The 144,179-nt window shown below is 37.6% G+C and overlaps 1 protein-coding gene across 1 annotated transcript; it reads left to right on the top strand.

Moving 5' to 3' along the window:
• Positions 1 to 2,684: 2,684 nt before the first annotated feature.
• LOC150094062 (brain-specific homeobox protein-like) lies at positions 2,685 to 86,208 on the top strand. The gene is made up of 3 exons (XM_090412943.1): positions 2,685 to 2,967; positions 29,855 to 30,045; positions 85,969 to 86,208. The coding sequence occupies exons 1-3, from the start codon at positions 2,685 to 2,687 to the stop codon at positions 86,206 to 86,208; spliced, it is 714 nt and encodes a 237-aa protein (XP_090269069.1).
• The last annotated feature ends 57,971 nt before the right edge of the window (positions 86,209 to 144,179 follow it).

Genomic DNA, 144,179 nt, shown 5'->3' on the forward strand with positions numbered 1-144,179 from the left:
CATGCTCCAATTTCGCACAATATTCGTTATTTTCCTGGCCAGCGCTTTATATATTTAATAACTCCTATTTTTCTCATGATACTTTCAGCATCATCTTCTTCTTGTGAATCTCTTGCTTAAACAGGTTGCACATCCGTTTCACTCCCACCCTATTTATTTTTCGAACTCTAGGGATGCATTTGGGGTACAGAGAGTTATCGCTACAACAGTTTCTGACTTCTTCAATGCAGAATTAAGCAGCTCTAATATCAGAGTTAGCTCCTCCATAGCTCATGCGGTGACGGCGTACTGTTTGGTGAAAAATCTCGGTTCAATTCTCGTCTGGTCGCAAAGAGTGCCTTCGGTTGAAGGGAAATTAACGGGTCCCATACGATTTTCCCTCTTGGAAACTCGGATTTCTGATCCCTCAAACAGGCAAGGGAACGCCCGAGATTTTCGAAGATATTTATAGGCTTAATTAACAATAATTTTTTAAAAAAGATAGTTCATCTTTCTTTATTAAAACCAAGGTTACTCGGACAGTCAATGGACTTTACAGGTGTATAAATACCAGAGAGATCATGCAATGATGTTATTACCATTCGATAATTTCATAGTTTTCTTTTACTTTTTTTTTTTAATTTCTTATGTCTTCATTTATGCCCATCGGATATTTCTGTATTAATAATATTGATTAACTGTTAAATGTGTCTGAGATTACTGAATCATAAATCGATTAGAGAGTAACAACAGGCTGTATAAATATCATATAGAATTTAAGAAATCTCTCTTTCTATTCCGGTTACTTGTAATCCAATTACAAATATCTGGATTGCATTACGCGTAACTGGTGTTGCTTGTGATGGTTTGGTTAACTGTATAAGAATATCGACAGCATTTTGCTCTTGATGAATGCTTCTGTTTATGTTCTAACGTCCCTGCTATTTATTTACGCTTCTCTGCTTACGTCGATTTTATATCAGCACGCACACACACACACACACACACACACACACACACACACACACACACACACACACACACACACACACACACACACACACACACACACACACACACACACACACACACACACACACACACACACACACACACACACACAGTAATATCGACGATATATTTATTTGAAACATATTGATAATGTATTGTACAATAGGATAGCTAATGATCAAAATGCTCTGACTTTTCCTGTATCAAAGTAACGAGACATTTTACAGTTCTTAAGAATTCTAATAGTAATGAAATTTCAAATAATAATTTAAAATGAAATTTTTAAATTTAAATAATTTAAATTCTGATGTATTAACTGAATATTAGTTCTAAATAAATGCACAATGAACTGTAAATGGAACTTGGACTTTAAATGAAATTACAATTGGCAAGTTTCAATTAATTTAAATCAAGGAAAATATCTTTTTCTTCTTTTCGGCCCCCCTTCCTCAAAGTGCCCAGTTACAAAAAGCAAAAGGCATTCGTGAAAAACTGTGGCCGAGCGGACACTCTCAGAAAATGTGAGACAAATAAATAATAATCAAACAGTGAACACAAAACTGATGTTGATTGCTAAAAACCATCGACCTGATTCCTCCTCTAGATGATGATCACTTCTTCATTCACTGTTAATTTAACGCCGTTTTTTATGAAGAATTCCATCCTACCATAAAAATGTCTACCGTTGCAAACTTTTCTAGAGATGAAAATAGCTTTTTCGTGTCTGCAAACAGACAACGAGAAGAGACCAAGAGAAAGAAAATAAAAAAGACTGCGTGAAATGAGTCTCGAATGGAATTAACCCCATCTTATCGCTCCGACATTCTTGTGCGTGCGTGCGTGCGTGCTTGTTTTATCGACATGTGTGTGATGTTATCCACTTTAAACTCGCAATGTTTTAATTTGACCGATGGACGATTTAAAATATAATTTGAGCTCGTGCCAATTGGGGGAGGGGGGAAAGAAGTTTGTCGAAGCCCGTTGCTGATGTTAACGACAGCTTCTTCCAGTGAGCATCAACCGAATGAAATCCATCCGAGTCAATTGCTGTTTCCCCGTTCGCAGAAAGCGACCGTTCTTATCCCTTAAACGCCACAAAGAATTTCCCGAAATGTTCGCAGAATCCCAAGCAATCGTTTCGACGCCCTCCGTCGTTCGGTGTGCTCGTAGAAGAGAACATCACGCAGCGCGGATTGCCCGCCCGCCCCTTCTCATTGGCCAGCGTCGTGTGACGCGAGGAAGTGGGAGGGCACCGCAATGTATTACCGCTTTCGCTGAATCATTCATAGCGACGTAGAAGCTAGAGAAACAATTCTTATAGGACAATAAGAGGTTAGCGGACGGACGATGTGCAAATTATCGTTGTTTAGAAACTGTGACCTACAAGTGCGAAACGCTGCACGCGCTCTCAGTAAACACCACCGTGGGATGCAGGAGCAAAAAGACAATTCGCAGAAGCAGCGGAACGAATGAACGATAAACCTTGAACTGTGAAACTCCCGAAGAACTAAAGGAAGAGGATGGAGAGCAGGAAGCAACATCTTCTGTGATGCATCGATTGGCCCGTTCAGGCGACCACACGAAGGACCTTCGAACACTGTGAACTATCGTTAACTGATCTCTCTTTCGCCCACCCACCCACCGTGATCCTGGATACCTGTGGCAATTTCGACTCTTCCCGTGGTTTCCTGGTTATGGATCCTTACGGAGATAAACTAGTGACTCGACGATCTTCTTTCATGATTGACGATATTCTGACAAAATCTCGCACCCACGGGGATGCGATGAGTCCCTGCATCTCAGCGCCAGTCACGGCTTTACCTCGATCGACTCTTTCGTCCCCATATTCTCACTATCAGATGTATGGACTAGGCTCGTCGAACTCGCCAGCAGTCGCGGCTTATCTCTTCCAGCCTCCTCAGCAACACTTCTTGGGGAAACCTTTGGACCCGGGCCCTCTTCTTTTATCTGCAGCAGGTGAGTACTCGCCGTCCCTCCATTTCCTACGTTTGCGTCGCACTCCTGTGCTGTCCGAAGTTAAACTGAACGAGTCAACTATTCAATTAATCTGAATCGCGAGAGGATATTCACACACGTGTACGCATGCAAGCATTCATACGCATACTTACAGAAGCTATTTTATTACTTATTGATATTGATTCAGATCGAAAGAAAGGAGCGTAAGAAATGGATCTCAGTAATAATAACAAAAGCACGAATTTCCTTCGTGTCAAAAAAGAACCTGAAATGGAGCAATCTGTTGGATGATTCGAAAATGATTTTCGATGCGTACGCTTTCTAGGGTAACATTCAATTTTTTTTTCCTGAGCAAACAAAAATTCAGTCAATTTTTCCCCCATGACATTAATCATAAGGAAATTTAATCTTCCGAAGTGTTTTCTTGACCTTTATTTTAAACCGCTTTCACGACAGAATCTGAGACAGTTCGTGCAGTTATTTGGAGAGCAATTTTTGAAATTAAAAAAAGAAAATCTTTTAAGTTTAAAAGAAACGAGTTGAAGGAAATAAACATTTCGTAAATGCTTTGAGATAATGAATAGATGATGATGATGATGATAATAATTATTATTATCTATACCGTCTACACAGCGCCGTCTTTTTATATAGGTTTACGATGTCGTGGAGGCAGAGATCCCCACCGCAGAAATATTCATTTCAATTTATTGTTTCAGCAACCATTTTGGTATTTTCAGTACAACAAGAAGTGAATGAACGAGGGTGCTGAGACCCCAAAATCTTATAGATGGCGCTGTTTCTAGCCCTAAATACCATCAGTGTGGCGTGAAAGAAAATTTGCGAAGTGAAGGAAGATTCTCCTCTGCGGTAAACAAATAGAAAATGTTATAAATTGGATAAATCGGTTATAAATTATTGGGTAATCATGTTAAAGAAGGAAACCAGTCGCTGAAGTTCTTGAGGGTGGTTTGTAAATTTCTATAAAAACGACATCATCATAATCTCTCTCTCTCTCTCTCTCTCTCTCTCTGTCCCACTCTCTCTGGATCATCTAATCTCTTTCTCTCTGGATCTTAAGGATTTTCTTCTATCCGATTATTATGTTTATATTAAATCCATATTAAGGAGATCGACTTGTGTCATTTAACGATATCTACAAACAATTAAATCACAAATATAACTCTTTCCTGGTTGTATTTATAATCTTCATAATTTAATTTCATTTCATAATTTTAGAGCTGTTCATCGAGCGATAGAAACTACTGTGAAAGAAATAACTTTTCGTTACACTTTTTATTTCGGTAGCAACTTGGGGTTCATCAGAACTGGCGTTAGTAGTTTCTCACTGATTCTCTCAATCTGTTCGAAGTCACTTTCAGAATATGTGCAACACTCTTAACAATTTTCTTCCTCTTCGTTCACTTAAAAATAAGGTAAGCCGTTGCAAAGAACAATTTCCTTCTTCTGTATTTTCCAACCAGCATAATCGCAGATTTTTATTCAAATTTTAACGAGTTTCTCTCTCTCTCTCTCTCTCATGAACTTTTTTTCCTATCCACAATAATTATTGACGTTTTTATTCAGAATTATTACTTATCTTAAGGAGTGAATCTAATGGTGTGTGTGTGTGTGTTACACAAATCAATAGAAAATCAAAGTTTACTTTCAAGCACAAAACTCGAGAAAGTTCGCGTGAGCTCAGGGAATGACGATGGATGAACTCGGATGAGCTGTGATTCGTCAATGACGACTTACGGAGAAAGAATTCCAAGTAAATTTTATTCGGAGATCCTGTACTTATAATGCTGGAGCCACGAAGGTCCTCGCAATCCATCTTTAATAGGAACATATTTTCTGCTCTACACAAGCTGTTTATTAGGTTTCTCACACGCATTGCACCTCGGCGTGATCATTCATTACTTATATAAAACAGGAAAGTAAAAATGCGAAGAATTTCATTATTATTTTCTGTGATTTTCACGCACGCAAGGTTGTAAATCTACAGTATATTAATACTGTAGTAGGCTAAGGAGTTCTTTTCTATTTTTATTATTATTTTTGTTTATCAATGTCATATATATTTTTTACGTAATCCAGAAATCCTACTCTCTAGAAAACATGGAACTCTTTTTTCAAGTCACTTGAAGCCTGCAATAAACAGAGTTCCGGTTAGAATATTTCCAAGAACTAATTAAATACTACCATTCAAAAATCGACTCTGCTCACTAGTTTAAAATTTAAACTTCAACTTAGAAGTTTGAGTGTATGGCAGACTGTCACGTGAAGGCCAAATTATTTTTATCTAACATCAAAATAAACGCCCAGTGTTGGCTTAAAATGCCTCGAGTTGCTTTTAACCAAGTGCGTGCTCGGTTGACTTCCAAATAGCTTTCATCATGATTGGCTGTTCGGAGTATACTTTGAGTGATTTTCGTGAATAATGGATGGTAATTATAATATTTTTACAAGTATCATTCACAGAGATGGCAAAGGAAGAACAGACTTTGTATCTCGGCCAGTGGTGAGCTACAGAAATTTTAACAAAGGGCTCGCATCGTCGAGCAAAAAAGAGCCGTATTTCACATAAAAACGTTTATTAATATAGCGTACAAATGCCAATAAAAAAGTATGAAGGGACAATGAACATGTAAAGGCTATCATTTTTAAACAAATCTTTCATGATCTAAACATGAAATATTTGTACGCAATCATCTGTGTTACATAAGATCGTACATAAGAAAAACATTTTTTAACTATCAAAATATAATAAGAATAAAATCTTTTATAATCGCACATATGCAATAGTCCGCATTTTGTATAAACAAAATAAATTTCTTTTGTTTGCGATAGACGTTTTTATGACAAACAATCTATAAATAATAAATAATTTTATCTAAACACAATAATATTGAAGTACGTTATATTTCTCTTTTGTTTTTATACTTCGAGTGATAATCAACGGTACCAATCAAGGGGCATTATTTTATAGTCCTATTGATTTATATGCGATTACCAAAAGTGAATTCTTATTTGTAAAATGGTAGTAACAGCAACTATAATATTTTATTTATAAAATCACTTTGTTAGGTTACCGTATGAGTTTTTCGCATATTATATTCAAAAATATATGTTTTTTTCCCCTTTTTTTTTTGAAAAAAATAAAAAAAATAAACAAGAAAAACAAGGGGCTCGCAAATTTGATAAAAATTTAACAAAGGGCTCGGGCGAGCCCCTTATAGCTCACCACTGATCTCGGCTAATACACTTCATGCAAAAAGAAGCCTTTTCATTTGCTTATAGCCGAGACCAACTAAACCCGATTCCGATTCACATTTTTTTCCACAAATTCTATATCAAAGAATTGAATAATTGAATAGTTTAAATAAATATTGTAAATTGGAAGCATGCGCATGTGTGTGTGTGTGTGTGTGTGTGTGTGTGTGTGTGTGTGTGTGTGTGTGTGTGTGTGTGTCGGTCTCCAACCTTTCGATTTCCTGCTCAGCGGTTTAAATGAGAGACGTGGATATTGCAGTGGACATATTCGTTTCTCGTGTCAGATAACTTTTTAATTTCAATCTACTTCTGGATGCGAAGCGATTTGAAATCAGAAACTTCTTTACTTCGAAACCAATTTCTTGAAAAGATGTTCTATTAAATGTTAGTTTTACTTCATTGCTCCGCTTATAGGAATCGGAGTTTTTTTCTTCTTCTTTTTCTTTTGCTATTCTCGGCGGTGCCTTTGTGAGGGAGAGTGGCTGCTACACTTTATATTTGGGGTGTTCTTGAGGTCTTTACGAGAGTTCTTTCCTTGAAGGCTTTCTTTTGTGGCCTCCTTGAAGCAGTTGAACAACTTTTTTTATTTACTTTTATTGTTTGTGTGTGTGTTTTGTCTGAAGGGGAGAAGGGAGCTTCGATTCCCCCCCCCCCCTTACACGCAGCCTCAAACGCTTTTCTCTGCGTTTACAATCATCCGTTTTGAAGAAAGGAAGTTTGAAAAAAAATCGTCTTTCTACAGAAGCGTTGAGTGAGAAAAATGTTCTTTCGCCGTTTTAAAAATTATGTCACAATAAACTCAATGCTTCTCGAAACGAGCATCTTGTGTTCGATTAAGTTTTCTAGCCGCGTTCTCCATTTGCTTCCGATTACGGTGACATTTTCTTCCTAAAAACCGCGCAAACTTCTTAAGGTGGCATCAGTTTTTGGAAAGCTCCACGTTACCGGCATGCTTGCTATGCAAGGGTGTTTTTTTCTTTTTTTCCCCCCAAGAATGCAAAAATTTTTATCATCGCTGGATCGAAATCGACAAGAAGAATAATGTTATGAAACGAAAAAAAGTCGATTTGCTTCTCGCATTTTATTTCGGTACATTTCACTTTAGTCTTTTCGTTTATCCACATTTCGTATTTCTTGTCAGATTTAGCTTCTTTATTTAGAGTTTGTAACAAATGTGGCATCCAGTATCAATATGCCCCCCTCCACCCCTTTTTTTTTTCTTGAGTTGATAGGGAAACGTCGATAACGGGAAGTTTTTTTTTTTTGAGCGAACGAACAAGAGCGAAAAAACATCGAAGGTGTGTTGAAATTCGGTGCATGTCGAAACTGAATCCTGATATTGCAAAAGTACGAAAAATAAAAGATTAAAATAGAAGATGGAAAACCAATGTACTTCTAGTAGTGCTGCAACAGAAGTAGGATGGACGCCGCCGAATTTTGAAGAAATTCTCTGACGACGAATTCTGCCCAGCTTTTTTAATGATAAGTATTTTAATAAAAAAAAAAGAGAACTTTTAAATTACCTGAAACTTAAATGAAAACATTTCAGCATATCATGAATGGACCAGGGGTTTCAAGATAGCATATTCATCAAGATACCAAATGTGAAACTTTTTTCCACGTTATGCGATGTTCGGAAATCTCTGCCGGTTGCTTCTTTGACGGGAGAGACAAAGTACGAACTTCCAGAAAAAAAAATACTCTCGCTTTTTAGTAACTATTTAGTCCTGTTCCGAACAAAAAAGCGCCCACATAAAATCATCCGCTACTGAACGGGATTTAAACGTATTTTTTCCCATTTGGGAGGTATGTCCCATAATGCAGTCGACAACACGCTGTTTATAAAGATCCGGGTTCGTTTCGTGTTGTACGAGAGGAGCTAGTCGGTCGCACGTTGAGGTGATAGGCTTATTAGTCGCGAAACTCTTTCAGGATTTTTCATGGGATGACATGCAAATTAGTCGGAGAACACAATGCAGTCAGTAGATTGCAGTTCAGATTTATTTCAAAGCTAGTGAGAAAAGCTATGAATGAACATATCTATTTATACACTCTGTAGAAATCTCAGAAACATTCTGCTTTCAAAAACCGTTCTCACTGTTATTTTACTTCTCGTTAGGAATCCTTAATTTTGTTCAGAGATAAAGGCATTTAAGCTAATCAAGACCTCTTCCCCTTTGGCGATCGTTCATACTTTAAGAGCAGCCATCTCTCTCTCTGACGCTGCACTTTTTAATAGAACTTTCCATCTTGAAACCAGCCTGATGCTCGGCTTCAAGCTAGTAAGCTGTTGCAGTTCAAATCGAAACTAAATTCACCTTTAATTGATAATCAGATTTGAACATCTGAGTGTTATTTTAATTGATTATTTTGGAGTTTTAGTTATTTTAGGCAAATGATTTTTTGTCAAAGCTTTAAAACGACTAATATTTAATCAGCAAACAATACCATACGTTGTGTCATCGAAAATTCGAAAATCGCCTTTTCAACTTTCGTGTACTCTGACAAATAAGTTGATCTTTACTGAGATCAATGCAGAGCATCAAAAGCAATTCAAAATCCGACGTTTTCTAAAAGCTCCAAGTACTTGCGACATGTCTGAAGAAGAGAACACTACTCAGCGGCTGGCACGGTGTTCTGTTTGTTCTGCTTTTTCTTTCTTTAACATTTGAAGGAATTTGGTAAAGAATCATAAGAACTTCAGACAAAAAATGCAGTCGGAATGAAAACCTACAAGAACGCTTGTTGGTTCAAATCTTGTTCTGTGGACAGCAGATTTCACTCTGATCACAACCGTGATTTTCCACTGGAAATTCACGAGATTTTCCGAAGAGTATTTTACTTAGAGGCCAAGAAGCTGCTTTTGGCACGCTTCCCCTATCTTTCTGAAAAACTTCCTTGTTTTAGGCAAGTTAGTGGATATTCCGCATATACCTGCAGAGAGATTAGCGTCAACAGGAGGTCCGTCAAATTCCAATAAGAGTTAAACTCGAAAACGTCTGGTAGTGCTTGCAGAGAGTTTGAATCCATATGATGATATCAGTATGACCAGGAAGGGGGGGGGCGAATGGTAGATCTAGATAACTGCAGTGAATTGAAGAAGCGAGATATAAGCATGTTATGGTACTATATTTTCAGCGGGTTCTCTTATTTTCGCCTTCCTTAATTGGATTCGTTTACAACTTCATGTTATACCGAAGGACGAGTCGCATTTCCTTTACAACAGGCTCCACGATTAACTCCCTCCCTCCTTCGATCTTCATTATCGGCACTAACTGTTTAATTCTTTTGAGTAGAGATTTCATGAGATGTGTTTCTTGGTTTTTTTCTGGTCATCACGCTATTGGAGCTTTGATCTGCGGAAGCGTATGTAGGCATACTGAACCCATGCTTAATGCTGGTAAAGAAATAATGAGAGGAATGTAAAACTTACTTTATTATTGCTAGTCAACACTAGTTTAAAAAATCAGATAATTAGTTTCAATCTATTTTTCTTTTTCTTTTTTTTCTTTTTTTTTCTTTCTTTCTTTCTTTTTTTTTTTTTTTTTTCAAAATCATCATCAATATCAATAAAGCGAATTATACGTCATTACCATTAGGGCAAAAGGACAAAGCCTGCTGAAATAAGAAGTTCGTTGAGATCCGAATATCTTATATGAATATGTCTTTCACTAAAGTAAACACAAAAGCGTGCACAAATTAGGATATTCATTCGCTTTGATTCCAAGTGAAGTATTCTAATGACTGTAAACACGAGACAGTTTCTATGTGGAGGGGGGGGGTAGGATTGTGATTAAACTGAAAAAGTGTTGAACAGATTGTAACCAAAGTTTGGTGCTTATTTTAGGCAATTTTAATCTTATTGTGCTCCCTCTAGAAGAAGCAGCTTATTCATCATTTTAAAGATGTTTCTCGCTGATTTCAGAAATGTGTGACGCATATTTTGAGCTCATAGAAAGCAACTGCTCAGTCTCGAAATGTATCAAATACATCGAATATCTAATAAAGAAATTGAAAATCTCACTTCTGCTCTTAGGTGGGTTTATCTTTTAGGTGGGAGATGAATCTCCCACCTAAAAGAACTTTCTAAATCCCCTCCAGCCCCTCTTATTGGAGGCCTGGAGGGGCTTTAAAAAGTTCCATGTTCAGTCTCTAGACTGGGGTTTCTGGACTATGTAAAAATAAATGAAAAAATACAAAAAAAAAAAACTATATGAAATCAATAACAACAGAAAACAAATCATTAAAACATTATATATATATATATATATATATACACACTTCGGCCCTTTACTATGACTGCCCGGTTTTATATGAGTTTTACTGATATTAAGAGAGACTCGTTGGTTACGGAGGTTCAGATTTCTTTTACTTCCCTACCCCCATCTTCGATTTTTGTCAGTCGATGAAGAATATCGAGATGGGAAACCTCACTTGGAATAACGAAAAAAAAAATATTTTTTTGTCATTTAAAAAGGCTAATTCTAAAAAATTTACTTTGTTTAGAGTGTACCACTTGGGAATTGGTACTGGTTTAGATTAATTAATATTTATTTAAATTAAAATTTTAATTAAGTATGTAAATACTATAATTGTTTTTGTTTAGATAGTGTGAAAACAAAAAACTCATAACGAATTAATTAAAATTAATAAAAAAAAAACAGTCCAATTTTTGTCCATCTAACTTTGTTGCATATTGCCTCAGTGATTGAATGATTAACGCAAAATATCGATAAAAACAGGCTCAAAATTAGCATTTTTCGATATAAGGAGAGTAAGGTGGGAATTTTAGACTCTTCACTAGTAAAACTTTGCATTTCGATGTAACTTTTTTTAAGACAAGCTCGATTTCTCGCTCTTTGACAGAAAGCACAAGTAGAACACGGCTAATAATTTTATTGGCTGAATATTCGATATTCGAAGTGGCTATGAAGTAATCTGATGAATTTTTAAGCAATTTATGTCCGTCTGAGGAATATTCTCACGTATTTCGGGCTACGCTTCAATCGAACATTAACTAGATTTCTCTTGCTACTAGCAGCCGTACCGAAAAAGATATGCGTGTTCTGCATTTCTTAAAGATGTCCAGCAGCTTAGAACAAAGAACGAGCGCTGCAATCTGCGTGAAGTTTGGGAATTCATAAGCGAGGCGCACTCGAAAGGTTAAAACAGGTCAATGAGGATCAAGTAAATATCAGTGATAATCCATAAGGCGATTATCAAGGAACTCAGACTTATTACATATGAGTATATTGTGGGTGGGTGGACGGGTTAAGATTCACCTGTTCAATGACGCTGTGCGTAGCGATCAGAGATTTTGCTTCGAAAAACCTGAACCTGTATAAAGGCTGTAAGTTGGGTGGAACCTCTTATGCTGAAACAGCGAGATTAATTTTCACGTAAATCACATACAAGCTTGAAAATCGGTACATTGTTAGATGCGATAAAGAAATAGGATTAACCGCTGTATAATTACCAAAATTAGATTCAGAAGCAGCTCGACTGTTGGACCGTAAGAGGCATAATACGTAAGTTCTGTTGCGTAAGTTAAATGATGGAAGGGATACCACAATTTATCTTAAAGAAAGGAAAACTTGAACTTACCCTATATAAAATAGAAGTCCAATTTTTTACCTTCTTCAGAATGTACTTTCCGAGAAGATCCTCATGCAGATATCCTGACTTATTGGTTAATCATGCACCAAATACTCGGCATAAAGAGCCCGTTCTAGAAAAGATATGAGTTAGGAATTGCCACGAGACTGTTCCGGCTCGAAATGTTGGGTTGGTTTCAGTGACGAAGGAAACAACTAATTTGACGTTCCAAGGATTGGAAATGTTTTTGAATCCAGGTCCTTCTAAAAGACAAAAGAGAGTCAAACGTAATTTACTTAACAAAGAATCTTCCACGAATTAGTGTTACGGTAATTAAAAATAAGTAACTAAATAAATAAAGAAAGAAACAGAGAAAAACCCCAATGCCTTTTATTAAATCTTCCCAAATGTCCTGACTCTGATTCCTTATAATACGGCGTTGCGTAATAACAGTGAAAGCATAGAAATAAATGAATAAACATTGACTAGTTTTTTATGGGATATTTCGTTAACAACCTGCACACTCTCGTTGTTCAATTTGACCTTTAGCATTATCTGGGAATCTCTGATTGGCGGATTGGCTTTGCGTCGCAGCCCGAGGTTCCACCTTGACGCGAAACCCTTTGAAAAGAAAGAAGCTTCTCATGTTCGGCAAATCTCGGATCACAAAAATCAGGCAAAGTTGGAGGCTGATGAACTTCTTAGAATGCTTATTTTTGCCGTGGATGCGAGTGGCGAAGGGATGGTTTTCCCATCAAGACGGTGCACACGTCAAGTACGCCCCGCTCTCCAATCTTCTCGTTAAATCTTTGCCTCATTAAGAAGAAAGATTGTCTTTCACTGCGAACAGCTTATTATCTGTGGATTTAATTTTTGCAATAAAAATTCTTCGTTCGTTAATACGACCGACCATACGAGGGTAGAATCACCTACTTACGTGTAATTACGAAAAGTTTCTTTGCTCCCTTTCTACGGCGCAAACGAAAGTTCACGTAAGGCTTCCCTCCATCTTTACGTTTCACTTGGCAATGCTCTGGAGAAATCTAATACGTTTTAATAAAGACAATGTGTGTTCTTTTTAAATGACTGCATGCAAAAAACGAGGAATGCACGGAAATACAATTATTTGTATTTGTTGACAGGGTTTTTAAGCAATCGTTTCTGTTCAGGGAATACTCAAATTCGTGTTCTGAAAATAAACAAAATCGACCACGGAAATGTTTTTGATTTCTCACCTACCAAGCAAACCCTCTTACACGAGTCCAAAAAAATGGAGTTTTTGAAATTTGAGAGAAAAAAAGATTTATTAACAGGAAAAAGTGTGTTTTTTTATGAAAGAAAACAAGTCTTCTTCCGCGGTTGGTAAAGAAACGTTCTACAGTTCTGTGATCAGTAGACCTTCCTTTTTTGTCTTAAGGTCAGTCTGTGGGAATTGAGAGGCGTAAATGAAAAGCGGATAGCGCAAGCACTGCCTTACTTTTTTCTGTAGTGCTGTTCAAGGAATAAATTCCTTTCTTTCTTTTATTGACGATGATTCATATCGCAGGGAATTGGAGGCTCTCCGAACACCTCATTGGGTTTTGTTACGTTGCTTTAATAAGCACAAAACATTCCTCTTTCATCACGCTGACTTGTAAAGTAAAACTTCTGGATTTAAATGCAACTGTAGAAGGGTGAAAGACGCTTGTCACAGCAAAAGGGACTTAAGGTGGGAATTGAGAGGCGTGGAAGAAAGGGAATGGAAAAGTTCTTTACTTAGATTCAACAATTAACATTTCGTTCTCAAGTGCTGCAGAAGGTTGCGAAAACGAAAAAGACGTTCCAGCACAATTTGAACTGAATTCCACTGCAGAATGTCTTCGTAATTCACGGCTCAAGAAATCAAACTTGTTTTCTCTTTTCTAATGAGGTCTCACAAAGCTGCCTGTAATCGTGCCAACCTGATGGTTGCTTTCTTCGATAATTTATTGCATGCATCCCGCCTTTAAAAGTGTAATCACTTCGATAGACATTTAATCGCTTTTCGAGAGATTTGTTCTTGGGATTTCTCCGGGATTCTTCCACCATTGCAGCTAGTATTGCATATCACGGCGCACTAATAACCCCACCGTATTAATGATACACTCGCTAGGGAGGTTGATCATCAGACTTTATTGATCGATGAAGCTGTCTTGTGCGCAAGCTCGCTAAACACCCACGCTCTTCTCAAACCAACTACGACAACACTTTGTCGCCGATATCCTATCGAAATTCATTCTTCACCGACGACCCCACACTCAGTTCGTCTTACTTCTGATTGTGTCAACCAATTTTCCTTTTACTCCCTTAACTGCATGCAGTGTTCAATATGTGTTCTCTTGTTTCTGTCTTTAGGAATTTATAAAGACCGATTACTTGTTTTCACTAATCATCCTCGTGCTTCCTTTTTTGATTATTATAATAATCCATCTGTCCTTCACATCTCAGTTTAAAGACCCTTAATATTTCTTTCTCGGAAGACTTTGTAATCGTCTTCTATGTCTTTGCTACTCCACTCTTTCATTTGAATTGTTCAAAACCCGTCATGTGTTGCTTCCTCTACTTCCACGCAATCGTCTCTCAAGCATCCTATCGCTTCATTAGTGGGTTCATCTTCAGTTATTTGAATGGACATCTTATGAATAGAGCGAACCGTGTCTAAGTTAACTTTGTATAAAGAAACTCTTCAAACACTGTGAGGGTTTCTGTTATTTTAAGGTACTTCATAGTGCTTCGTGAAGTATCTTTTTTTAATTGAATAAAACACATACCATCCTCTCATTTGAGTTTGCGTTTTAGATGATCATTGTCACCTGGATTCAACTCCAAATTTCAGGTATTACATAAATGCAGATTACTTTTCCTTCTTTCCCAAGAGTATCATTGGAGTTTGTAGCAAATCCCACAGCGCAATACTATTATAGTTGGAATGCTTTGTTGCTCCACATTTCTGGAACAGACAATCGTTTAACTGGATTCTAAAGGTGAAAAATGCTGCGAATTTGTCGACAGAAACCAGGAAGAATCATCATATACTTACAAAGTGACTTAAGTTTAGTAAGTCACTTTGTTTTAAGTATCGACGTCATCAAGCAGATCAAATCGAGTGATTCGTTTGATACGTAAGAGAAAAATCCCATTCGTGTGTCAGCAGCTCAGCTGCGTTCAGAATATAGTAATAATAATAAGAAGAAGAAGAAATAAAGAACGGCGACTCGATAACGTTCACAGGGATGTAAGACTTTAACGAAGGAATGCAACATCACCGCCAAAAGACTTTTAAACATTTAAAAGTTGTAAGAATGTTATAACACATTTGGCAGTTTTACCGGATAAAAAATATAATAAACTTTTTAAATAATTTTTTTATTCACCTAGTTTTATTACGAAACATTTTAGGCCACATTTTGTCTATCGTATTTGTGTATGAATGTGGAGAACTTTAGGTAATCGAGCAGGATCCGTGACTCTTTCAGTCCTAGAGAAACGCAGTTAACTGGGAAAATAAAAAAATTATATCAGAAGGAAATGCTTTTACAAGTTAATATGTATTTTTATCTGAAGCGCGTGTGTATGTGTGTATGCGTGTGCTTGTGCGTGCGCGCGCGCGCGCTCACAAGCATAAATTTGGAATGACGAATTTCCGCGCCACACCTCTGACCCATCAGCATTTTTTTCTGTTCACACATTGCCGATTCTGGGTAAAAAAATCTATTTCAACTAGGAAATTCATTACAATAGGTGATAAGTTTCGCATTCCGCCAGTTAATTGAGTTGTTTTGTGTTCTTCGATAAATTTCTCCGAAGGCAATCACGTGGAATGGGAAAAGTTGGTTTTTGTTCAAGTTAATTTATGCAATTTTATTTTTATAAGTTTTTATATAACTTTTTAAACCATTGAAATTAAATAATCTTTTATCCGAAGCCAAAATAATAATAATAATAATAATAATAATAATAATAATAATAATAATAATAATAATAATAATAATAAATCGCCCTCTTGGATATTTTTATGATTATATAATATATATCCATAATATTAGAAACTGTTTGACACGGTCAGAGGCTGAATTCAAGGTTCAGAAATCTTAAAGAAAAAAAAAAGTGGGAAATTAAAAACCTCGTTTGTCCAGTGGACAGCGCAAAGTTAGCTGATTGCACGAGCATTACATTCATCTGTAGAAATGAATGCGTCCCTTTACAAGACTCTGCATTTAGTGGTGGTTAAATTAGCCTCTTCAGAGGGTCTCCATGCAGCGAAGGGGGAGGGGAGACGAAGAGGAGGGGCGAAGAAGCTGAGTGCTTCGATGTGACCAGAACGAAGAAAAACTTCTCATAGAGAATGGCTTCATTTGTTATGCAAATAGTAAATAAAGAATTTTCTTTCATCCCAAGCACTCCTTCATCGGCCAAAAAGTGGACGTTTTTTCTGCATCGGTTTTAATCCACGTTAATTATTTCGATGCTTAGCATGAAAGCGCTCATCAGGCTGTTGTTCCATCGTTACGACTCACTTGTTAAGAACGCCTTAATTAGGCACTTTTATCAGAAATGTCCTCCAACTTAATTCTTTTCCCGCGTGCTTTTGATTACTGGATCAACGTCACCTTCGATAAGTGAGCGCCAATGATGCAGATTAAAAGAAAAAACTCCCCCCCCCCCTCATGTTCGAATTAAAAGCGTTTTCGACGTGAAGTTACTCTGCAATGTTGTTTATCCGCAAAACAACTTTGCGGTGCGGAAGTGCACCGTTAACTACGAGCGCTTTTCAAAGTGCTGGCTACGAACGAATGGAGAACCGAAATGCTGCTCTCTTAAACGCACTCTGATCACCGTTAATGGCGGACATCGAAAAGCGGTTATTTGTGGAAGTGATCTGCAGAGACGGACGGACGAAAAGGGCCTTGAGAATTCAAAAACGCATATTAGTTTCCCGGAGTTTCTCTCTTTTATTTTCTTTTGTATCTTTAAGAGCTGCTCTCTTACTGCATCAAAGCATCAAAATGAATTTCTCTCATTCAATCGACAGAGATCTGTCCGGATCTGTCAACCTTGGAGATTTATCACACGCAAATGTTGAAAGTTTCAGTCACACATCAACCCGATCGGCTTTTGACTGTTCGTTAACTACACTGACGAAGACAGTTTGGAAATCAATTCGTGGAGGCTGGTACAGAAACTCATATTAACACCGCTTTCATGACGCTCATGTTTCGAAAAGTTTTCAGTTGTTGCCCTCTCCTCGCAGAAGTTTTTCCTCTGCTTGTTGATTTTTAAAAAGATGAAGGGCTTACAAAATTGAAATTCGTTCGCACATTGTTACTCCTGCCTGCTAACAAGAGGAGTTTGGTTATTGTCGGGTTAGATGATATCGTTTTAATATTTAGTTCGAAAGTCCCCAAGTTCATATTTCCACTTGAAGAGAACTTTTCCTTCTATATAATCCTTTGCAAACTGATAATTTGCAAAGCTATGAACACGTGCGATTTCTTAGCTCTCATTCCTTTCTTTGTTTTCTCACTGCTGTCTCCTCACCTTGACCAATTTAATCTCTTTCATTATCGTCTACTACCTCCTTCATTACGTCGATTTATCACTGCAGTAATTTTCATATTTTTTTCTTTCCCTCGTTTGAAACACGAAGTCCAAACGCTTTTCATATTTTTATGGATGCATTTCTATAAATTTATTCTATTTAGTAGTACTATATTTCTTTTAGTACTCAATTATGAAAGAAAGAAGAAATCTATAGACTATATATTTTTATCTACGAACTCAACTTTCTTTGAGTTCTTTTTAATGCATTCATTTTCTGTTTTCCGTCTCTTTTATCTGAATGCAAAAGTCAAAATGAAGGCATTTATTTTAATCTTATGGATCTCATCTGAAGCACGGTTGAAGACCGATATATGAATAGCTTTGAAATACGTTTTTCATTTTTTTAAATTAGTGTAATTGCTAGTACATTGTTGTATTGAATACCCAAGAAACGTTTAAGAAAACTGTGGAATAAAAAGTCGAAAAAAAAGCTGCTTTCAGGCCAAACAGGAATCGTGAAAATCAAATTTCTACTATAAGACAAAGCCATGAAATCCGGGAATATAACTAAGTATCTCTGTTTAAGTTTTGAAGTTCTGAACATTGAATGTAATATGTTGAAACCAAGTAGTAGAACTGAAGGAGGATACAGGAAGATAGAAGAACACACTATCTAATCTTATCTCTGTACTTTATATAGACGATGTTATACCCCGAATCAGATCCAATGTAAGTGTTCGGGACTAAGCCGACCAACTTCAACAACAAATTGTGATAGAAAAAAGCAATAAAAAGACCAAAACTATGAAAATAGACAGGAACATGAAAATCATGAACGGTATTTTAAATGAGTAGAGCATAGTACAAAATATTTCAACTATTTAAGCATATCACAATTATTAATGAAGGTTGAAAATTAAATACGGATCCAAATAGATAATAGAATAAGCGAAGCTGATATGGTGGGGAGCCAAATGAATAAATTTATATGGAATAAGAGAGAAGGTAGCCAAAACACTAAGCTGGCGGCATACAATGGTTGGAACTTGTATTTTAGCTTAGGAATCTCAGAGTTGATTTTGATTAAAGACTAGAGACCACAGACATGAGAGTTCAAAGAAGGACGAGGGAAGTGAACAGATAGCATGAATGGAAGAATAACATTAAAAACCAAGAGATCAGTAAAGAACTTGACATTATCAAGCTGCTTCCTAATTGCCAATTAAACAGAATAAGAAAGAAACGATTAGAAAAGATAAGTCTGATGACCTGGATGGTAGGGAAAATATCCAGAGGAAGGTCTCAATCTGGGTGTTTTGATGCAAGAAGTGAGTTAGAAGGCGGACGTTGAGTATACTGCAGTCCAGACAGAGAGCAGATTAATTTGGAAGAAAATTGTTTATAGAAAGTTAGTTATAACGTAAACTTAATCACGTGGCGTCCTCTACTACCCTCGAAGTGTCAGGAATTTCACGATGATAATTCGTTTATTTAAAATATTTAAAAGTAACCAGAACAAAACGTGTAATTTATCAATTTGTGAATCAAAGGTCATTCTTCATCCACTGGGAATATTAGTTCATATCGCAATCAGAAAGCAAGCAGAAAGATGAACATTTCCATCTTCACAAATTCTGTTGACAATTGTAACTGCAGTTGAACTACACGAAATCCGACATGATCCATTGAACCAGGGTTGTCGAACAACTCAATTTTATTATGAGTCATGCGATACAATCGAATATTGAATATTGAATCAAGCCGGCCTGGTTGGCCGAGTGGTCTGCATATCCACTCTCCAGCCAGGCTGCGGGTTCGAATCCCGCCGTAGACATTGATGTTTGTGACTGTACTAGTGGTGGTGGTCGGCAGTAGATGGCGTTGGTATAGATGATGACGGTAGTTGCGATTTGTTGTCGTTGGTGAATTGAGTGGTGGAGACAGAGCTGTAGAGCAGGTGCCCTCCCTCGATGAGTCTTTGGACTCCCTGTAGGTATCATGTAATAATAATAATTTCATGTGACTCCCACGCAAGTTCTAAACCTGTAGTACGTTATTACAGTAGATGGGCCAAGAATTGGTTTCTATTTTTGTTTTTATTAATTTCTGTATTTTTTTTATATATATTTTATTCATTTTGTTCCGAAAATCGTGCTCCAGATCTCAAACATGAAACATTTTTTCAAGCCTCTAATAAGTGAGGAGATGGACTCACATGAACTACGAAATTCTTGTTCAAACTAAAGCTAGAGATACTGTACCAACCGAATAACTGGAGATTGCAGTACTAGGAACGGTATTCAAAGAGTAGAAGTAGCTAAAATAAAAATCGGAGAAGATTTGGTTTGATAGGTTTGAAAGCGGACTGTGAATAGCAACTGTACGTACCTGCGGGAAAATGGATGCTACATGCAACACCTCTGATTTCACTGGGATCAACTGTGCGCAATCATAGCAGTCATAAAAGTCTTTCCGCTACTCGTGAAGAACTGCATTCCATAAATTTATTTATTTTCATTGATGAGTTGTAGCTCACAAGCGTTTGTTAACAATAAGTATCCCTCATCCATTGGCATGGGCCAGAATCTTACTGTGAACACAATGGAAATCGGTCTTGAGGAACGATGGGTCACATTTCACAGTTTTCCAGTTCGATGGACTTGTTAGAATATGGAGCATGTCTAGAGAATGCTCTTTATTTGCAAGTGAACTTCTTGCCCATTTAAAGTGTGAGAATAAGGAGCATGTATAGAGAATGCTCTTCACTTGAGCTTGTTGTTGTTATCCTATAGATGAAGGTCGGAAATGGCTGCGGTTGCTTCTTGTAGTGTGGTTAGGTCCATTGGGTATGGCGAATGATATCACGCGCATTAATATTTTGGACGAACGTGAATTTGATGTTTTGTGGTGGCTATCATCGTGTCTTCCAATATTATAACAGTTATCATAAAGCAATGATGGTTAATTGCATAGTTTGCAAAGAATAGCGAAATTGCAGAAACCATCTCATAGTTCCTTTCTAAATCTGATAGGACATCCTTGGGATGAGAACATCCTTCGTTGTTAGCGGAACCAACTTTTAACAAAATGGAAGCACAATACCACATGCCTAGAAAAAATGCTAAACCCGCTAAATGATAAATGCACGTAAACACAAGAAAGATATTTATTAACCAAATATTTCGGTCTGGAAATAGCAGACCATCTTCAGTGGTATTACAAGAACAGTTTTAAAAAATACAAGCTAGAATATTAACAATAGATCGTTAAAAATAGAACACGCCGCGTGAAGTTATATCACTAAGTATTAAGTATAAAACGGAACATTTTGAAGTAGAGACATGATTGAAAAAAAAATTAATGAGTAATCTTGATTGGACTTTCCCAGATTTTTGATATAGATATACAGTCATTACGATTCAGGTTGGGACGATGGAGCAAGGCCTCCTTCACACGCCTTCCTTGAACAAACGTTCGAACCTACAACGGGATCTATGTAAGAGGCGAGTCCTGGACCAAAAGATGCTGTGGTCAGTTTCAATCCCGTGTTGAGCCAATCCAGACTTTTCAGGTTTGTTGTGAAGATTGGAGATTGATGTTCTTGGATTCTTTTTTCAAGAGAACGTACAGTCTGTCCAAAATAGGAAAGATCACAGTTACAAGGAATTTGATAAACTCCAGGAAGAGATAAAGTTGAGCGTTTGTCTTCAGGAAAAGGAAAAAAGAATCCAAGAACATCAATCCTCCATTCTTCACAACAAACCTGAAAAGTCTGGATTGGCTCAACACGGGATTGAAACTGACCACAGCATCTTTGAAGATGAAAAGATGATGAAGATGAAAATTGAGAAAATATTGAGTACTTTTTTTAGAAAAGCCATTGAGTTTTTGGCTTTTCTAAAAAAAAGTACTCAATTTTCTAAACTCAATGGCTTTTCTAAAAAAAGTACTCAACATCTTCTCAATTCTTATAATCCTCCACAAAACAACAAAGTTTCAATACGTCGAGTGCCAATTCCTTATATCTCCGGTATTTCAGAACCTATCGGAAGAATTTTAAAGAAATATGATTTAACAACTACGTATTCACCTATTAACAAATTGTCTTCTCATTTTCCTTCTCCTAAAGACAAAAATTCAACTTTATCTCTTCCTGGAGTTTATCAAATTCCTTGCAACTGTGATTTTTCCTATTTTGGACAGACTGGACGTTTCTATTGAAAAAAGAATTCAAGAACATCAATCCTCCATTCTTCACAACAAACCTGAAAAGTCTGGATTGGCTCAACACGGGATTGAAACTGACCACAGTTTCAATTTTTGACCAGGACTCGCCTCTTACATAGATCCCGTTATAAGTTCGAACGTTTGTTCAAGGAAAGTGTGGAGGCCTTGCTCCATCGCCCCAACCTGAATCGTAATGACTGTATATCTATATCAAAAATCTGGGGAAGTCTAATCAAGATTACTCATTATTATTATTTTTTTTCAATCATGTCTCTACTTCAAAATGTTCCGTTTTATACTTAATACTTAGTGATATAACATCACGCGGCGTGTTCTATTTTTAACGATCTATTGTTAGTATTCTAGCTTGCATTTTTTAAAACTGAAGATGGTCTGCTATTTCCAGACCGAAATATTTGGTTAATTAAATATCTTTCTTGTGTTTACGTGCATTTATCATTGTCTTATGTCACAAGTATTGCTAAACCCGCTACAAATCACTTTACCACTCATTAATAATATTTTTGTTCGATAATTGCGGCTGGCCAATTTGCCTGTACAGTGGTTGATAAACCCGAGTTTCCAGGAAAAAAAACACCTGCTACCTCCAAATGAGACCGACTAACTCACTTTTGAGTCAAAAATATTCCTCTCATTATTACAAGAATAGGGCTCGTGTCTTCTCCAACCGCAGGGCACAATGTCTTGTCTTTTTTTTTGGGGGGGGGGGGTAATTGGTAATATATCCTCGCCGAGAAAGATAGGAGTATAGAATTATTTCAAGATGATAAAACTAATCTTGTCCAATGAGTTGCGTGCAATAAACAGAGAATGGAAAAGAAATTTTTTTTTTCTTGAGAGAAGGGCTGGGTTTAATAGCATTGAATTTAATAAGATTCTAAGAATCTCTAAGAATTTCAGGGCTGTAGAGGTAGATATTCTTGTAGGTTTGTACAGGTGAGGTTTTTCAAATGTAAACGAGAAGCGTGCAGTACGCTATCATTGGCAAAGTGTGGATTAGATTTGCAATCAGTTTGACGTGGTTGAAATTATGGCAGAAGCAACTACCTGAAAATTCAGTGAATTATTATTTATTTTAATCGAGTTTAGGAAGGTTTCTCAGGTCCATGAGATTTGAATGCAGGTTTTTGTAACCGAATAGCAAATGTCACGTAGTTCTGGTGACCACTATGGAAGCGCGTATATGCAAAATGATAATGGAATGGTGTTCTCTGTTACCTAGCAATTGTTTCAAAGTTTAAGATCCAGTTCCACCCGCTAACAACGTAATGTTCGAACAGAGAGAGAGAGAGAGAGAGAGAGAGAGAGAGAGAGAGAGAGAGAGAGAAAACTCGTTTACTTTTTATTTACGGAGATCAAAACACAGACCATAAAATGGGAAATCACATTATTAGTTAACAGGCTTCATGTTGCCAAGTTGTCAGTCTCATAGGGAGGTGGCTGGATTTCCCGCAGTGTAAGAAACTGGCCTGGAGAAGACATACAGTTTACACACAAGATAGACATAAGACTAACCACTTTATCCTTTCATAACCACTTTATGGTTATGAAAGCCAACCAAAGTAGATTTCAGGCCTTACAGACATGCGAAGTACCGTGTAGTATTTATTTATTTATTTATTATTATTATTTAATATATATTATTATTGTCAGTAATTGAACTTTCGAATCGCTTGATGCATGGAAACAACACACAGAACAAGCGAGAGGTCTCTCAATCTTGCATATTAACATCAGAAGCATCCAAAAACATCGGTTATTGTTACAGGCTTATCTGAGGAATTACACTGATATTATTGATGTATTGATTCTAACAAAAGTATCCATAACTAATGACGAAGCGACTGCTTTCCAAATTCCAGGCTTCCAACAACATAGATCATGCTGCCAAACAAAAGAGACTATTAATATTTATCAAAAGGTTGGACTATTAATATTTATCAAACAAAAATTAATAGCAAAAGAAACGGCCTATCAGTTTGAGCATGCTGAAACCCTTTGCCTCGAAATCACTAATACCATCAATAGACAGCATCCCATAATACTAAATGCTATTTACAGGCCACTAAACCTATACATGACAAAATTCGTGCACGAACCCAATTGCTGGCTTTCACGCCAAGAAATATGCTCAACCGAATACCTAATGATAATTGGCGACATAAACATAAATATTGCAAACGAAAACCAAAACAACACTTTACAATACCTAGACACGCTATCCATGTATAATCTAATACCAACAATAACATCACGTACTAGAGAAGAAATATTCAGAAATACTATCACTGCCTCTTGTCTAGATCATATAAACGTCCGAGCACCACCAAACAGTTACACTGCATCAGTCATAAAGTGCAAAGTATTATTATTATTATTATTATTATTATTATTATTATTATTATTATTATTATTATTATTATTATTATTATTATTATTATTATTATTTCGGGCGACTCCAGGAGTCCTTAGACTCATCGAGGGATGAGTCTAAGGACTCTTTAACATCATAAGAACCCCTAAACATCATGTCCACCCAACTATGCGATTACATTCTCACAGTATCTATCATACCTTGTCTTGAACTCGTTCACCGTCATAGCACCCACAACAGACTCTGGCAGCTTATTCCACTCATTTACCACTCTAAAAGTAAAGAACCCAGCTCTAACACCCCTGCTAACCACACTCTTGCCCAGCTTCCATAGGTGTCCCCTAGTTCTCCCACCACCAGTCCTGATCTCAAAAATACCCTCTGAATTAATCCTATAGAATCCCTTTAACAATTTGAATGTCTCAATCATATCTCCCCTCCTCCGCCTATCAACTAGTTTCTGCAACCCACAAATCTTCAACCTGTTCTCATATGGTTCATTCCATAGACCTGTTATCATCTCAAATCATATTCAAATCAAACCATTATCATATCAAAGTAGCAGACCATTACTTCACCACTCTAAACCTGCACACCAAGACAATATCCATGCGATGTCCCACAGAAGAAAAGCGACAGATAACAATAATAGACGAAGAAATAGTCAACCACGAAATAAGAAACACAGACTGGGAACACCTGGCATCGAATTCAGCAGATATCTTATACAACAACATTACACTCACATTGGAGGAAATATATAAGAAAGCTACAAAGAAAGTCAGAATTCGTTCAAAAAAACAAAATCCTTGGATAACACAAAACTTAATACACAGAAAGGACACTTTATGGAAAGAATTAAAGCGATATCTAAATAACACAGCTTTAAAAACTGAATATAAGATAACAAGGAATCGCCTAACAACACAAATCAGAAATGCAAAAAGAAGCTCCTACAGAGACAAACTAACCTCTGCACAAAACAACATGAAAAAAACCGGGCATCTGATCAATGAGATGCTAGATTGTGTTCCCAACACCACCGCCTCCGAAATCATAAAACACAGCTCCATGAAAGACGCAAAACATATCCCACAACTAGCAAATGACTCTAACCAATACTTTGCAGACTCCATCCAAGAACTGCACAGAAATATTCCCCCAATCACAAAAAGTGACCCTCCACTTGGACCACAATCAAAACAGACATTATGGTTCCCAACCATAAAAGAAGCAGAACTTCTCTTTGCAATACATCAAATCAAACGAAACAAAGGCCCAGGAATTGATGGTATAAGACCTAAAGATATAAAGCAACATGAAACTAGTTTAAGTCCAATCCTACTAAAATTAATATATAAAATATTTAAAACAGGACAGATACCAAGTATGCTAAAGACCGCCATAATCACACTCATATACAAACATAGAAAAAGAAATTTAATCAGCAATTACAGACCCATAGCAACATTATCAATTATCAATCAAATTATGGAGCGGATCATACTGAAGAAACTCACAGCATATACAGAGACATTTTCATATTATCCCCAAAACACAATATGGTTTTCAGAAAAATAAGGAAACAATATCTATCTTGGAAGAGTTTACAGACGTAATTATTACCGCCTTAGACAAAAACAAAATTGCCATGGTAGTCTTTATTGATCTAACTAAAGCGTTCGATACACTCACACATTAAACATTGTTAGAAAAGCTGAGGCATGTTGGAATAGAGGGGCCTCTTCACAGGTGGTTTACAAGCTACCTTCAAAATATAAAGCATATCACACGTATCGGGTCAAACCGAAGCATAAAGCTACCTGTAACCTGTGGAAAGCAACAGGGAGCTGTACTCTCTCCAACTCTATTCAACATTTACACGCACGATATTATTCAGATACCACTCAAAGGTAAGATATTCCAATACGCAGATGATACAGCAATAATATCCATCCATAATAACACAAGCATAGTCCAAACAAATATGCAAAATGGCATAAATCTGATCATAGACTGACTCACGAAAAACTCCACACACCTAAACTCAGAAAAGACAAAATTAATGATATTCAGAAATCCACTGACTCGACCAGTTGATAACAAATATATACCCATCCAACATCCACTTTCCAACGTAAAAACACACATAACAGCAAAACCACTACAATCACTCAGGTTGAAACAATACGATACATTGGAATTTACTTTGATGCAGATATGAACTGGAATAGCCACATAAACCATCTACACAACAAACTCCGAACAATAAGTGGCAAACCCTACAGGTTAAAAGACTTTGTTCCCATACGCCTAAAAACATTACACTATGCCAAAATATACTAAGATATGCTACAACAACGTATGCTTTCTGTGCACCTACAAATTAAATAGATTAATGTCGCTACAGTACAAAATGATGAAACTGATCTTTTGGGAACAAAGTGAAAATCACGACCTTATAAACATTACAATGGCAGAACACAAAATACTGACAGCAAAACATTTATGTCACAATGCAGTTTTGCTAAAACATTATTTCGATGCCAACTACAGGACAGTCAGAAATACATACCGCATAACAAGACCTCAGACTACTAATTATATCACATATAAGCACAATAATTACTACGGAACGCCCACGCGAAACTTCTACATCCCAGACATGATAAACAAATTACCTTTTGAATACAGAAACCTTACAAACTACAGTAGCCTGAAACGAGCACTAAGGACATACTATGAACAAGAAACACGCACCCAAAATACCATACAAACTTAATGAAACACAATATATTCGCTCAGGTTTCCAGTTCAGCGACGCATCAATACATTCCGCTATTGTGTGTGTGTGTGTGTGTGTGTGTGTGTGTGTGTGTGTGTGTGTGTGTGTGTGTGTGTGTGTGTGTGTGTGTGTGTGTGTGTGTGTGTGTGTGTGTGTGTGTGTGTGTGTGTGTGTGTGTGTGTGTGTGTGTGTGTGTGTGTGTGTGTGTGTGTGAATGCCACCAACCCTTTGGTACTACTGTTGAGATACGTGTTCGATAATCCTCCTACTCCAGATAATAAACATGGCATATTTTAAGCCATTATGAATGGTTTGTTTTTACATCCGTCGACTAAAGTTGTTTCCTTCTTAAAGATCTTTATAAAGGGACCTGCGGTCTCTTGATTGGAGAGTGGGTACTATCCACTCAGCCAACCAGGATGGCAGTTGCATGAAAGTTGTTATTGATGTAACTGTCCAGCAGTGGATTAAGAATCAAGAACGGGAATCATTCATTCTAACAGATGGATCGCAATCTATCAAATGGCAGCAGAGAGCAATAGTGGCCTGAAAGATGCATTTCAGAATATACGCTGCATCGGAGCCTACCGTAGGATGGATGTAGCAACAGACGGCCTCATGTGTTGTACTTCTGTTAGCTAAAAACAAGTATCGGGTTCCCGCAGACAGAAACACCGATGGACACACGGAATGGGAAAAATCTTATTTGATGAATTCGGGTTCGTTCACGAGACGAGCGATTGTTGCTTAACAAACGGAGATGAACTCATTATTACGGGCTATGACAGCAAGTGTCGGGAGTCAGGTAAGAGCTTTCTTCGCATACCTTTGTTGGTCCTCTGACAGCCTGTTTGAACGTTGTTGCCAACCGGATGCATCCTTTCATGCTCATGCAAATGTGAGTTAGTTATGCGTTTTTTTTTTGTTTTGTTTTGTTTTCCCTCCTGGATAATCCATGCCTTGTGACATCATTCAGTAATGGTTTCATGGTCCTACTTCATTTCTTAAGTCTCAGTCCAGTTGAGCATCTTTGGGATGAATTAACGTAATCGACTCTGCATAGGTCAGTTCCCCAATAAAAGCCTTTAGAACCTTGCGGAGTGAATGCCGAACTACTTCGTTTAGGTTCTTCTAGTAACGAAGGGGCATTAGGTATCAAATGCCTAGCACCTCACTGTCGTATCATAGATCTTGGGATCTCTCGTATCTAGAGATGATATAAGAAATAAAAATAAACAAATTTAGGGCATATTCCTTGTTTCCAAACTCAGAGATCCGTTTCTTATATTCCTAATCAAGGAAATGCGAAAGAATTGGAACCATTGTTCGTCCAGTTTTCCCTCGCCTGATGTACACACTTCATTTGATGCTTTACTTCCCCGGATGCCAGGGAAGATCGGCTGGATGATTTCTTTTTACTGGATGACAGGAAAAGTGGGTATGTGGGGCGGACTGGAGAGGCAAACTAGAACAACGCATTGTTATTTGTAAAGCGAAGCTTGCATCTTAGACGAAGATGGCAAAATATTTTTTTCAGGAATTAAGGAGGGTTCTTTTTAAGTTCTTTTTAAATTTCTATTTTTAAGCAAAATAGAAATTCTAATGATAGAATATTATTATCTTTGTTATGTTAAATTCCAGTTACGTCATGTTATCTTATTTATTCTTTGTGGCCGGAAGTATTTATATTTACAGCCAAGATTTCCTCATTCACGAGTTTCTTTTCTATCCTCGTGACTTTTTTTCTATTTTCGGTTCGGATTAATCTCAGTTTTCTTCCAACTTGAAAGCATAAATCTTTTCTTTTTTTCGGCGCAGAAATTTGTGCACATTATTTGCTGTTTTCGATTTATGGAATGGGTTGCACTAGAAGGGACTGGATCGAGAGTGTGCAGAACTTTCTCTGTAAACGTTTTTTTTTTTTTTTTTGCTCAGATTATCTGGAATGCCTTTAGTGTTAATACTTGTATTGTTGCAGGACTGAAGGCAGAAGAATCAGAAGAAAGTGGACGAAGTAGTAGTAGCAGCACTAACTAAATTTCAGATGATCCTTTTATGGGAATCTCCGGCGTTGTATTGAATAGTTGTGCTGAAAACCTTTAAAGAGGTTTTTGTTTCATAATGCGGTATCGCTTTCCCGGATTCTGTGGATTTTACGAAGCGTTTACGTTCATTTCAGATTCTGATGGGGCTCGTTATTCGTGAGTGTGTCTGTTTAGAAATAGGGGCACGAAGTGAGCGAGCACATTTATTTCGTATTTGATGTAATTTGAAGAATACGTAGAAAACTGTCAGCTAAAGACTTATTGATTATTTTAAGGATTTGAGGATGGAGTTAACACGTCGGCACCTGTTTTCTACTCGAAGTAGGTGTGTGTTTTATCTGACATACCAAACATACACCCGCCCTGCTATTTTCTTGAAATTTATATTCGGATGATCCTAAATAATCGTCATTTAGGGTGTTGCAATAGAAAATTTCCGGAAAGACGCCTCACTTTCAGGAAAGACTACGTCGCCAGGCTAGTCTCTCTTGGAAGTGCGATATCTGGCTGTTCGATCTGCAGGAGCGTGTAATATCCTGCGAGAAGTGTGCACGAGGAATAACACGGAGGAAATTCAAAGATGCGCCGCAGAAGATCATACGAGATGGCTTTGGGGAAAGAATTAGCATCGGAGTGAACTTTCACGTTGCTTTATTTTCTTAATGAATTTTGAACCGAATTGTAGAATTTCCAAATGTGTGAAGGTATAAGTGAAAATATTGCGAACAAGAAAGGGAAGGAGAAAGAGAGAGAGAGAGAGAGAAGAAGAACTGGTAAATAATGTATATATGAGTGTGCATATATGTTCAATATGTTTGTGTGTGTGTGTGTGAGAGAGAGAGAGAGAGAGAGAGAGAGAGAGAGAGAGAGAGAGAGAGAGAGAGAGAGAGAAGCAACGCAAAATATATTTCTGTTTGTGAGAGAGAGAAAGAATGAAATCACCTTAACATCTTTTCATCACAGAATTCTGAGGGAAAAAAGGTTTTAACAAACTTTCTTTTCCTGCAGCCGCTCTGCCGTTCCCTGGGGCCCTGTTTCCACCAGAGTCAGCCGCCAAGCCATGCCGACGCCGTAAAGCCAGAACGGTATTCAGCGATCAGCAACTACATGGATTGGAGAAACGGTTTGAAGCCCAGCGGTACCTCTCCACCCCAGAGCGTCTCGATTTGGCCACAGCGTTAAGTCTCTCGGAAACACAGGTGAGTGACGAAACGACTTCGCTTAATTCCCTCGAACTGCTGTCGCGATTATAATGAAAGGAGGGTCAAAAACACGCGCGTGATGCTCGAAAGCCACAAACTGTCTGGAGGGGTGCAGTCCCTTTGTTTGCGATACCGATTGCTGCTCCTCCTTTTATTAAACACACACAAAGATCAGATACGAGATCAGTACACGCTTGATCTCTATTGGGGAATGTGGTAGCTTCTAAAATCTCGAAGGTTTCTTCATCAAGAGGAATGTTGCCACGGAGGGTGCGGTTCATCTCCGTAATTCCCCTTGTGAATGCGGTTTCTAATAATAGGATACGTGTTCCACATTCTACGTGTGTAATGATAAGAAAGAACCAAATATAAAGTAAATAACATAAAAGAAATAAAGAACAAATCGTAATCATTATAAGGAACGTTTAAAACCGCAATGTTCTGCATTAAATAATCATAAGGTCCTTGATAAAGGCGTTTTTAAAACTCCTTTTTCCCTAAGCTATACGTATTTTAAAATTTTAATTCGTTTTTAATTTTATATATTAAAATTAATGTTGCTTGGCAATCATTGATTTATGTATGTTATTGGAAGAAAAATTGTGCTACAGTGTTTCTTCGACAGCGCGATTCTCTCTTTCCTAGTTTGACTTGTTGTATTCGTTTGTTGGGAAGTTGAATGAAAGGAAGAGCGTCCCCAAGTGCACACGGGTTCGCTGCTGTTATTGCTGTGCCATATTTTGAACATATCGGAATACACAGGTGAAAAAGTACTTCTTAATATTGAAAGTTTTTCCACTTGGTTATACTATAAATTAAAGATGCCAAGAAATTTTTTTCCTGGTTTAATCCTTTATCCCAGTGTAAGCAAACAAGTTTGCGCCTCAAGTACTTTCGGGACTGGGGCAACTCGTATATAGAAGCTCATGACTTCTCATCACTTGCCTTAGTATCCCATAATACAAAGCACAGCTCCTTGCGGACATATATGATGCTATGCATTTGGGTATTGACCCTTCCCATAATGCATTGCATCATACATGTCCGCAACGAGATGTGCTTTGCATTATGGGATACTAAGGCAAGCGATGAGAAGTCATGAGCTTCTATATACGAGTTTCCCCAGTCCCGAAAGTACTTGAGGCGCAAACTTGTTTGCTTACACTGGGATAAATGATTAAACCAAGTATATATTGTCTTGGTACCTTGACTTAATATGTTTTGTTCTCGACATAACTCCCAAACTTCTTGGATACATTTTTCTCCATCCTCCTACAACTTTTACATTTCTCTGTAGCAAAATGTGACTTAATTGTTCACGAAGCAACCACTTGGGATGCAGTCTTAGATGACTTCATAAGCGGTTCTTAGTGCGAAATGCGAACAGCACAAGCAATGCCTTCATTCAAAGGAAGCGACACGTTCAATGTCCGAATTAAAAGGCAGTAGTGTTGTCCGAAACGACTGAAAATCTGGGCTGAACAGCTGCATAATTTACCCAGAAATATAATTTAGTGATAAATATTTAACCCATTTCACACTGCCGATACATGGCATTTGGTGAGTGACATTCTTGTTCCTCTGGTGCACAAATAAGAGCCGCAAATTTTGATTGCATTCAGTCATCACACTTTGCCACCTTCTGGAAAGGAAACTGCAATGCAAACGCACCACGGATTCATATTTGTTTTGAGTTATTCTGAGATGTTCATGAAACACAACACATGAAATAATACAGTGGGCTTCAAGAGTACCGCACGTAGAAAGATTGCTTCAAAAACAACAACAACAATAATAAATAAAAATGATAAAAATGCAATTACATAAAAGAGCATTTATTTCAGTTTGAGTCGAATTAATAAATAGGTGTTATTTTGATTGAAGTTTGAATTAATAAATGAACGAAATTCAGCAGATTTCATAAAGTGATGTTTATACTTAAAACATAGTTGCATGTTTGAAGAAACGGAAAATTTATGCTAGCTGTTAACGTTAAGATGAGTATTTTTACTGATTTATAAAAGAATATGTTATCTTTATTCTGTCCGTAAAACCGAGCCAAAACCGATTGAAAATACGTAATAAACACGAATTATTCCTTCAGGTACAAAGGCTACAATTGCCATAAAAATTCCATACATTGTGCTGAACATAATTTTGTTAAGCTGCATAATATTTATTCGCATAACTACCCTAAGCATTCTCTGTCGATCGTATTTCCGGCCCTTGGATGGAATGATGATTCGTTTTCGCAATCACTTTCAACGTTCTCTTTCGCAGCGCGGACCATTGGCACACAGAGACTTGGGTCGGGACCAATACAAAAGCTCACTACAATAGATCTTGATCTATCGATCCATTAGGGCCTAAAATTTGATTGACGTGTAAAAATTCGTGGTCCAAGTTGAATATTTTCACCACTTTTTTTTGAAAGATTACCAATAAATGGTAATTTAGATTATATTTAGTCCAAGGTAAAATATTACTTCGGAAATCGGAAGCTTTTGATGATAGACCATTCCGTATACCTGCAGTTGCAGTCAAGGTATGGGATTTATTAGTTAGGAATAGAATACAGGATTGGATTGAATGACATAGAATTTTTTATGTCAGCATAGATTTGTAAAGAACGTCTTCTTTTAGCAATTTATTTGCATTTTATGAAAAGGTAAGATGTGTATGTTAGACTAGACGTGGACGCTGTAAAAGCATTCGCTAAAGATAGGTTTGTGCACAACTCAAGTACGGATATTGTTTAGACGGAATTAACAATCTTGGCTCTCTGATCTATAGCAGCAAGTAGTGTTTGATGAATACATAGCTTGTCTCAAAAAAAAGGAGAGTAACGAGTGATGTACCCCACGGTTCTATTTTTGGATCCCTACTGTTTAACTTATTTGTTCATAATATTTCATGTGGAATGACTGGGGATATTCAGTGGTTTGCTGATGATACAATGTTGGGGAGAATTGTAAGTAATACTGTTAATTCTCTTCAGGAACATTTGAATAGACTATTAGCTTGGATAAATGAGTGGGATTATATTTTTAATATTAATAAGTGCAAGGTGTTACATTTTGGAATGCAGAGATATAAGGCTGTGTATATACTGATGGAACTATACTACAGGAAGTGAATGAGACTTGAGATTTAGGGACGATAGGTAACAGTAGAGTGAAGTTTAAAGGGCATATTGCGAGTGCTGCAATATGCCTTCTAAACACTGTCGCTATGATAATGAGTCCACTGACATGTAAGGATAAGGAAGCTGTGTGCCAATGTATACAGCACTGATTAGATGCGGAAACACTGGGTCCGAGAGGCGAGTGACTAAGACAATAATCGGGATTGGAATGATCACTATGGAAAGGTTACAGAAATGTAAATTATAATTTGGTGGATAGGAGGAAAAGAGGTGATATGATAGAGATCTTTAAGTCAGTGAGGGGATTTTATCGGATTAATACAGAGGGGATTATAAAATGCGTGGAAAGTGTGAAGGAAAGAGCCAGAGGCCATCCTTGGAAGTTGTGTAAGAGTCTGATGAAGAAGGGTGTCAAGAGTAGATTTTTCACAGGCAGAATTGTGAGTGAATGGAACACGTTAGCAGAGTGCATTGTGAATGCAGGAAGGGTTGAGGATTTTAAGGATGTATATGATAAGTATGTTGTCAGTTGAATTAACCTCTCATGGAGTCTCATAATGGTCTCGTGGACTCTATGAGATCACTCTAGCGCATCGTGCCAGGTCTGTATTGTCAGATGAGGAAGAGCTAAGAAATGAACTACAAACTACATCTAAAAAGAACCTTTGCAAATAATGGCTACTATTCAAAAACTATTAATAAACAACTATACCGCCGTCATCAAAACAACGCAGAAACACAGAACAACCCCAAAGATCATATCTCTTTACCGTACATCAGCTCGCTCTCCCAGAAACTAAGAAGAATTTTGAAAAATTTTAACATAAAAACGTGCTAATCTTCCTAAACTCAGATCAATTCCAAGCAAACCCAAACAGGCTCACAATCATCTTCAGTTTCCAGGGGTGTATAAAATCACATGTGACTGCGGGAAACGATATCATGGCCAAACTGAGAAGTCCATCCTCCTACGTCTCGAGGAACATCAACGGGACATTGCTTACAACAGAACCAGAGCAAGCGCCCTCTCAAGCCATGTCCTGTTCTCAGTGAACACAAATAGTGAAGGCCACCAACATGAGATAAACTGAACCACAACATCAAACCTTCGTATATGCCACGACGAGGTAGAACGCCGCATAGTTGAGTCTGAAGAAATTATCCTGGACTCTTATCACATGAACAGTAATCTTAGTTATAATTTACAGGACTCATTTAGCTCTGCTATCAGATACTGGCGCACTCGTGAAGTCACACGCGCACAGATGCCTATATATATATATATATATATATACAAAAGTACAAAATGACATTTTGTACTTTTTGACATTTTGGAAAGTGGGGAGTGTGATGTGAGGTAATCCATTTCTCTTACTCTAGAGACCAAATGCGGAACTTTTTCAAATCATTTCAATAAATGACGTTATAATTTCACACTTGGCGACGACAACTATCATCTACCACCTCAAGAAGGCTTTCTTCAAGAAGACCTTCTATTCCTGTAGTGGGACTCGAACCTACAACCCGTTCGTTTAATACCGGTACGCCATACGCTATTCATTCGACCAATCCAGGTGGGCAAATCGCCAGATCATCAAATACCGTTCATTGCACTTTTCTGTATGAAATGACTGGTGGATGTTGCCCAATGAAAACTATCCATCCATCCAATTAAAAAAATGAATGAAAAACAATGAATAAAAATAATAATATAAAAAAAGGCACGGCGATGCCGCTTCAGTTCGTGAATCTATTTTCAAATGTTTGATCCATTTAAATCAAGGTAGGCTTTGAAACATACCAATAATTATGTGAGTATAAGACAGGCACCCATATCGAGAGAAACATACATTTTCTTAAATTTAAAATTAAAAATCGCATATACAGGACTAAACGGTTTTAGTTCTCTGCAGTTAGACAGAGCGGTTACGTGCTCATTAATTGTTGAGATAAATTACATACGAATAACAGTTGATATACGACGATATTACACTTTTCATACCAATAACAGTTATTTGGCATGATAGTACACCTTTTACGAATATTGCTATAAAGCAATATTACATGTTTGCATGAAAGTAACAGATGATCATTTATTCGCACTGTTAAGCACGAAGATTTCTTTCTTCTCCCTTTCTTTGGGAGGGGAAACAATGACGTAACCTCTATGATGGAAAATGGAATGTGATCTGAATCCGTGGATTACAGTCTTGGTGGAAAAAGTCTATGGTTTTGTTCTTCCTGTGGTGATGATGCTCGTGTAGGATGCGACATTTTACCTGTTGTTTGAAGGCTGCAAGGAGAGGTCAGTCGCCACTCTCTGTGAGACTTTTGTGCTGTCTGGACTTGTGTGTAGGAGATGGACACTGTACAGTACCGCTTTCGCAGTGATGAAGAGGTAGTTGTAGATCGAATGATTTTTTTGAATCTACGTGGACAAGATTGAGATATTCCTCTTCTGCATGGAGTCAACCGCAGGCCGTTTCCGGAGGCAAGCGGATTAATTGATGTTTATGGGAAATTCTGAGTAGATATGCCGGACTGTTCCTGCTCGGTAGCAGAACAGACAGTTATCTGAAACATCCCGGTTGAATTTCCGTGATATAGTATGCTTCATATTATGGGTAGTGAATGGTGTCACATTCATTCTCCACTGAATATCTGGTGTGGTGGCTCTTCTGCGATATGGTAGGTCCCAGTGAAATAGTGTTTGGTGTGATGATACAGGATTTTCCAATGAAGTGCTCTGGTTGGACTGTTGTATTAGAGTGCTGTAGATTTTGTTATATGGCAGGGTGTAAGTCTCTCCCATGCATCGTTGTTCTGATCAAGAAGACAGGCACCGGATCTTCTGCGTCAGGGGGACTGAGCCCTTCTTCCGCTATGCTGTCCTTATGCTATCAAGCATAGCAGCTTGAAAATCAGATTTCGCAGTGTGTATCTGCTCGGCCTGATTCCCCTATTCCAAGTTTGCAAGTGATTTTGGAAAGTACCAGATAATGCTCGGAGAAAGAATACACCCTTACGCCTCGCCAACTCCATGGAGGGAAAAAAATCTCTGTCTCAGTGATGGGGTTCCTTACTATCCTGTAGTTGAAGATAGGTTCCATGAGTATTTCACGAAGGGATGCTGGCTTCAGTGTGTGCTGGAAGTTTAATTTTTCCATCTTCGAGATGGAAAAAGTTTTTAGAATAGAATAGATTTTGTTTAAAAAAATTTAACCTGATAAAATACATGCGCATTGGAAGATAAGCAACAAAAAGACTAGATATTATAAAATATATTACAGAGAAAAAGGATTTTCGTTTTGGATATAGAATAGAAAGGAGGTAAATGATATATGAGTGGTAGAGAGGATTTGTCTTTTTGGAAAAGAATCAATATTACAGTTCAGTATCACTCTTCGCTATCTTTCAATTGAAGTATATCGTCGTCGGCAATCCAGAACAGTTGGATTCCACTCCTGAATGAATTTGGCTCAGTTTTTGTTTCTTTGTGATAATCATATTCCAGCGAAAGCCTGCTTTGTAGTTTCCGATGTAGGTTCCACATGAGGGTTTGTTCCGATTCGGTGATGAATGGGTGCTGGTTATTTCTTGTGTGCTTAAGGTAGAAACTGTAAATGACGGCCTTGGCCAGATGAAGAGGAAGTTGAATGTTCTGCGTATGTGTGTGTATGTGTGTGTGTGTGTGTGTGTGTGTGTGTGTGTGTGTGTGTATGTGAGAGAGAGAGAGAGAGAGAGAGAGAGAGATAAACGAGAAGAAATGGATGGCGCGAGAAAGAGAGAGAAAGAACAGAGAGAGAGATAAATGTTTTTCAAGAAATATTGAGTCATATAAATGAGTTTATTCATTTCACTTTAGCGAAAGATGGCAGGTTGTCTGTAAACTGAATTGTGATCATTTATGCGTTTCATATGGAGTGACCAGACACGCGTGCACCTAAATCAAATACGCAGTTTCTTGCTGAAAAGCCACAATACTGGGGGAAGGAAATCTGCGTGTATGACTTCTTTTCTTGTAATGTGATATTTTCACATTACAAGTATGGGTTGCCACGAAGCTAATAAGTAAATAATGCTTTAGAAAGTTGCGCGTGCATGTGTGTGTGTGTGTGTGTTTCATTTTCGCTCTACAATTTTCTTTTTTTGTCCGCTTTATGCTCAAAGAGCGGAAATTGGAACCTCTAAGCAAATACAAAAACACCACATTAATATCTTTGATGTGTTCCGTTCTCTCGTACTGGTTTTATATACATGTTTATAAAACCGGCTCATCAAAGGCTATAATTTTACATTCACTTCATTCGAGAAATACGAATATATCATCTTAATAAAATATTAATGTCAGACACATTTATTAATACAGCATAGTAATACTGGAAAAGAGAAGAAAAATGTTTAAATGGGGATAATAAACAAGAATTTGAACAAGGTAAGAAGACAATCAGTGATTATAAACTTTAATGTCACAAAATGCTTAATTCGACATCCTTGCTGCAGTATTTGTGTGACGAAGATCCCACTTCATTTGTAGTCGTGTTTCAATACCATTTCTTTAAATCAAATCCACGTTTAACAGTCGCACGTACTTCATTTTGCTGCAGATAACTGAACATACGGTGCAATTGTTCAAACTGCGCTCGCCAACATCGGGAGGAGCAATGGCGCGTGTGTCTCGAGGGAAGGGTAGCTTGCGTGTACGCCACCTTCATACGCTTCCCTAATAACAACGAGATGCAAGCTCGTAGTTGCAGGATATTTCGATGGTACTTTAGAATTCCGTAGCATAAATGACGACAAGATTTCAAAAGCGCAGCGTCCGGGCGAAATTCGTCATGACGTGTCTTTTTCGCGACCTTCTCGAAGACACTTCACCAAACCCCACCCGGAGGGTTCGCGAATCGCCCGTTAGGAAACAAACCTTAATGCCAACTAACAGTCCATTAGTGCAGCGTTTCAGATGCTTCATCGAAGACGGGGGGGGGGACTCTAAAGAAGCGTCTTCAATGCATCCCCTAGTTTCAGGCGACCTAAAAGAAGAGCGGTGAACAGAAACCTAAGTACTTCGAATTCCAATTTTCATCGGGCGAAATGCACGAGAGATTGCGTTTGTTTAACTGAGAAGAAATGATGAAGTGCATTTCCAACTGTAAATGGCAGTCGCTTGTGCTGAAGGTTTGCTTTTCATGCTGCTGAAGTGGCATTCACAGACTTAACGCGATGTAACCGAAATGAAAAATACATAATGGTGTGAACAAGAATATGAGAAGAAAAGGTACAAAAAATTAATAATAAGTAATGCAGGTCATAAACCAATTAAATAAATCCAGGGTTGCTGGAAGAATATAGTAAACTTTATTTTTACGCAAAGGATTGATTGATTGGTTAATTCATTAAATAATATATTACAAGACTTTAAGTTCCCAAGTTCTTTCTTAACTCACAGAATGATTTCCCTATCGGATAAATACGTAATAAGTTAAAACACGTAATAGTTTGGTTCGCGTGAAGGAAGCTAGCGTCAACTCGTTGCAATATCCTATCAGAGGATGTGTTCTCAAACTTTATTTAAATTGTGCCGAGTGATTCTGCAGTATGTCACTTGCCTGGAAAGAGCCCTCCACTCAAATCCTATTCGTGATATGAGGAACTTTATTAGACCTTTTAAGCAGGACTAAGTTTGGTTATCTTGGACAGAGACTGCAAGGGCTTCTCTTTTACAGCTGTAGTTTTTCTTTCTCAAAAGAGTCACACCAGCCAGAGAATGCGTGTGTGAGCGAGAGCAGTCATTTGTGGACACACACTGCGTGTGTGAAAGATGAACCCGCTGTACTGTATGACCCAATAAAGTCTAAAACCCGTAAAGATATAATTTTCTGAAAGTAGTACATGCTACTCAGTCTATAAAAGATTGAACACAAAAGATTGTTAGTTAGCGTACCTGCTCTCCAGCCAACAGGCTAAGTATTAGAATCCTACCGTAGGCATGAATGTTTTGCGATGATCTTTAGGTAGAGGAAATGAGTTCATCGTCGAGTGGGCAAGACGACTACTGGCATGAAAAAGTAAAGTTGCATATTTGGTCTCTAGATCAGGATTTCCGAGCATCTAATTCTAAGGCTATCCATCGGACTAATAGAAATGCACTATAGGCTAACAACCTTTCGTGGGTGGGATTCTCACAAAAAAAAGGGGATTTGCAATACCAGAAACCGCCATCTAAGAGTGGTTAGGTTGTTCTCGTTTGAAAAGCCTAGAAACGTTTTTAGAAAGCGACCACCAATCATGAAGTTGCTCAAGTTTTCCTATGATTCTTCAAAAGAAGTGATTGATGTCTGACATTCTTATGATCATGCAACACGAAAATTTCTTACCAGCAATCCACCAGGAGGTGTGTGTGTGTGTGTGTGTGTGTGTGTGTGTGTGTGTGTGTGTGTGTGTGTGTGTGTGTGTGTGTGTGTGTGTGTGTGTGTGTGTGTGTGTGTGTGTGTGTGTGTGTGTTCGCAAAGATTAAATGATCGCTTTATAAGATTTTAAGATTTATTTACACTGAGAATTGAGTAAATTTGTCCCAAAAGCGGCGAGAGTTCAAATCCTTTTTCTGTAGGCCAATAAACCAGCTCTTTCATGTAGGACTCTTAGGAGGGAAATAGACTTTGCGTAATGAATAGTAAACACCCGACAACGGCATTAAAGTGAAGCAAAAGAATCACTTTGGCAGATGAACAGTGTCTCCAATGCATTTTTTGCGAACTCATGAAGTTTGCACGTCGAAGGATGGTGGGGGGCCAGGTAACTGAGTTCTTTTCATAAACTAATTTATTTCTTGAATAAATGAACATAGGGAGGCATAATATAAAGAAACAGAAACGAATACCACGTGGAATGATTTATTTTATGTACAATGTTCGCCCGGTTTTCATGGCATCCTCAGTAAAACAATTTAAAATTGAAATTAAAACACGAGCAAACCTAACTGAATATTGAACAAAACGTAAATGATATAGAGCAGCAATCTGTACTAATACTTAAGTTAGTGAACAAAAGAATTACTTACTGATTTAAATAAACACTGTTAAGGAGAACAAATTCCCATAAGAAGGATTGGAGTCCATGAGATTCACTGAGATGAGGCGATTTCATAGCAAGATTTCATAGCTCTCTTTGTGCAAATATTCCACAAAGAAACGGTTATTAAGTTGGGAATAGTTTTTTCCTTCTTTTTTTTCAAGAAGGGCTACGTGTTTTATACAAAGGTCTCGATTTTTCCATTACTCTTAAAACTATCCTAATGATGGATTGTTTTATTACACGCGATGGACAGACAGATGCTTATGTATCATTTCTTCAATCCACGACTAATGGGCTTCGATTTGAAATAGCGCAAATACTCTACAGATCTAATCTGCATACCCTAATGTCCGTCCTCACAAAAACCAACAGATTGAAAATTAATAGTCGTTCAAATAAAAAAAGGAGTACTATGGGGACCTTTCTTTATTGCTCAGTGACTACTTTCTGAAGATCGAACGTCTTGTCCATTGTATACGAGTAGGTTGAACAAACTCGTAGACGAAATCTCCTGTTGAGATGCTGGAATTAAAAATAATCTAAACACACGCAATATTTACATTGCTAGATTATATGCGGGTTCCCAAAGAGTCATGTACTTCGGCTACGACCTATGGTTTTTCTTATTCTTACAATAATGCCGAGAGGCCTTTCTGCTTACTATCTTCCTTTAGAGGAAGGTAATTGTCTTCTTTTTAGGTTCTGCGAAGAGGAGATGCCTCCATGAGACTAACTTGCTGTTCATAAAGTCCCTGTGGTTCATCTTACTTCGGCAAAACTGGCATATCTGCTGGTTTATCATGAGGAATATCACACCTGCATCAAATTCCACGAGGCGGAGAAATCTGGAACTTGCAGAACGTCGCCATCTCCTCTAAACGAAAAGCATTTTCGTTTAGCATTCCAGCATTCCTGCATATGAGCGGTTTCCTCATAGAGCTTTGGTACAAAGAGAGTCTTGAAACCTGACATCGTTAGAATCTCATAGTTCAGATGGGTTATTTCATTTATAGGAAATCGTTCTCCTGAAACGCTGCTTCCTAAGTTAGTAAAGAAAAAAAACATTTTTTAGCATTTTTCAGATTTTAGCACAGAGTAGACTGTGCTGCCCTACGTTATTCCCGTTTCTACCCTTCGTGTTGATATTGTTTAATCGTCAGGTTTGCAAACAATCTTTCCTGGGTGGGGGTAACATCAAAGAAAACCAAAACGAGTAGCCACTGTACTGCTGCATCGCTTAAATGTGGTGTATTATTCCTGTACACACATATTTGTGGTAAAACTTTTAGGTCAAAGGCCTAATAAAAGTTTTTCGCACCATCGAAGGGAATCGAACCCGTAATCTTTTCAATAAAAATTGGGGTTAATTTTTTTTGCGTGTAGTTTCTTTAATGGGAGCCTCAGTCAGTTTCGACGATGATATTTGGTCGGAAAGACTTACGTTCGAATCCTGTCCATGACGCCAAAAGCCTTTTAATCTGAAGATGAGTTAGCTGGTCTTATAAGGGGAGGAGGTTTTTCTCTAACAAATTTTTCGTCGGATCTTTCATTGCGCAAAACAGGAAACTGGCCAGAGGAACGCATGGAGTAGACGTAGGAGATTACGACAATAAAGATTAACCGTTCTGTTCAGTCGGATTTGTCTCTGAAAGCCTGCATTGTGTGGTGTGGCTCTATGCGTAAGCATAAAACAGAAAGGTAAGAAAATTCACTGAGTTGCAGTTTGAGTGAAAAAGGGCTGTCGAATTAACCAGACGAAAAACTAATACATTAGTTTAAAGATAATTTTATTGCAATGAACGTTTTAAATCGTATAGTTAGTGATGATAGCAAATGCGAAGAAACTGGACAGTTCGGATTAGCTATCAAAAATGAAAGCGGAGATTATTAAAGTAGTTTTGCTGTTTTCTGTAATGGAAACACACTTTCTGAAGTATTAAAACGACTATCTACTATTGCTGTTAGCTATCTGGCGGAAATCACGGAGATGTCCTGGCGATTTCCACCAGGAGATCATGGACTATACCAAATTGACTGTATATAAGTGAAGAAGAGATACAGAATAAATTAAAATTATGTTGCAGCTACTGTCTTACTTACCAAGACTATGTAAAGTGCTCAAACATGTTTTCCCCAAGGTTCAGCTCGAATCAATCCGGTCTGGAAAATTTTAAACATCCAGTGATTATATAGGTTCAACAGTGAATGAAGATGGAGGCTGAAAAGGAAGTGGGATGCAGGATACAAGTTGGATAGAGGAACTGGAGAGAGATAGCTGGAGTGCTGTGCGATAAGAGGTGCCTATCAGTCTAAAAGGCAAAATCTGCAGGAAAGTAATGAGATCAGCTATGACATATGCTATGGAAACTGTGGCCCTGAGGAAAAATAACATCAGCAAGATAGAGATGAGAATGCTTAGGTGGATGTGCGGTGTGACCAGAAAGGATCGTCTGAGAAATGACTATGCAAGGGGAACGGTGAAAGTTACGAACTTAGGAGCGAAGATACAGGAGGCAGATGGCTTGGTCATATGATGAGGAGGGAGGACCTGTATGTGGAAAGAAAGGTGATGCAGACGGATGTGCAGGGAAGGAGAAGGCACGAGCAGCCAAAGAAGAGATGGAGGAAGCTCTCGGAGGAGAACTTGAGGATGAAGAATTGGATGTGGTTACAGCCCAAGAGAGGAGGATGTGGAGGAGACTCACTGAGAACAGCGACCTTACTTAAGTGGGACAAACTGCAGAAGAAGTGATCACATAAAAACCGCACATGTTAAATAACCGATAAATGTTAAGGCCTGAAGAAGACAGGTAGGAAGTACTGTTAATAAGAACTGTATGAGTGTTTATTTTGAAATTAATCTCAGAAATAGTTCGAAACAAAACGGTCACAGGGATCGCCTAAAACATGATCACCTATGCATAGTAATTAATTACACAGTAATTACTATGTAATTAATTATAGAACTTTGTCTATTCGGAATGTTTATTTTAAGTGCGTAAGAACTCTGAGAAAAACTAAAAGTGTGCCAATGAAAGATTATAGGAGAGATCTAATAGACCTGTCAGAAACAAATGGCGGACATAGAACGCTAAAGAAAGAGAAGACTAATTGGAGAAGAAAAGAAGAAGAAGCGAAGCTCGTAGGAGTGATCAGATAAAATTAAATAGATTCGAATAATCAGCAGGTAGTCATCGACGGAATCAAATACGTCACAGAGAGAGAGAGAGAGAGATAGAGATAGAGAGAGAGAGAGAGAGAGAGAGAGAGAGAGAGAGAGAGAGAGCTAGTCGTTTACGAGGGCTGCTTACAGGAGTTGCAGGCGAGATAAAACACGATATAGGAGAGTGCAACTCAGTAATGGCGTTCGCATCGACGGACACGGAACTTAAATGTGCGGAAAGGTCCACCTGATTTATGAATAAACAGCAGAATTACTTTTTGCGTTTAATATTTTGTTCATTACTATTGCAAAGGCATACATTAGGACAAAAGAATGATTCAGTACGAAAAATAAATAGCGTAAAGAAAGTAAATGAAGTTCAGTTGACTTGTTAGGATATAAAGATTACAGTCTAGAAAATCGTGTGTGATATTGAGACTAAGAAGACTGCAAAAATGCAAAGAAAAACTGGATGGAAGAAATATGTAAAAGATGTTGAACATAAGGAAGAGCTGAAATAACATATCGAATAATCGATACGTCTTTTCCCTGATCCCAGAACCGAAAAATACAGCAAAGCAAAAATGAATATCACCTCGTTTCATATTTTTTGTTACTTGCATTGCTTGTTCGCATCATGCACGCGCCTATCTACAAGACTGCCTAAGAAAAAAAAATCCTTACTGCTGATAAAAAGAGAGAAAGAGAGACAGAGAGAGAGATGGACGGAGTATCTCGAAGCCTTATATGATAGGAAGAAACATTAATATTGCAATTCTGGAAGCTGTACATGAAGTTGGAAAAAAATTCTTGGGTCACTGGAAGAAAAATTAAAAGGAGAATCGGTGAATTATCTAACTGAAAATTTAGTTAATATTTTTAAAGAATATTGGAGATAAAATGAAAAATAATTTTTAAAATAAAACTTTCACTTTATTCTAAATTTCATATTTAGAATTTTAAGGAACAGTGAGTGCATCTAGTGTGAATGCATGGGAAAGTACAGTATGACTACTGGTTTAGGTGATTTATAGCCTCCCTCGATGAGTCCTTGACTTCCCTATAGGGTCTTTGATGATGATGATGATGATGATAATTTTTTTACTTCACTTTATTATGATTCACATATAGTATTTACAATATTTACTTGCACACTAATCTGCATACAGATGTTTACACATATTACTAACATATTTTTTTTTAAAGAATTTGTTTTGCACATACAAGCTCATGCAGATAAATTACATACATGCATTATATATATATATATATGTGTGTGTGTGTGTGTGTGTTAAAGATACCAAACTATTTTTAAACCTGGTTTTTTACTTCATTTCCCAAGTAAGCAAACAGACAAATCAGTCAAATTTGCGTCTGCAAGTGTTGCAAGTCTAGCTGACCCTGCACGTAGTGCAAGTCAAGGCAACTCGTGGTAAAGGAAGAATAAGCTCTGATCACTATTCTTAATATTTATCCTTAATGCAAAGCGCATCTCCTGGAGGAGATGTATGATGCTATGTATTAAAGGCAAGGGGCCACTACTCAGACCGGTTTCGACCTTTATTGAGGGCTCGTCAGTGAGAGCCAGGCTAAGAAATACTAAGTTTTAAGTAATACAGAGCTTATAAATATTTTACCAAAACAAGTTACCATAAGGTGCTTTGACCTTATTAAATAAAAATCTCAGGATGAGAGATAGATGCAGAAAGTTTTTTACCTTGGGTATGATATATGTTGAAGATACCAAGCTGTTTTAAATATAAACCTGGTTTTTTACTCCATTTCCCAAGTAAGCAAACAGACAAGTCAGTCACATTTGCGCCTGCAAGTGTTGCAAGTCTAGCTGACCCTGCACGTAGTGGAAGTCAAAGCACCTTATGGTAAACGTGTTTTGATAAAATATTTATAAGCTCTGTATTACTTAAAACTTAGTAGTTCTTAGCCTGGCTCCCACTGACGAGACCTCAATAAAGGTCGAAATCGGTCTGAGTAGTGGCCCCGTGCCTTTAATACATAACATCATACATCTCCCCCAGGAGATGTGCTTTGCATTAAGGGTAAATATTAAGAATAGTGATCAGAGCTTATTCTTCCTTTACCACGAGTTGCCTTGACTTGCACTACGTGCAGGGTCAGCTAAACTTGCAACACTTGCAGGCGCAAATGTGACTGACTTGTCTGTTTGCTTACTTGGGAAATGGAGTAAAAAATCAGGTTTATATTTAAAATAGCTTGGTATCTTTAACATATATTATACCCACGGTAAAAAACTTTCTACATATATATATATATATATATATTTTCTTTTTTTTCAATGTAATAAATTATTTATTTATTTATTTTTCTTCTTTCTGTTGATCTCGGTTGGAATGTAATGTCTCAGCTTGCATCTTCGAAGCTTTGTAATTAGCTTCTTTGAGGATGACACCGGGTAGATATTTTATTATTATTATTTTTTTTTATTATTTATTTTGTTTTTGTTTTTGTTTTTGTGATTTATAATAATAATAATAATAATAATAATAATAATAATAATAATAATAAAACAATTCTGAATGATCATATGTGTAACTTCAGAGCAACAGCTCGTCCAGAACAGACATTTATGTAATGCGAAGCCATCATTATATACGCAGAGTGCAACATGCAATTATAAACAGAAAAAAAAGTTAAATTATACAATTGTCCATTATATGGTTTAGTTTTAGAATAAAAAAATCATTGCGTGTCAGTTAGGAAAAGTCAATAAACGACACTTGAGAAACATTCGGCTTACTCAGTGAGGCTTCGAAGGTTATGCTAATTATATCGAAGCATGGAATCCAATTGAAATTGAGATTATTCATACGAAGGCCAGTTTACATTCTGAAATAGAGAAGCAATATTAGCATTAAGAACAACAAGGCTGAAGAACTTAGGAATTTACGAAAGAAGTGAATGTAGACCAATCTAATAAGCAGCTTTTATGTAGAGCACCACAATAGAGAAGAGTTTTCCCTCCTGGAAACGAGTTCTTCATACAGCAAAAGAGGGTAAGTGAAGAACACATTGTGTTATCATTGTTAGTTGCACTTAACAATGATAACACACCGGCCTCGTAGCCTTTAGTTGCAATTCCGAACAATCCAATCTCACCTTGATGGATTTGAAAAAGGCACTCGATATGGTGCACCACTATATCGAGTGCGAAAGAAAAACAAAACAGAAATGATTGCCGAAAGCGAGATTGAGGTGAGAATCCTCGAAATGTGAAATGTTTTGTGTATCTCGTAGGAAATCTTCAAGTTGGAAGCTAAAATACAAAAAGAAGATTTGTTACGACAAAAGAAATATTAAAGGAAAAGAGGCCATTTATTACAAATAGCATAGACAAATTAATCGACACACAAAAATAAACACACTACTCTTTGCTGATGATCAGACCATCTTTGAAAAGACTGAAGACAAACTGAAGAAATAAATCTGTAACTTAAAATAATATTATACAACAAGACGGCCTGGAAATGTCAACGGATAAAACTAAAGTCATGGCTTTACATGGAATTGACCCTGTAAGAAGTAAATTGGTAATAAATAATAAAATAAATGAGCAGGTTAATTAGATAAAAAAAAGAAATAGTGAAATAATTAAAAATCATAAAATCAAAAATCAAAATCAAACACGTTCAATGATTAAATATAGGTGGCTAGACCATAGAGCAAGAATGTAGAGAGAAAGATTACCAAAAAAGATCTTAACATATAAGCCCAGAGGAACAAGGAAGAGGGAACGACCAAGAATAAGATAAACTAAGTCAGAAACAGGCCACTTGGCCTAGAACCTGGATAGGAAGACGACCATCATAGACAAATATGTAAGAAAAAAGATTTATACGATTATTTAAGCAAATTGGATTCTTATGTGGCTGTAAGACTTTGACTATTACAAACACAAGAATCCCCAAATACTGGAAGCTTTCAAGTTGTGTTAATTATTTGAAGGAATTACTAGGAATAAATGGGAGATTAAAAAAAGTGAAGGGGCATTACATGAAATAAAAAAAAACCCAGTATTGAAAAGTATAAAAGAGAAAATGAACTTCTTGGGCCTTGCACAAAGACACAACACTGAATTCCACTGAACCAGGAAACTGCGTTTATCATCTGAACAGCATTCTTTCTTCTCAATGATAAACATTTTAAATCGCATTGCTGATATCCATTAGAAAAACTACATTTTTTTCTTTCAAATTTAACATGGGAAAACAACACTATATATCACACTCTGCCGAATTAACTATTCTGACATCACTATATTTCAAAGAAACGTAATTATCTTCACTTCAATAGGAGCAGCCTTTCTTTGGCTCTGATCTCACATTCTTTTCTTCAAAGCATCAGTGTATGATGCTAGTTATTTTAGATATTTTCATCCATTCTTCCTTCGACTTGACCAACAGTCCACGTAGCATTGCTGCATGGACTGTTGGTCACGCACACGCCTTTCTATCTCTTGCTAAAGATGGTCTGTTTTCAGTTCACAGCACAGAGTTCTGATCTCGGTTGGGATCAGGACTGTGTGCAGACCAGTCAAGATTTTACACATTGTTTTCCCATATCGCAATGGTGCCTACAATAGTACGTGGCACTTTAACACTTAGATGATGCTTGCCAACTGAAACCTACGGATGTCTACCGCCTTTAATAAAGTGGGCAGTCACGAGTTAACTGCAATCTCTGTAACAGGGACAAGCCATTAAACTTTTTGTATATGGTGGCAGAGACTATGTTGCCATAATGGGGCGGAGGTCTTTTTAATGAGCAATAAATAATAACAAAAATCAGCAGCAAGTTTCAGACACAAGGGTTGTCGCACACTTTCGGGGAGTCTAACGAGCAGAAATGTAATTAAACTGCAGGTTTCGCTATCATTTAGTGACGAACACTTGTGATCAAATTAGAGATGTTCTCAGGTGAAAGACTTTCTGATGGCGCCTTCCTGCTGGAGAATGTTATCACGCATGACTACTGGAGGGTCACAAAAATAGAATTAAACGAGGTTTAGTTCAAGTTTTCCTTAACAGGCAGAACATCGCCTGTTTACCGAACTTACTGCTAAGCATCAGCAACACGCACGAAGGCATAAGCAGAGCTCGCTCTACGAACTAACAACCGGGCTGGAAGTTAAAGTATCACAGACAAAACAAGCCGGCTTGCGTAATAGCCAATAAACCGTGTGTGTGTGTGTGTTTACTTTGCAGCGCGCAATCCCCGTTCAATGCCGAGTTATAATTTTCTTCTATTCTGCTGGGAAGGTGCGAAAAGTTGGAGCGCAGTTGTAGATCATCCGTAACAATCTACGATTTCAGTCATTACAGCGCAATATGCAGCTTAACATAATCCGTTTAGAAACTCCGGAAGGATTTATAACGTGTACTGTTTAGACGGGGAGCAAATAATAAGACGTTGTTACGTAGCCTGCACAGATTTCAAGAAAAAGCGAGTCCGTGTGTCCGCTGCGCGAGTCGTTTGTTCGTGCTTTTTATGAGCCTCCGACAAGTAAAGTGATTGGGGAAAGGGGGGATGAGGGTGGGGGGAGATAGAAGAGCTGCTGGAAAACGTCGTTATTTAAAAGATGTTCCGGCATCGTCGCATTGCAAGATCCTAATTTTGTTGCGAGGGTTTTTATCTTGCACGCGCCTCTCTGAACGGCTAGCGAGCAATAAAATTCGTTCGTTCCGTAAGAAATGCTGCCAGTTGACGTGTGCGTGCGTGTGCGCGCGCACACGCACACGCATCGCTCGCTAAAGTAAGAACCGTTAACTGTATTAACAGAGCGAGCACCGCTAAGCAGATATTCTTAACAAGGCAACGGAGAAGGACACGAAGCTTGCTCGGGACGTTTGATTTATCATCTGCGAAGCGATTTTGATAAGCGAAAAGCATCGGATTCCACGGTGATCGAAAATGTGAACTCGCAACACCTTTGCGATTTCTAACCGCAAGAAAACGAAGGAACTAAGACGATATTTCTTGCTTCGAAGCATCAGTTCTCGCGCGAGTTCTTTATTTCTTCATGAGGCGTTGTTGTAAGGTGGAATTCGACTGCCTATTATAAAAGCCACGTGTAAATGATAAACAGTCTTTCGTTGGCAGGTTGTTGCATCCCAACACTGATGTAGCAAATTGCTTTTAGAAATAAACAGTCATCGGATCCTCCCTGCTACCAGTGGTTCCGTTTGCAGTAGACGTGATGTCACACACTATAGCGATACAAGGGAGAGAAAAACACAAATACAAAAAAGAAACAAATAACAATAATAAAAAACAGCCATGAAGTATTTGGGATAAGAACTCTGTGCTTCCTTTCATACATTCATTTGTGTTGATACATTTTGTAGCCGCACCACGCACACTCGAATCTCTTTGTACGCCTTTCTGTAGATATAAAACAGACTACGAATTTTGATGAAACTCGATATCGTCCATTAGTAAAATTTGTCAAAACAGTTTCAGTTTTGGTTTACATATCACGTTACTTGAATTGTGAAAAACAGTTCGAAATTATAGAGTGATGCTGCTCTAGGTGGCCGAGTGGATAGCAGCTCCACTCTTCAACGCGTTCGGGAGCTGGATCTCATCTCCCAGATTGATTGGAAAGTATGTATGTGAATGAATTGAAGCGGTACACAAAATAACAGGATAAGAAACGCAAGGATATGGAAAGCTAATTGAATAAATTATGCATCTGAGGGTTAAGCTAGGAATAAAGCATTCGATCAAAGACTAGAACGAGAGTTCTGAGTCTTTGATCGAATGCTTTATTCCTAGCTTAACCCTCAGATGCATAATTTATTCAATTATGCATCTGAGCGCTGAACGGCATCACACGTTAAAATGATGCCAGGAAGGAATTTGTCTTTGTTAGGATCAAAACCTTTCTAGATTTATTAGCGAAGGTGCTCTAGTCAGTTAAAAAGAATGGAAGAGGAAATGTCAGCAAAACGTGTCTGTGTGTGGGGGGGGGTGGGGGGGGAGGAAGGGAGGGTAGGCGGAAGTGTTTGATATCAAAGGGTAGAAAAAAAAAAGATTCAGAAAACGACCAAAATTTAGGTGCAGGATGTAGGCGTTCAGAAACGCAATAATACTTGACAACAGTGGGGTTCCCATCAAATAATCGATCAATTCCAAGGAAGATTTGAACGGAAGCTAGTAATATTGTAACCTTAGTAATGATGTAAACTTATTGTGAAGAAGTGTCCTAGTATCCTATACACCACATTGAGATCGGGAATGGTAATTTTTTTAGTCCAGTATAACCAACCGCTTTGCTTATTGGAGGCCATACAGTTTCCAAATTATCGAACGCTAAATATCCTCCTCCTTCCCTTAGGTATATTAGGCCTAGTTGCCCGTTACGTTCGTATTAGGAATGGCCCATTACGATTTGAAACCGCTACCTCTTCGAGGATAAGATAGTTAGCCCTATGCCTCCCGCTGTGTCCTACGTCTGTGGATGCGTGTGTTCACGGGGCCGGTTTGTCTGTTGTGGGGGACAAAAAACCCGAGTTTCCGGAAAAAAAAAAAAAAACCTATTTCCTTATGAGACCGGCTAACTCACCTTTAGTAGAAAGAGACCAGAGGATCCTCACGTCTGGACGGAAACTGAACGCAGGTGTTTCCGACCAAAAGGCTTCGCTATACCAACTGAGCTACGGATTCTCAATGCTAAGTATAGCCTTGCTTAAAAAAATATAAAAAAACTGTACCTTTGGTTCATAACATTTTTAGGTTGGAATTCTCATCGAAAAGCTTTAGAAGTTTTTCAACGTGCAGCAGAAGCATTCAATGTATTTGCTATGAGAATATGCACTTGACAATGCACGTATGATTGTGGTGGGGAGAGATTTGGAAACTAAGTCTTCCACTGAATGAATGCTCACTCACTATGCATGCATAAAGCATACGCAAGTCAAACAGCTTTTAACTACTCTTGGAGATGATTTCCATACTTGTTGACGGTTTGAATTTGTAAAAGATACTTCAAGAGTATCCTGAAGATAGTAAAATAAACAGGTGTATTTTTTGAGATGCTCTTCTAATTACTTGAAGAACATTTCCTTAAGAGTTATCAGTGATCTACTTAAGAATGAATGGCGACCATTCACTTCTAATTTTTTGAGAGTCAGTTGACGTTCCCAACCAACAGGCTGCAAGTTCGAATCCTGCCCTGTGCATGTTTGTGAATTGTGTTTACGTGGGAGATGGTTGCATCACGCGACGAATTTCACCTACAACTACCACCAGCCGGCTTATTGGAAGCCCGAAGTGGCATCAAAAACTTCCAAATTTGGTCTCTAGAACAAGGTTTCCGGATTATCTAAAATTTATTTAAAATATTAAAAATAATAAAAAAATTCTTATCCCCCACGATACTAAAATACTATAAGCTTACAACCGTTCGTGAGTGGGAGTCATAGGGGGAAAAAAAACCGTGAAAAAATCTTTTTGACAGTTCCACCACACCCGGTTCAGAGCTCTGAGAATAATTTATTTTTCACAAAAAGAAATTAGTATGACTTTTGCGGAGAATGAACCAAACTGTTATTTGGTTTCATTTCTTATGTACAACGGTCAGTTTCCCTCAAAAGTATGCATACTTGATAAAATAATATGGTGAATCCCCTGGATTAGAGGTAGTTGTTGGAAGTTTTTCCACTTGGTTATATTATAAATTAAAGATACCAAGGAATTATATACTTGGTTTAATCCTTTATCCAAGTGTAAGCAAACAAAGTTTGCTCCTGAAGTATTTTCAGGACTGGGGAAACTCATATATAGAAGCTAATGACTTCACATCGCTCAGTATCCCATAATGCAAGTCATTAGCCTCTCTATACGAGTTGCCCCAGTCTTGAAAATACCTCAGGCGCAAACTTTCTTTGCTTACACTGGATAAAGGTTTGAGCCATGTATATAATTTCTTGGTATCTTTAATTTATGGTGAATCCCCCTTTCCCCAAAAAAGGTTTTGCGTTCAGGTTTGAAGAGATCTTTTTGCGAAATCAGAAACCACTTTCTTTTGCAGAAGATGAGCAATTCTGCACCAACTCATTTGAAATATGATTGAAAGAATCGTGTATCAACAGCCTTCAACCCCGATACTTTCTGCTTCTATGTACTGCACTTGTTATCGCTTACGTATCACGCTTGCATTAACTTGATAATGACTACATTGATAAGATATTCATAAGATATTAACTTGATATCTCCAAAGCATTTGACCTGGTATGGCACAAAAGCTTACTTAACAAACTTCCATCGTTTGGTCTGTCCCAGGACTTCTGTAGTTGGATCGCCAGAAAGCTGGCGATCCAACTACAGAACTACATTCAACTAATGCCAGGGTTCCACAAGGTTCTATTCTATCACCAACCCTCTTCCTTCTACCAATAACCTACTTCAGTTGACTTACAACCAAATACGCAGTTTTGAAGATGACATTGCACTCCTCCCTTTCATTTGATAAACCTTACCCTACACAGCTCACCTCAACCTACAGAACATCAACCACCACTGCCGTCAATTCTGATCTCCAAGCCATCCTCCAATTGGGTTGAGATGACCTCGTCAATTTCAATGCTAGTAAAACCCAGTTCTGTCTTATTTCTCTCTCTCTCTCTCTCTCACACACACACACACACACACATACACACGCACACGCACGCACGCACACACACAAAAAAAACATTTTTTCCCACTATTGTTTTTGACAACACTCCTGACAAGATGAGATTTCTATTCTTGGAATTACCCTGACATCAAGCCTCTCCTGGCATAAACACATCACAACCATTGCATCCTCAGCTTACAAAAAACTAGGATTTCTCTTTTGCTCAAGACGTTACTTCACACTTGAACAGCTGTTAATCTTATACAAATCACAAATCCACTCAGCTATTGAATACTGTTCTCACATTTGGAATGGGGTCCCCTAAGAGCTCCGAAAGCTCCGAAATGCTTGACATTAAATACAGAGGAGGGCATTGGATTGATTAATAACCGATCTCTTAGCATCTCACTCCTCCCATTTTTGCACAGACGTTTGGTTTCTGCAATATGTGTATTCCATAAATATTTCTTTGGAAAATGTTCATATGAAATAGCATCGATAATTCCCCCCACTTCCCCCACTTAGTATTAAGCTCGTTGGAACACGTACAGCTGCTGCTCAACATCCCTTCACAGCGTACCATGAAACCCACAGAACAAATTTGTTTTCCTTCTCCTTCTTCATCCCTGCTACTGCTGTAGTGTGGAGCATTCTTCTCCCTGATGTGTTTCTCAAGGATACTATATACTGTACAGTCTTTTAAATCAAATGTAAGCAAGTTCCTCTTTTCCCAACCCACTACCCGTATACGGTACTAATACCATATATCGGTAGGGGATAGGTTGATCAACCAACCTCTCGTGTATTAGCTCAACATAAAAAAAAAGTAAAATAAGAACTAACCAGATTCACTTCATACGGGAAATATGCAAGCACAAACCAATAAATACCGAACGAGGAGATTATTCAGGAATACTTCCCCCTCAGGGAATACAGCGAGCGAAGACTACGCTTTCTTCCAAACGGAACACGAAGGGCAAAAAAAAAAAAAAATACAAATCTTTTTCCATGTTTTTCCTATTACATAGTTGAACCACAGAACTGTAGCTACTCAACCTATGTCTTGTGCATTTGGAAACCACTCTAGGAATGCAGCCATTCTCATATTTCACTTCTTTTGCTTCGTAGTTTCCTTTCAACGGCCAATTGTCCCATCATCTTCCGGCCAGCATGGTTCTCTTCATTTCCCCAACTTTTCGTTTGAGACTTTCATATCAATTCATGTTCTCCATTCTTCCGTAACATCGGAAACGAACTGATCTCACTCACTATACAATCAAAAATAAATAAATAGTTTTTACTTATCAATCCCTTGTTCAAAATGAATTGTCTACTAACGGAGGCGTTTAAAACAGAATCTAACAAGGCGGTTAGGCCAGCTTTCTTCAATGGGCTCAACATCTCGGATTTACTGAGCAAGAAGCAAGCGCACTGAATTACATAAAACACACACACACACACACAAAAAATCATTCATTGTTCAGTACTTTCAGCTGTTTTAATATAAGGGCACCTCGCACGTCCACCTTTCTGTGATTCACTCCCGCTTCTCATTCACATTAATTAACAAGTTCTCGTCAATTCTGCAGAAACTTCGCTTTCATTTTATAACATGAGGGATTCGTGTTGAATCCCTCATGTTTTATGAGGATTCAATTCGAGCGCGCGCGCACGCATACACACGAAGGCGAGTCGTATATTTAGCCGCCAAATTTCTTTTGCATGTAAACATTTCACCAAGGAAGGCGTCAACAAAGAGTTCTTTCCAGTGCGCAGGCGTAATCAGGGGAGGGCCACACGAACAAAGGGGGACAGTACGGCAAAGTTTCAATTTGCACGTAGACAAACAGCCGGACAAACCTGCACGCACGAAAGAATAAGCAGATTACGCAAACCGAAACCGATTCAGAAGCCGAAATTGGCGTTGCATAGCGGCCTATTAGGGGCGATTTTCCCCGACAAGACGCTAATCCCCACTTCCAGAAAGACATTTACTCGTTACTACCAGTAACTTGTTCGGTATCGGGAGGCTGCAGCACTTCAGGCTTCTTATCTCCAGAAGGACAGATTTTGCTGCTAATTAGATAGCGGAGGTTTTTACAAACGGCCTCAAGAACGAAGGATCCACCTGCATCGGCGTTAATAAAGTCTCCCGAACCCAAGAAGTCTGAAACTGCTGATTCATCGCTTGCCAAAATTCACGACAAGAAAACATCGACAGAGGAGGAGGTAATATTCAAATATTAAGGCATATTTTCGGAGAAAACAGTTTCTGCTTGACAAAATAATCGCAATGCAAAAAATATTACGGAAGAAAGCTATCGAAAGTGTATTCATTTCACCTTGGATCACGTGACAGTGCTGAACAATTTAAAAATAAATCGAAGATGTCATTCCCTTCAATTATGCCATATAGCATCATAATGTAATTTTTTAATATTTCGTGGAGTTCTTTTTTTTTAAATTTTAATTTCATTAGTTTCCTTTCTTATACATAAACATATAACGACGGTATTAACATGTTCAATAGTGCTAAATTAAATTATCTTTATACACGAAGTTTCTTTTATTAATCCCACAATCTGTTAAGCTTAAAGCTCAGAGTAACCAAAAAAATCTTCGTATTTATTAATTTTTTTTAAATGCTTCTGTTTATTCACCTTTTGCTCATCTAACATTATCTTCCTAACTAACATATCCTTGCGTTTTGTTTGGATGAGTTAAGTAAAGAACTTAACTCATTCAAACAATTAATTGCTGTGCCCGGCTTTCGCATCATCTTCAAAGAGCCAAATTTTATTCTTAACCTTCGAACCTAAACACCGTATTTCATTTACGAATATATTAAACAAGAAGGATCCTAAAACTAAATTTACGTGATGTTGTTCGTAATCATCTGATTCTCAGAAGACTACTTTCTGTCTTCTGTCTACCACTTAACTAATTTCTTACTCACTGTCAATCATCGATACCTATTTGCAGCATTTTGATCAGCTGGTTCTTGTGCATGATGTTGTAAAATACTTCGTTAAAATCCAAATGAATCCCACTGTGGCTGTTAATTTCATACGAGAATGTCTGACAGGTGAGAAAAGTCTTCTTTCTCAAATGTATATATTTAATAAAGAATACCTTCCAGCTGTTTGATATTTGGAAGTATTTTTATGATTATAAATGCCGGGGGAGAACAGAAAATGGAGTACTCTTTATTCTTTACATCGCACAACTAGTTTCGTCTTCCCTGACATCAGACGCATAAATATAGAAGAGAAAAAATCAGAGAAATGCATTAAAATCGCAAAAATATAACTGATAGCTAGAAACAGTCGACGTTAAAGATCCTTTCTTATTTTGTAGCCAAAGAAATTGATCAGAGCTCTTATCAGAATACAAATTTAGGCTTCGAAGTTGCCTTATCTTTTACTACTTAAAAGACGCGAGCATGCTCAGGCGTCAGTACATTTTTTAGCGCTTTTAATTTCACTGGCCTAAGATCTGTTTCGAACTTCTTGGTTCTCATTAGAGAGGCAGAAATCTTAAGAGGGCAAGAACCCTCATTCAGTATCTAAACAATCCGATGTCAGAGAGTTGTGTTCTTCACAAAGTGAACTCTCGGTCGGTGCGCGAATTGTAATAATCAAAAGAGTCAAAGGCTTCATTTCAAAGATGTTGATATTCATAGAAATAGGGATATTAAAGATTCATCTCATAGTCGAAGAAAAAATATCATGATTATACCTGAACATTAAGAACGGATTGTTGCCATTCGAAGGAATTCCAGATCGAAGTGTATTGTTAACGACGTGAGTTAGGGTGGTGGTAGTCACGCGTTCATCATAGTTTAATAGCAGAGGAGTAACAATTGATAAGATTGTAGCGTAGATTTATATTAAGGAGAACAAGGTTGAGAACAGTTTCTGTTAATAATAATATTTCCCCCTGAAGCTCAGCATAGCGTCTCTATACGATTTCGGAACTATCCCAATTCACTGGATTGTCGTCGTCGGGATCAGCACAACTAAGAACAGAGTAAAAATTGGATAGAGCTGACCCTGGATCTTTAATATGCGATATCTCTGACATGCTCTTCTGTACAATTAATGCGAATGTTACTATATGTCCGTAATAAGGGACATTGCAATCGCGCCAAAGACGGAACACAAATGGTTACTTTAGGTTGCCGTGTTTTGGTTTTACCGGACAGAATAAGGATCAAAGTTTGGTTAGAGGTGTAAATGTGTGGTTAGGTTCTTATACTTCTTGAGAATTTTTGCTAACTTGGTTATAACGCAGTTGAGGTACGACAGAGAAATACAGCCTTTCATTTCATTATAATCTTTAACAGAAGAGCAGTTCGACAAGCGGGGCTGTGGGGTCAACTGTGCACCTTGTCAACCGTGGGGTATCCGTTGACTTCTTTCCAAGCCGTCTGTGTGTGTGTGTGTGTGTGTGTGTGTGTGTGTGTGTGTGTGTGTGTGTGTGTGTGTGTGTGTGTGTGTGTGTGTGTGTGTGTGTGTGTGTGTGTGAAGTTCGTTGTTCTGTCTGCTCTTTTGTTAGTGCTTACAAGCCATCTGTTCGAAGGACCTGTCGAGAATGCCTCGACAGGTTCTAATCAGTGTTCACATGCTGTAACATTTAGTTTGCATTCCTGGATATCCGTATTATGCTATATTACCACGACAATGCATCATATTTATTTTATTCATTATATCTTTGTTTTTCATCCGGTCCACTAACGTATATCCTGCAATCTTCTCATAAATTTCATTTCAACTGATGTAAGACGTTGTTCATTCTGTGTTTCTTACGGTTGCAACTTCCTTCTGACATGTACGAATTAGTCTTTTCTAATGTCGTACATTATTCTGCTATGCTTCTCTACTTTTGTTTAATTAAATGAATTATAATAAGCGCTAAACTTTACTTTTGAATTTTATTATTAATGTCGAATTCTTCTTTATAAATCAGATTATAACAAAGATAATCAGAGCAGGTTCCTTGCTCCAGAATTGTAATTTCGATACATATATTACTTCGAAGTGGTTACTTTCCGTGATCGGCCATAAGTTCTGTTTATTACAATTGCTATTTTGTTATTAAATTTTGACTGTAAGGTTTAAGTGAAACACAGAATACTGGCCAGGAGATCATTTACATACAATAGTGTGTCAAGATGGCTGTCACTTTGTAATGAGATATTTTTATGAACTGCCATTCTCCAGCGTCCGACCATGGCGCTGATATCACACACACGCAGTTCTTTATGTGTGTAGTAATTCGTTGTTTTGGCTGCTCTTTTGTAGTGCTTACAAGCAAGTCTAGCGATTTCGTGATGGCAGATGACAAGGAGAGTGTGCGTCAAAGTTTTGTTTTCTTCTGGGAAGATTATGTGAGAGTGTGCGACGAAAACAGCTTTAATCCTTTACCCAAGGAAGCAAAACAAAGTTTTGCATGTGAAATATATTCACTTCTGAGCCACTTGTATGCAGAGGCGAATGACTTCACATCACTTGCCTTAGTATCCCATAATGCAAAGCACACAACATTTCAGACGAGTAAAATGTTATGCATAATGAGAAGGGACACTACCCAGACCGGTTTTCGACCTTTATTCAGGTCTCATCAGTGGGAGCCAGACCCACTATTTATGACTTCTACTTCTTCGTTACCTCAACTTTGGTAACTCTACCGGGTGATATGAAGTCATTAGCCTCTGTATGCAAGTAGTTCAAACGTGAATATATTTCACGCTCAAAACTTTGTTTTGCTTGCTTGGGAAAAGGATTAAAACCAAGCATATAATTTCTCGGTATTTTAACACATAATAGAACCAAGATAAAAACAAAAACAACAACTTCCTCTCCTATATATATATCTGATTCTGACTTTCCCTTTCAGTCGTTTCCGACCGTAGGCATTGCCCAATATTCCTGGTGAGATTTTTACAGAGTAGGTCACCATTGCTTTCCCCAACTACCCAATTTTATCCTGGCTCGGGACGGGCATATAGCTGTAATCCATGTGTGATCACAGGGCCGGTGTGCCTGTTCTGGGGGACGAAAAACCCGAGTTTCCGGGTGAAAAAAACCTACCTCCGTATGAAACCGGCTAACTCACCTTTAGTCGAAAGAGACCAGATAAAGTTTCCTCACGTCATTGATGGGAATCGAACCGAGGTCTTTCCGACCAAAGGCCTTCTATACTGACTGAGCTACGGAGGCTCAGAGAGAGAGAGAGAGAGAGAGAGAGAGAGAGAGAGAGAGAGAGAGAGAGAGAGAGAGAGAGAGAGAGAGAGAGAGAGAACAAATTGTGATAAACAACGTGGTTACACCCAAGATTGTAAATTGGAACTTATATTAAGGTGTATATTAAGTATTTTATCTGTTGTAAAAATGTGTTTCTAACTAAAATTATCACGAACTACGTAATTAAACAGCTTTCTCCCGCATCTATTAACTGTTTGCTCGTTATGCATATTAATTTTTGAATTAATTTTGCTATTGCCAGTTCTAGCATTTAAGTCTCCTGTCACCACTGCATGACCCGACTTATTTACGTTGTTCGTTATTTCTTGCAGATGTGGTAAACATTTTCTTCATCTCCTTTCACCCTTGATGAAAGGCGATGAAGAAAGTGATACTATTCCTAATGTTATTTTTTTCATTACATTGCCTATAACAGCAATTGGCCTCATTGCCTATGAGTCTCCTCTTTATACGATTAGCAACCCTTGTGAATTTAAACAATCTTTGCAAGTGTAGGTGCTGTTACCCTTCTCGGCTTGCACAGATGTGTTCAAGAAGTGGATGGACTGTGACTCTGGCTTATCTCCTTTGGAGGCAAACTCCTGTTTGCCACTGAAGGAGATTCATCTCCACCTCGCTTCATCAACGGTCAAAACTAATTTCGTATTACGTCCTTTGGTAAATTCTCAGGCCCAATTTCCTCTTCTCACTCACCTGTGCTCGCATATACTCTTGTAAAATAATTACTAAGTTCTTCTGCAACCACAGGTGGATCATTCAAAGATATTCCAGAGGATCTCATTATTATAAATCTATTTCTTTTATCTTCATTCCTTTTTCACATGTGCATATTTTAAAAATTATTCTTCGCATTCTTAGGTAGTTGTAACTCGAATTTTGCATTACAATATTTAATTAACAATGCTCGGTTTATTTTCATCTATCCATTTTATAAGATTTCGTTCTTTCTTTTTTGTTTTTCTTTCATTTTCCTCATATCTTCCAAAAATTTGATTTGGAAGAATTCTTCCACAATTTTTGAAGAAAGTGAAAGAAATTTCTTCCAGAAATTTCGAATTTAAAGCTTTTTTCTTTTTAATTCTCTTTTTCCGTATTTCTTCCAAAATATTCGGCATCATCGATTTAATGGCAAACGAAGCCATTCCTTTCAGTTCCATGATTAAACCCTAAAACGCGCCTTAATTAAGCGTTCGAGTGCAGTCACGCCCTTGCATAGCATGACGTCACCTTCCTCTCGGTTCTGGTGGGTGTGAAATGCTGCTGAAATGCTGGGGAAACGTGAAAATAACGAAAATTATTCTTAAATTCCCTTTTATTTTAATTTCGTTTATGGAACTGATCGAGCCATTAAAACGAAGAATTGGCATGAGGAAAGACAGGGAAATGTTAAGGGGGGGGACAAAAATTTGGGAGATAAAAGAAGAATGAAAATACTAGAAAATGCTCTTGTGCTTATCAAAATTGATGTTAACGGAAGACCATCAGATTTATACTCAGAAATATCACGAGAAAAGTGAAAGAATAGTTTTGATTGCACAGTATTATTAGATTCACTCACAACAGTTTCCCATATTAAAAAAATGATACATAAAATGTTTTGTTTAATTGATTTGTTGAAATTCCCGGTAAACGAAGAACATGCTTGTTAAATGACTGGCTTTCGATAAAATGAATTTGCCGACGGTCGTTCAGAATGCTTCTCATTCATCTCAAAAGGAAATTTGAATGTCAGCTTCTAATTTCTGTGTTTTCGAAGTCCATTCTCATCAATAATCCCAGTTTCGTAATAATAAAAAAGTGCTATCGAATAAACAAAGCCTTTCCTGTATTAATTGCTAAACTAAAAACTATCGACCTTCGTTCCTGAAAAGATTTCTGTCTTCATACACACACCGGCCACTGAATTAGAAACTTTTATTTAATACCGAGTTGGACCTCCTTTAGTAGCTGCCAATACCGATCCTCTTCAATTCCCTGCGCATGGTTCAGTGAGATGTGGGTTGGGAACAGCCTTCATTAAATTCTTCGGTCAATTGCACGCAGGAGGTTCTGTTTGTCCTTATAAGCCTTCTCAAACGACGCGATTTCGTTCCTGACAGACTGTCTTAGGACCACAGTTACACCTCTTAGACCAGCAATGTGAGTTACTTTTCCACTGATTAAACAACCAGGATATCTCACCCTTTTGAGAAACCAGTCAGCTCTGCTGTTTTCAAAATCGTGGTTCCAGCCAGACTGGAACCCACAATAAGCCCTTCACCGAACTCCGAAAGATCCTTTGTTTTTCCCCATTGCGATCAACACTATTGACTACGACCAGCAGCATTCTTTAATAGTTACCTAGAACACGTGGTGTCAACCTAGACCAAGTATTTTGCATATACGCTGCGTCACTTACGCAGCGTATATGCAAAAAGGTTTATAATTCAGTGGTTGGGATGCAAAACTTCAGTTATTGGAAAAATACAAATGTACTGAAATGTGGAAAGGATTCACATCCCGCAGTCCAGAAGCTTCTGTTCTAATCGAAATTTAATTAATCTTCCTCAAAACAGTTAAATCAAGGAAATCCGTGTGTCTTTGTACAAACAGGCACGAGCCAGCTGTAAGTTTTCCTTTTGGCTTCGTTCAGAAGTGCCTAAATAGCAAAAAAGCTCAACTGCATCAGCTTACATGCTCAAAAACGTTTTTCATTTTCGTGGATTTCTGGAAAAAATGAGATCCGTTCTGGAACTGATTATCTGCATGAGGTTGCTCAAAGATAAAAAATAAAGTTGCTTCTAATGTATGCATTTGTTAGTAGAGTAAAGAACAATTAAAAAAAAAGTGTTTAAGATAAAAGATTTTGGGGGGTTTCTTTCACACCAACTTTGCACTTTTTGCGGTTTTCAAACTTCCTGTATGAAGAAACTTCCTGGCTCATTTAATCATAGTGCTTTTCAAGGGAGAAGAAAGGGGAAAAAAACAAGGAAAGTCCTTATTCACCACTTTCTGCAGTGAATTTTCCAAACCAGAATTGTCTTAAATTATTTTTTCGATCAAAGTTCACTTCTGTCCGTCGTGCCCACTGTAGTAAAAAAGAAAAGGAATGTCCTTATGATCCCGTCTCTTTCCTTGGCGATAAGTACGCAGTGGTATTTTTATGGACGATAAACGTCGTCCATTGGCTAAATGGCAAAAAACACCCTCGTTCCCAGTTGTGATGCTGCTCCAAAACTGTCCGCTTTCCAGAGCCATGTAAATGCGCTGTGCCGGTTGGGTTAAGGTATTTGCATCAACAGCGAGACCTTTTGCCGGTTTCACAGTCTCTGCTGCCGTTCCCTCAAGCAGATCGATACCGTTAATGACGAGCCGGCGTTCCCAGAGGAGACCTTTGGATTGTCTCCGAACTACTTCCTGCTTCGGAGTGATTTGCACGTGGCTATCTCGACTGTGGCAGGAGATCTTTGTCGCAATCGGAATTTCACACACACACACACACACACACACACACACACACACACACACACACACACACACACACACACACACACACACACACACACACACACACACACACACACACACACACACACACACACACACACACACACACACACACACACACACACAGCTCTACTTGTGGATGGGGCAAACGAATTAAGTCAACTTATCATCTGGGAGGACTGCAGGGCTTAATTTGCTCATTCGGTGGCTAGAAAGACTTTCCTTAGAGATAACGACAATTTTAAAATCCTTCGGATGCACTCGGCTAAAACCAGTAGATGTGGAAACATACAAACAAAACACGTGTTGCCAAAAATCGGTTGTTCAGCACACAGCACCACGAAACGGTTCCCGAAATTCCGAAATATGTTGAGAGTTGGAATGCGACTGGCGAAAGAGAATTGTTACAGTTCTCTCATGTTTCCAGGCGACAACCGACTCATGTAAAACCCTCTCTGACATCTTGCTACTTGACAATTTGAGTCCTACAATATTTTGCTTCAAAAGCCTATGGACTGTAGATTAATATTATTATTTTTAAATGTGAATCCAGGCAAAAAAGGTTTGTAAATGTAGGTGGACTAAGGTTACGTAGTACAGAAACCGGCTCAAGAGAACAAACATGGAACTTTTTCTGACCATTTCATGCTTACAATAAGCAGGGTAATTGCGAGCTCACTCGAGGCAATAAAATTCATCGATGGTCGCTTCGGAAATCGAATCTACGCAGCGTGTCGATTGGCGATAAGCTGTCCTCCTGCCAAACAGGTAGTATTTAGAGTGTGTGGCTTTGAAATAGCCTCACACTAGAAGGCCTTAAGCAATATATGGTTTTTTTTAATGTGTCTCCCACCTACGAAAGGTTTTTTGTGAACCTAAAGGGAATTCGCATTGTGGGTGCACTAAGGATTTTTTCTATTTTTATTAATTTTATATTTTTGCATCATTTCAGCCTGCAATAAGCGGGGTGGCGGACTTCCAAAGGACGACAAATTCATCTCCCGCCTAAAGACAAATCACGAACATCCATGCTCGGGACGGGATTCGAGCTCTCAGCCTGTTGGGTGGAGAGTTGGTAGCTAACCATTCAGCCAACTACCGGCTAGATTAAATATTGCGATGTTTCTAATTATTGTTATTTTATCAATTTATGATTGACAACGACAGTTTTAGATATTTGCCGACTGTTGAGAAGCGCATGAAAAATAATTATAGAAAATATTAATCTGCCTATTCTTGTAGCTAGCAGATGCCAATTACTGAAACACGACTTTGAAATTTTTGTCCCTTTCTGTATATATATTTTTTGTATGCACGCGCGCGCGCGCGCACGCACGCACGCACACACACACACACACACACACACACACACACACACACACACACACACACACACACACACACACACACACACACACACACACACACACACACACACACACACACACACACACACACACACACACACACACACACACACACACACAATCTTTTTGATATCTGTCACTCAGCTATCCTCTTTTCCAAGCTAACAGTTCATAATCCAATCCCATTCTTTCAACTAGCTTTCCGTTTTATATCTTTACAAAAGCCTTAGTAAAGCACAAAAGGATCGTGATGTATCCATTCCTCAACCGTAACATTATTATGAAATATAGGTTGCTAAAACATGAGCTTCCCTTTGTAAACCCATCCTGTTCATATGCCATGTCAGCTCATTTCTGTATGCGAAGGCTTACAAACTTTTTTAAATCTTCGCCACCACTACACAGATACTGATGGGTAAATGGTTGCACACATCGGACTATACACTATCTTTATGCAAAGATTGATGTGGGCGTCCTTTCCACTCTTGTACTGAGACTCAAATTGTATAGCCAGTTCAGTCGACCACTTTGTTAGCATCTGTATTGATATAACTCATCAGTGTGGAATTCTTATTCAGTTTATGCAACAGCTTTACATCCGATACAGAGGCACCATTGCGTTTCGTGGCGCATACGCCAGGTCCACTGCTCCTTGTAAGATGGATATCCATCAAATGAACTATTTCTCTTGCATGTGACACCCGCCTACTGTTAACTTCCATTCGTTCTTTTACTTGCAACATAACAATATAATTTTTGGCTCTATTATCTTGCAATTGACAATTTCTTTTCGTACTCTGACACAGTTTTTCGGAGTAAACATCGAATCGCCTCTACCTTATAATTTTTATAACTTATTTCGTTCTTGTGCGATGCCACCAACAACTGACTCAAAATTTGACAACACTCCGGCGTGAAATTTATTTATTAGACTCCATATCAGAACATAGGGCTTCAAACTCACTTTCAGTCATGGCTTTCTATCCTAACTGGACTAAAATCATCTGATATCATTAGAATCCTCCCCTCCTCTCCTATTTTATCTGTCGTTTCTAAAGGTTCTCTACCCTTTTTTACATCCTTTACACCATTGCTATATTCTTTTCTCTGACTCTGTGTTCGATCTCATACCAAAAAATAATTTCTCCTGATTGCTTATGTGAAATGCAGATTCTCTCTCTCTCTCTCTCTCTCTCATATAAGAGGGATGGCCTCAAGCTTTCATCCTTCAAACTCCCTCCATGCATGCATAAACTTGTAATGATGAAACGACTACTAGAAGAAACGAAAAAAAATTAAAATTGTTATTCGGTTACCAAGATATGACGACTGAATAACGATTTTCACTTTCTCACTCTTCTTTCAGCAATCTTTTCATATCCTCTCTCATGCTGCATTTATTTATCAGAATTTTCAGAATCTTCGCCAGAGGCCCACTGCAAGTCAACCGATGTCTTTAGAATTAGGCGATGAGAGATTCGACATTATCAGTTCTATAATGTGTTTTATGTAGGCTAAGGATTTTTTTTATTTTTATGTTTTTGATATAATTTTTCATAGTCCGGAAACCCTGCTCTAGAGACGAACATGGAACTTTTTCAAGCCACTTTAGATCTCCAGTAAGCGATGCGGCGGTCTCCCACAGGACGATAAATTCATCTTCCACCTAAAGACAATCACAAACATCTATGCTCACGGCAGGATCTCAGTTGAATATCATTTCTCAAAAATATCTTACCTTCTTCCATTCTTTGTTGTTTCTCCTTTTGGTGCTCAACTTCTTGTTCCTACTCTATTTCTCTAACATGTGCTTTCATGTGCTTTTCCAGGTGCAGAGGATGTAATCTATAGAAATTCGATTTTCTAACTCAAAACTCCACTCAGAACAAAATCGACCAAAAACGCATACGATTACGTCAATACATATAATACTAGTTAGAAAGAACACAAGATACAGCGTCGATTTGCGTTATTCTTTTTATCTTTCGCCAAGTGCGATAGCTGATAACATCTTCATCGCCACAATAAGTAAAAGGAATGACTTCAACTGATTTCCAAAAAGTATCAGGTCTAAAAGTGGGTCAACTGTGCGATTTCGTTTCTATTCTCGAAGAAGAAAACGAGTCAGCTTATTTTTTGCCGTCTGAACATCAACGAAACCCAAACGTGTGTTTGCTTATTTTGCTTTTGTTTTGCATAAGAAGCATTTGTGTATATTCGTTGTCTTTCATCGATTGCTAATGAACCAGAATTAGACTAATATTATTCGATAATATGACCTTATTTGTCACCAGTCCTTTTAAATCTACTGCTGGGCATATAGACTTCTCTAGCAATCTTAGATCCTAGAGGAGTTCGTTGTCTTACTATTCCCTCCCCTAGTTTTTTTTATTATTCCTTCTCTCTTTTGGTATGCTGTTATTCGGTTGATATAGCATTTCTCACAATGTATTCATTTTTATCTCATTGTGTCAATATATTTTTTTTCCATTTTAATTTGTGTCCTCTTCATTATTTATTGATAATAAATAACTTTATTTATTTATTTTAAATAAATAAAGTTAAATTTATTTATCGCTTTAAATTAATGCCAACCGTCGTACATTAATCATATCTCAGTTCTATTGTTCAGTTATATTTGTGAAGATTTCTAAAGAATACAAACACGTGTTTAACTTTCCTAGAGATGAGCTTTTTATCATGATGATTCCTTTGTTTGTAAATTTTATAAAATTTTAACAAACATTCGACCGAATAAAGGTCTTTGGATTATATCTAATTTCTCAGAGTTCTGCTGCGAAATTGTATGTTATAATATTATCACCTAGCTAGTTTGTCTAGGAACGTGTGTGTGTGTGTGTGTGTGTGTGTGTGTGTGTGTGTGTGTGTGTGTGTGTGTGTGTGTGTGTGTGTGTGTGTGTGTGTGTGTGTGTGTGTTTGCATTTTCCTCCCAATAGTAATCCTACCAGGAGGTAATTTATTATTCCTACATGCGCCATTGCATACAATGCTTATATACAATCCTTCCATAGTAACCTCCTGGTAAGGTTACTATGGAAGGAAAATGCAAAAAAAAAAAAAAAAAAAAGCGTGTGCGCGCGCGTGTAGTTCGCAATGAGTGAAATCGCCAGTGTGAGCAGGTCGTGTATTCAACGCTATAGATCACAATGTTTGCCCGTCATATCCTTCCAAATTATAACAGAAAGAGCCTTGGGTTTCTTTTCGGGTTGCCTTCATGCCTAATGTGAGTTTTTCATCTGTAATATTACCAGAAAAACTTGTTTAATGCAATCAAGTATACTCATTCTGGAGCAGATTTAACTAGGAATCGCTTTGTATTTTAAAATTTCAGTTATCATGTTGCATGCCTCGTTTCTCATGCGGTCACGCATTACTAAAAATCTAACATTTCGTCTATCATCCCATGGACGTAAACAACTCGGTGAAAAGTAAAAGAAAGCTTAGAGACAGACAGCTAATATGATTCCGTATGCCTGTTTAGAGCCTGGATCCAAAAGGAGAAATCTTTAGTCATTGACCAAAGTGAATCCTCTTTGAGCTCTATTTAGTAACTCGAACAGATCCGAATCCATTTCTGTCTAGCGAGGAAATACAGACCGACTTCCAATGGATAAATTTAAGCTAGTGTTAGACGTTTTGATAATTTACTTTACATATCCTACAGGAAATGGATGGCTGTAGAAATCTTCATTGAGCCAAGCTCATAAAAACCAAAAAATAAAAGGATATAATCTGAGTAATCTGAATAGTGATAGTGGAATTATTGATAGATTCTACCTGAAACAAAATTTGATGTAGCACTTGACCGGAAAGACGCGCTTTCGCGCTTCTTATTATCTTCCGAGTACATTTCCCCAAACATCTATCGTATTTTTCAGAAACTTCGCGGTTGGCGCCTACTGCAAGTCAATTGATGCCTTTAGAATTGAGCGATGAGAGATTCGACATTATGTGTTCTATAATCTGCTCTTCTGTGCGGATAGATTTTTTTTTTTTTTTTTTGCATTTTCCTTCCATAGTAACCTTACCAGGAGGTCATTTATTCCTACATGCTCCATTGCAATCTGATGAACTCTGAGAGAAGGCAAGCGCCAAGTTCAGACAAACTGCTGAACTGAGAAGGAGTACAAACTGATTTCGTGCTAATCATCAAAGGTTTTGATAATGCTTTGAGTTTTGGGAAATGAGTGCATATTTTGCCTTCTTCATACGAGTTCCTGAACTTGTTATGTCGACCATTTTTCTATCCGAATAGAAAGAAGGGAGACACAATTTTTACGGAGCGGGAGGACAACAGTTAATTAAACGTAGAGGGCTCGTGAAAGTTAATCAGAGAAGTCAAATACCGCAACATCCTTTAAGTACCTTTTCTTAACACAGGAAGGAAGAGAAACTTTTCGGTAGAAATAAATTAATTAATGTTAATTACTATGGTAAGTTAATTAAGCGAGAGGAACTTTGCTCCTGCCTTTCCCCCACCCTCGCCTTGGAGAAGACATCAACAGAAAACGTAGCCGAGATCCATCGACGTCTGAAGAATTTAAAAATGCCAGTGAAGAGCCTAATTAAGCAATTAAAAGGAAAACGTCGAAAAAATGCGACGATAAAACTCAAGCAAATATCAGGAAAGACAACGAAACATTCGGGAAGATGCGAAGTGGTCTTTTACTGCCACAATTTCAAAGGATCCTCGCATAATGTCGATGGAGGTTGTCCTTCACCGAAGCGCCAAGAAACTTGTTTTCTGTAAATTCTTCGCCTGAATTCAGTTGTTGTGACGAATAAAAAAACTGCCACGCAAAAGCGGGCTTAATGTAGCAGCTTTTATTCTATGGAAAGAAGTATCACTTTAAACCTTTCTGGTTTGCTCAATGAAACCGATTGGAATTAATCACAGGGTTAAATAAATGGGATTTGCATCGTTAAATACATATGTTTGTTTGCTCTTTATTATCAAATAAGTTTTCTTTCATCACTTATTATGCCTTATTCACCATTCCAAGATAAATGACCTTCAGCTTGCGATTCGGGGAATCGCAAGGAAGTATGATTAGGTGTTGATAGATTCTAACTGAAACATAATTTGAATTTAGAACTTTATTTCCAAGAACGAAGATAAATATCTCTCCTTATTTTATAGCATACAGGCACGAAATACTCTCATGTGTTTAAAATTTAGAGTGACAAAACACAGTTTACTTTCTACTAAGTGAAGAATGTTTCTTACATTCTTTCGTTTACATATTCGGACTAGGAGAGGCACTTACGTCGGCAGCGCAGGAGGAAGAAATATCTTTATAAGACTGTATATATCGTTGTTAGGACAATGTCTGCTGAACGGCATGAAACTGGCAATGCTGACAAAGGGGAATAATTCACAATCAGTTCGAAAACGGTTGATTGAGAGATTGAAGAAGTTGGATGGGGAATACTGAAAAAGCAAAATCGCAAGAAAGAAAACTTTATATTGAATATAACATTTGGAAAGCAGTTAACTGGGGAAAGGTAATTAAAAGACTAATAGACAAATCAAGAGCAATAAAATGTTCGGAAGATGAAGAAGAGATTGGAGTCCTCGTTTCGGTTTCAAACTGACTATGAAGATCGAGTAGCTTCTTATAAAAGAATGAAAGTATGAACCCAATAGGGAGGTAGTTTCGTAAAAGTGTGTTTCTTCGGTGTGTGAAATCCTATAATGATGTAACCAGACTGATTTTATGAAGGAGTGCGTATTCAAGCATACAATATGTGGGTGACATATTCGTCGTATAAACCTGAAAAAAAAAAAAGAAAAAGAAAAAAAATTGAAGTATTAAAATGTTCAATCATGGCTGCAAAAATTATGAGATGTTGAAATCATGTTTTATTTATTTATTTTATTTATTTATTTTTTTCAAACAGAGATGACAGACAATCTGGAAATCTCATTGCGATGGCAATTTCAAAGATATTTTTGATTGACCATAAGAAAAATTAATTTTGATGTAAGATTAGTTTTGATTTAAGGTAGCAATAAAGTCTGTGCTAAAACATTTCCGAAACCTTTATAAAGGTTTTAAGAAATGTCTTCGTTTCTGGTCCAAAAATGAATAATCCTTCCTTTTGAGTGTTCTTTCTACTCCCAAAATCATTTTAAAACATATCACGAACGAAGGCATTCGCTTTCAGTGGATCGGAGATTTCCTGGAAAGTAATGAATCTCTCTTAAGCAGCTTCACGGAAAAGGAATTAAAAGAATTGTTCAGAAACCTAGAAAAGATCGCGGAAATGATGCACAGCTGAAGAAAGGTGATAGGTTCAAGACATTGGCAGCGTTTAAAGGTGAGTTTGCATCTGCAGATAATTATGAGGAGTTGAAATATCCAGCCACCTTAAATAAACTTTCGGTACTAATAAAGAAACGGCCTCCAAATAAATAAATAAATAAATAATAAACAGGAAAGTTAAGCATCCTCCTCCTCCATCACTGATCTAATTACAAAAGCATTTTCAACAAGATTTTTCAATCTTCTAATGAGGCAGAAAAGCATGCGCTTGCTTTTGCTCTGCGTTGAATCGTTTCTCTGAAACATTTACTATTTCGCTCATCTTTAAGATGGCGAACGAAAGCGTTTTCCTTAAATCAGTTCGTTTCGGAACTCGACTGCATTCATTAATTTATTTCCATGCAAAGATTTCTATAAGGGCTCGGAATCGCTTGTAGTGATGGCTTTGCATTTGCAGTCTGTAATAACTGATGATGTCCTTATAGAAACCTTGCAGAGAATCTTCATTGGCAACCCACTCACCGAAAGGATCCGTTACTTCCGCCATTTTTCTCAACCAATTAAATGTGCGAAATTCGGAAGAAGTCGCCAAAGTCTGTTATACAGCGAGAGGCGGTATAACAGACTTTGACCTGCATTAATGGGATTCTTGTAGAAGGGCGAAGTAACGTGACTATGTATTTTTGGCTTTTCTCACAATTTACGCTAGGATCCGCAAGCACTGCCACCGGATCAGATCTCCTCCCACCCCCATGAGTTAAGCAGCTCCATTATGCCTTTGGAAGGATGTCCTTATCTGTATCAGTGACTCCTCCCTTGTTTTGGTCCCCCATCAAAACGTAATTCGGGTATTACTTTGAAGCCGACTTCAAGCGCCCATCAAATAGATCGAGTAGACTTTGTGGCGAATTCCTACTGGGAAAAGCATTATGAAATGCAGGCACGTTATGATCATTATCATCGTCATCAAATTCCTGCCGTGTAGGATACATGGCAGGAATTTGATGATGATGTGCCTAGTTACATTCAGGCACATGAATAAACTGGTTGTGTTATTAGAAAGAAGGGGAAAAATTGAAAAAAAATCTATCTTAACTGCTGCCACTCTTATGTCACGCCACTCCAAAGACGCATCGTGGAAGGGCACCCTGCTCCACTACACAACTCCCCGTCTCTCCTACTTAATCCTCCAAATACAGACAACGCACTACTACCATCAACACACAATGGGTACCACCGGGCATCATCACCAATAGTATTGTATTTTTTCCTCTGTAAATTGTGTGTGTTCTCTTGGCCGATTTGCCTGTATGTGGGAAGAAAAATCCAAGTTTTCTAGACAAATAAAAATTATGCTGTCTCCGTATGATACTTAAACTAGTTTTCAACGGAAAAAACTCTTATAACGATTCCTCTCGTCACGACGAGAATCGCACTATGAATCTAAGGGCGCAATGTCTTGTCATTCTTCCGGTTGCGCTACGAAGGCGCTTAAAGTTATACTTAAATTATAATTAAAGTTCATAATTTTTTCCAATCACAGTTTCCATTTCTCTGTTTGTCTGAATAGAACGTTGGAGGATGCTAACATAAGCGGAATAATTATGCACCTAAGTATGAAACGATTTTGTGATAATTCTGTTCATTTTTGTGCTTTAAGTTTTTTTTCATAAAGCTTCTCGCCCTCCCTGCCCTTCTCTTCGTTTCCAAGCACTCGCAGCGAATACCAAACTTTCGACTGCCACTGTTAACCTTCGAAGCTCAAGTAATGTCCATGATGTCTTACGGATTGAGTTGGAAAGATTTTGGGGGGACGAGAAGAACCTTTATGAAGGGTTTATCATTAGAAGGCGAGCTAACCGATTTAATCGCATTTTCCGTGGGAGAAATTTTCATCCGGCAAAACTGCAACTTGGTAACGCAACTGGAAGAATGTCAGGACATGGTGCCCTTCGATTTAAAAAGGCCTGAATTTGATTCTCGTCTTGGCGAGAAAGGTCTTCACGTGAACTTTTTCAATCGAGACTGAGTAGCCGATCTCATTCAGAGATAGCACAGCTTTTTTCTTACGGAAACTCTGATTTCTCATTCTGCATACATGTAAATCGGCCAAAAGATCACGCGCAATCGACAGACAAAAATACTATTGGTGGACGGTAAGTTGCATTGTGAGGGTAGATGGAGAATTAGGAACAGTGAATGTCGATTGTCCTCCGTAATTTGTACTCGGACAACGCCATGTAAGTTTAAACTGGCAAATCGGTCGGACTTGTTCACTCACAATTTGCAGTCACTTTCCTCAAATAGCCGGCCTGTTTGGCCGAATGGTTAGCGTATCCGCTCACCAGCTGAAAGCCCGCGGGTTCGACTTCTGCCTAGGACATGGATGTTTGGGCATGTCTTTCACCTTTATACGTTCATTCATATAAATAATTATATATACGCTCTCTCAATATAGAGTGTGTCGCTATGGGAGAAGCAGACAACCCCCAGCAATGGAAGAGGCCTTCACACAACATTGGAAAAGAAACAGGTTGAATGTCATCCTCAAATATAACCCACTCTCATTCTAAAAGGCTGACGATGCGTTATACTCTTATATCTTTAAATCTCTCGACACCTCATTGGCGCCGTAAGGACTGCAAAACTTCATCACTTTTGAGTGTTAAACAGACGACCAAGATAAAAAAAAAATATAACTTCTCATTATTGCTACTCGTCATGCGGAAATATCAGTGGATTCAGAGAAAAGGCCGTGCTATGAATGTTGAGGTGCCAATGATTTGGAAAAAATCAAAAGATCATGCAATAGACTATTACTTCTCTTTAGCTAACGTGTCTTATTTTCTATTACGAACTAAACATTAAAGAAAGTTAGATTTTTTAAATGATAATTCCATACAAGAGAGGTTGGGAAACCAATAATGCGGTGGTACCTTATATGGCCAAGAAAAAACTTGATCACATTTAGTTTGAAGAACCGTGCATTGCATTCCTTGGGAAACACATGGAGTGGAAGACTGTTTCAGAGGACAGCAGTAGAAAGGATGAGTGAAGCGCAGGTGAAGTTTGGAAGTTTGTTCTGTGGGTTTAAATTTAAGAAGACGTGTTGAGAAGCTGCTGCACGTGTTTTAATGGATTCAACACGAGGAATTATATATTGATACCAGTTCGGATGAACATTTGTCATGAAAATATTTGTAGAAGATGCAAGCAGCAGAAACCGGTGTGAGAGTGGGTAGCATGACGTGGTGGAAGATGGGTCAATAATCAGCCTAATTGCTCTCTTCTGCATTGAGTCAAGTGATTTTATGGAGCTATATATATATATATATATATATATATATATACTAGGGGAGCTCCTCCTCCCCCCTTGACGCCTACCGCACCCCCTCCCTGGCCTCTACGGCGTCCAATCCACCGAGTTCCAGACTTGTAGGCCGGTTCTCCTTCAATTCTGATGACTCGAATTTTGAAGACTCGAAATGGGGTTCGTCCCCCCCTGGCGACTACGGCGCCAACCCACCCCCGAGTTACAGACTGGTAGACCGGTTCTCCTTGAATTCCGATGACTCGAATTTTGAAGGCTCGACACTCAGGGTAGTCCCTGAGTTTCAAAACGTTTCAAATAATTTGACAAAAAACGTGACACATAAAAGTTGCAAAAATAGGCTTATCATTTTATTTTATAGAGTATATATATATATATATATATATATATATATATTTTTTTTTTGATTGATGCAGAAAAAGTAATAGTTGCTTGCCCGGCATGCCAGTGCCAAGAGAGGTATGATGATAGAGTAATTCCAAGGATAAATATCTCATCTTACCAACAGATTTGGGCATTGTCAAGAGAAAGACTGGAAGAAAATGGCTCTTTTTATGGAAGGTAAGAGAGAATTGTGTTTTACTGGAATTGAAACTGAAGTTCAAATCCCATGGAAGAATGGTTTGAAGATTACAGTTTAAGATAGTTGTTGTTGTTGTTCTGTAAGTTGTGGTGGTTTGCGTGGAATAATGTTGTTAAATGAGAAGGAGGAGTGTAGTGTGCCGTCCCTGGAAAAGCTGTGCATTGGACTGGTGGTACATTTGAGTAGGTCGTGATATATAGAAGGACGAGAATAGGCGAGGGAACAGAGCCCACCGAGACCACAGCATTAGTTGCATCGTTAGAAGAAAGTGCCCTCAACTATCACAAGTGGTATCCAGTCAGAAAGCTGGATCTAGTTGCAATAGTCATAGGATAGCTTATTGTGCTAGACTCTGGTGAATTAGTGCTGACGAGTGATGCTTCCATTGTGAAAAGAAGCCACCAGATGAAAGCTTTTATGAAGTGTCAACAAATATCACTTGACTGGACAGAAAGAATAAAACAACAACTGTCCGGCATGTGAAGTCATCTAAATAACAGTAAGATTGCTTTAGACATTATCTTTAAGAATAGAAATTATTTCCAGGAAAAAAAAAAGAAACAAAATCATACTTTTTTTTAGAAAAAAAAAATGAAATTCTTTACAGATGTGAGGGGTGGCTTTTTGTGAACTCATCCAAAACAAGTCTTGTTACGTAACATTAACGAGAATCCTTCCATACCTCTCTCTCTCTCTCTCTCTCTCACACACACACACACACACACACACACACACACACACACACACACACACACACACACACACACACACACACACACACACACACACACAGGAAAAGTACTTCTACGCACCTTTAATTTTTAACAATTTTTGATTTTCTTTCCTATTGTAAATCTAATTGATGTAAATATTCAAAGTATGCAAAAATACGATAAATTGTTATATTTTACAATTATGTGTTTGTTTACATTTTTATCATTGAACAATACTCATCTAAGCTCTTATATTTTGACGTAATTTATTTCAACATTTTCCAACAATAAATGTTGAAATAAAAATTGTTTCCATTTTTTTATGAAGTCCTTGATTTAGAAGTTCAACATCGGCATCTTTGAATTATTATTATTATTTTTTTTTTTTAATATGGAAATGGCGAAGTCATTTCTCCGAACTGAACTCGGACAATTTCCCTTCCTCACTGATTTCTGTTTCCGATTTTTATGCAAACGAATCGAATTTTCTACTAAACGTTCCTTTTCCATGTAGTTCAGGGAATAAGATCTATTCTGGGAAGATGTCTGCCATGCAGGTGATATTACCAATCCATTGGTGGTAATATGTGCGCACACAGTTGTAAATAATTATTGCTTTAATACTCGTGATGTTGACTTCACTAAAATTTCCGATGTCTTTCCGTTGCACACTTGGTTCACGTTTCACGCAACCATGCAGCAAAGTTGCGATGATAACAGGTCTATAAACCAAACTGCGCTGACCTTGTCATCAAACATGGCCATGTTTCTTTTCTCAAACGTCTAAAAGCTGCTCAGCTTACGCATTTCAAGCTGGATTTCCCCGTAAATTCCATTTCATGACGAGGATTATGTGATACGTGAAATAAAACATTGCTTAAGCAATTCTGGAAATATTTTCCAATTACTCAATCCATCTGAAAGATGCCACTTGCACTGAATCATTTGGAGAGGTTGATGAAGCACTGTGGTGCATTCAATGCCAATTCCTGAATGCCAATTCCAAATTTTGTGTTGTGTAAACTGCATCTATTCTTCTGACAGTTTGCGGATATAAAAAAAAAAACAAAAAAGAAACGAGTTTACTTGAGGAAAATCTCTTTCACTCCCATATTGTGAAGTCGGTTAACTCTTCTCTCTTCTTCTGAAATACCTCCGTTAAAGATTCCTCTAGGGCTAGATGTTCAAACTTTGTGTCGTCTTCGCGGTTAAAGTACTAAGGAGTACCACAGAGAGTTTTGAATTAGTCATCCAATCTGTTAGTAACCCTTCCCCCACCCCCTCATAAAACTCATTTTCTTCAATTATCTGCAATTATTGTTGTCAAGTAAGGGATTTTTTAAGTGTTTTATTTAGTTTTGTGTTTTTGATAATTAGTATTAACAGCGTGAAAAGAACTGAGAATTTTTATGGCTTGCTGAAACGTTTGGAATTCAGTGAAGAAAAAAAAACATTTTTTCTAACAATAAATTAATATTGGATACGTTGCACACTAAGAAACGACGAGTGTATTTTAATCTGTCTTCATTATTTAAGATATTTTTATAAGCAGTTTTTTAGCATTTTGCCGTTGGTTCGACAGCCAGGGAGATTTGTTTTTTTAATGAATTTCTTTGGTTAGCGGGACTCAGTTTGTAGTTTGTGCACCGATAATGTAAAGAGTGGTAGCTGAGTGAAAGGAGCATTCCTGGTTGAAATAATCGATCGAATGTGTTTTATGCTTTTGAAACTAACAGTGCAGTATTAGCGGAGTATGCGGAGGTTCAATAGAGAGAACTGCTCACAACGCAGTTTTGTGTGTTTATCATCATTCATCGATAAACACACAAATATAAAACAGTTTGCGAGCTTCATTCGAGAGAGAGAGAGAGAGAGAGAGAGAGAGAGAGAGAGAAATAAGCTGTCTTTTTAAAAAACGACGACTTAATCGGCTGCAGTGATACTTTAAATCCCCGATAATCTCCTCTGTAAAACACTGTCTTACTTACTTGGTGACGTCACTCGCACGGCAGCGAAACGTGTCCGAGCACCTTCTTGCTGCTCACAAACACAGAGGGAAATTAGCCGACCCGAAACAAAGTGATCATCGTTAATTACTTTGGTTCGTTAATTAGGAATGAGACGCAGATGCGGGGTTTTTGTGGAGGCCACAACTAGTGGAGGAGGAGGCGAATCTCTACGAGCAGCCATCGCATCGTTCTAAAAATGCCAGTGGAGAGAACTAATTAAGTAATTTCTGCAGTCTGATAGAAAAACTTAATGAACATCCCATCAGTGACAACAAACAAGATTGCGCAACGTTCAACAGCAGAGAATTCTTAAAGAAGTCGCGGTATATAAACGAAGCGATTTCCGAATTGTCCAGGAAGTGACGCTGTGCAGTCGCTAATTGCAGTCAGATTACTCTGATAATGCGTAATTAAAAACAACGTTCATTATAAATTAATTATGGAATTTAATTGTGGAAACAAACACCTTTTTAAACAGGGAGGGATCCGAGCAGGGGCGGAAGAGCAAACAGATTAGTAAGGAACACCCTCGCAAGTAGAAGAAAGCGAAACTAAACCACGCTTACGGCAACCAAAAATAAGATCACAACACGCGAACGAACTTTTAAAAATGGAAATAAAGAAGAATGAAAATGAACTCGGGCACTCACAGCAGAAGGAGTTGAGGGAAAAGAGCGGCAACACTACGAGGAGAATGCCTGGAGAAAGATGCCGATGTTCACCGAGAATACAGCTCTCTCTCTCTCTCTCTCTCTCTCTGAAGCATTTTCTCAGCGCATTTGTAGGCATAATATAGCACACTTCTTTTGGCAGAAAACATTTGGGTTTGAATCCATTCGAGGAAGCAAAAGGAACCTTGAGAAGGGTTTTCAACAGAAGGTGAGTTAGTTAGTCTTCTGCGGAGGCTGCTTTGTTTTTCTCCTGGAAACTCGAACTTGTCTAGCTGCCTCTTCGGCAATTCAAATCAAGTTAGTTTCTCTCTCTCTCTCTCTCTCTCTCTCTCTCTCTCTCTCTCTCTCTCTCTCTCTCTCTCTCTCTCTCTCTCTCTCTCTCTCTCTCTTCCTCACCTCGCTGTTTGTCATTCATTCATTCATTCTTTCTTTTTTTCTTTCTTTCTCCACTTACTTCGATATCTGTAATTCTTCCACCATCACTCTGTCTCTTCTTTTAGCTCATTCTTTTCTCTCTTCCAATATAAAAAACTCTCTCTCTATATGGAATCGGAATAAAATCCCAAATGTTTCTCTACTGGTTAACGGAAGAAGAAATATTTGGAAGGACGTAACTCTGTAAACACATTATTCCTAAAATGTTATTACAGGATGTTACCGTTTTGGTGTTGCTTACAATTACAACAACTGAATGGAGAGGTTTGGCTGTTTTTATAGAGCTAACCGTATACGTTCGTAGACGAAAAAAATTTGGTCTGATCCAGTTTATCAGAATGGATACCGTCTCAGTTCCTTATCTAAACAGCGCAGTCGCAGAACTATTTTAGTTGGATAAAATATTTTATTAAATGTGTGTTTTTGATTGTGTGTGTGTGTGTGTGTGTGTGTGTGAGAGAGAGAGAGAGAGAGAGAGAGAGAGAGAGAGAGAGAGAGAGAGAGAGAGAGAGAGAGAGAGAGAGACGCAGTAACGGCAAATGCCGAGACAGACATTGCAGGAATTGTCCTGAGGATGTTTCTGCACACTAAACACGGTTCGAGATGCAAACGGATTTCGTATTAGTGCATTATTACTAATCCCACAGCTCCGTTTATTGCGAACACAGCCCGTTTGGTTTGTTTAGGAGTTGCGTCGTAGTTGGGCTGGCAGTAATTCGCTGATATAATAGAAGGCACTTAGAAATCCCCGTATTATGGCTTACTGCTTTAATTGCCGTTGATACAGCTCACTAATAAGCGTGGTTTAGGGCACAGTATTATGAATAGCTTCGGCTTTGTCACCCGTTCGCTATATTCACGTACCCAACAGCTCCGTCTAGCTCGACTATTGTCTTCAAATCATTAACTGTGCTACAGGGTTATAGTTTAGGGTTAATTGTAAAGTGATGTCGAAGTTCCGAAATAACAACCAATGCAAATGGACGTGCGAACAACAGATTATAAAGATTTGGAATGGAATCAGCCCAGGAGACGAAGCTTACCTTCAACTCTCCACGCTCGGGAGAACATCATCTGGCAAACACGCTGTAAAGTGCTCCCAGTCGGGTGATTGCGAGAGAAACATCAGCTTCCAGAGAGGCTTCGCTTTGGCTCTGTCTATATTTATTTATATGTAATATGCTACTCGTATGGTACCTCGAGCGTCTGAGGCGAATTTGCATTCTCACGATTAAAATAATAATTTCAGCCCACTACCTGCTTCTAAATAGTGCCAACATTTTGTTTTCTCACTTTTTTTTTTACTCACTTTTATACATATGAAATGTTTTCCGTGAAATATCACTTATTTTTAGATGAAGGGAGTAAATCGCTCCAGGAAACAATTGTTGAAATCGATTGAACGATGCGACCTGCAGTATTTCTGCACATTTTACCCTGTTTTCTTCTTCCATTGCAATCCTTCAAATTTGGTACACTGAATCCTGCAGATGCTTCTGCCGAATAAAAGGACAGAACTGTGACATTCAACTTAAAACCGCAGTTACATCAGGCCGAGTTCAGCTCCAACGACTCCTGTAATGAGTAGTCAATGACTCGCTATGTGCGTCTTGATTGTTTGTTAAAAAAGAGCAAACCAAGCTCTGTTATGAATCTCGGCTGAAATTTACATTGATGTCGGACGCGGCTCTTTTGGAGTCATCTCAAATTAAAGCGCAGCGTATCTCCAAATTATTCCACTCGAAATTCCTAGCTGCGAGTAATGTTGCGGTAGTTTCCTTTTCAAGCACTGCACCAAATTATGCAGTGCATTTCAATTTGCATGCGAGGTATTCAAGGTCTGTTTGTTTGCGCAGTCATCAAGTAGGGCGAAACTCACAGGAAGAACCCCTTACTTAACTGTGAGAGGCGAAAGAGAGCGAAAAATAAGGGTCTTTGATTAATTTTGCACGGCGATGGCAGCTAAGATAAAAAAGTTTCTGCACTGACCGTCAGGTGACACCATTACAATTAGTACATATCTCCTCCGCTAGGCGGAGTACAATCCAGTGGATCATTCGCTATTCATTTAAATCATAGCTTGAGTTATTGATTAATATCTTGTAAAGCATCATTAAGGAACTGTGCCTTTGCTACTTTCTGCTTCCTCTGAAAAAATGGAGAATTCAAAGAACAGAACATGCGCGCCTGAAATTCTGCATGTTTCAAGTGCAGCGTTAGAAGAATTGTAGAATCGTTGAAGGACTGTTCAGGACAGGCATGCTCGCTATTTCCAATACGCACGCACACACACGCGCGCAATCGCGCTCACCGCACACGCACACACAAGGGCGATCGTGGTAGCGACAAGGTCTGTAGCACATTCTTCGAGAGCTAATAACACGCACAAAAACATCGAAATATACAACGTCGACGATATTACTAAAATTGACTGCCTTTTATCAGTAAATTCTCAAATGGACAGAAACTGAATTTTGCTTCCGAAGCGTAGTTTACACTCTAAGAGGACAACGCATCATTAAATACACGAATGGTTTAGTGGGGTGTTCGACTGATGAGGTGCTGGGAGCATCTCATATCGTACGGAATATAATCAGAATCGGAGGTTGTTCGTATCGATAAACAAATCTGTTGGACTCGTGTGTGACTGCTTAGAACAAGAAACGGCATTTTGCATGAGAAGTGTATTTAGCAAAGATTTATAAAAATAGCGCATACCACGTGAAGAAGCAGAGTGCGTATGCTAAGTAACAGTAACTTAGGAAGTGCAGTTGTAAACACATGGCATCACACGTCACATGTGTTTACAAGTCGCGTCTCGGTCTAGGGACCAAAGAAATTTTGGCCCCTAGACCGAGGACAATTTTGGCTAAAGAAGTTTTTTTTATTATTCTGCAATTTGGAGTCCATAAAAGTGCAGAGTTCCAGCATGATGACTACGTAACTTGCTGAGATTATTACACTCATCCTGGATCTTTATGGATCACAGTGAATGTCGATCTATTCGAAGTTTTCTGTACTGTTGTAAAATTTATATATTTATACTGTTGTCAAATGCTTCGGCATTACTTTGATCTCGATTGTCTGATCTCGTAATAACAATACTGTTAGCAGTTGTGATTCCATCACCGAATATCATTGAAGGAATCGCAAGGAGTTTGGGAGATCAACTCTTGAGTATTCTCATAAACTCGCAGGCGACTTCGCATGGTAGATGACGCATTTCTCGTATAGTGGCGCTCAACTCAGAAATTGCGAAAAATTGCAAAATTAATTCCAAGTAACTCATTAAGTTCACAAATGAACGAGAAATGTATTCTTTTCCATACAATGACACATTAATTACAAGTTCTCCCAGTTGGCACCGTTCACTATTTCGATCTATCTAACCTGTACGTTGACAGACTGGTATATCCAATCATCTCACACTATCACAAACGTGTGCATCCGTTTACTCCAGTTGGTCTACGCAGCTCAGTCATTCGGATAAACTAGAAAACATAAAAACTACCAACTGATACAAACACAATCACCAGGCTAACATTTATTATTATGTAATTGCTAGCCTAGTTTTATTAACATTATTACGTGACACCTCCAAGGAGTGCAAGAACGCATCGAGTGACACCACCCCATTCCTCACAATTCATCGTCTCCACTACTTAATCCTGAATATCCTCCATCTACTAACCCCTAGTAGTATTTTGTACCTGTAAATTGCGTGTGACATTTGTCTGTATGCGGGATGCAAAACCCCACTTTTAACCAGCAGAAAAAAAAAAAAAACTGCTAACTCCGTAAGATCTGTTTAATTCACCTTCAATTTCAAAAAATCCAAATAAATATTCCTCTTGTCAATCGAACTCAGGTCTTTTTCAATCGAAGGGCGCAATGTCAGCCCTAAAATAAAAGTCAATTGGATGTTAAAAGATCAAATGTTATATGGCCTTATCTTAACTTGAAGGGGCATCGATACGGACAGCAAGTTCTATGCAAATCTGATGTATATATTGCGTTCAAATCTATTCGAAAACTATCAGTATGACATATTCGGATGGGGAAGATGACTGTGCATCATTTTGTGGTGTAAAGAAGGTGAACGATTGTAAGCGGTTGTGCACTGCATAGGGTGGCTTCATCGCATCGAAGTAACGGAAAGTTGGTAAGGAAGGACAAATATTTTAAAAGACGATTTGGTGAACAGATAGGTTTTTTTTCTTCTCCTTCTCCTTCTCCTTCTCCTCCTCCTTCTTCTTCTTCTTCTTCTTTTTTTAATCGAGAGTCTGGTTTGTTTTATCTGACAGAAATGCGTTTTGTGTTATGGAGGAATGATTCATTACGAGAATAAACGTAACGCAAAATTTCCTTCTTTGATCCGTGAATTTAGATGAAATAAAATGAGTACTTTGACGACGTCTTTGATAGATTGACAAAACACAGTAAAGAAAAAATTAATCACTCAGAACTGTCTGCTAGTTATTCAGTTGCAAAAATAATTGTAAAAGTCGGAGTCATTTAGAATGGATAAGAAGATTGAATTTGTTATTCTTCTTCGTTCAAAACACTGCTTCTCTCCTGCTCGTCTTCTTATTCTTTCTAAATCTTAAATCTGACCACCCATAAAATATTTTTCTCACATTTGGAGTGATTCACCAGACGCTTTCCTCCTAAGAATTCTTGACTGCATACACAAGAGAGCAATCCCCTTGCAGGTGACCCCTCTGTCATAGACTCCTCCAGTCACTTTCCCATAGGCTTTCTGTTCTTGCATTATGTCTTTTTATACGTCTTTCATGAGTGTTGCTTTGTTGAACTGGCCACTGTCACTCATTATGTAAGAATTGCGGCAGCCACTGGACAACGTTTGCACGAGTATAACCAACACCAAACATATCGAACCAAAGTTTCCACCATCTTCCTTCATGCCATCTGCCTCCTCTGTTTTTTGGAAGAGCCTTCTTCGTACTGTTTTTCCCAATGAGTACAACCTTCGGTTTTTAAAAAAAAACTTGATCGATGAAACGATGTCGTATCATCGATCTTGGGACTTCTCATGTGTGGGATCAGATACAGTAGTTCACATTCAAGGGTTGTTTTCCGTAGAATAATCTTGCATGATAAAAACCATTAGCAATTTGGACCTGAACGTAGAACAAAGACAAGCTTTAGTTTTGAGTCTAAAGCAGTGGTTCTTAACCGGTGTTCCTCGAACTGGTTACAAGTGTTCCGCCGGTAAAAGATGTCACATGACACATTCAGAGTGTAATTGGCTACTCTGATCCTAACAACTGAAGACTGCTATGCGCGTTGACTTCTAAACCAATGGAATATCGTTTATTGGTCATGTGTTTGCAGGATATATTATACCTACGCAGTGTTTTGTGCACAGAGAATCCCTAGTTTCAAAAACATTACCGGCAATATTAAAACATGTACTAGACCAAGTTGTAAATATGGTAAATCACATCAAGTCAAGACCTTTAAAAGCACGCTTTAAAAAAAAAAAAAAAAAAAAAAAATTGCATATCTATGGAAGTCAAGTAGTACGAATCTTCGCTTCTGCACAATAAAATAAGATGATTATGCAGGGGTAAAGTACTATCCCAAATATTAGAACTTAAGACTGAATTATTGGCTTTTTTTTTCAAAATTAAGGTACAGATGCTTTTGTAAAATGTCTTCAAAATGATATTTGGCGTGTTAAAATGGCATATTTCGCCGATATTTTTAATTACGCAAATAGCGTTAATACAATATCCAAAGGAAAAATGAAAATATTTTGATATTTTGACATCCACTGTCAAATTGCCAACTATTCAGAAAAAAAAAAGTATCACTTTGGAAAAGCCGCATATCAGAAAAAAATACAGTTGATATGTTTCCTTCGCTTCATAATAAAAATGTCGAGGGAATTATTTCCGTTATAACAGAACATTTAACAATATTGGAAGAAAAGATTTCAAGTTACTTTCCTTCCTTAAATACACACATTTATGACTGGATAGGAAATCCATTTGGCACAATTAATACATTGTGAATTTTCTTTAGAAGAAGAAGAAGAACAATTAGTTACCTGTCAACGGATCGTACTCTAAAAATGAAAATCTCTGAAATACCTCTTGAGGAATTTTGGATTTTTGTCCAAGCTTTATTCGGCTTGGAGAAAAGCTCTCTCCACAAGGCACTGAAAATTTTGTTACGGTTTTGAACATCCTATTTGTGTGAGCTCGGTTTCTCAATATTAACCCATATAAAAACTAAAAAGCGTGAAAGACTTTCTAATATAGACAAAGAATGAGGAGAGCTATGTCACATATTAGACCTGATATTGCTGAAATCTGCAAAAGCAGACAAGCTCAAGTATCGGAGTAAAATAAATTCCATTTTTACAAAAGGCAAGTCCGTGCATATTATTTATTGTTAGTTTTATGACCTGAATACTTTTGGTGTTGCCAAAATTTTTCTTATAATCAAAAGTATTCCGCGACTTCGAAAAGGTTAAGAACCACTGGTCAAAAGTCATTGGCATAAGAGTTCAGAATTTATGAAACTATTTTGACTTTAAATGAGCAGATATGATTTGGAAATATCATGACGTCAACCACTTTGCAGAACTCATTCAAATTATACAGGAAAAAGGGGTGCAATTTCTGAACAAATTTAAGTCATAGGCAAAGATCTCACTTTTTACTTCTTACTACTTTTGATAATATTCAAGTCTCTAGTCAAGATTTCACCTGTCATTGGCGTAAGCACATCACATTAATAGCTTCTTCGAGCTGTAAAAAACTTTGTCCTCTTTTGTAAAAACACTACTTTTCGCCACCATAGCTTCTAACACTTAAACCTTTATAAATTCGAAATCGATCCAAATGCACATTGAGTTAAGTATAATTTCTACATGAAGTTTAAAAGCTGATGCTGGCGAACTGGCCACGAACATTTAACCATAGAATTCACCTTAAAATCCGATTTGTTTTCTTAATAATTTTAAAATATAAATGTAAATCTTTTTTTCATTTTTTTACTTCCTTCAAATGTATTTCACCTATTTGTTTAAGTAAAATATATTTCTAACGCAGTATCCTATTTCCGATTTTCTTTTTAGAGTTAAGAAAAATAAATATTCCCTGATGAATAATGTACCTGAGACGTACCTTTCTCTTTTTTTTTTTTTAACCTCATGATACCTTCTCAGGTGTTATGAGACTAGACGTTCACCCCCCCCCCCGCTATGAAGTTGAATGCGAATTGGCCCACAAGCATGGAAATATTATCAACCAGTGCTAACAGTAAAAACGAAAAATCTTACATTTTTACTTTTCTTTTATTCACTTGTTATTCTCTGCACTGAGTATAGGCTATTCTCCGAATCAGCTTCACTTACGTCTCCTGTTGAATTATGTTCAGTAATTTACAGATCGATTTTGAAGAATTCTTCGGTGCTCTAAGCAAAGGATTCTGTCAATAAAATAATTCTAGTTAAGGCGCCATGAAGAAAATTACAAGAACAACAAAGGGGATTTCGATTAGGTAAAAATGTTTTACAACATCATTTGCATTAGGGTGCAATAAAAGACTAACATAAACGTTTTTAAGGAATCCATATTCAGAGGATACTTTTACTTTTGTAAGGAACAAATAAAATATGTGTGTGTGTGTGTGTGTGTGTGTGTGTGTCCGCGCACTGTTAGAACTCATTATTACCTGCACGTTTTTTTTTTTTTTTTATTTGCAGGTAAAGACGTGGTTCCAGAATCGCAGGATGAAGCACAAGAAACAGATGAGGAAGGTCAACGAAGAAACTGTCAGCAAACCATCTCATCAGGATACTCCAGGACAGCGACCCACGACGAGGATCGTAGAGCACGGAGACGGCAGAGGACTTCCCGTGCGGCGAGATGGCTTCACACGAGACGACAGCAGCAGCAGTCTGCTCGATCAAGACGTGGATGTGGTGGGAGAGACCGACCATTAACTTCGCAGGAATCCCACCGTGGAAAGAGAAACAGAGAGTGAACGGCATGCGCACGTGCTTATGAGACTTTACAAAGGGACGTTCCGACGCGAAAGTAACGAACATTAGATAGTGTGCGAATGCAGATGTGTGCAAGTGAGCGAGCGAGAGTATGTGCGCGTGGTCCTCTCCAAAAGTTCCTGCGCTGATAAACTTCTTGCAATGTGTTAGGACGGTTGACAGACATCGAAAAATGACGAACTTGCCGTGTGACCTCCGACAAGCTAAGGGGTGTTCCAGGTTACTAACCGAGCTGTTCTGTCTTAGTATTTATTAGTGTTAACCCGGTTTCTGTGTTTCGAAGTAATAAAAGAAATGTCCAAAACTGACGTTGTTTCGATTTCTTTTTTCCGATTCATCAGGAGTTCGATAGAGGATTTCGGTAGCGGAATCCATCAAAAAGATCGAAAGTCAGCACCATTAACACAAACATTTTAAGCCTCTGATGATTCAAGCACAGTTATACATGTAGTCGCCTAAATAATTCTTGCCGCTAGTAATCATTCTGTACGATTGTGCCAAAAACTGTCCAAGATGAAACACACTTGTCTCGTGACCAAAACTCCGGCTTCACTCTTCGTCCTCGTTGAAGCTATCAACATCTGTTAAAGCATGGAAATCTCACGAAGCTTTCTCTGCTCATCATCATCATCAAATTCCTGATATATACCCTGAAGGGGGGGGTGTACAGGATATGGTAGTACTACATGAAAAATTTACATCATTACTAAATTCCTATCTACAATTTTCCTCCAATTTTCTCACTTCGAAGTGATTCTCTCTATTCCCAAGAACAGAGGAAGACGTTTTTCAGCCTAATCAGTGGTTTCGCACTGGACAATGAATTTCATTGTCCAGTGCGAATACATCCACAAACAACCATGTACCCACACCTTGTGCGTCAGCGACCAGCTTGACTATGTCGACGCATGTGTAAGAAGTGTTCTAGTTTTTAATAAAGCGTCCGATATGCTTGTTTGGCACTAAATAAATCTTTTACCGTTCAGCTAATTCCGAATGGAAGTGGTCGCTAAGTAGAAAAATAAATTGAAACAGACAGAAGTCTACGATGTATGAGGTACAGAAACAAAACGTGCTTATGAAATGATCTCGAGACATTTAAGGACAGAAATTCTTGCTGTCATTTTAATCCTCGGGGTGGCACGCCGCTGAAAATATTAAAACCTCAATCAGCAACTTCAAAGACTGGAATGCTGCACGGCTCTTCATTTGGGCTGCCCAACGAAGAAAAGAAAAGAAGCACCAGGACAGCAAAGTCGCTAAAAAAATTCCCCAGGAAATCCATCAGAGTGTATTACCACCGCCAATAAGCGAGTGAGAAATTCATATGATAGAGCGTTGATAAGATCTCTTCTGATACAAAGATTTGGTGAAACTACTAACTTATAAAAGATAGGAAAGGGTGATCGACTTTAATTATAGACTAGGCATTGTTTGCTGTAGGAAAGTGAAAGTGACAGCAGCTGTCGGATCTCTGAAATGAGTCCGACAAAGCTTAATAAATGGACCTTTCACCGTGTCATGAATTGCGACTCATCATTGAACTTGGGGGCGTTTGTTTTCTTCGCTGTTGAAGTTTCTAGGGCAAGAGACAACAACGAAACTCGAATTCATAAAAAACAAGAACTGTAGGAGAGCAAATTCTTGCAAAGCTCTGTTGCCGGGGAACGACTGTAATTTAACTTTAATGTCATCCGTTTATTTAATTGCTTGAATGTGAGTGTTTGCAGGGGGCCGATTATTTTTTGATGATGGATTTTCATTGATTTTCATTGAAAGGAATTTTTATTGATGGATTTTCTTTTTTACCAAAATAATGAAGGCGAAATTTAGAATTTTTGGTACGAATATGGAAACCTAGATAAGTGGGTTGGTTAGTTGTAGTGCGATCTTTTTGTTGTAATTTCGGAAGTCAAGTCTCCGTTGCGCATTCCGATTGATTGTCCATTAATGAGACAGACCTTCATTTGAATCCTTTCTACAAACCAAGGAGCGTTCATAAGAACCTGAAGGGCAGATAATCAACCTCATTCGGAAGTGGCGCGACTTGTTTTTCAAAATATTATTTAAGACTCAGTACGCTACAAGAAAAAAACTGCAACGCCACTCAAAATGAAAGAGCACAGTGCGATACAATATCATACGAATGCAGTTCTCATTACCCATAAAGGTAATTTTCAATCAGAAATATTGGTTTCAATATTTCTGATTGAAACCAAGAGGTGCAGAACGCTCGTCTAGATTGCAAGGTGGTTTTGATAATGAGTTTTTTCAAGTTCCAGGGAATAAACCAAAGTTCATCGGAAACTTGGATTTATTCCCTTCAAAACAGAAGTGGGCGGCTGAAAAACTCCCCCCCCCCTCTCATTCTGCGATTTATTGTAGCAATTCCCAGGAAACTGTTTGTTTATTGTTCGCTTTGTTTGTTTGAGAAGAATGAAAGCTTCCGTAGCTGTTGAGAACTGCGAATGATGCATTTCTGATTCTCGACAAGGAGACGGTTACGTACTTAAAATTAGAAAGATTACTTTACGGAGAAAGAGAGGATTTCGTGAGGATTAATCTTCTTGATGTGCAGCAGCAGAGAATGATTAACAAAAGTGCGTGTTTTTATAATAAGAAAAACACCGAACGATAATTTCTTCTTGGCGAAGTTGTTTACTCCTTACAAGAAACAAACTAGATAATCGCGTGAATTGTCAAAAAAAAAAAAAAAATGAAAATAAAAAAATAACACTTTTTATTTTCTTGTTCGTAGGATTCTGTCAAATTACGAGGCTCAAAGTTTCCATGGAAATAGTTTTCATCACAGATGGAAGAAAAAAAAACTTTGCTTTGTTAGGAAGAGGTTTTTAAGGGAACGATTCAAGATCCACGTGCCAACAATTCTCCTTGCGCATTCTGCGGTTTTACTCGCCCCCCCCCCTCCCCACAGTACTGAAAAAAAAAAAAAGCAGGGAAAATACAGGCGACGTGAAGGTTTCACGTCCTTTAACCTTCAAAACAACTTTCGCTGAAAAGTTTGAATTAAAAAAACCGTTTTTGTAAATTCACGTGACCTGGCAAATCGCAGTTCCTTCGGGACAGAAACGAAACAGTTTTTGTTGTCGAAAACGAATCTTTGTGGTTCCCGAAATCCGATGAGAATCAAGCCAGCAAATGGACGAGTAGTTCATAACCAACATCAGCTCAGAACTTTTCTTCTCCTCGTGACTTAAACAATTTTTAAGTCACGAGGAGAAACTCATAAACATAAAATCTTCTTATTTCAGTTCCAATTCGGTTGCAATTGGAATGCAGTATTAGTTATTGCAACATTCAGTTAGCTTCTGCAGTAACACGTGTAACACTAAACACCCCTCTTTCCCTTTAAAATAAGCAGCAGAAGCATCTTCTCTGTGCAGAGAGAAAGATAGGGGAAGAGAGAGGGAGAGAAAGAGTAAAAAGACCCACGCATCAAGAGGAGATAAATGTAACAGAAGAAAATGCAAAAGACAGTAATAAGGGAAAGAGAGAAAGAAAATGCGAAATAGTGAGAGAGAGAGAAAAAAGATAAGAAATAGAGAAGTGTAGAAGAGGGAAGATAACAACATGGTAGAAGAAAGAGAACGAAGGACGATGAAAGGAGAGAGAGAAGAGAACGGCGTGCTGTGCTGCGAGTGAATTCGTTAATTAAAACGAGACAATCCCTCGTAAGAGAGGCTCCACTGCGGTCCGCATTCTTCTCCGATAATTTTTCATGCACTTTTAACTAAACTTAAACTAACGCACGTCGGCTTACATGAAGCGCCAATTAAGCTCGCCTCTTGATAATTATTTCTCAGAGAAGCGTTAAAGCAGCGATAATAAGGGGAGAGCTGGCTACTACTTAATCATGTCCGCCTGTCTGGGTTCGCAAAGCACAATGCAAAACGCCGAAGTAATCAAGTTAATCTACTTAATGTCTACGTTTCCTTGTTATGGCGGTTGTCGTTCGTAAAGTAGCATCGGCAGCTGTTTATTAAAGGAATCGCGCTAATTTCGAATGCATTAATGAGAATAAGTCGCAATGCAGAGCAGCAAACAAAAGATTTAAAAGGTGCGCACACTCCGAAAAACCGGAGCATTTAACCGAGCTATCACGCCCTGCTAATTAGGACTTTTTTTTTGCTACCTTTTTTTTTTTTTTAATTTTTTCCTCGTCCTATCTTTTCCCCCCGTCTCGTTTTTATTCCCTACAGATGGAGCCGAGTTTTCGTCGAAGCGAGACCTCGTCCTGACGTCATGCTGCTGTTGCCATGGAAACGGCCGTTCGGTTGGCTCGCGTGGGAGAGAGGTCGGTTAAACAATCGAATCGATAGCACTCGGACGCTCCCCAAAGGTAGGACGGTCCCTTTCCCTTCACCACTCCTACCGAACACACAGAGAGCGCATCCGCCCCCTTCGGGGATTTTTGCCTTCCGCAAATTGTTTTCTCCCTTCGGCTGAGGATACGACCCCTTTCCCAGGCCATTTTGAAGAAAAGGTGATTTTAACCTCAGATTTTCCTATTCTCAGAGCCTACTTTCGACTCTCTCCACTAGGTCGAGAAAAAACACAACACGTGAAACAAAATCCACTGATTAGCCTCTTTGACCTCGATGCAGCTAATTCGCTCGAACTGTGAGGTAGAGTGGATACGAGTCTCTCAGATTGTCGCACCATGTGCAGCGATGTGTTGAATGTCAAACATCGATGGAAGAAAACGAAGAGGGAAAACACACACACACACACACACACACACACACACACACACACACACACACACACACACACACACACACACACACACACACACACACACACACACACACACACACACACACACACACACACGCTAGGGTGAGGGAGGCACACACAGAGTTTGTGTGCTTCCTTCCTTAGCGGTTGGCCGGCTAGCAATGCTACTTTACTATGGGAATAATTACAGAAGATGATGCTTCCCTGCTACTTTCCTTGTCCAATAGTATTACTCTCTGTCTGTATATTCAATAGTACTACTCTATGTGGTCACGGAGACGGAATCCCTATTTGGAGGGACGAAAACCCTCCACCTCAGTATGATACCGACTAACTCACCTTTCACTGAACAGCTCTGATAAAGGTTTTTCGCGTCACAGACAGGATTTGAACCGGGTTTTTCTATTCCGTCGAAACCAACCGAGCTACGGAGGCTAGAGCAGAGTTTCAGGATTGTCTAATCTTTAGCTCCCCTGCGGCAGTGTAATGCGTATACGGTAGTTTTTCACCCTTTGGTGCGTAGGATTGGCTTTAAAAAATCGTTTGTTGAACTATAATTTTAGCCACAGGCTCTTTAATCTCTCAAATTCGTTGTTATCTATATTCCACTTAGCCATTTGTTATTTTTATTTTATTTTTTATTTGTAGATATCTGTATACAAATAAAGTTAGGGTGTCTTCTTTTCTCTGCTTTCTTACCCCACCCCCTCCTTGGAAATCAATTTAGAACGATATCATCAATTTTGACCTTGCAAAAAAATCCCATTAAATATTTTCAGATTTTACTTTTTTCTTTCTGAAAGCCTCCGTAGCTCAGCCGGTATAGACGAATCCCTTTGGTCGGAAAAAAACTGGGTTCGATTCCCGTCAGGGACGTGAAGAACCTTTATTTGGTCTCTTTCGATGAAAGTGAGTTAGCCGGTCTCATACGAAGGTTTTTTTTCCCTCCCGGAAACTCAGGTTTATCGTCCCTCAGAACAGACAAACCGCCCCCGTGAACACACATGGATTAGAGTCATGAATACGTCCCAGCCATATGCCCGTCCGGATAAAATTGGGGGAGTTGGCGAAAGCAATGGTGAACTACCCTGTAAAAAATCTGACCAGGAACACTTTATGGGCAATGCCTACAAAGTCACCTACGGTCGGAATCGACTGAAAGTGAAAAACCACCGCCACCTCTTTGTTTTGTTTTGTTTTATTCGGTTGACCTTCGTTCTAGCGATGGAATTATTATCGCATTTGTTCTTTTAGACGTGTTTTATTTCATTCATCTATTCAGCTGTTTGTTATTCTCTACAGTCCCCTATTGTTTCATTTTTTTAATCACCTGTTATTCTACTTTTTCATTATCGATCCAAACAGTTCAACAGAATAATATGGCCTATTCTTTCGGTTGTTCGCTTTTCATTCTCTCGCTTCTCGTCGAAAACAAAAGCGAAACTCTGAATGAGCAATCGACTACCATTTTAACTGACGATGAAACGAATTGAAAACACACACGATGTTTTCCCGTTTTCAGAGTACATCTTTGGTCCCCCCCTGCCCCACCTCAGCAGCGCGAGACGCACAGTGCAGTTCATCAAAACACGAAAATGAGCGGTGCATTGAGCACAAAAGGCCTCGGCCCACCAAGACTCCGCATCTCCGGTATCCAAGTCCTATTAATTTAATTACGGCTACTAGAGTTTCTCCGCCACCCTCGCCCGGCAGCCTATTGTGTTGTGTCGACAGTGCGCGCGTGCGTTCTCCACACCTCCTTACACGGGTCATTAGGACGAGAGTGGCAGGCTTGAACAAACACATTACGCGCTTTTCAGGGGTGGCGTTCCCGCAAAATGAAGCGAAGGGGCGACTGAAGTGCCGCTGCCAATAGCAAACAGCTGTTAGAGGGAAATCGTGGGGGAACACGACTAAACGGTGCGTGTCGAAGTGGCGGCCACCAAACCTCCTCTTCAGTGTCGTATTTCACGCAGACAACTATTCACCGCACAGCTTATCACCGCAATCTGGCCGGCTAACAGGGCTGCTTCTGTTATCGCTCTGCTGATCTGCGAAAGGTCAAGACGCAATCAAAGGTCGGCTAGTAGACGATGTTTTCTCATTAATTCATCTCCGTTCTAGCAAACAGAGCAGCCACGAAAAATACAACAAAATAATTTCCGCTGAAGGTGCCAACGAGATGCCCACCTAATGGACAGTTAATATGCGGCCCTTCGGAGAAGGATGGCACAGAAAATGCAATCAGGCGAATGCGGCGGTTATCTGTTTTGGAGTTTCGGAATGTAACACACAACAACCAATTAAAAATGGTTAAACAGAAAGAAAGTACTTATCGATCAGGGAAAAAATATAATAAATAAATAAATCTTGATCAAAAATAAATAATCACAAAGTTTTCTGGTAGAAAGATTTCGGTATTTTGTTTCAATCCATTCCTCTTTTCAAGTATTAGTAAGTTAATGAATAGGACCATCTTAAGTTTGCACTAATTCTGCCTTCCACTTCATTCCACTGATATTCTATTGAGTTCCGGTGGGAATAATCTCGGAAGAAACGACACTAATACGTTATCATATCCAAAGTTCATCACTGGGACAACACATAAGTAAGTATTATATATATATAAAAGAGGCAACCTCCATATTTAGGACTTGTCTGTCAGACTAAAAGGACCAATCGCTCCACAGAACCGAGTTTCATTGCTCCCCGACCCGGATTATGCGAGCATTAGCCAACACCAGCTGATGAGACATATTCGTTGTTGTTGATTTGTAGGCTCTTCCTTTGAAGGAATTGCCTTGAAAAAGAGCCACGACATTCCAAAGACATCTGGTAGGGTATGGCATCGAGGCCTTCTCAGTAAACGGCCATCTTATGGTCTACCTTCCACCTTGTGAATTGGACTGCTAGTTTTCTGTTGAGTTCAGATTCTTCGGTGCGTGTTATGGTGGAAAACGTTCTCACTTCAAGAAGTCTCTGTTAATGGAGATGTTTCTCATAGCGATTTTCTTTCTGCTTTCTTCTCTTCTATTCAATGAGAGAAAAGCATTTATGTGCACAGATTATTTTCTCTCACTGACTTCAATCCATAGTAAGAGTTTTGCTGTGATAGTACTCTTCATTCCTCCTATTCATACGCAAACCTTGCAGTAGTTAAGTATTCGGATACAATATTCTTCGATGGCATGAATTCAACGTGGTCATCAATGCTCTCTCTTTCTTCTCGAATAAAAAGTTGTTAGTTCTTACCCTCATTACTCAGATAACGCTTAGCTCAACAGTCTGGTCAAGATATTTCTTGTTACACCGACAATCACTCCTAGCCTTTCCTGGTACACACACACACACACACACACACACACACACACACACACACACACACACACACACACACACACACACACACACACACACACATCGCTTTTATAGCATCCTCGGTTTCAAAAAAGTTTTTCATCTGTCCTAGCCCTGTAAAAATCACAAATCTACCCTACCTTGGATGCTGACATTTTTGGTGGTACACCTGAGACCTTTAAAAAGTCTTGATGCTGAGAGGAGCACAGTTGGGCCAATTGACGATCTCTCTCTTTCTATCTCAGTCGCTGTCTTACAGAAAGTCAATTTTCTCATTGCGTCACTTTTACAGATATTTCGGTTATCTCTCTTCAGCAGAACTGGCAATCAACACGCCCTGCTCATTTTTTGCCAAATCTAAAATCTAAATCTAAAACACGAGCAGCAGCTGCTCAGCATCCTTTTACAGCTGAATTATCGAGTCAGCAAATGTGCTACTCCCATTCATCTTTCATTTCGTCTACTTCGGATCTGTGAAACAGTCTTGCCAAGGAAGTATTATTCAAAGACTACAATTTCCAGATCTTCAAAACTATTACTTTCTCTTCATCCTATTCTCATGAGGTAATGAGTTTGCTACAGACTTTGGCCTCGTGTGTACGTGCATCAAGTTCATGTGCAAGCATGGCAAGAAATCATTGCATAACGTCTTCAAGATACAGTTCGTCGGAAACCTCTTCACAGATTCACAGATGGTATTCCAATGTTTCGATTCTGCAACGAAAACGTGCCATCCCACGCGACGTAAGCGTTCAAAAATGATTAAATAATCACAAATTCCTCCCTCCCATCTTATTCATGCAATTGGCTGCTCTGTGGTCAATAATGCTCTGTAGCCAAAGTGGAGGAATGGTAGTGGCTATTCCTCCACTTCCCTCTAATCATGTACGAACTTTGCTATTAAACAATATCCACAACACTTATCCACGCACTTCTGCAGCTTCTTTTTCATCTAGAGAATGAAAAGCATGAAGAAGAAGAAACGGTTTGAAAACCATCTCGGATATACAAGTGAATGCGACACACCAGCTGTCGATTCCATCCCACCCAAAGAAGGTGGCATCTGCACTCAGTTACGAAGGTCGTATTTTATAACTTTGTACCCGTTGTTCTCTCTTTCCACAGAAAATCTCCCTCCCCCGCGTGCTATTTTTGATCAGTACGTCCTGCAAGTAATGTAGATTCCCGCATCATTGGAGTGATGCCTGATCAGAGTTTATCTGTTCATATCACACGAAGTATGCGATTTTTGACGAGAATCATTCTACGCATGACGTGAGATTTAACTAATAACAGTACTCCGTTTTTTATTTACTTTTTCTTGACCAACCGTCAAAAAATTATACGTTTGTTAAGATAATGTGTTTCGAATTCGCCGAAGGGAATAACGACGCTGCGGCAAAAAGAACATTTAGTTCAATTCAGTCAAGGAGAGCTTTGAATGCAAGAAAATGCCGCGACTCCCTCTCTTGTGCAAAGCATTCGGCAGGTTCTGCTCGGCTCGAACAGGAGCCTGCCGAATTCGTTTGAAAATGCTCGTGGAATTGTTCAGAGCATTTTGTCGTTTTTATATTCGCAATGGCCTGGAAAAATGTTGCAATTAGACAGTCGATTTTTCCGTTGCAAGTCAGCCAAAAAGCTTCAGGGATCGAGAGCGATTTACCACTTCACTGTGTTCTGGTGAACTTCAACACGTACGTCGTCGAACCGACTCATGTGTGGACATGAGAAGCGCATGGGCAAGTGTCGTGGATGATGTTCAGTAGCCGAGTTAGTACATGATTAAAGGGAAGGGGAGGAATGGTGTTGCAAACTTATCCAGAACCGAATCTTCATCGCAGACAATCGTCTCCTTAGCACAGTTGACCGCGGGACGGTTTATTTCCCCTTTTTGGAGTAACCTAGGTTCGAATCCCAGTTTGAAACCTAACATCCATTCTAAGATCGAAAATTGTCATTGGAAAAAATTCTATAGTGCGATATTCTGCAGAGATTAGGAGATATTCGAAATATCATGATGGAAATCTTAGTAAATCTACATCTCGAAGGAGAAGAACTCAAACTTCAAGGCAGTCGGAAGTTTCTTATCCGCATCTTCTTGAAATCCAAAGGAATTTTATAAATAGGAATTCATTTTCACAGAAGATTGTAAGAAGAAACGAAGCAGTTGCTTTGAAATGGAAATGAAGATTGGGGAAGTAATGACATTATTCATCGGGTTGCGCCGAAAACCAGCGAAACGATGATTTTCCTGATTTGTAACTTTGGAAACTTACGAGTTCCTTCTCTTCCCGGCACTACCTAGATTTCCTGTTAATAAAACTGAACAGGAAATGCTTTAAAAAAAAATAATAAACAGCGTTTCTGCGATTAGAACGTCAAGAAGCAGCTTCTTAGCTTTTTCTCTGATAGAGAAAGTGCGCGCAGTGCGACTTTTCTTCAAGAACTCACTGCACTGATTGAAGTGCTTCAATCGGATTGTTCTCCTCTTTTCCCTAAAGAGAAAGAGGAGAGACAGGCAATCCGATAAATCGCAGCTATGTAACCTTCCCCAAAGTACCGAAAATTGTCTTGATACGCACTCCGTTCGACTGAAACTTTATGCACATGAGGTCTCCTAATCGTTTATTAGGAAGCTTCCTTAGCTCTGTTGTTTTCCTTTCATTTTATTATGCGAGAAAATCACACAAAATCCACCAATCAGGAAGTTCGTGAAGTGAATTCAGCCGAACCTTCGGCAGCATCTAGGAGCAATTTCTTGTTATCATCGTGAATCGTTTTAAGCTTTTATTTATTTATTTATTTATTTAAGTAAATCCGCCCAGTAATGGCTCTAAATGTACAGTGTGATAGTAAGGTGGTCAGATAATCCAGCAAACAACCTGCCGTGGAGAAAAGAGTGAAAATTTTCACTCCGTTTATTGGAGTCCTCTTCAGGACTCCAGTAAATGGAGTGATCGTCTGACACTCTACTTCCACCCCTTTCAAAGACTTGCACAAACAACATCCACGGGATTTGAACCCACAGCCTGCTAGTTGGAGAGGGAGGGTCCAACTACGCACCCGCCACGCCGGTGAAATTTTTGATTTTTTTCCCTAAAAATCCCTTTTATCTTTTAAATAAAAAATTCTCCATCATCAAAACGTTCTCCAAAGAAACTGCAACCGCCTTCATTGTACAAAACGTCCTTTTGCAAACCGTTCTTTGAAGAAGGGCTTTGTACAAAATCGTGTTACAATATTTAAGAAATTTCTTTCGACAATTGCAGGCAGTGAGGTGAGGGTATTCATGTCTGCTCAATGTGAGTGTTCATCACTCGTTTTTTGTTTTTTTTTATCTTCTAGATCGACGTCACGAACCCCCTTACCGCATCTGTCTCGGATGAAAGTGGTAGGGAAACACATTCTACACAAAGCCTACAAACTACAGCAAATTCGAAGTTTTTCCCCCAGAAATGTAATCACGAGAAATTTTCACTTTGAGGAAATTCATGAACCAAGAAAGTCGGAGTTTGAGGAAGAAATACGTGTCCGACTTGTGTCGAAAGAAATGTGTGAGTGGGGAAAGCAAAATTATTTCGAAGAAAAAAGGATGCGGTTTGAAGGAGGAATAAAATAATTTCTTTTGCAAAAATAAAGTCACTGAGTTGAGGTTTCTTGGCGAAGTGAGTTGAGAGGCTTGAAAAAGTCTGTTTTTGGTCTGTAGAGAAGCGTTTCCGATTTATCCAACTCTCATCCCGCTCACAGTACTAAATATCCTGTGTACTAGAAAATTTTTGCTGGCATCTTCATAAAAAAACCCTGTTCCCCGTGCTTTTTTTTCTTTTCAATGGAGACCGTTTTTTCTTTCTACTCTGCAGAAGTTTTGAACATGATCATATTAACATCATCTCAAAAACCTTTTCCTCTGTTTATGTGATCTTGCATCTGAACAAGCCTTTCTACAAATATGCTCCATCAGCAGTTTAGGAAAAGTGATGCCCTCGTGTTGAAACGAAATGAAATGAAAACAGAACTCCAATGTGCAGAAACCACTTTCTTTCTTTCTTTCTCTTTTGCCACCGAAGGTGAACACAAAGAAGTGAAACTGAGCGATTTTGTTTGAACTAATGACCCGATGAGAAGTGTCATAAAAACTCTCAAAACTATTTTGAAAGCCTCTGAAATGCTTTTCAGAAGCGTTCAAAGACATCTGATATTAACAAACAAACAAAAAAAACTTTCAACAAAATTTTGTACGATTTTGCGCAGGAAAGCAGTCTTGTACAGGTATGGTTTCCTTCCTCGTGAAGTTGAGGATAAAAGACCGCTCTCTTTTTCTTTTCATCAGAAAATAAAATGTATTTATAAGACACTACTGTCATTTTTATGTATTGACTTGATTTCATCTATTTTTTAAATTTTTATTCGTTTGTTATTTCTTATAACGCAATTATCTTTCGTGCTCATTGGTTCTAATGAACCAACATCATGTGATGGACTTTCGACAGTGACATCAATACCCTCGAATATAATTTTTGAGCGTTTAAGGAGTTGAAAGAAAGCCTCGTAAGTCCTCGCCTACATGTTCGATTGTCCCTTCGAAGTTTCTTTTCAATTTCTCACTAATCTGTGGTGCTAGCATGGCATAAGTTCCAAACGTCTTTCTGAATGCTTTTTTCCTTCAACAACATCACTGATCTTTGAGGGAAGAAGATACACCATACGATCAGATTTAAAGGCTTTAAATCGAATAACTCCTTTTATATTTAAGCAACTGTGGCGTTGCTAGAAGACAAGAGTTAGGGGGGAGGGATTCCTTCGTAAAAGTAGCTAGAAGATAAATGATCCCTTTCTTCTTTCTTTCCTGATAACTGCAGTATCAGCGCATAATTCGTTCTTAAATTCGCTGCATTTCGTCTTATCGGTATTATCCTCGAAAGTTTTCGGTGTTATGATTAAAAATATGAAACACACGAGAAAATATAGGAAAGCAATGCGAATCATTGATATACCTTTCAACCCGTTAAATGTTTTTAAAAATGTTTGTAATTACACTTGGAGTTTAGATTCGATGCAAAAAAACTGCAACTGTGAATTTTAGTGATCTGTGCTTACACACAACGCTTTAGCGGAGCAACAAAACGAGGCTTTACACCGCCTTCTCGTCATCTATGAACTTCTTTCAGTGCTATTCACATTCTTCTTTGACTCTTGCGTTTTGACGATGCTGTTCTTCGTTGGGCCTGCCGAAATCAAGTCCGATTGTTCTAATTAAAGAAAACTCAAGAAATAAAAATAATAAAAAGTTTAGCACCTGCTTGTGTTACTGATTCTGTGACTCTAAATTGTTATTAAATAACATTTCTGCAATGGTTACAAAACCTTATTCATTTAGCAATTATGTGGTGTTTTTCTGCACCCCATAATTCGTCTGTGCTACCATTTCTGAGGAGCAAACCATCAGATGCTGACCGTATGCTTATCCTCAAGAATGTGAAGCTTGCATACCTTCGCCTTAATCCTCAATTGGGTATCATTTGCAGAGGTGCAATTCTTCGATGGGAAGGGTGTGTTCCCAAAAGGAGGAAACTTCTCGCGCCAGGGCTGTTAGATTGATCAGCCAGATTGATCAGATCAGCTTCGATTATTGAGTCTGTCAGTGCACCATTCATTGAAATTCTGAAGAGGAAAAGTACGATTTTCTTACAACTCATTGAGTTTTACTGTCTCTCGGATAACTACCAAGCATATTGTAAAAACATTAGAAGTAAAAAAAACAAAAAAAACTTGTTGCTACTTCTTGAAACTTCTCTAACGGTATTTTCTTCAGCGGCCTTCATTTCTTTCTTCATTGATCAAAATCGATGAGCGTTGTGATAAGACTTTGTATTTGGTAACTCTCCTCATCGCGAATTAATCAAGATTTCCCATTCTTGCTTCTTCCTCCTTTGCGTTGGGGTTATCTGCGTATAAACCGTGCGCAAACGCAACGTAAAATGATGCGGAAATGGTCACTGCGCAAGTTTGACCTTGAAACTTCTGTGTGAAATATTCAGCAGCGAAGACGGTTCGTAGATGTTTGTTTGCTGTTTCAGAAAGCGATAGCCTTCTATCCTTTTTCACTTTGGCTTTGTCTAAAGAAGTGCAATGATTAATGTCCAATTTATTGTCATTATTACTATCCAGTTATCTCCATGGAGCAGAAGAGCCATCCCTGATGATCATAATTCACACAGTAGAAATCATTCACACGATATTTATCGTACTTCACCTTAAACTCATTCACTGATGAAACACTTACAACCACCTCCTGGCAACGCATTCCACCCATTCACCACTCTTCAAGCAAAACATCTACTCCTAACACCCTTGTAACTGCACACTTACACAATTCTCATCGGTGATCTTTCGTTCCCTCCCTTTGTGCCTGCACTGAAAAAAAAAGCCTTAAAATATTAATCCCATAACACTCCTTTAATCTCATATGCTTCTATTATATCTCCTTTTTCACATTAGATAGTTTTCGAACCTACAGATCCTCAATCTATTCTCAGAGGTAGCATCCCATAGACTAGCCACAATATTTGCCCCTCTCTTCTTTATTCTTTCCACGACTTCTTCATCCTCACGCAGGAGTCCGGCTGTGGGCCTTATTAAAGCCTTATAAAGGGGAACAATAATCTCTCCGTCCCTGCTTCTCATTATGCTTTTTAACAAACCAGATAATCTGACGTGCTGTTTTGGCTAAGTTTACAATATGCACTCTGAACTTCAATTTACTGCCCACAATCATCCTCAAATTCCTGACATGATCAACTTCCTGCAATTCAATTGAATCAATACAGTACACAGCCTCTAATCCCAAAGTGCAATACTTCAGACATAGCCACATTAACATGGTAGCTATTTGCACTTGCTCTTATTGCTAGTGTATTTAAGTCTTCCTGCAGGATCTCTGCCTGACCTTCATTTACCATTGCTCATCCTAGTTGAGCATCATCAGCACACAACTGAATATTTCCTGTCAAATCATTTCCTATATCATTGATATACAAATTAAACAAAGAGGACCAAATACTGAACCCTGTGGTACACCAGAGCTCAATTGCCTTCTCCTGGACTCAACTCATTCATAAACGTTTTTTGATCCGTACATCAGTCACCCTCTAATCCAAATCACTAGGTTCATATGCATCCCCATTTAATCCAATTTATGCAACAGAGCTCCATGTAATCCTGTCAAATGCCTTTGCAAAGTCCAGCAGCATCAATGAATAGCGATTTTCTTTATCTAACTTCGTTGTCACTATTATGAAAAGTAAACAAATTACTAAAGCAAGACCTTCACAATACCATGCTATCGCTTGTAGAGAACCGTATATTCCTATAAAACTAGTCCTGAATTCTGTCTACTTAACCACCATCTCTAAGATGCTGATCGGCCTATAATATGCTACTTCTATCTTGCAGCCTCCTTTATGTAGTGGGAATGTTTTCCCCTCTTTCCACTCTATTAGCTCCTTTCCAGTACTGAAGCTTAGTTGTTCGGGTTTTGATAGCATTTTTCTGTTATTCTGACAACTACTATTACTACTACTACTACCAACAACAACAATAATAATAATTTTATTATTATTATTTTTTTTAACATTTAACATTTTTATTTATCATCATTACAGAGTATTTACATATATACAATAAAGTATATACTATTACATTTTCTGTTCAGTTCAATATGTACAGTACAGTGATTTTTTTAAATCACTGTACATATTTTTTTTTTCAATACCAATATCATAGCTTATAATTATACAGCCTATTTACATATACACAATTTTTTTTAATATCGGTATCTTCATTATTGTTATACACTTTACTGACTGTTTTGTTACATAATCTGCAGTCTTTGATTATAAGGATTACGTGTAGATGATTGAGGCGGATTAATCAACCTACTTCGAAGCTTGGGTTAGCTTTTATGAAGAAAGTGGGATTTAGGCTTCACTATTTATGTTGTTACTGTTTATGGATGGGATGTAGGCATTGGATGCTGGTGATTTGTGATGTGTATATCGGTGTTAATGTTGTATTAACTTTGTTGGTATATTTTTCAGGGTTCGTTTTTTAATGTTCTGTAGTTTTCTACGTGTTTGAAATTTTTTGGTAGGTTGTTGAGTTCCGTGGGTATCTGATGTGATCTCGCAAAATAACCGTATGAGTTGTTGAAGTGTGTAGGGACGTAGAGGGTTGTTGTAGGTCGTTTTACACGATATGTGTCTCTGTTGTTTCGATATGTGATGGTGAAGTAATTTGTTGTTAATGTTATGTAGTGTTTAAGGATTTCAATGCTGACGATTCTGTGTGTAGCCATGTGCTGGTCGGATATTAGTTGTTGCGTATAAGGTGTCCGAATCACTGTTGACACAATTTTCCTATGTGTTATTTCTATTTTTGTTAGGTGGCAGACAATAATAATTTAAAAAAAAAATTTTTAATAGTAATACTTTATTTTTGTCTCTGATACATATGATATAGAATTTAAGCAATGATATTATATTTTCTTTCATGCGATTCAAGAACAATTTCTAATTAATATCATTATTGTTTGCATATACTGATATGCAAATTATAACAGGATAATTCATGTATTATTAGTAACCATTATAATATCACCATAATTTACGTGTACTATTGTTAAAGTTAACATTGCATGTTAAAATGTAAAGATTTTTTTTTCAAAGTTTGACAAAATATAATCGTATACATACATACATAAGTACACAATATGATCATTCATGTGAATAATATATTAATATGTTTCATTTCAATAATTTTTTTTCTTAACTGTAATAACATTTTTTGTCATAATACATGGTATTTACATATACAATAAATCGTACTATTACAATTTCCGTTCTGTACAAAATGTAGAGTAGAGTTTTTTTATTTTATTTTATTTTTATACAGCCTATATACATATACACAATTTATAATAATAATAATAAAATAATAATTGTTTCTTCTGTTTCTTTGGGAGTTTTTTCTGATTTCTTCCTCTAAGCTTTGCAGAGCTTATTTGAGGAAGATAATAGATGATAGATCGCTGTGGTTTCATGGTTATGTTTCTATTCTGGTCGTAAGCCAGGTGTTGATATTACTGTTTGTTGGTACGTGTTTGGAAGACTTCAACTGCTATTACACAGTTTTACTCTTTTTTTTTGCAAGTAGAGTTGGATTTGAACATGGTGTGTTTGCTTGTCCTTGTAGTGGTGTTTTTTGAGTTAATAATAATAATAATAATAATAATAATAATAATAATAATAATAATAATAATAATAATAATAATAATGATTGTGTATCAATTATGTGAATAAAATAATAATAATAATAATAATAATACACACATTATCAGTTGACTGTTTGCTAAATGTGGCTAGCTCATATAAAATCTTTTTCACAGATAAATAATTTGGAGATTTTAAAATAATTAAATGGATACTGTGTTGAAGATAGAAACCCAAGATCATCACTAATGCCAATGGATTGGGGGGGGGGATCTTCCTCTGAACTGTTAGTTAAAGATGATTGCCACAGTCTATGCGGGTTCACCATTATATCAACCCTCGTTTCGTTGTGTTAAGTGAAGTTTCACTTTCTATAAAAATATCACGGAATATCAAGCCTAGCTGCAGGAAAGCCATCAAGTTCGGAGGAGGACCCGATGGCTTAAACTTTGCGAACTAAGATCCCCCGTATACCACTTTCTGATATCTGTCAGTCAGCCACCCTCTTATCCATGCCAGTAGTTTATAATCCAAACCCATATTCTCCAATTTATGCAGCAGTCTGCCATGCTGTATTCTGCCAAAAGCCTTAGCAAAATTCAAAAGTATCATGGTATATCCATTCCCCTTGTCTAGATCAATGGTAACATTGCCATAGAATGTGAGCACGTTGCTAAAACATGACCTTCCTTAGTAAACCCAGGTTGTTCATTGCAAAGTATGATTCATTGTCGACCCATTTCTGAATGCGAGCCCTAACCAATTTTTTCAAAATCTTCGCCACCACTCCTGAGATACTAATTGGTTGATAGTTGGATACATCAGTCTTCACACCACTTTTGTGCAATGGAATTACCATACATTGCTTCCATTTCTTAGGAATCATCCCAGTTCTGAGACTCATATTAAACAGTCTGGTCAAAGGAATAATCAATTCAGCTGAACACTCTTTTAGCACACGTGCTGATATTTCATCAGTCCTTATTGCGCAATTCTTATTCAATTTGCGCAACAGCTCTAATATCTCGTCCTCACAAGCCTGCGTTTCTTCATCTAGTGAAGGGGTTCTGCATCTGTAACCCTCACACCATCAGGATTTAGAAGAGTTATTCTTTCATATTCATTCTTTCTTTTACTTACAGAATATCGATAGATTTCTTGTGAGTTGTCTTTTGCACGCAAAGCCAGTTTCTTTTCATACTCAGACTTTGCTTTCCGTAAAACAGTTTCTAGCCTGCTGCTTATAACGTTCATAACGGACATCCTAACGAACATCATAACGAACGTCCATAAAGGTCATCCTTATGCAAACGGTATTGCTTCCACATCGTCCTTTTCTTACGAATGTCTTGCTTAATAGAGTAGGAGTCAAATATCGATTTGACTCCTACTCTATTTATTCTTCGTACTCTCAGGACATATTCTGATATCGCATCATTTAAGTATTGTTTAAATGCTTCCCATGCACTGTCGATGTTCTTTCCATCCAGCAACCGATCCCATTTCACTGAACTCAGTATACTCCTCAGTTGGTCATAATTTCCTGCTTTGCAGTTCAAAATGTAACCTTTTCTGAATTGAACATTCATAAACTTACTCACTTCCGAAGTGAGTACGGCATGATCACTGTCACCAACCGAGGTAGAACAGTTACGTCCTTAACTGAAACGCCCTCTGACACTATAATCAAATCTAACATTCTTTGGCCTCGGGTTCCTTCTGTCACATGCTGCTTGAGGAAGTTGTCTCACAACAGCTCATTAAACGCATTTTTATTCTTCTCATAAGATTCTACTGCTACCCAATCAATATTTGGATAACTAAAGTCTCCCATTATGATTACTCTTTTCGCGCTCACCTTTTCTATTTGGTGATGCATTTCTTCATCACTAGCATCCGATATTCCAGGTCTGTAACAACTCTCCAGTATGTAATTGATCTTGTTAGATTCCACCTCACACCAGATGGCTTCAAACTCACTGCCACATGAAAATCTCTTAGTAGTAGTACAACTCTAACTGGATTCAAGTCATCCGATATCATTAGCAGCGCACGCCCCTCCTCTCCTATCCTCTCTATCTTTCCTAAAAATACTGTACCCTTGACACTCGATACCAGTTAATTGGTCTGATTCTGATAGCCAGGTCTCACTAATTCCTACAATCTGAGGTCGCAACATATTGACTAAGGCAACAAACTCTACCCCTTTGTTTCTAATACTTCAAACTCTACCCCTTTGTTTCTAATACTTCAAACTCTACCCCTTTGTTTCTAATACTTCAAACTCTACCCCTTTGTTTCTAATACTTCAAACTCTACCCCTTTGTTTCTGATATTTCTGATATTCGTGTACAGACATAATAATCTACCTGCCTGTCTTTTGTATACTCTTGTTTGAAGTCTGCCTGACACAGTTGGACAACTTGCAGATCTCTATTATTCTCGAATGTCATTCTTACACATGTAGACATCTTTGCACACATATGATGGGTTCGAACCGGACAAATGCAAACCCGAAATCGTTCTCTCCTCGTCAACATTTCCATACAATATGCAAAGGCTTGCTTCATTTCACGATCAAGAACTCCCAGAAAAGTAAATTCTCTTTAAACGTGAGCCGTTTCTTAATGGACTACGCGAGCTAATTACGCTAAACTTTCCTGTATACTGTATTCAGGTTATAACAGTCAGGTTGGCCGACTGCATTGCGCTTCCGCATTCCAACTGGCAGATGGTGGGTATTCGAATCTCGATGACAGATGATTACGTCGACATTCTACTTGCTAAAAGGGTAACAGTGTCAAGTTGTGGCTCCTGTTACTCTGTCAATTATAACTGGTAAATTTGCTTAAATCAACTTAATAATGTGCTCAGGTGTAACTCGAATAAAATCAAATAAACAGGTGCATCAAATCGGCGAAGTATTTCCAGAAATATGATGAAAGTTGATAATGCCCAACCAAGAAAACAAAGGGCTAAGGACGAAAGTACAACGGTAAGTACTGCTCCAAAGATCACTCCGAGGACATGTTCGAAGAAATCCGAAGAAATGCAAAGGCAAGATTTTTGATAAAAAATTAACTATTATTGAAGTTCTTTTTGGTATGTCAAGAATATTATCACCTTGTATGCGTAGGCTTGACAAAATTAAGTTTCAGAAAGATGTGTAAAGAGAAAAAAAAATCAAAATGGGAATGTCAAGCTGCGCTCAGACTAACTTAACTTCCAAAAGGGACGTGAAAATTACTGAACATCTAAACAAGAGCAGCTCCCGTAATGGTAAAAGGTCAGATATAGAATAGGGTAAACTTCATGTCGAACTGATGTAACTATTAATTAATTTCAGCGAACAAATACAAAAATATATAAACAGTATAGGAACAGAAATTAAAATGGATAATTCTGAAATAAGGGACTAAATAAAAGATATTAAAACCTTTATAGATTACAACAACAAGTTTTGAGGATTTTTTCAAAACTATTGAACTGTTACATAATAATGACAGCCCAGCTGAAGAGAACCAGCAATTAACTGAAGAAAACGAAACACTCAGAAAAAATATGATGACATCGAATTCAGGCTAAACGGTCTAGAAGCACGATCTAAGGCAAGCAATATTGAAATGTTTGGCATTCCCGATGATCCAATGCAGCATATCTCCAGTAAAATCTCCAGCATGATACAAATTGAAGATGACGAAGTTTTGGTGGCTTACGGAGCGCCCGTAATAAATAAAAATAAAATCAAGCCCATTTCTTACTCGTAAGTTCCAAGACAGCAGGATTAGAGATACGTGGAATAAAAAAATCTAAGGAATACAAGAAACTCAGAGCTTGCGACATTAACAGCAAATTTAAATATATTAAATTATACGTTAAGGAGCATACAACTAAGGCTATGAACAAATATTTTGTGTTGTAAAACAATCCAAGCTAGCAAACGATTTTCAATTTGCCTGGATTAAAGAATATTTTTACGAAAGAACAACTCAATCAAAATACACCGAAGAAGAGCTGGGTAACATTAATTTCTAATGGAAGAGGACAAAAACGACATCTCAAGGATATTTAGAGGAACTGAATGGAGAACCTTTATATCTGAAACCAATTAACTTCAATATAAAACATGTGTACAAATGTGTACATATTGTACACATGTACACATTTCGTGCCTAAGAAGAAACTGGATGAGCTTCTGGTTATGCCGAAGCGTATCGACGCAAGGCCAGATATGATCATGCTGTCTGAGATATGGATCAAGGAGGAAAATATGTTTTCTATTCACAGGTACCTCATATTCATTAACTGTAGTTCATATAACAAATCAGGTGGTGTTTTAATTTTCTCTAGGGATTCACATAGAAATCTGACTCAATGTAACTTTGATATGAGTACTTGCAAATGCCTACACCTACACAATAAAGTCAACTATACTTCATTTATTCTAATATACAGATCACATGATTCACAATAGATGATTTCAATTAAGAGCTACAAAGAGTACTGAAAGATATCAAAACTGAAACAGTTTATTACCTAAGGAGATATAAACATAGACTTGCTTAAAAATACCAGAGAAACGGGCGAATATCTAATCATAATGTGATTTGAGTTTCAGACCAGTATGTCTTCCAACCAACTGGGAAGGTGAGAGAAGAAGGTTCGTGTATCGATCGCGTTTTCATAAGAAGCACAACAGACAGTACGAGTCGGAATATGCAAGTATCACATCATTTCCCAATCCAAATTAAACCCAACATAAAAAAGAAGTAGAACTCAATAAAAACAACAATATATCTACAGATAACAAATACAATAGAAAAACAGTTGAATACACAAATAATGACAAATAATTCAGGCGTCTCAAACTCAATTATTCCTCATACGAACAAATGAAGGTAAGTGAGTTCTATGGGCAGCTAATTTACAAGATCACTCTGTCAAGAAACATGCTAAGAAAAAAGAGACCTCAGAAGGAGAAATAATAATAATAAAAAACACAGATAACTAAAGAATCTCGGAAATACAGAGATTGGAAGAGAATATAGATCATTTTACACTCTTGTGAAGAACGAAATCAAAAAGGCAAAGGAAGTATTCTCCCGTGCTGAATTAAGATGTCTCGAGTCACTTCTGGTTAAGCAGAGTAAACAGAAAATATTCCCCACTTACAGTAAATGAAATGAACGCATTCTTAACAAATAGCGGTGCGTATGTGGCAGAAGATTGTCAAATGAATAGTTCTCAAACCCTGACAGTAGGCTGTAAAGGAAGTGTAACCTCCATGTCCTGTCATAAATCTCAGAACATGAAATACAACCTTGTAAACAAACTAAACACTAACAAGACCGTAGGTTATGATTGAATAACGGTCAAAATTATACAAACTTTCGCTAAATACCACCCAAGACTTCTCCATCATATCATAAACAAATCCTTCTTAACTAGTGAATTCATAACACACCTAAAAAAAAGCAACAGTTATACCCATCTATAAAAATAATTCTACCCATCTGTAAAAAGGCGATATCAACAAATACACAAACCTACAGACCAATCTCTATTCTACCCATTCTCTTAAAAATCTTCGAAATTAAAAATGAAAAAAGACTAATTTTTTAAATTCAATAAACCATCGTGATCATGATCATTTAATTACTGACATGTATCCTTAGGGGTGTACAGAATATTATGATAATGCTACATTAAAAGTTACACCAATACTAACTTCCTATCCACAATTTTCCTCCAAATCAATTTGCTACCTGTCAAGACTCCAACATTATCAGATTCTTAAATTTCTGTCTTCTAAAGCACTTTTTACCGTATCAATCCACCTATATCTTGGTCTTCCCCTGGGTCTTTTTCCTGCCAACATGGCAGAGAACACTTGTTTTGCTGATCTCTCCTCTCCCATTCTGTTTAAGTGACAAAACACCTGAGATTAGCTCTGCTAACACATTCCTGGATGATGCTAACTATGTCAAGTTCTTTCCTAATATCCTCATTTTTAATATGATATTGCCATTGTGCCATCTGTTCACGCCCCTATCTTTCTCAGGACTCTCATATCTGCGGTCTCTAGTCTTTGGTCAAGTGTTTTACTTCTGACCCAACCTTCAGATCGATAAGTTAAAACTGGTTTGGACACTGTCTTGTACAACTAATTTAGTGTTTTAACTAATTTTTCTCTAATTCCATATAAGTTTATTCCTACCGTACCGGCTTTGTTGATTCTGTTTCTATTTCCATATTTAATTTACCGTCTTCACTAAAATTTGTACCTAAACAGCTGAAATGTTTTACTTGTTCTATACGTTCTCCATTCATTACGTGGTTGATATTTTCAATGCTTCTGCCTATTTTAATTTTTTTTATTTATGATTTTCATATCAAATTAGTTACAGCAGTTATTCAATTTAACCAGACTAATGCTGGATATATTCAGAAGTACAATATTATCTGCATAAATATCTTTGATATCAGATTCAGTATCAAAATTCAATGAACTACTTCAATAAAAATCAGTATGGATTCCTCGAAAAACGTAACACTGAACAAGCTTGCCTAAAGTTTTCTATACGAACTTATAGATAAGAGCATTAACAATAGTAAAAAATATAAAAAATAATAAAAATAGATAAAAAATCCTTCGCCCACTCATTGTAGAATGTGCTATACTTTTACAACCTTTCGTAGATGAGTCACATTAAAAAAACGTGGTGCATGATTTTCATCGTTCACCATAAAACCACTTTGCGTGAAGTGGCTACTTGCAATCAGTTATGGCGTTTTTGATCGCTGGATTGGGGTTTGCGAATTGTCTCATCTTTCCAAAGATACATGTGGTGCTGCTTCTGGTTTTCATACATTCGTGGATGGAATTATCATCAAAAGATAAGGTTTAAGAAAACAATGTGAACAAATTTGGAAATAGAAAATTGGACAGTACAATTTATTTAAACTGAGGATGCAGAAGATTCAAGTTCACCAGAAAGGAAAGATAATATAAAAGAGAATCACTTCTTGTTGAATCAGCGCACTTTATGAAAAAGTAGGATATTTCGAATTTATGAAAAAGTCTGTTATGTTTCCTCTCTAAGAAAGGACTAATTACATATATCATCTTCTAGAATAAAGTTGCGCATAAATCGTCATAGAAGAAGTATACAATAGCAGGATAAATATTATTGATGATATTGATTGATAAATCTCAGATTAGTGTACAACACAATACAGCCGTAAAAGCAGAAAACAACCGCTTTTATGACATTAAAAATAGCGAAGGGAATATTTTTCTGGCGTGAACAGAAGGCTTCTAAGAAATATGCAAACATTAGTGGGGAGAAAGAAGGAACAAGTTTAAAAAGCAGGAATTGACTTTGAAAATCTGAAGAGAGCGTGGATTCATGCGGCTAGCAAGCATATGCAGGATTTTTCCTGCCACCGATTGTTTCAAAGTATGAATACTATTAGATTACTAGAACTTCCGTGTTTTACGAATATGCTTTTGCTGTTCATTATTTCATAATCAATCTTTTTCTGATTTTAATCACGCAACATTTATTTGAATAATACGCATATTTCGCTTTCAGATTTTTTTTTTGTTTCTCCTGCACACTCGCTAAACACATACGTGGGAAATCTCTTAAATGACATTTTTGGCTCTCCAATCAGCAAGTTCTGGGTTCGAATCCCACCGTCATCATGGATTTTGAGATTGCCTTCTTAATTCTTGGTTGATAGGGGATCTGCGACTCTCTACCACTTCTTCCAGCAGCCATTAACAATCGCGTTTTAATGGAAACAATTTAAAACTGTAACAGATAAAAAAAATTCAGTTCTGTTTTAGTGCCACTAATATTGAATTTTTTAAAACAAGAAGATTACAGATGTTAGGTTGGAAGTAGTCTTGAAATGACTACCGCAAAAATTTTATATAAATCGCTGAAGCCATATCTTATGAGTTTCGTGAAAATGCTTCATGGCAGCAGCTAATTCCGAAGTTGTTCCAAGTCTCCACACTTGGAACAACTTTTCTTCACTAATGTAATTTTCTTCCACCTAATTATCTGTGGTAGGATATCCGAAACATAGTATTCAAGACCTGACTTGCTATAATGGTCGTAACGAATGCATTTGTTGTGTTCTCTAAGGCAGATGTTGAGAGTTCTTGTCTTGTCAACAGTAGACATGTTACGAATAGTTTACTCTTGGATAAGACAGAGGAGGAATTTTTGTCCTTACGTGAACGGATGAGGGTTGCAGTTGATGTCTATTCGCAAGCGGTAGGCTCATTATATTTATTTAACATTTTGACTATGCTTTCAAATGTATTTCTAATATACATAAAGGTTATACCAGAGAGTCCTCAAACCACCTAACAATACCAATGCTATCCGTTCTAGTAACGCAGCTCTTGTCACAGAAATCGGCTATCTATACCACACATACGTACACAGACATTTTTACAATCCACATAAAATAGATTAAAAAACTACATGACCGTATCTCCTCCCTTCTTCCACAGACGCACAGTATCCAAACAAATCTCTTCCCATCGCCTATATATCACGGATATGTACTGTATCTGAAAATATAGTCAAATGCTAAATAAATATAATCTCTATACCACATTCAAATGCACATCAAACTAGAAGCCGTCATTCGTTCACTTAAGGGCAAAATCTGTCTTTTGTCTCATCTAAGAATGTAGAAAGTCCCTCTGCTTAGAGGACACAAGAAATACATTCCTTACGATGAAAATGAAGACATCGAGAAAGAATGGAATAATATAAAAGAAATTATTACATTAGCAGCGTATGAAAGTGTAGGAACACACAAAAAATATCATAAAAATAAAAAATTCAATATATGGAACAATGAAATAAAAACAATAATTGAAAATAAAAAGCTTTTAAAAGATGGTTAAGTAGCAAAAAACAAGAAAATGAAATTGAATATAAAAAAGACGAGCAATATCCAAAAGAGAAACCAGAAAGAGACACAGAGAAAACTGGAAAAATTTGGTATCAATCTAGAAAATGACATAAAAATAAGACTCAGTGCGTACAAAATACTAAAACACATGAATGCTGATATAAAAGAAACGGCAAATATAAATTGTGTAATAGATGTAAAAGATTTCTTGGATTACTTCACAGCTCTTTGGACAGATAATACTAACATAAAAGAAATTACACCAGAAACTTACAAAATACTTTAAATGAAAGAATTAGATAACAATTTAACAATTAGAGGACAACCCAAGTAAAATAAAAAATGGCAAATCATCAGGAGAAGAGGGTATAAACTCCGAACTGTATAAATTTGCTGGAAAAAATTTCATCAGAGATTATTAAAACATTTACATTAAATATATAAAAATGGACAAATACCAATAGAATGGAATCCAAGTATAGTAATACCTATATTTAAAAAAGAAAACCTACTAATTACTGAGGTAGTAGTTTATTGAATACATGATATAAAATATATAGTAGAATATTTAATGAAAAATTGAAAATATACAGTGAAAAAATGTTATCAGAATGTCAAAATGGATTTAGAAAAGGACGCCTACAATGGATGCAGCTTTCTGTTTAAAACTACTTAGAAAAAAGAAGAGAATTTAATTTGGGAACTCATTTTTTGTTTATAGATTACGAAAAAGCATTTGATGAAGTAAAAAGATATACTGTAAAAAGTAAAAAGTAAAAAGAATAACTATACCTAATATTTTACTACATGAAATATTTAATATATACAAAGATAAGGAAATAAAAATAAAAATAAATGAAAAAATGTCCGAAAAACAATCTATAAACCAAGGAGTAAGACAGGGATGTCCTCTGTCTCCAAAATTTACATTACTTCCACTGTATTAATGAAATATTAATACAGTGGAACACCTTAAACAAACCAGGTGCAGAAATTTCCTTGAATAACAAAATAAATACGCGATTATTTGCAGATGATCAGGCAATAATACCAGATAAGGAAGAACAATTTACAAAGAGCAATATATAATTTAGACGTTATAGTAGAACAGTTTGGAATGAAGATGTCCATAGATAGGACTAAAACAATGGTATTCAGTGGACAAACTCCAGTTAGAAGCAAAATAGTTATTAACAAGAAAATAATAGAACAGATAAATACTTTCAGTTATCATAGATGTGAAATATCATATGAAGGACAAAAAGACATAAGCTTCTAAATTTTTACGGATTATACGCCTGATGAATAGAATACTCAATCCAAACATAATATACAAAATGAAATACGCTTGAGATTATACAATACTTTAGCAATGCCCACATTATTATATGGCAGTGAAATTTGGGCGATAAACAAACAAGATAAACAAAGAATAAAAACAAGTAAAATGATATTCATGAGAAGAACTGCAAAATACACATTATTAGACCAAAAAAGGAACGAAGACATTTTAAATGAACTAAAAACAAAATCAATAGAAGAAAAAATAAACAAAAATGGATAGAACATGTAAACCGAATGGCCAACATCCTACATCCTAAACAAATTAATCCCATACCTGTAATTACTTTAAATTACAGGTATGGGAACCTTATTGAGAATGGCAGTGCAATAATTTATCAAAAATTAACGAGATTGTCATTTTAAGATCAGCTGGTACCTTAAATTAATTGCCTCAAAAACTTGTTACCCAACATTAGAGGATTCCTGTCAAATTGGGACATTAGTTAATTTAGTTTTCGAAATATTCAAATTTCGAAGTTCATATTACTATTGGGTTCTCTACAACTAGATAGCAAGCTTAATATTTAATCGAGAATCCAATAAAGTTCTTCCTTAACGATTACTTTTGAATAAATATGCTGAAGGCATAGACGAACGCCAAACAAACGAGACTGGAATAGTTGAATCATTGGCATATGCACTGCGGGGAAAAAAAAAGTTAAAGGACATCATATGCTCAATAGGGTTGCGATCAAGGCTCTGTGGAGGCTAGTCAAGAAACGCAACAAATTAGGAAGCATTGCATCGTCCAGAATGTTCAGAAACCTCTCAGAGTTCAATGCTCGCGTCGCCACAAGCCAGGACAAGCCAGGAAAACAGAACCAAACCATCACTCTGCCACCTCCGAATTTCATTGTTGGGGTTACGCACTCTGGTAAGAGACGTTCGCCGGGCATCCGTCACACCCACAACGTCCATCTGCTCGGTAGAGGGTGTAGCGTGATTCGTCGCTCCATAACACAGATTTCTAGCTTCCACGTCCCACTTTACACGCTCTTTGTAACACTGAAGAAGATGATGCATGTTGGTTCCGGCTATATGGGGCTTGTAAATTGCAGTACTACCATGGAAACCCATGTTGTGGTGCCTCGGTTCTGAATGTTTTTGAGCAGATTTGTTTTCCAGTCGATGCCCACATTCAAAGTATCAGCCGACGAATTACAGTTTTTACATATATTAGTGTCCAAAAGCTAAGGACGAAGTGCATTTTTACCTGTATATAAAAAACTTTTCATGAATACAGCCACATGTCGATATAAATTTACTTCCAGCATACTAATAAAGTATATTACACAAAAAAGTGTCATAAAATGTGTACAAATTAAATTGCAATACGCTTGGAAAAAGATACAAATTTCCTAAGGACGTAGTAAAGGAATTAATGGACAGTGCTTACAAAAAAAAGTATGCGGTGAGACATTTCAGTATGCCCCCCCCCCCGAACTGCGATACAGCTCTTGATTCAGTTCTTGAGGTAAACGGATCCACTCTTCAGAGCAAGGATAAGGCCTTGTTTGTTTTCTGGAGGAGAATTTCGAGCAGCAATGCGTCTCCTTATTGCGTCCCAAACGTGTCCTGTGGAACTCAGATCTGGAAAACCTGCTCGATTCGATTATTATCCTAGGTCTCCAGAAGTATCTGCACTGCTCGTGTACGATGTAGTGTGGCATCATCCGTAAAAGTGATTTCTTCTCCTACGGCACCCACGGAACAATCGAACATAACATTGAAGAACTTCGTTGCAATATCGTTCAGCAGTAATAATCCCTTTTTACAGTACTTGTAGTTCGGTGCGTCCATTACACGTAACATCTCCCCACATCATGAGCCCAGCACCCCCTTATCTATCCCTTTCAAGAACATTCTCGCGATTGTAAACAGTATCACTTTCGCCCCAGGTCACGTGTCCTCCAGAATCGGAGGAAGACTGAAACGAACTCTCATCTGTAAAGAGATGTCTTGATGTTTTGTCCACATTTTATGGATATAAACCACTGAAAACGTGCTCTGTGATGCGCTGTGGATAATGGGACGCAGACTACAGGCCTCTGGGCGTATAGGCCTACTTGTCCTCCTAGACGCCTTGCCACAATTTGTCGAGATATCCACGTACTTGTGCTTGAATGGAGCCGACTTAGAAGCTAACCTGCCGTGGTGCATCGATTATGTTATAACCAAAAATCTGTTTTCGTGCTCTGTGGTAGAGTGAGGACAACTTCTTAGCAAACGTCTAGAACACATTCCATTGGTTTGAAACGCTGCCCACAACCAGGATACAACGCTATGAGACGCCAAACTGGCAATATCAGTAATTCTGAGGCCTTTTTCACGCTTTCCAATAATTTTTTCCCGCTAAAATCAATCTAGATGATGTGTTTGAGACATTACAGGGCATCCAAGTTTGAAACTTCATCCCTTCACGAAAAGAACTTCCTTGAAACACAATTCGTTAGCGCAATGTTTGCCTTTTATCCTGTTGAGTGCAACCACGTTTGGCGAACCGTTTGCACGCGATTCGAAAATTTGAACGTGTACCCGATTTCTACTCGAAATCGTCAGTTATACAAATTGCCACAAGCTGATTCGTCTGAATTTGCGGCTACAATCCTCCGAAATAGTACTTGTGCTTAGGTTTTGGACACCAGTGTATTATCCTTGGTAGGACCTTACGGCCACATTCGGTCAGTGCGGTGGGCCATGCACTGCAGGTAGCACTTGATTGTTATCCACGGTATCATTTCCGATACCGTGGATAACAATATTATTGAAACATTGGGACATTCCAGATGAGCAATCGGTGATGCCATAGTGTCAATAATTTGCCGAACAGACAGGCTGCAATACGACATCCTGTCACAACGCATCTTTTAGATTCCGTCAGTTCCCTTCTTCAGTCATTTCAACCGGAAAGAGTTACACTGACTTGGGAGCATCATATTCGTCCAGTTTATAACGGCAACAAACACGTGATTCGCTTCATGGCACGATGCACCTTACTCATGGGAGGGGGGGGGGGTCTGTTGACTTCTTTCCAAGCAGTGAATGTAAGGATAATACTGTAGGCGAAAAGATCTACCTTGAGAGATTGTGTTTAGCAAGTGTGATCATTTGTCTTACTGGGTATTTTGTTTGAAAATTAAAATAGACGAGATAATAATAATAATTATTTTTTTTTTTAATTTTTATTTTATGGCATCTCCATGGAGTCCGGAGATTCATCGCGGGAGACCCAAATCAATCATCATACAAACAAATCCTATCATACCTCTCCTTGAATCCATTCACCATCACGGAACTCACAACCAGTTCTGGCAGTCCATTCCACTCACTCACCACTCTCTCCGCGCAAAAAATCTGGTCCGTACACCACCTACTAACCACACTCTTACACAATTTATAGGGATATTGAAAAATTTCACTTGAATCAATTTTATAAAACCCTTTACTATCTTAAAAATTTCTATCACGTCCCCTCTTTCCTGGCTATCAACTAAACTTTATAACCCACAAACCTTCAACCTATCCTTGTAGGGAGCATTCCACAAATTCGTCATCTTGGTCACTCGGCTCTGAATTCTCCCGACCACCTCCAGGTTCCCAAGAAGCAGGTGACTAAATCTGTACGCAGTAGTCGAGATGTGGCTGAATAAAGAGGGATGATAACTAAATAACTAAAAAAGCAGTTGAAATATATAATCAGAGTAAAGAAGTGACATAAAGAAGAATAAAGCACAAAAGTAAATGATGTAGAACTGAACCTACGTGATATTTTGAAAGTTGACTTTGGTGGAATAAAAGGTTAAATAAAATTGTAAGCTGATGAAAATGAATGACAAGTGGTGATCAGAATTCCATATGGACGAATGGTATTTTCGATGCAGTTGAATTGACCACAGAAAATCAAATATCGTTACGGTGTGGTAGCCATTTGGAGCAAACAATCCTTCTTAGAGAAAGAAATTATAAAACTTGAGACATTAAACAGTAAGCTTCCTATCTAGTTGTCTAAGACGTCATTTATTTTGTCAGTTACAATTTTCAATTTTTCTTAAAGGCGCCGTGATAAATTACTTTAGCTCTGATGAGGAGGGTTTGAAAACCAGTGAACATTAACAAATAAATAAGTACATGATCTTATTAATTTTGTTCCTATGCTGTGTTTAATATTGATAAACCATAAGATCAATTAACTGTAAGGAGTACCTGCAAGAGCTGTTGAACTATCAATGTTGGGGAAAACAATATTCGATACCACTTATCGACCTTTGACTTCTTAGGTTGCGTTGTCCATTTATCGTTCCTTTCACAAATTAAGGAAATCCATCTCAGATGATTCGTTAAAATGAGCGTCAGATCGAGACAAATCAGAATGCCTTGCCTGCTTTTAGGCGTGCTACGGGGTGATTTTTATTTCACATATTTCCTTCCTCTTGTAATCTAAGTTTCTATCTAAGTTTCTATCGTTCGCTCTTTCTTACAACAACAACAACAACAAAATGACAGATCCTAGAAGACGCGGAAGTCGTAATCAATATAAGAAATCTTTTGAGAATATAATAATTTACCAGCGAAATGAGTGAGCAAATGAGAAAGAAATGTTCGTGGAGTAGAGAAACTCGTCAATAATCTATGTTTACTAACAGAGAAACGGAAGAAATTTGACTGCCATCAGTACGATAGTTGCTGAAGAAATCAATGCAGGCATTAACACAACACGCCAACACACAAGATGAGTTTAAAAAGAAATGATAATGTACTGAAAAGTCTACCGAAAAGCATTTTAGTACAAAACTGCCCACACTCTTCTACTTTTGTTAGTAAATCTATATAATAAAGGCATTTGTTCAAAAAATAAAGCAATAAGTTCATTAAAGGGGTCAATGCATTAAAGCAAACTTATCATGTTTTAAATGGCATAAAATGCAAACCGTTTACTATAAAAAAGAGATAAAGAGAAAGTGTATTATCTCCATGTCTCCATGTTATTACAGCTAAACTTTGTCTCCAATGTTTTTTCAGTAATATGTAGATGACTCTGCTATAGGAGAGATAACAATACTCTCAAGGATCCATTCTGAGAATTGGAGAACCAATCATAAGCAGTAAATGGGACGCAATGCTTTATGGATTGGGTGAAAAGACATCGGTGGAGCGAACTGTACCGTGCTGCTCATTTGCATCACAGAAACTCGTCCACAAGCACTGGCGAAACCGACTATGATGCTTAAGATGCCTTTCTCACCTTCGTCTTTTTCGATTGTCTCCTAAGGGAAGGGAGATAATCGAACTTTTCTTCGACCTGTCATCCAGTGAAAATCCACAGCTACAGTGAGAGTTGTCGATCATCGTCATCTAAAAATGCCAAGAATCTCAAATTCCACTCCTGGTATTTGAGTCGATTTTAGGAAGAAATGCGTTTAGTATTTCCTGATGCGCGATATTCTTTTCAAAGCGTAGATTATGAATGTGTGCAATAAGTGGCTTTCAATAAACCATTTAGATCATTCATTTTTCATTTAACGCCTCAATTAAAAGTCTTTCAATGCGTGATACAATTAATCAGTTCATTAAATGGCCACAAGAAACATCTTTCCAACTATTTTTAATTTTTTGACACTGCTGTGCACGAGAGTGAAGCTGTCGTACACAGGTGGGATAAAGATGTTATAGAAACCTCTTTCGACACACCAAACGTAGTGCTTTTCTGCCAGTAGTAATTGAAGCCAGGATGGTTAAGGAGTAGAGAAATGCTATCCATTCGGTTATTGGGGAATAAATGCGATGAATGTGCTTCACGATGCTGCAGAAGTTGAAATGGCAGGCTGATCACTGAAGCCCCGACGTATCAGTGAAACAAGTCATGTTTAGTTTCAAGAGCAGAATTACTGCTTTATCTGCTCGTCCATTCCCACCCACGTTATCAATGTGCATCCTTTCCTGTTATTTGCGGTTGATTACAAATAAGGTCGGTCCATACGCTGGACTTTATGAGATTCACTTTTAATTATATCCATTACCGAATTAGCGATGTAACAATTTGAATCCAGTTCGTGGAATAGCAGATTGTCTCAGATTCTTTCTTCATGTTAACTGTCAATACCAGAGACGTTCCCCATGTGATTACCATTTCTTCAGCAAATCTTCTTACTTGTAATCCTACAGTAAACTTGGACTTGCCCTTTATTGTGAACTCTTAATATCAGTTCTAGTTATTTGTGGGATTTCTCTCGCTTACGCCGTTGGACAGACGCACACTGTTTTACGACATCTCTCTCTCTCTCTCTCTCTCTCTCTCTCTCACTTATTTGCGTCAGTTTTATGCAGTAACATTTGCACAGTATTTTGCAAGATGGTCACTGAGGGATGATGGGCTGTTCATGACATCCAATATGGAAGTGGAACCAGGTTTCAAACAGTCCAACTGTTTGAGAGAGAGAGAGAGAGAGAGAGAGAGAGAGAGAGAGCATTATACCGATCGTCGAAGATTCGCCTTCCTCATTAGCAGGCAGTGAATGGGCTGAGAGACTAAGAGTTCCGTTAAGCTGAGCGGCAGCTGCAACGGATGTTTTGAAAGTGCTAAACGAATGCCAAAGTCACCGCTACGGAGAAGAAAGGGCCTTGATAGCGGTCGGCCCGATGGGTTTTTGGTAGGTGGCGCACGTCCTCGCGCCTTTTATGCGGGAACAAGAATCGTTTAAAAACGTTATCAGACACGCAATAACCGCGCCGGGGAGGCGAGAGAGCAATGACATACGGACGCACGGCAGCATTGATAAGGTTAGCAGCCGAGCTGTGAATGGGGAGCGAAGCAGCGCAGTTGGAAAAACGAGGCGGACTAAATTGAATCAATTTGTCGCCCAAATTATTCAACAAACTAACTCGTTTTGGTTCATCTGCAGGCTATCAGACATCTTTAACTTTGTTTGGTGCGACAAATTGCACGGGCGCGCGTGACTCAAGCGCTCCTGATGCGCACGCCGCTTCGAGACGCCGTTCAAAAGGACTCCGTTTTCGCTGGGAGTCGGGAGATAAGACCTACTGCACGGTGGCCGCCTGGTGACCCGACGAGAGGCCTCGGCGGAACGAAATCAATTACTGGCCAATTAGCGCGTCAGAAATCTGGTTAAGAGTGCAATCAACGAAGATACAATGCAGTCGGCGGCAATGGACAGCGATAACACCTCGGCGGCAAGAAAGCGGAACAAGTTGGAGAAGTTGACGACAAAGTTTTGTCGCCGAGTGCTTGTCTTGCAGCTGAAGGGCCGCTCGCCACTGACGAGCAGTTCGGCATCTGATAAAAGGAAATAACAGCGAAAGGACTGCGCTAAATTCTTCAGATTTTCTTTTCCCAACGGACCGACGGCAAGAATAAAAATCTCGAACCTCATTTGACGAGCGCGGAAGGAGGTTTGAATGGCGAAGAATTGCCGTTCGGTTTGCAACGAACGAAGAAAGAAAGAAAAACAGGGAAGGTGCACGAAAGAGGAAGCACAACCCACGACGGGTCTGCAAGCGCGATTTAGCAGCGAGGAGCACCGACTGTCGCTGGCTGTGCAGTCAACACAAAACAATCTCCACACACACACACACACACACACACACACACACACACACACACACACACACACACACACACACACACACACACACACACACACACACACACACACACACACACACACACACACACACACACACACACACACACACACACACACACACACAGATGCTGTGGAAGAAGTTGTGAACGAGATACAAAAATACCTCTTCTCTATGAAAGAAAGTGATGACATCGAGGTCACTCGAAGGAGCTGTGACCTTCACTCTTTGGATTCATTTTCGATATCGGACGCTCTGGAAGCAGAACATTATAATAAAGTCAGTAAAGGGTTATGAATCCTTCCGGAAGTTCTTTCTTTCCGTGCTTGTGTTTGTTTTTTGCTATACCTACAGAGTATAGTTAAGACATCAACAAACACACGTCGACAGTACAAATAATAAAACGCGCTTTTCTCTGCTCTGTATGATGACAACCACAACAAGCATTACAGCAGTTGTCTTGACGTCCCAGATCTCCAATCTCCAAACAGTAAATTTATTTACCGGATTCTACGAATACACCACCCGCAATCTATGAATAATTAAGTGAATCGATTTCATTTCTAAGCAATCCGGAGAATACTGACGATGTAAGGAAATATTATGTGTTACTAACAAACGCTTTTATTTTATTTATAAAGGGATCGTTATCTTGGCTTCGATGTAAATGTCACATTACATAAGCAATATGATCGTCTTCATCTTCCTTTCTTATCATCACGAAGAATAAGCGTCTACTGGATTAATATTAAATGCATCGTCATGGTTTCGGCATACTCAATATTGTCTCTCATTTCAGCCTCTTCCAACTGTTCAATGGAGTTCATCCGAAGCTTCGAGTGAAGAAGGATAGCATGAAGAAGGACGCATTGCAGAAAGATAAACTGAAAAATACTCGATGAAATCTTGGTGTTTTCAGTTGAAAAATACACTTCTTGGAAAGAAGTCAACGGACACCATAGTGTGAGGAACAAACAGGCATATGGTCACCTTAATAAGATGTACGATCAGCACTTCAGTGGTGTTCTTTGCACCACTGAAGAATGACGCTGCATGTTGGTTCGGGTAATGCGGTTCTTGCATATTGCGGTCCTACCACTGAAACCCATGTTGTGAGCCTCGGTTCTAAATGTTTGTGTGCAGATTCGTGTCAATGCTTGGTCACGTACGATGTCTGTAGTGGGTCGTCCAGTGTGGGTAGCACTTGCGGTTGACTCCCTACGCTTCTGAGAGATCTGAGAAGACATTAAGGCTTTAAATAAGAAGAACGATTTGTTTGCAAAGGGATTTTATACATTTTGCCACGAAACGTGTATTAATGGACATAAACTAATGAAGGATGACTCTTGCGGTGCACTTCATTCTTTCGGTGAAAGTAAGTCATTGCAATAAACGTTTCTTGATACTTTTCCCTAAACGAATAACCTAACAAGTTATTCGTTTTGGGACTCATCTGACATTTCGTCTGACGCCAAATCATTTTTCACTTTTTTTGGTTTCACCGATTTTATTAAAATTCGATACTTTAGACCAAGTTATTTCGAAATTCAATTATTCAACAAATTTACGAAAATCTGTTGAATTTTCATTTCACACTGATCATTTGCAGACAACATTTGACAATGGGATGTGGTACTGGTTTGTGTGAAATTTAGGATCTCTGCAGAAATTTAACGAGAGGTTATGCCTGCAGTGCATAAACCATGAATGGCTCCGGGTTCCTTTTGTCGCAATGGAAGACTTCATTATACAAGAATGCTATCACTAAACGAAATTGAGAATGTCTTACATCGTTTACATTCGTGTATTTATTTATTTATGTGCAAAACCCGCATTATTGATGTTTTTAAAGCGTGCCATGCGTTTGAAAGAATGCCAACGAGATCCCTCAGGCGATACACGACTTTCATCGCTAGCGAAATAGTAACAGTGAGAATCAGGAAAACAATCTCTCACAAAACACAATAACAACTATATATCACCGAATAAAATCTTAAAATATAATCATGTTAAACTGTACAAATAGATTAAAAAAAAACCTTCCATAGCAATTCAACATTTGTGACATTAACACAAATTTAAATGGCAGTACCATAAATTGATTATTTCTCACAAAATCTCAACTGGTGGCGTCCACAGCCACCATCCGAACAATCCATTTGGTTCAATGGCTGCTCGTAAGCATTCATAGCCAGAAAATGCAAAACCCTGAGTTCCTACTTAAGATCTGCACTGACTCAGAATTTCCGAGCACACTTTGCTGCAGCCCCTTGCTATCTTTATTACTAATCAAATTCTCATAAGCACTTCGGCGTCTGATTATTTCTCTCTGAGTCTTGATTTCTTTCAGTCTAACACTCCAAAACAGTGAGCTTCTCTTCCTCTGAGACAAATTGGTGTCCCTTCACTAACTCCACTGAACACAGATATTTCCGCATCTCAGAAAGCTTTGTGATATTGTCTGTTAGAAATCACCTCATATAAACTAACCACCAAATACCAAGATATTCTCACCAACCTCCCGACACACCATTAACTTGTTCTTAACCAGGGGTCTTTCTAAATATACTGCAGATGTTAGCTCTCCTCTTGGTACTTCAGACCATAAACTTGTGCGCCTTTCCTTTTCATGCTTTCCTTAGCCTTTCTCAACCTCATGTCCTTAGCACTTTAGCCTCGTTACCATAGCACTGCAATGGTACTAAACAGAATCCCCATACTCTACTCTTCCTTTCCGATTTTGGTTACGATTACTATTTCCGCTCTTCCATTTCAAACACCTTCAACCGAATAAAAGAAACAATCTCCTTCCCACACTAAATCCTCATCATTTCAAGCTCAGATACTCTTGCGTCTAAGCTGAAAACTTTTACCTTAGACACCGCGTCTCAAGTGATTCAATTCAAACAACTCCACCCTTACACTCAGCCAAATCATTTAACACATGGATCACATTTATTTTTAAAAATAAATCAGCAAATCCTAATCAAACTTCGAAAGGGTCAAATACAGAAAACTCGCCTTCTGCTGAAGAGTTTGGCAGCCGAGCGCTCCGATTTGTCGTTCGTGCTATTAAGCACCCTTCTCTCTCTCTCTCTCTCTCTCTCTCTCTCTCTTCACATTGAAATGGTACCATTGTAAAATCACGCAAAGAAAAAGCTGAACTCCTGGCATCAGTTTCCTCTAACACTTGCAGAGACGATAAACGCAAATCTCCTCCACAATTCCAAGTGCAAACTCCATATCTTCTTCAAACTTTCGCCGGAAAGACATCAGCAAAATCTTTATTATTGAATAACAATCTTCTGGTCCAGAAACCTCCCCTTCAGATGTTTCGATACATCTGAAGGGGAGGCCAACAAACAATTATATTACCCACACTTAAACTCCCTCTGAAATTCTGAAGAATGTCATCAACATTCAGCTTCTTCACTGCCCACCAATTAATTCATAGTCAGATCCTCCGCTCTCGTTTCGTAGTAGATCGTCTGGTAATTTGTAGGACGATTTTCGTCACTCTTCACGAGTCTAGACCTCCTCCCTGCTTACTGGAGGCATGAAGGTTCCATGTTTCGTCTCTGGAGTAGGGTTTCTAGATTATCTAGCCCTTATCCCTTCCCTCCCCTCCCTGGTACTCACTGGGACACATGCAACTTTTGTGGGTGGGATTTACATAAAAACGCAAAAGGGCAAAAGGGAGACTGCTTCGAATGCATTTTCTAACTGAACAAGTGATTTGACGGAATCCTCAGCAGCGACCCTTCAAATGCATTTCATTTCATTTCTGTTTTTCCAGACGTTTCATTTTAATTAACGCACGAGATAATATTTCGTTCTTTAGCATATTAACCCCATCGTGTAGTAGTTGCTAATTATTAAGAATATCTAGGTTTTTGTCTGCTCTTAATACCTTGCAAAACTGCTTCAAATAAGAAGAATTAAGTCTGCTAATTGTCGTTTAATTACGAACAATAATTACTGAGCTTAGTAAATGCAAGAAACTTTCCCGGTGAAGGATCGCATTCATTCCCACCAGACTTTTAACAGTCTCTCTCATCCCATCAGCAAGCTAACGTTTGATGTAGTCTGTGGCTTAGTTTGAATTTGTATATCGCATCTTCAACAGATCTCTCTCTCTCTCTCTCTCTCTCTCTCTCTCTCTCTCTCTCTCTCTCTCTCTCTCTCTCTCTCTCTCTCTTATTGTTATCTACAACTGAGGACCGATTCATTTTGTAATTTGGAAAGCATTTACGTCTCTACTGATGGCCAGTGTTAGTGAAACCGCGTGCTAATAGCGACTTAATGACCAAGTTGTAAAACGAGTAAGAAAATATCAGCAGCATTCCAGATATTTCACTACACAATTTGCGTTATTTACGTGGGTGGAACGAGATTCGGGGAGTGCGGAATTTTTGCTCGAAAGTCTGACATTTCCATGTGAAGTTTGTTTTCCGAAATCGCATTCGAGAAGCGTCTTTTTCACTCCGCAAAGTTCTGAAACTCGAAATACGGAGGGTGATCTTGACGGGCTTTGTTTCGAAATCCAAATTGAGCGAGGCGTAATTTAAACAGCTCATTTAGGCCCCGATGAAGAGCGCCAATGCAGATTCCCCTGATATTTTTCATCAAATCCGAGTGTGAGTGTGAAGACATAACAGTAATATATCGAGAGAAGTTCCCCGGGGAAGTTTTGCAATAAAATAGATAGTGAGATTAAGTTATGTGCTAATTCAGAAGACAGTTAGGCAGGCAAAGAGAGGGATGCGCTCTCGTCTTTCTGCTTAATGAATGCGTGCTTTCGTTAATTAGATTGACTTCCTTATCCAAAGGACAGAGAATTTGTTAGTTTTCTCTTGACAGTCTTTGATTTCATTAGAGTTGTCACTCTGCAGATATCGCACGTCTTGCTGCGCGGAAGAAATTTGCTCTTCCATTCTCAAAAGTGTTGTCATTAGGCTTATTTATCTGCGCCCAATTAATGTAGCATTACTACTCAGGACAGGCAAGCAGGCTGCTCTGCGCAACTTACATCCAACTGCCACGCTTCTGACAACACTTAGGTGGCGGTTCGAGTGACAGAAGGAGAGAGAGACAGAGAGAAAAAAAAAAGATTAACTTGTCTTGTTTTAAGGTACGTTGGTCTACGTACAATTTGGGAATTTCTGAGATTAATTCACTCTACGAGGACAACTTCGTTCTTGATTGTTTCTTGGATTTCCACGCAACGAAAGCGTTAAAGTCGCTTGAAGATGCAAAATCATTTTAGCATCCGTTCATTCTTTCAGAGGTTCAAAACCTGCGCTTGCATGCACGTGTCTCAGTAATATTAGCATAATATCACTGGCTGATGTGCAACATGAGGATTCCTCAAAGGAAAAAAAAGTGTGTTTCTACAGAAAATCATGAAATGTATTCGTTTAATCATTCATAGTGGAATGCCCGAGAATAATGTTGGAAGTTGGGTTGGTTCGAATTATGGAAGAAGGTGGATGAATATTCGTCGAATGTGACAGAAGTGCAGACTATTCCGCAACTAACAGAAATCAAGACTAATCTGAGTCGCGCATGCTGAGAATAATAGAAGATCGCAGCGATGCTCAACTCCAGAAGTGGCAACAAAAATAGACGTCTGAAAAATAGCTATTCCATGAGGAAAACACTCCCGTTCGTCTTTGACCAAACTCCTTTAGTGCTGAGTTCTTCGTACGCAACAGAAGACGTCTCAACAGAAGACGAATATTCAATTCGTTCTCAACAGAAGACGTCTCTGTGTGAATTTTGTTTGATTGTGTCAACCAGGCAAAATAAACGAGGCATATCAAAATGCGTGTGAGTGTTCTTCCCGTCATATTTCATTTGACTACCAGCTTGGCAAAGCAGGACGGTCTTCATAAAGAAAATAAGTTTTTCTAATGTCGTTTATGGCCATTTATTTCTTTGCTGCAAACAGCCTTCACATACTGAACTAGTCAAGCACGAGTTTTTATTATTTATCACGAAATCCAAGAACTGAATTCCTTTCGTTTTTCCTTTGATCAGTTTCTGAACTGAGAAGCACCCTCTTCTCACTTTGCGGCCATAATGGATTTCACGTTCGACCAATAATGAGCAAATTAGCATAGCCTTATAATCCACACATTGCAGGAACGAAGTTCTAAGGAGCGTCTTTTTATATTTCAAGCCAGCCCTTTATAATTATTTATTTTTTCATAGTTGGTGTGCCATTTTAATTTGCCACCATGAGCAAACACGCTTTTCTGCTTCGAGCAGAGTCCCTCATGACCTTTACATTACAAAAAACAACATTGTTGATAGAATTCACTGATTTTTTAAAAAAACTTTTCTATGTTACATTCTTATCGCCATATCGTCTCACTTAAAAAAGCAACCTGTGTGCTCATCGTTGCCAATGCACTTGCTTAGAATTCCAATATCAAGAAGCAGCACTTTTTGCAATATTTGCACTTTATCGAACTTATGAAAATTCATGAAACGATTGTCATTTATACTACAATTTATTATTAGTAGTATTATTATTCATCGTCGACGATGTTATTATTCACTCATCATAGACGACAGAAACCTAGGAACATACAGAAAGATGAAACAGGCGCTATATAAATGTTATAGAGAGAATGAAAATTAGAGAAATTCCTGTTTTTCTCTCTCTCTCTCTCTCTCTCTTTCACACACACACACACACACACACACACACACACACACACACACACACACACACACACACACACACACACACACACACACACACACACACACACACACACACACACACACACACACACACACACACACACACAATACCTATGACAAACCCCTCTCAAAAAAAACCACTATCCAATCCTACTTGCAAAAAAAAAAAAAAAAGAAAAAAAAGTAAAACTGTGTAATAACAGTTGAAGTTTGCCAAGCACGTACAAACAAACAGTAAAATCAACACCTGGCTTACGACCAGTACAGAAACATAACCACGAAACCACCGCCATCTATCATCTTCCTCAGATAAGCTCTGCAAAGCTTCGAGAAAGAAATCAATAATGCTCCCAAAGAAAGAAATTAATACATTATACAGAAAAAAGAAAAGAAAGAAAAATCTGTACGAATTTCATTGTTACCAAAAAAAAGAAAGAAAAGAATTAAATCCGTTGTAAATGTGTAATATTATGTGTTGCAAATATCTAAATCAGAATATGTAATCATAATTTTAATAATAAAAAAAGGATTGCATTTTTTTAATATAATCGATGTATGTATCATATGTAATCAAATGCTTGTAATGTAAAGTAATGTACGGATCATATGGAATCAAACGCACGTAATGGATGTATCTTATGTAATCAATTGTATGTATGTATGTATGTACGCAATGTATGTATCACATGTAATTTAAATTTGTAATCATAAATTTTAATTACAAAATTATTATTATTATTATTATTATTTTAAAATATTATTAACTTGCAAGTATCTATAATTCACAATTGTAATGTATTATGAATATTATATATATATATATATGTGTGTGTGTGTGTGTGTGTGTGTGTGTGTGTGTGTGTGTGTGTGTGTGTGTGTGTGTGTGTGTGTGTGTGTGTAAAAATATTATTATACTTTTTTCCATCTATATTTAGAACTCGTCTTCTACTAATATTACAACAACAAAATAGTGAAGGCTAATCCCACTCTCTTCATAAAAGCTAACCCAAGCTTCGAAGTAGGAGGAATTAATCCACCTCACTCATTAACACATAATCCTCATAATCAAAGACTGCAAATGATGTAACAAAGCATTCATTACGGTGTATAATAATAACGAAGATAAATATATATATATATATATATTCATTTTTCTAAATTAACTGACTTAAAACCCGAGAATTATAACACAACGACATTTATTTGAAAAAACGCAACATGTTTCGTCAAGAATGACTTCATCAGGCGATAAGAACATAGAAAGATATTAAAAGACACGAAATTAACATTGACACACTCCAAAGCTATACAATTATAAAGCCATAATATTCGACTGTAAATTACAGTTATTATGAGCTTGAACTACAGTCCGAGTTAAAGTTCTATTGTTGTACACCTGTGCGTGTGTGGAATCACGCGATCTCCAGTATCTAATAGTAGAGTTGAAAGAGTCAGGCAAATTATAGCTAAGATAGTTATTCATGTGAAAAGGGTCCAAGGTGATTTCTTTCGACTCGACAATGCGGCGCTCTACTTCATCATGGCAGATGTGTAGGTTTGAAGTTGATGTCGAGTTTATTTCATGTTGGTGGCTTTCATTGTTCGTGTTTATTGAAAACAGGACATGGCTTGACAGAGCAGTTGCTCTGGTTCTCTTATAAGAATTATCGCGCTGGTGCTCTTCGAGCGTAGTAAGATAGATTTCTCTGTCTGCTCATAGTAAGGCTTTCCGCATTCACAAGTGACCTTGTATACACCTGGGAATTGTAGAAGGTTGTGAGGTTGTTTATAGTTGTTGAAGCGTGATCTTATTTTTGGCATAGTCGAGAAGCACGTTTTTATGTTAAACTTCTTTAGAATTCTACTCAGCTCTTTGGATAGTGTGCTGATATATGGCAAGACGATATGACCTTTGGAGTCGTCCTGTGTCTCTACGTTGCTACGTTGACGGTGGGATAATTGGTTGTTAATATTTTTTAGAGAGTAGCCATTGTTTTTAAAGGTCCATTTAAAATGTTGTAGTTCCTTTTTCAGTTCTTCTTCATCTGACAGTACAGATCTTGCACGATTCGCTAGAGTTGATATAATACCCAACTTTTGCGCTGGATGGTGATGGGATGACGCATGCAAATATCTGTCTGTATGAGTTGGCTTTCTAAATATAGAGATTTTAATTGATTCAGGCGTCTTGGTGAGTTTAACATCTAGGAAACAGATGGAACTATTTTCTTCAATCTCCATGGTCAATTTTATATCTTGATGGCGGTTGTTTAAGTGGTCGAGAAACTTGTGAAGATTCTCAGTACCATGCTCCCATATAAGGAATATATCATCTTTCTATGTTTCTATATATATATACAGGGTGTTCGGGATAAATTTGACATATTTATAATTAATTATATTTTTCCGTAAGTTACATGTATTAACACACACTTCTCTTCATTTAAAAGTTTGGACCTTTCTTCATTCATATACAAGATGTCAGAAAGGATGGATAGCTGGAACCCACCTGAATCACGGAAGAGAATAACTTGTATCATGATGATTCGTGCCCGCCATCAAAATAAGGATATTACGACTGCTGCCCAATGCTCCCTGAATACAGTAAAAACAATCAGGCATGAACTAGAGACTTGCAATGGTGACTACGAGGATGTAGCAAGAAGAAAGATCCCTAGCAGACGATCTGATTGCGTTCGTACAGCAGAATTCCTCGCAAATCTGCAGGAACAGGTGTTGAAGAACCCTGGCATTGGAATTCGGGCTTTGTTCGTGGAGTTGCTAACTGTAGTCAAGCCCTGGATAACAAGGGTAGCCAATGGTAGGCCGTATGTATGGCAGCAGGATTCGGCCCCTTGCCACACCTCTGGGAAAAGTCAAAAATGGTTGTCTGAAAATTTCTACGACTTCACCAGTCCAAATGTTTGGCCTCCAAACTCCCCAGACCTTAACCCCATGGATTATTTTGTATGGGGCGCAGTTGAAAAAGACACCAATCGCACTTCCAGTAATACAAAAGCCCAGTTAATGGATAAAATTAAAACAGTTTTTGCGGCCCTTCCCAGGGAGACTGTAGCATCAGCTTGTTCGAGGTTCCGAAGCAGAATTGAAGCTGTGATCGATGCTAATGGTGGTTATTTTGAGTAAATCTTGTTGATAGTATTGTAATTAACTCTGCCTGTAATGTTTTTTTGTCAATTCATTAAATTTAATAGATACAAAGAAGATTTTCTTTTTCCTTACGAAACTGTCAAATTTATCCCGAACACCCTGTATATATATATATATATATATATATATATATATATATATATATATTTGTATATATATATGATTATATAAATATATATATATATATATATATAATTAATATATATATATATTTGTATATATATATGATTATATAAATATATATATATATATATATATAATTAATATATATTATATATATATATATATAATATTATATATATATATATTATATATATATATATAATATATATTATATATATATATAAATTCATATATATATATATATATATATATATATATATATGAATTTGTATACAAGAAAACAATATTGAAAAGAAATAATGTCCTTAAACTGCATACAGAATAATGTACAGAGCATTAAGTGTAATATGCATTAATTATAAATATATAAATACTCTGTACGATGAAAACAGAAAAATTGTTATTTTAGACATAAAGTGTAAACATGCAAATAAATGTCTGTAATAATCATATGTATGTAATTTATCTGAGACATTATTATTATTATTATTATTATTATTATTATTATTATTATTATTATTATTATTATTATTATTATTATTATTAAGCTCTCGACAAAAGCAAGTACGCCGTCCTTATACTGTTGGACCTAACCAAAACATTTGATTAGTAGTGCATGGCATACTACTCACCAAACTATACTCAATAGGTATAAGAGGAACACTGCATACATGGTTCAAGAATTACATCTCAAACAGAACACAAGTAACAAAAATAGGTACATGTCACAGTCGGAGTATACAAATAAAACACGGTGTCCCTCAAGGTGCCATATTATCACCCACTCTATTCAACATATATATTAACGATGTTCATAACATATCCATAAGAAATCAAATATTTCAATACGCAGATGACACAGCACTACTAGCAATCCAGACAGACGTTAACAGCTCTCTGCAGAGCACAACAAGACCTAAATGAAATCATAACATACTTCCAGCAAAACGCAATTCTAATCAACGGCACCAAAACAAAGATGTTGATAATACACAACCCATGAATCATACGCCCCGCATCACTATCGATACATTGTCACACATACCGCTGCATTAACAACAAAAAATTACCTGCAAGTGTTCCGAAATCAAAACTATAATAAACGCAAAATAATTCGGTCTCTATATAGATTCCCAACTTAAACGGACAAAACATATAGAATACCTACACACCAAACTCCGGATCATCGTAGAAACTCTTCCAAGTTAAAGACATTTATTCCACCCAACATAAACAAACTCCTATATCACGGTATCTGCGAATCCCTACTCAGATACGGAATAATAGTCTATACAAATACAGCCACCTAACAAAATTAGAAACATTATACAGAAAAATCGTGTCAACAGTGACCTGGACACCTTACACGCAACAACCAATATCCGACAAGCACATGGCGATACACAGAATTCTGAGCATTAAAAACCTGAAACACTACATGAAATTAACAAGGAATTACTTCTACATCACCTATCGAAACAACAGAGACACATATCCTATAACACGACCTACAACAACTCTCTACATCCCCACACCCTTCAACAACTCATACTGTTCTTATGCGAGATCACATCAGATACCCATGCAACTCCACAACCTACGAAGAAATTTAAAACACGTAGATAACTACAGAACATTAAAATACGAACACTGCAAAATATACCAACAAAGTTAAGATACCATTAACACTAATATCCACATTACAAATCACTAGCATCCAATGCCTACATCCCATACATAAACAGTAGCAACAACATAATTAGTAAAGGCTAAATCCCACTCTCTTCATAAAAGCTAACCCAAGCTACGAAGTAGGTGGGATTAACTTGACCCACTCATCTACAAGTAATCCTTATAAAGAAATGCAGAAATTTGTTTGTATAATCACTCTTTCTCAAACTTTGAAAAAAAAATGTTATTATTATTATCCATTATTCAAAAATTCCATGTAATCTTCACTGTTAATATTAGAAGAACACGTGTTGTAAACATAGATGCAAAAAAGTATTATTATCAAAATTTTAATTGAAATGTAATGTACAAAAGGAATCACATATGCAGCACTTAGTGTTGAATTTTGTAAAAATTACAAGTTGGAATGTCACTAAAGATGATTATTGTAATTGTGTAAATATTTCAGAAAATCAACAATTATTATTATTATGATTATTATTATAGGAATGGACAAAATATGACTCACAGACCTTTTAACACACTATGAACAAATAAATCCAATATATTTGAGACTCATGAACCTAATATTCGACACTGCCATTATTCCACAACAACTAAAAACTGCAATAATTACGCCAATTTACAAACATGATAAACGAACGATACTCAGAACTCAAGACCAATAGCTGCCCTACTAGTTATTGCAAAAATTCTAGAAAAAATAACACACACACTAGAAGTACAACATCATCTCACAAAACCAATACAGCTTTCAGAAAACAAAAAGCACCATCACTTTATTAGAAGATATCACCGGCATAATAAACAAAGCTTTCGAGAAAAACAAGTACACGTCCTTATACTCCTTGACTTAACCAAAGCATTTGACACACTTGAACATCACATACTACTCACCAAACTATACTCAATAGAAATAAGAGGAACACTGCATACATGGTTCAGGAACTACTTCTCAAACAGAACATGAGTAACAAAAATAGGTACCTACCAGAGCAGGGGCGTACAAATGCATTAACGGTGTTCATAACATATCCATAACAAGTAAAATATTTCAATACGCATATGACACAGCACTACTAACAATCCACAACATTAAGACATTAACACAGCTCTCTGCAAAGCACAACAAGACTTAAACGAAATCACAACATACTTCCACGAAAACGCAATTCTAATCGACGGCACCAAAATACAGATGTTGATAATACACAACCCATGAGTCATACGCCCCGCATCACTACCGATACATTGTCACACATACCGCTGCATTAACAACAAAAATACCTGCCAATGTTCCGAAATCAAACCTGTAACACACGCAAAATACCTAGGTCTCTATATAGATTCCCACCTTAAATAGACAAAGCATATAGAATACCTACACACCAAACTCCGTATCATCGCAGCAAAACTCTTCCAACTTAAAGACATTATTCCACCCAACATAAAAAAAAACTCCTATATCACGGTATCTGCGAATCCCTACTCAGATACGGAATAACAGGCTATGCAAATACATCAAAGAGCCACCTAACAAAATTAGAAATTAGAAACATTACACAGGAAAATCGTGTCAACAGTGACCTGGACACCTTACACGCAACAACCAATATCCGACAAGCACATGGAGGTACACAGAATTATGAGCATTAAAAATCTGAAACACTACATGACATTAACAAGGAATTACTTCAACATCACCTATCGAAACAACAGAGACACATATCGTATAACACGACCTACAACAACTCTCTACATCCCCACACCCTTCAACAATTCATACGGTTCTTTTGTGAGATCACATCAGATACCCACGCAACTCAACAACCTACCAAGAAATTTAAAACACGTAGAAAACTACAGAACATTAAAAAACGAACACTGGAAAATATATCAACAAAGTTAAGAAACCATTAATACAATTATACACATCACAAATCACCAGCATCCAGTGCCTACATCCCATCTATAAACAGTAACAACAACATAAATAGTGAAGGCTAAATCCCACTCTCTTCATAAAAGCTAACCTAGTAGTAGTAGTAGGTGGAATTAAATCGCATCATTCATCTACACGAAATCCTCATAATCAAAGACTGCAGATTATGTAACAAAACAGTCAGTAAGTATATAACAATAATGAAGATACTGATAACATTATTCAGATAAGCTCTGCAAAGATTCGAGTAAAAAGCCACCCAAAGAAACAAGTGGATATTATAATCGATTTAATAAAAAATGAATCATTATAAATATGAATGTGAAAAAAGATGTAAAACACATTGTTGATGTCATTACCTATTCAATTTAAATAAGATATTTTCCTAGTATTCTGTAGAGAAAAACATTATATAGATAGATAGATAATTATGTAATCTATCCATTACGTAATTTGCAGCTCGATTAAATCTGGTAAATCAGACATTGGTCGGTTTCTCTTCACCAATCTATAAACAGAATTAAACATTTTTGAAGTTATCGAAATTTCTTTTTCATTTAGTTTGTCAATTAAATTTGGTAATATTGATTTGCTACATTCTTCATTTATTTTTATGATTTTATGAAGAGCAAATGATTCATTATGTTGGATAACTTTGACGATGAAACAAATTTTTTTTTCCTCAACACTTAAGTTTTATTTTGAGCAAACACGGCATCCTAATTTACCATTTTTAACTTTTAACCACTTATACTACGTTTAGAAATACGATGCTTGCTTCTCCTTCCATCAATCAGGTGAATGATTTTCTTTTTCTCCTCCAACTTGTTGCATCTTCATTGAATGAATGCGCGTGATATCTTCATCTTCGACTTCATTTTCAACAGCAGTAGAATCAGCAGAATCGCTTTTCATTATTTTTTTTGCACAAAAACATTTAATGAATTTCACTGTCTTTTCATGTTTCACGGGTAAAAACACTTTTACAATTATAAAAATAAAATTTGCTGACTATACAGTTTTTAAATTTTAAACACAAACAATTGTTATACATCAGTGTACTGACGAACACAGAACTAATGTCCAGTGGAACAACCCGCTGATGACAGTTTTACGAACATTTAATTGTCGACTGGTTTTACCATACAATTAGCTACCAGAAGGAAGAAGGGTAAAGATAGAGCACGCTATCTTTATTTATTTTCGAATTTTCGTCATACAGGAGTTATAGAGGGCGTATTCGTAATTGGAGGGGTTGAAATAATAATTCCAAATAATCTATACACTGCCGAATAGAATAATTTTTGTTAGGTTACGGTACGAGTTTGTGGCTTAATATATTTCAAAAATAATTTCTTAAAAATAAAAAGTAAACAAGAAGAACAACGGGCTTGCAAATTTGAGAAAAGTTTAACAAAGAGCTCGCGCGAGCCCCTTATAGCTCACCACTGCTCTTAGGTGATGCAGCAGAAGAGTGGCAAGCAGTCTGCATTAATATTGCCTAAAACCCCTAATTAGGGCACTCAACCGTTTTGGACGGATCAGAATTGAGGAAGATTATCCTCCTGCATTCATTACCATCTGCATTCAGGCCACCTGTTTAGGGCCAATTACAATACCGCGATATTCTTTTCCAATAGCCAGTTTGCCCGAGAAAAAGAATGTTTCGGGCATGTTCAGATAAAATTTCACAGTATGCTCTCTGACGAGTTTGCGGGATGTATATTCCGAATTAATCTCAAGCAAATGATCTTCTTCTTCGTATATGAAACAGAATAAATTCGAAGAAATGCTCCTCGAGTCAGCCGCAAGATTCGAGCCCATTTATTAGAATTAAATAACCAAGTTGTTCAATCCTACTGCGCTACAGAATGGTGAGGGAATAAGTCAGTCAAACGCATTTCACTGACTTATCGGGAAGTTCTTGAAAATATTTCCAGTTCCCCTAAAACACAAAACATTGTCTTCATTCAGAATTACTAATATTTGAAAGTGAGCGCTCTCTTTCTTTCAAGTCATTTTTAAAATGTTGTTGGAGGGCCGCTGTTTTCATTTACGGACTGTCCTCCTGTGCGAAAGGAAATCGGGTCTTTTCGCTATTACGGCAATACTGACGGCATATTATAAAACTCAAAAAGCAAGCTTGTTTGTTATTGTCTGAGCTTTCACTTTTCGCTTGACTTTCTTTTGTGCATGTTACATAAAAAAGAACTTTCTACAGCTCATCCAGAATATTTTTAATAATATGAAAGTACATTTTTCATATACATATAAATGCATATACATGCTTTCGTATACAGTACTTGTATATGAAAATATGACTTCAGCATCGATTTAGCTTTCCAGTATCTTCACTAGCTTGGTTTCCACTGATGGGACCGCAATAAAGGTTGAAAAATCAGTTGCTCCTTCATTAATATATATATATATATATATATATATATATATATATATATATATATATATATATATATATATATATATATGTAGAATCTCCTCCAGAGATTTTTATTTAATAAGGTTAAAACACCTTATGGTAACTTGTTTTGGCGAAATACTTACAAGCTCTGTATTACTAAATCTTGGTATTTCTATTTCTAGCCTAGCTCCCACTGACGAGACCTCAATAAAGGTCGAAACCGGTCTGGGTAGTGGCCCCTTGCCTTTAATACAAAACATCATACATCCCCTTCTTGGAGATGTGTTTTGGCATTAAAGGTAAATATTAAGATTAGTGATCGGAGCTTGTTCCACCTTTGCCACGAGTTGCCTGGTCCTGCACTACCTGTGGGATCAGTTAGACTTGCATCAATTGCAGGCGCAAACTTGACTTTTAGTCTGTTTGCTTACTTGGGAAATGGAGTAAAACCACGTTTAAAATTGCTTGGTATCTTTAACATATATATATATATATCGGTTTCAGACAGACCGTTTCAACTTTTTTTTTGAGGTCCTCTCAGTGAGTAGCTAGACCCTAAATACCAAGGTTTTAGTAATACAGAGCCTTATCAACTTTACCTATGCAAGTTGCTAAAAAGTTGAAACCGGTCTGGGTAGTGACCCCACCCATAATGTATTGCAGTATACATCTCTTAGTGAGATGTGCTTTACATTATGGAAAATACTAAGAATAGTGATCAGAGCTTTACCCACCTTTACAATGAGTTGCCCTGGTGTTGCACCACCTTTAGACTTGAACTACGCTTCAGGCGCAAACTTAACTGTTTGCTTACTTGGGATTAGGAGTAAAAATAACCAAGTTTATAAAATTACTTGGTAACCCTAATATTCATTATTCCCAAGGTAAAAAAAAAAAACTTGTTTACATATACAGTATGTATTTATATTTTATTTACAAATGTCCCTACAGAAGAAGTGCTAATATTACTAAAGAACAAATTATCCAAAAAAAAAAATGTTTGCTTTGCTGACCCATTGCATTAAGTCTGGTTACTTCTGACATCAAGACACCATCTACAAATAAAACCAAGGTCTAGCGATGGGCAACCCTTTTTCTCCTATTCTTGCGAACATTTAATTGGAGGATTTTGAAACAAAAGCTGTATCATCCTTCTCGTTTAAACCAAAACTTTGGAAACGCTATGTAGATGACATTTTTATTATTTGGAGTCACGGCCACAACTCTCTCATGGATTTTCTTAATCATCTCAATAATCAGCATCCTAATATAAAATTCACAGTGGAACTTGAATATGACAATTCCCTACCTTTCCTGGATATAAAACTTTTACGCTGCTCTAGAAAATTTAGAATCTCAATGTATAGAAAACTTACGCAAACTAATAGATATCTTCACAGTCAGTCGCATCATTTCCTCCACAAGAAATTGGAACTATTTCTACCATGGGTCATAGAGCATGCTCTCTTCGGAATGACAAAGATGAACTTCAAAAAGAAATTAATTACCTCTCACATGTCTTTAAATAAAATGAATATTCTTATAAAACCATTAAAAAATTTCTTCTAAATCCTCCTAACCACCGCACTGAAGAAATAACCAACTTTAAGGATAACATCTCCATCCCATACATTAGTTCAGTTTCCAAAAAAATAGCTAAAGTTCTTAAGTACAACATCAGGACCTTATTCACTACACTTCCGAACATCCGCTCGCTAGTAAACCATCCGCAGCCTCATCATCATAATCTGAAATATCCTGGCGTATATAAGATATGGTGGGAGTGTAATATCCCTTATTTTGGTCAAACAAATAAATCTATTGAATTACGTATGGAGGAACACAAGAGAGACATCTCTTACAAAAGAACACATGCCAGTGCCTTGTATAGTCATGTTCTTTTCTCGAACAATATTTTTCCCAACTAACTTGTCTGTTTGCTTACTTGGGAAATGGAGTAAAAAATCAGGTTTATATTTAAAACAGCTTGATATCTTTAACATATATTATACCCAAGGCAAAGAAACTTTCTACATCTATCTCTCATCCTGAGATTTTTATTTAATAAGGTCAAAGCACCTTATGGTAACTTGTGTTGGTAAAATATTTATAAGCTCTGTATTACTTAAAACTTAGTATTTCTAGCCTGGCTCCCACTGACGAGACCTCAATAAAGGTCAATACCGGTCTGGGTAGTGGCCCCTTGCTTTTAATATATAGCATCATACATCTCCTCTAGGAGATGTGCTTTGCATTATGGGTAAATATTATGAATAGTGATCAGAGCTTATACTACCTTTACCACGAGTTGCCTTGGACTTGCACTACGTGCAGGGTCAGCTAGACTTGCAGGCGCAAACTTGACTTGTTTGTCTGTTTGCTTACTTGGGAAATGGAGTAAAAAAACCAGGTTTATATTTAAAATAGCTTGGTATCTTTAACATATATATATACTTCCCACTCAGAGACATTGCCTTAGTTATTTAGCGGGTTACAACTCGCTATATATAGTTACTTATAATTAAAATTTCGAAATTACTGGGAACAATGAAACACATTATGCTAATATCATAAAACGTCATTTTATTTTTTATTTTATTTTATTTTATTTTATTTATTATTATTTATTTTTTTCTTTATTCTCTTTATTATTTATCATTTTATTTTCTTTTATTTATTTGTTTTCTGCTATCGTCTCTTCTCCTAGTTAAAAGTAACGTCATGTTCTACTGTTCCATATGTACGCTTGAAAACCATAAATTGGGTAATGATAGATAAGAGGACATCTTGGGCGCGCACTAAACATATTGCGTTACGTGGTTCTGAAAATCTTAGTGGTGAACAGTTTTCTTGAGTGTCACAACCTTTTGAAATATTCAGATGATTCCGTCCTAATTTTCTCTACAGACACAGCCGAACAAATGCAAACCATAGTGAATGCTGATCTTTTGAAAGTAACAAATTGGTTCCAGTCAAATAAACTCAGTCTGAATGTGTCTGGAAAACTAAATCTGTAAATTTTAACTTGCGAAATACAACTGGCAAAATGAACTTCACTGCACATTTAATTTTGCATGATTGGAATTGCAGGACAAATTCAAATTGCAACTGCGAGAAAATAGAAAAAGTCAGTGTAATAACTTACTTGGGATTAAAAATTGAGAGTAATTTAACTTAGAAATCGTAAATAAAGTAAGGATTATATTAAACAGACTTTACTACCTGAACATATTAAGTTGGAGAGGAATCCATGGCCCTACGCTAAAACCTTTAGTTTCCACTCAGAATAAAGTAATTCAAATCTTAACTAGAAACAAATACAAGGATACTGCAATCTTATTCTTTCGCTATGCGTTATTCTCGCTTCCTATGCAGTATCTGCGTGTTACTTAGATGCGACTTCTTTGTTAGTACCACTCCCAACCGACCTGTTGCCTAGTCTGCCGCTGGGGGGGGGGGGTATTGTTCGCGGGGCCGGTTTGCCTGCTTGCGGGATGAAAAACGTCAAATAAACTATCCGAAAAAACCTTACTGCCCGTCACAAGACCGGATAACTTGGCTATGCCTGAGGAAGATCCTCACGTTCCTCACGTCTTCGATGGGAATCGAACCTGGGACACTCCTTCCAGAGGAATATGGTTGCGAAGCGCAAAGCCACTGGGCTAACAGCGCGGACCACAAGGATACTGCAATAGGGTAATGCTATTCATAAACAGGGTAAGCATATAGGATACCGATATTGATAAAAAAAATAGCGATATCCAAATAACGCAGCTTTAAAAACTAAATATAAGATCCAGGAGATGCTAGATTGCGCTCCCAACATCACCGCCTCTGAAACCATAAAACACAGCTTCATGAAAGATGCAAAACCTATCCAACAACTAGCAAATGACTTTCACCAATTCTTTGCAGACTCCATCCAAGAACTGCACAGAAATATTCCCCCAATCACGAAACGTGACCCTCCACTTGGACCACAATCAAAACAGACATTATGGTTCCCAACCATAAAAGAAGCAGAACTTCTCTCTGCAATCCACCAAATCAAACCAAACAAAGGCCCAGGAATTGATGGTATAAGACCTAAGGATATCAAGCAACATGCAACTAGCTTAGGCCCTATCCTACAAAAATTATTAAATAAATTATTTAACACTGGACAGATATCAAGTATGCTAAAGACCGCCATAATCACACCCATACAAACATGAAAAAAGACATTTAATCAGCAATTACAGACCCACAGCAATATTACCAATTATCAAACAAATTATGGAGCGGATCGTACTAAAGAAACTCACAGCATACACAGAGAACTTTCATATTATCCCCAAAACACAATATGGTATTCAGAAAAATAAGAGAACAATATCTCTCTTGGAAGACTTTACAGACGTAATTAATACCGCCTTAGACAAAAACAAAATTGCCATGGTAGTCTTTGTTGATCTAACTAAAGCATTCGATACACTCACACATAAAACCTTGTTAGAAAAGCTGAGGCATGTTGGAATAGACGGGCCTCTTCACAGGTGGTTTACAAGCTACCTTCAAAATATAAAGTATATCACGCGTATCGGGTCAAACCAAAGCAGAGAGCTACCACTAACGTGTAGAATACCACAGGGAGCTGTACTCTCCCCAACTCTATTCAACATTTACACGTACGATATTAATCAGCTACCTCTCAAAGGTAAGATCTTCCAGTATGCAGCTATAATATCCATCCATAATAACGCAAGCATAGCCCAAACAAATATGCAACATGACATAAATCTGCTCATAGATTAGATCACCAAAAACTCCACACACCTAAACTCAGATAAGATGAAATTAATGATATTCAAAAATCCACTGACTCGACCAGTTGATAACAAATATATAATCATCCGACATCCACTCTCCAACATAAAAACACACAGAGCAATAAAACCACTACAATCACTCAGGTTGAAACGATACGATACCTTGGAGTTTACTTCGATGCAGATATGAACTGGAATAGCCACATAAACCATTTACACCACAAACTCCGAACAATGACTGACAAACTCTGCAGGTTAAAAGACAGTTCCCACATGCCTAAAAACACTAATATACAAAGTACTATGCCAAAATATACTAAGATACGCTATAACAACGTATGCTTTCTGTGCACCCTACAAATTAAATACATTAATGTCGTTACAGTAGAAAATGATAAAAGTGATATTTTGGGAACAAAGAGAAAATCACGATCTTATATACATTGCAATGTCAGAACACAAAATACTGACAGCAAAACATTTATGTCACTATGCAGCCTTGCTAAAACATTATTTCGATGCCAACTACAGGACAGTCAGAAATACATATCGCATAACAAGACCTTAGACAACTAATTTTATCACATATAAATACAATAATCACTACGGAAAGGCCACACGAAACTTCTAAATCCCAGACATGATAAACAAATTATCTTTTGAATATGGAAACCTTACAAACTGCAGTAACCTGAAACGAGCTCTAATGACATACTATGAACAAGAAACACGCACCCGAAATACCACACTAACTTAATGAAACACAATATATTCGTTCAAGCTTCCAGTTCAGTGACGCATCAAGACATTCCAAGTTATCATATGCGTGTATGTGTTTGTGCGTGGAGTGTGCGAATTTCTCAGTCAACTGCTGCAGTGGAAATCAAACCTTTAAACATAGGTTTGATTTCGTAACTTCCCAACACAGCAAACAAACCAATAAATAATAGCTGGTGTCATCCTCAGATAAGCTTACAAATAAGCTTCGGGGATGAAAGCTGAGAAATTACATCTCATTCAAGATTTAAAAAAAAAAAAAAATCCGAACCCATATATCTCATTTCTGTGCTGTAATTACAGCGCTTAAATATACTAAAAAAAATTAAAATTTTAAATATATATATATATATATATATATATAACTCATTGTTAAATGAATAAATACTGTAATAATAATAATAATAATAATAATAATAATAATAATAATAACAATAATAATAATAATAATAATAATAATAATAATAATAATAATAATAATAATAATACATTATACAGGAAATAAAAGAAAAGAAAGGAAAAAAATCTGCATGAATTCCCTAATTATTACAAAAAAAAAAAAAACAGAATGAAACCTGTTGCAAATAGGTAATCTTATGTTGTAAATATGTAATCATAATTTTAATTAAAAAAAAAGAATAGAATTTTTTAAAAGAAAAAAATGTAATCAAGAATGTATCATATGTATGTAATGTATGTATCATATGTAATAAAAAATGTTATATTAGCTCTGAGTCAGGTGTGACACCGACACACACCCCCATTAACGTTGTTTATGCGGACTTGCTTCCGTAAATTCCGCTGCTCTTCTCAAACTTGCTCAAGCAGAACATAATAATTCGCGAGCGAACTCTGTAACGATGTAGCCTCTTCGACTACCCCTGCACTATCGTGAAAGTACACAGAGGTTATAAGAAAAGGGCGGAAAACATGGACCGGTGACAGAAGGGGATGGTGTACACGAAAAAAAAAACTGTTTAAAAGATAATTAAAACTTCCAAGAG

This window comes from Typopeltis vanoorti, chromosome 23, assembly GCF_054136105.1.
Source record: "Typopeltis vanoorti isolate ZY-2024b chromosome 23, IOZ_Tvanoo_1.0, whole genome shotgun sequence".
Classification (NCBI taxonomy): Eukaryota; Metazoa; Arthropoda; class Arachnida; order Uropygi; family Thelyphonidae; genus Typopeltis; species Typopeltis vanoorti.

Coding starts and splice junctions, on each gene's coding strand:
- LOC150094062 (XM_090412943.1), top strand. CDS start 2,685: ATGGATCCTTACGGAGATAAACTAGTGACTCGACGATCTTCTTTCATG. Junction 2,968..29,854: donor TCTTCTTTTATCTGCAGCAG/GTGAGTACTCGC, acceptor CTTTTCCTGCAG/CCGCTCTGCCGTTCCCTGGG. Junction 30,046..85,968: donor TAAGTCTCTCGGAAACACAG/GTGAGTGACGAA, acceptor TTTTATTTGCAG/GTAAAGACGTGGTTCCAGAA.